This window comes from Salvia splendens, chromosome 1 (assembly GCF_004379255.2).
Source record: "Salvia splendens isolate huo1 chromosome 1, SspV2, whole genome shotgun sequence".
Taxonomy (NCBI): Eukaryota; Viridiplantae; Streptophyta; class Magnoliopsida; order Lamiales; family Lamiaceae; genus Salvia; species Salvia splendens.
Genome location: NC_056032.1, coordinates 45,865,713 through 45,987,608, shown reverse-complemented (window position 1 = coordinate 45,987,608; position 121,896 = coordinate 45,865,713). Strand labels below are relative to the sequence as shown.

Sequence of the window (121,896 nt, the reverse complement as noted above, 5' to 3'; positions counted from 1 at the left end):
AAAAAGAATATTTAATAAATTATTGTGTAGATAATAAAGTATTATTACTATAATAGAGAATAAAATAGATAAGATAAGAGAGCTTTCCATAAGAGAGCTTTCCAAAAAGAATCAGTCAATTAATTAGAGATGACTAAAAAATGAGTATAAATTAATTAACCTAAAATGAAGGGAGTATATGATAATTTGCAAACTTAACTACTACTAGTCTACTACTATTTTGTAACATAAATGAGCAGAAGTTCATTTCAAGTGCACTATAATTAAATACTTATTCGAAAGAGTTGTAGAAAAATAAATAAGCATACTGCAAGCATTGACAGTTTGACACTGGTCTGGCAAAAATGTGAGCCAAACATTGAATAAAAAAACAGCTGTATAATGATGAAAGATAATCCCATTTTCCCAATTCATGTGATCACTCTAATCCCATTCACATCAGCATCACAAAATTTTCAATCTTTAAATTTGCGTTCACACATCTATCATCTGTCGAGAGAGAGAGATGGGCGCTTCTTCTTCAATCCCAGAAAAATCCATACACGAATTTACAGTAAAGGTTCGATTTTTAATCCTCTTTTTGGGGTTTTGTCTGAGAAAAACCGTTTCTTGCTTGTCAATTGTGTGTAAAGATTCAATTTTGGTTGGTTTTGAGCAGGACAGCAAGGGTAATGATGTGAACCTCAGTAGCTATAAAGGGAAAGTCTTGCTTGTTGTTAATGTCGCTTCAAAATGGTGAGTAGATTCCTTATTTGTTTTGTTTTTTTTGAAGAAAAAATTCAATCTTTTTAATGGGTTTTGTTCTAATTTGTGTTTTATATCTGTATTTGATTGGTTAAAACAGTGGGTTCACGAATTCGAATTACACCCAATTGACCGAGCTATACTCCAAATACAAGGATAAAGGTTTGTTTTTTTTCTTATTAGCTCTGTTTTTGGTGGTAATGTTGCATACTTTTATATGAATTAGAATAGCATATTTCTTTTTCTGTGTTTAGGGTTTGGGAATAATAGAAATTAGAGTGAGTTTGAGACATCTATGTTGAGAGAAATTTGTGATAGATTGGCTTAGTTTGATTTGATGCTGCGAATCAGGTTTCGAGATATTGGCCTTCCCTTGCAACCAGTTCTTGTATCAAGAGCCAGGAACAAGTGAAGATGCAGAACAGTTTGCTTGCTCGAGATTCAAAGCTGAGTATCCCATTTTCCAGAAGGTAACTCGATTTCATTTGGTTGCGTTTGCCCTGTCTTTGTGGTTCAAGTGTTTGGGAAGGTCTTCATTGATGATCATGGACAAATGTAGGATATTACTTTGTCAAAATTGGAAAATTCAGAATAAAAAACATGAAATTTGGAGAATCATTTTTGTGATAGATGTTCATGATAGATTGGCTCGTTTAGTGTAGTGCCAGAGAGTGAATACCTTTCATTGATCCGAAGATTCAAATATGAAACTAAAAGAATCTATCAACTTTTCAATGGATTAGTAGTTCCTTATGTTCATCATAAAAGTGGTTTATACGAACGTTGTTAGTAGTTCTTAAGGGTTCGACCTGATAAATTATCGACTGTGTTTTCATTTTTCATCGGGAATAAAAATATCTGCGTCTTGAAGCTATATTGTTTCAAGTTGTTACCAACATAAGCCTAATGGCTAATGAATCAAAAAATAAATTGACTTTTTTTCGGTTTTTATTTGGGAAAATATGATGTCGTCTGTCGTACTCCTATTCGAAATAGTCCAAAAAGATCATATACTTCTGCATCTTGCTCGACACCGAGCTGTTATCTTATCTCACATGGGCTGATGACACTGAGAGTCAGTGAAAACGTATGTTCACGTCTTGCTATACTTATTAAACGTGCAACTTATTCAAGGAGAATGCTACATGACACTTCTTCTCTATATATCTACTTGCTTTTTAATGGATTTTCAGTTCTATTCTACCGTTTTATTCTAGCATTGCTAATCCGAATTCACAACTATCTCAAGTCCCAACCGGAAAATTTCACTTGTTTTCACCTTACTATATTTAGGGAGTTTAGTGAGCATGCCTAGAATTGCAAGATATTGATAATTTATTATTGGCATTATTGAAATGGTAATCGCGAAACATGTTCATAACTAGTTTCCGGCTTCCTTGCTTTGTGATGATGTTTAAAGCAACGCCGTTTCCTAGATTGTTTCGTGTTTAACTCTTTGATACTACACTCGACTCGCAGGTGAAAGTGAATGGGCCGAATGCAGCACCGGTGTACAAGTTCCTTAAAGCAAGCAAAGGCGGCTGGTTCGGCTCCCAAATCAAATGGAACTTCACTAAGTTTTTAGTCGACAGGGACGGGAATGTAATCAAGCGCTATGCAACGTCTACGACACCATTGGCAATCGAGGTCCGCCCTCCTCCCCCGGGCTCGTCCCTCCCTGTCTCCCTCTCTGATTCTAATTGGCATTTATGGTTGCAGGGTGATGTAAAGAAAGCATTGGGAGAAAGTTGAGATATGAGTTGAATTATAAACTCAATGATGCAGCAAACTAGCTATAGATGTGTATTTATCAACATACAATCTGTGTTGTATTTTTTTACTTTTTGTTTCTTCACTTCTTTGGTTTATGTTGTAGTAACATCTTCATGTCTATTATTCTAGTAGTACTACTTATGTATTTATTTCATGAAAATTTATCTAATTTCTAGTGGACCATATCAACTTTTTTAAAATTCACAATTGTCCATAAGACTAATTTTTTTTTTTTTTTATCATCTTTGTGAAGATGTGGAAGTTGGATTTTTAGACGTGCACAACAATATAGAGTTTCATCAAAACAATATATTGTCAATGTAGACTTGAAATGCTATTATTGTCTCCACTAATTTAATCAATTTTATATTATAAATAAAATAAAAGTTAGTATGATTTGTATATAATAATTTTCTTATAATAAAATTAATAAAAATGAAAGAGAAATAGATTTAGGTCCACCACTCAAAAACTATCCACATTTGGACATGTGTGAAGTAGCATAAATGCAAATATTATTGGTGATTATTTGGAAAAGGAGATTATTTGATTCATGATAGACATGAAATAAAGATAAGGGATAAGGTTTTGGAAGCTATGACTGCTACACTTTAATGCTACATAGGGGCATAGGCTAGCACGTGGAGTGGGCCTATTGGGCCTACAGCCCAATATTCGGGTCTATCAATTACACGTCCCTTCACTTGCATGATTTATAATATACATTTGTGTATATTTATAATATAAAAAATTAAAAAATGATACAAATTTTAATATAAAATAGAAGAATAATATTATTAGCTTATAACGAGGTACAGTACATTTTATTGGAAAGAAATACAAAAAGTAGAGATTGGCTCATTTTTGGAATGGTCCAAAATGCAAAACTATACTATTTTTTTTAAGAACGGGTGAATTATATTTTAATTAAATTAATACTCTTTTCATCTTATAAAAATATGTGTATTTGAAATGGCATGAGAATTACACAATAATTGGTAAAATAAAAGAGAGGACGAGAATGATAGTTAAAATAGTGTTAATTAATAGTGAGACTCACATTATTATTAGTGTTTAATGAGTTGTAATGTTGGGTTATAATGATATAAGTTGTAAATAAATTGATGTTTATGAGTAATGAGTTGAGACAGCTTTTCATAATTGAAAATGCTCATATTTTTATGAGACATACGTAAATAGAAATTGCATATATTTTTATGGACAGGTGGAGTATTAAAAGATGAATAAAAATTTTAAAAATACATAATTCTAATAAAAATGTACTACAAAACTAAAATTTCAAGTCTTATACCCTTGAACTTTTCTATGTTTGCAGCCAATGTTTTGCTCTTAACTATATTTTGTGCAAATTACAGAAAGTAATCTATCCTATAAATTGCAACATTTTTTTAAAAAAAAATGGTGATGTTTGTCGTAAATATCACATTAATTACGCAGACAATGAGGTGTCAAAAAACATAATTCAAGAAAGGAACAAATAAAATGAAGAAGATGAAAACTATGGTTTGTCGGAAAAAGAAAAGGATGTAATTTAATGATAGATGTATCGACTTTGATAGTTCTTAATCAATTCGTGGGCTGTGGGCCCATTTCTTACTTCATGGTTCATATCAACTGCCCCATGTGACCTGTTTTCAACTTCATATTTTTCTATTCATTTTATTTGACATAATATTTTATCCTTTTATTTGACATAAAAATTTACGCTTTTTTGAAATCATTCTTAGAACAGTGGGTAAAAATTTACACAAAATTTATCAACATATAATTAAGGGCAAATAGTTTGTACCTAACATGTCACTTGCATGAACCCCAAACTAAAACTAACACATAAAAAATGTCACTAGTATTGGAAGGAACAATTGTCATACAATAATATTACTATTGGTCAATCATATCCATCATAAAATCCAAATACTTATAAGTGGAAGCCAATATTTTAATAGATTAAACCTAATAGAGAAAATGAAGATGTCGTATGTTTTTAAGGCAATATAGTCATTCGTATCAACCTTGTCTATACACCTCCAAATCTACTATCAAACTTGTCTTTTTTGCTTTCTTTTTGTTCCCCATTTCGTTTATATATTTGGGGAAGATTAGGTATATTTGTATAAATGGATCATGTATTCATTTGAACATTTCACTTTAAATTTTATTGCTAGAAACTTAGAAATAATTGTCTTTAAAGTGTTGATAAATTTGATATAAGTTGGAAAAATAGAGGTGGAATTGAGGAGTTTTCAAGTGTTGAGATATGATTGGTGCAATCTTTAATAGTTGAGATAAAATTATACTCCACCTGTTCACGAAAAATTAATAAAATAAGAGAAGGGTAGAGAAAAAAAAGGATCTAAATTTTGTTAGTAGAAAATGAGATTCACACTATTAGAGATAAACTTGTTATATATAGATAGAAACTAATTTTGAATATATCAAAATCTAAAACAAGACCATTTTCATGGACGGGGGAGAGTAAACTTCAACTATGGAGATAAAATTGAATTATCACCTATTAAATTTTATTAAATTACTATAAAATCAATTGTTTCCTCCATAAAAATCCAAATAATATTAGTACCTAACTCACTTTAGCCCCCACCAAAAGAATATCAACCCAATCATCACAAATCCATCGAATACATTCAATCTTGAAGAAAAAATCTAAACTTTTAGGCAAGTAAATAATTGCACTCCCTCAAACAAATTAAAGGGATCAATAGATGCAACTCATTTATTTCCAAAAAAATGTCTTTATTCAAGAACATATACATATGTATAAAGGGGAACAATATGTCCCCTCAACAAGTAGAAGTTGATAATAGGTCATTTTGCTTTGTCATCTTAATGTTTTTTTTCTCAACAAGGGCCACCTTTTCCCACACACCACAAGTTCCATTTTCATATCTTCTCTCTCTTCACACACACACACATATATATAGACACTAAAATCATCTCATCAAACTCATCATTCCCACACTTCATACTTCACTGATTCAAAGCATTTTCTCAGGCACAAAAATGGCTTCATACACAGCCTTCCAATCGAGAAGCCTGAAGCAGAGATCGGTCCAACGTTGCTCGAAGCAAATGAGGGAACACAAAGCTCGGCTTTACATCATATGGCGATGCACCGTGTTGCTCTTGTGCTGGCATGAATGAAGAGTTTTGTGTTCTTGCAAATGTAGAGCACACACATTAGCTTTAGAAGAAGATCATATATGTATATATATATATACATATCAATGTAAAACAAAAGGGCACCTTATTAGTGTTTCTGAGTAGTAATCAAAGATGTTTTTGCTTCACTTTTATAACAATTAAATACTACTCAGATGGCCAAAAAAGAACCAAGGTTCTACAAAAAAGATTGCAAGTTATTTTCCCTCTATTCATCTTCAAAAAATGCAGTCACGACTGTCGAAAACCTCCCGTTTACGTGATATGTATTAGTATTTCCAGTACTCAGGCTTTAGCTTCGCTGCTGTCGAAAAGCTCCCATCCGTAGTTTTCGGCGAGCGACCTGCAGTCTACCCTAGCTGGTTCGTTTTCAGGGTCGTTTACGTGATCTGTTTCATTTCCGGTGTTCAATTGTTCATCGTCTTTGGTTGGCAAAGGCTCCACTTGATCTGGAACGAAGCTTTTCAATGATGAGGTCGAAGAAGCTAAGAGGAAGCTCGTCTGGCCGGAGAAGAGTGATTTGCCAAGCGGAAGACGCTGGTCGAATTTCTCCTTTAGCTGCTTCACATCCTGACATATAACAGCAATTTCCCCCCTGTTGAGGATATGAAAATTGTTTCTCGTCATGTTGCAACGATTCGGTCGAACTCAGACTTCACACAAGCCATCGAATGTTAAAACATCAGTTTAGGGATTGTTCAATAAAAGATTGATAAGTTATCAGTGGATTTCGACATAAGCTAGGTTCACACGCGTTATTGTGTGCAATGTTATACGAGGAAATGATATTGCTGCAGAAATTAACAGACGATTAAAGAAGTTAACAGAAACGAAGCAACTTACTGCAATGTATCTGCCAGTTGCCCGCGATCCACGAGAAATTCATGCAGCTGCAATGCAGCAGTAACAGAATTAATCACGAGAAGCCAAAACAGATGCAGCGTTTATCAAGAGAAAGGGGCGAAGGTGTTTGTTCGAGAAATAAAAACACATTTGAGAATCTTGACAGAAACTCTCCCGATTCACGTCTGATTCTTCAATTCCCGTGAAAACTTCGAGCCACATAATACTATGCAGTATAAACATCTAAAAGGAAGGCGTTACTACCTTGGCATTATCTTCTGCATGTTGTCTCAGTATCTTTGATTCTTGCACCACTTGTTCCATGATTAATTCCTGTTCAACAAGGGATTTCCTAGTAACTTCTTCCTTCTCCAGTTTTTTCAGCAATGCAGATTTTATTTCCTTCTCACCAGCAGCTAGTCGGACCTCTAAACATTGACGCATCTGCAGCAAAATGATGGAAAAAATCAGATCATGCTCGATAGTTAGTCGGACTTGAATATATTTCAACACAAATCACACAGACAAATGCACATAGCTCAGTTCACCACTCACATCTTAATCATCTTGCGAGTTTATCGACATAAGAATTGATCAAGAATAAAAACTTCTTGAAAGATCCTTAATTGAATATGAGTAAATATACTTTTAACTAAGAAAAAAATTTATACATTGGAAGCTTTTAATTTATCAAAGCAAGATATTGATTTCACATAAATGAAAATATGATCGTCCGAGATCAAATTCTCCCGGTCTCGTGACATTCAACTTAAATGAGTGAGAATTAACAAGTGAAAAGAATAATACACAGGGGAGATGTTTATACAGAAACGAATGTATCGGAACTTGCCTCATCCAGATATGCAAGTGATTGATCTCTGTCATCTGATAGGGAACGCAGACGAGAATGGAGCTCCCTCAGCTCTGTTGCCAAGATGGCTTTCTCACCATAAACTTCCCCGGCATGCTGAGAGGTCAAACTGAAAAGTTAAACTAAGGCAGAGATTTAATATATCTACAAAGAATGCTATACAGTCACTAAAATGATTACAACCATGTCATTTGCTTCCTTCGCATGTTGCAGCATTCTTTTCTGTTCCTCAACCTTATTCAGCAAATCAATATCACCTCTTTCAGCTTCGATTTTGGCTTGTTCCGCAGCTTGCTCCTCGACCTCCACTTGCTTCATCAAGTTGATGACAGACTCCATTTCCGCGAACAATGTTTTCTGTAAGTGCCATAGATCAAATATTTATGTGACATCAAAACTTAAACGGAAACACCAAATTGCAAAGCATGTTGAGAAGCTTGATCGAAGCCATCCATCTAAACACCCAATTGCTATTACTATACAAATCATATTGATAACCATATGAAACACTTTAGAAGCCACAGAATTGATTTTCAAATTATACCGATGCTTACGCAAATAGGTAACCATTTTAAACATGATATATGTTCTGGATACCTTATTATTTCTTGCATCAGCAATAATTTCCTCCAAGACATCAATAATCCCATTTTTATTAGACATGGACGCGTTCAAGGTTGACTCATCCTCCGTTCCAAGACTACTGCTAATGTTTTTCCCAATGGAAACACTATCAGTCGACAAAAGTAAATTTGATCCATCTAAATTACTCTCATGCACATCAGACGCCTCCGCCTCCACCACTGAAGTATTAACAGAAATATCCCGAGCTTTCCCATCTTCTATTGCCTGAATGCAATCCGTCTTCTGCCCAACACCCGTTTCCACATCCAGCGACATTCCCAACGTAGACAGAGGATCACCACCACATGAAGTCCCATCTTCTGCTGAATGCGTTCTCTCTGTTTCAGGGTCTTCGAAAACTTCAATTTGACAAGTGTGCACTCTATTTTCACCAACCACCACAAGTGATTCACCTTGAGAGTGAATGTTAGCATCCATTTTTACATCATCATCCACTTTCAACGTCAACCGAACAATATCACCCTCCACCTCAGGATTCCCTGCATTTGCATCACGAACCGCCTTACTTAGCCCATCATCAGCAGAACTGGACGGTTCTATGTTTCCACCACCAAAACTATAATCATCATATACTTGTGTAGTTATTTTAATTAAAACTTCGATAAGTTTACAAAAAAATCTATTGGAAAAATACAACATTCAAACAATAATCTGAGAAGTAAAATTACTCACTCTCACAGACACTATGAGAAGCGAGGAAAGGAATTATCTCATCAATTACTGCTACAACAGCCTCATCAACATCCTTGCTATGCTCAATAGCAACAGCTTTAAGAACTCGAACATCAATCTGTCAGCAATAAAAGGGGGAAAAATAAGAAATTTCAAATTCAATAAACCTAATCATCAACTAGCATTCAATGTTTTCTTATAAAACAAAATTCAATCAACAAGGAATGAGTGAAATTACCAGTGGAAAAAGATCTTGCAAAGTCTCGTATACTTTCCGGAAACTCATATCCACATAATCTATACAAATCAACACAAAAATTGAAGCTCTTGAATTAGTCCTTTTCAAATAAATTAAACTAAACACAATCCATCAACTTCAAAATTCCCAGCCCCTATAATAATAATAAAAAAAACCTTTCGCCTTGTTCCAATGTAAAAAGGATATACGCAAAAAATACAGAAACTTGGTTAAAATAACAATCAATTCCGAAAATAGCGACGCCTCAGATTACATTGCCCATCTTTCAAGAAAAAATATTATTACAAAATTAATTGGGACAATAAAAGCCTAGAGAAATTAAGGAAAAGAGAAGGAGGATTTACCAAAATTAAGGAAAAGAGGAGGATCAGCAATTACATGGGCAGAATGTCAGCTGATTTATACATATATGAATATGAATGCGAAAGATAAAACGCTCCAACAAAATCTAACTATTTATACGTTACTGAGAGCTGCTGTGCTTCGCCCACTTGTACCTTAAGTTTGACTATATTCTGCACCAATCGGATGTACACCTATTTTAAGCGGGGGAGGAGTATTGTACTCCTATTAATTTAGTTATATTCAACATAATTAAGCTTATTCTTATTCTTATGCATGTAAAATAATCTTGTTTTTCTTCTCGATTTCCAACTAAACTAAATTAAGTTTCTTTCATTCTTTCTTTCTTTTATCTTTGTCTAAAATAGTTTTGTTTTCAATTTTTCCATCAAAATGAGTCTTTATCTATTTATAGTAGTATGGTAGTATTAGTTATCTTTATGATGAAATGAGACCAATTTTCCAATTACAATTATTGAACCTTTTTTTCTAGCAATTTCCGCTACTTTATATTTTACCAATTTGCATTAAAGTTTATGTAATATGCTATCAAGACTATATTTTGTGTGGAGATAGTGTGGTATATGAAAGTTTGTGCAATATCATTATCAAGTATCAAAGCATACTGAAACAATGAATTTTGTGGAGTACAATGTATATTGCTAGATATCTTTATTTTTCTCTATTTCTTGATTAAAACATTTTATTAAATATACAACTCAATTTTGTGGAGTACAATGTATATTACTACTACAATCAATTATTTTTGCAACTCAACAAGTGGGAATTTCGATGCCCCTCTTTCGAGTTTGATGAACAAACATAAACCCTAGTAAATACCATGAGAAGAATAAAATTACCATTAATTCAAAATTTTATTTCTACAAAAAAGGAGGCTATATCACATGTAACACAGTTCTATACTGCCGCATTTTGATATATCGTGTCGTTATCATGTATACATGGTACTATCCTCTTCTCTGCATCGGGCCATTTCTTACCCATGTCGTGCCCTCCTACAAAGATGAGAAAGTGCGTTAGCAAGATACCAAACGAGAAAAAGGTTGGGACATAAACTGATTATCTTCTTAGAGCAACCTAATGCATGAGCACAATCAACAAACAGCACAGTGATGGAAGGCAAAAACAACAAGCAAGGAGGAGAGTCGAAGCCTGAGAACTGAATGTGCTCGCAGCTGAGGACGCTGCATCAGCAGCTATGCAAATTATGCTATAGTTGTCGAGCAATACGCTAGTAAGGATCAATATAAAAGTGGTAGAGAGCAACTAAGTTCATCTAAACAATGGAGATACAATCAGAACCTTTCATGTATATCAGTATATATCTATCTACATACACTGAAACAGATCTGTTGTCTGTATGAAAAGAAAAGACATAATCTCGAGTACTATTTTACAACTTGAAATTTAGGAGTCAGTGTCAATGAGATGAATAGAGCACTTCAAGGAAAATGCGACACAAAAAAAAAAATTTACCTGCTGAAGTTCTTCAAATTCATCATCCAAGATGATTATGTCAACAACCTCCGTAGTGTTTTGTGTTTAGAAACAATATGGAAGACTTCATTTGCTCATTTGAACTAACTAAGATTTGCCTGCAAAGTATATACTCAGTAATAAGCTGTCTCGTAAACTTGGGCTGCAATGCCACCCCACTATGACCATATTTTCTCCTCTTCGGCATTCTAGATTGGGCGACGATATAAAATCAAACTGCTTTGCATTCAAATAACCACAACAATTGCATTCTGCTTCTTCATCCACATTACTTAAAATCATAACAGGACTACAGGAGTCGATTTTTCAATCACAAAAACAACATCAACATAGCAATCAAGTAAAAAAACTCACATTTGTAGGATCAGAGCTGAAGGTCACTCTATTCTAACTGCAAGGCAAAAAATGTTAACACAAAATCATGAATTGAGAGCAGTTTTATAGCCAACATGTGCGGCGATCCTGGACTGACATGATGGTAGAAACAGAGTCACTTAAGATAGAGATGTTTCTTTCAATTTGATAAATGGATGTGAGGAGCAAGAAGCCATTCCTTGAAGGATAAAAACGCACAAATTGAACCAAGAAAGCTAACTTGAATTGAATGTTCCTAGAACTGGATAGTGCTAAGCATCTGAACATACGGACAATAAATGCTCGTGAGAATACAAGAGCAAGACAATACATGTAAGTATTTAATAACCTAATACATAAATGGGAGTTTTCCCCATCACGAAGGCATTATTTGCTCGAATGAAGATTACTAGATGTATTAACAGAAAATGCAAACTGCACAAGCATTGGAATCATTGGTTATCTTGAACGCCATCTCTTCTACCCACAAGCCGTCCCAAATATGCGCTGTTGGTCTGAGAGTTTTCAAGAATAGCGTAGACACAGTACAAGCACAATCCTACCCAAGCAAGAGCAATTTCGATGAGTACATTGATAGAAACGTGATATTCAGAAAGAAGTAATTCAATATATTTCAATGGAGAATAGCGCAGATACAGTACAAGCACAATCCTACCAAAGCAAAAGCAATTTCAAATTAACGTGATATTCAGAAAGAAGAAATTCAATATATTCAATGGAGAATAGCGTACACAGCACAAGCACGATCCTACCCAAGCAAAAGCAATTTCAATGAGTACATAAATAGAAATGCAATATTTGGAATGAAGATATTCAATATATTTCAATGGAGAATAATGTAGACATAGCACAAGCACAATCCTACCCAAGCAAAAGCAATTTCGTTCAGAAAGAAGAGTTTCAAAAAGTATTATTTCAATGGATAATTGAATCTGTGATAACCATAAATCGGAAGAATTGAACTGGAACCTGAATGTAGTAGGAGTACATAATTAGAAACGGAAGTAATAAATTCATAGAGATTGATATCAAACAGCAAAGGAATCGCATAAAATCCGTGATTCTCATAAATTATTAGTAATAATTGAATCGGAACTTGAATGCAGTAGTACCAACCGATATAAGCCACAGCGACGCCGGAGAAAGCTCTTCCGACTACAGAGAGCAAATAAAGGCAGAAAATCACCTACCAAAAAAACGGCAAGGGTTTAAGCAGTAATCAATCCGTTAATTCCATCAAATAAGCAATTAATCAGTTTATTCCATCAAATTAAGCAATTAGTCAGTTTATTCCATCAAATTAAGCAATTAGTAAGTTTATTCCATCAATTACCGGAAAAGCGGAAGCAGAGAGAGAGAGAGAGAGAGAGGAGGTTTACCTTGAGGAAGAGGCGTTTGTCGTGGCCGGTGGCGGCGACGCGGAGGACGGACTCGGCGGCACCGAGAGTGTTGGCGAGGCAGGCGAAGAGAGAGGAGGCGGCGTCCTGAGAGATCTGCCAGTGGAGGGGATCGACGGGGACGGCGATGTTCATGTGGCGGAAGAGGAGGCCGAGGATGGCGAGAGAGCAGAGTAGCACGATTAGAACGTCGGCCATGAGCGAGACGACGCTGGATTGGCGGTAGGCGCAGTGGTAGTAGACGAGCGTGCCGCTCATCAGCCCCATCGCCGCCCCAACCAACACCATTTTCTTCTGATTCAACTGCGAATTTGCGACGGCGGAGGAAAACTACTGCGTCAGACGCGGCTGCTTTGTTTTTTCACCCATTTCTCTACGGCAATGGGCGCTTATTTTTCTTCCATTAGAGTTTTCAATGTTGATTTCGATCTAATCCGATTGGATTAGTTGAAAATTAAAATAAGCTAGAGATTAGTCTATTCGTCCCGAATTAAGGACTCAATATTTATCCAAAATTAAAAAATTATTTGATTTTAGGTTATTATAATATGAAATCTTATTTTTACCCTCCATATTTTATTTTATAATAAAGTAATTGATCTTTAAATGGTAGGCGTAGGCGTCGCAAAATGATAAAATAGATCATTATTTTGTGGAGGAATGAAATAAAATTTTCAAAATTATTGAAGGTGTAAGGTTTCTAGTCACATAAACTGATAAAAGTATAGGGATGACATTTTAAAAATTAAATAATTCTAGTAAATGATTCAACATTAGTAATAAATCAATACCACCACCACCATCATCATCCAATAAAATATAGTAGTAGTACTTAGTGATATTTTTTAATAATTTAGATGCTTCTAGTAAGTTCTTCCAAGACGTAGTTTCAAGAACTTAGTGAAATTGAAGTATTCAAATAAACATACAACTCAATTTTTCCGTCGAAAAAATAACATACTACAACTCAATTGTGTGTAGTATCATAGTTCAAACTACAACATTGGTTTCGAAATTGTAATTCTACAAAAAGGCTGATATATCGACTTCATGATAACTACCAATACCATTACAAACACTTCAGGTTGTCGTTTCAAAATCTTCCTTTACACATACTACACCACACAGTTTACTGTATAGGCCAGACAAACACTAAGCATTTTCATGTGTTGTGTTGTTACGGTATCGAGACCGTACCAGCATCTTCGCGCACGGTCAATGCTTGCCTGAGCCAACCTGTAAAGACGAGAAGTGCGTCACAAGACCACGAACGATAAAAGATTGGCACATAAACTGATAATGGCCCCTGGGGAAATGCTATGAGTTGGATAATTGGTTTCAAATTACTATTCTTAGGTGGTGTTAGATATGTTAGGAAACTATATTAGGCTTTATTTTGGATAAAGTTAGTCATAGGGATGATGGTGGGAAGGATAATCGAGGGATGGGTCGAGATACATTGTCACGGGCCAAGTTTTTGAGAGAAAAGGCAACCGAACAAGATATTAAACATGGCCTCTAGTAATTAGCAATAGTGGAAACCGAACGGATCCTACTTGTTAAAAGAGAAACTAATTATCTTGTTATCAACAAACAACAGGTGCAACAATGGTACACAGAAATAATGAGAAAAGGGAAGAGCTGCACGACTTACTGCGGCTGGCTTTTGAAGCCTACGAGTCGAAGGTGCTCGAGCAACTGAAGAAGCTGCAGCAGCAGCAGCGACGCGTATTCTGCCATAGTCATTGTGCAACTAGTAAGATATAAGGTGGTAAAGAGCAAATAACTTCAAGAAAAACAATGGAGGAAAGGAAAATAAAGAAAGAGATCAGCACCTTTTATGTACATCTATGTAAACATCTGTCTCGTCAACAATTTCCTCCTGTTTCACATGAAGAGCATATTCTTAAATGCTAAGGGAAAATTGAAAGAACTAACAAAATTTACCTGTAGAAGTTCTTCAAATACGTCCTCCAAGGTGATTATACCGATAACTTCTCCATCTTCAACATCCTCTGCATCATTAGAGCTGTATGTCCCAAAACCATTTTGCTCAGGCTTCTCGATGTTGACGACAACGGTATCTGCTTCTCTACCATACTTGTCGAGCAACGGGATTTTCAATTGCGAATCCCCTTTGGTTAAAAAATTCTCTTCCGCCATGCCATCAGAGGAGATGAGCTTCTTCTTTTTCTCTCTCACCTTCACTACAGCTGCCATGTGACTGCCACCCTTTTGAAACTCATTGAGAATATCATACAAGGGCATATCTGCGGGTACTCTGTAGTATAATAAATTGATTTAATGAGGCAAATAAGTCGGTTTCTCGTGCTAAATATGAAAATATTCAAAGAGATGAACACACCTAGGCATTCTCCTGATGGAAACCGAGCTAACTGGAGTCTCTGTTTCAGCTCGTACAGTGAGAAGATTTTTTACCTACGTCAAAAGATGAATAAGCAAATAACACAAGCTTATCCAATAATGAGGGATATGATGCTTACCAGCAGAAGTCCAATAATGTTTTTCGGGTTCCCTGAGTACACAGGAATGCGACTATGACCCCGCGCAAGGATTTTTCCAATAGTTTCCCTGCAGAACAGAGCATGCACGAACATTAACAGGGATAAAAATCAAATATATTCCTGATATTAATCCAAGAAAAGTGTTTTTTGTGCTGAAGAATTGTGTGTGTGTGTCTGAGAGAGAGAGAGGGACGAATGGAGAGAGGGAGTATGCTTAGGTATAAATCAAACCCTCATAGGATCATACTCACCAATTCAGTTTTGTATCCACATCAAGTGAAAACGTGGATTCAATGGGTGTCATTGCCTCCTCGGCTGTCTGTGCATGTATAAGAATAAGTCATTTTATTATCACACTTGCAATGTAAAAGCTAGATAACTAAGTCAGACGTTATTTAATGTATCACATACTTCTTCCCCTCGAGTTGATTTTGAAAATGTGATTCTATTATTATGTATGTTTAGTTAAGAAACAGGCACAATGCATTTTGTCACGGATTGGTTGAACAAAAATGAGTACAGTTGCTAAAAATGTATGGAATGACTTTTTAATGACCCCCATTAAACTCATCAACTGTATCCTACTAAATGAACCAGAATTACTCCCAGTCAGAGAGCTTTTGTACTTTGAACTTATATGAACCAGAATTACTCCCATATTACATCCCAATAATAGTTAGGTAACATCGTAGAATTAATGCAAAGTCAAATAAGAAGACCAAAAATGCACTTAGTAAAAGAGGCTATTGAACAAAAAGAGAGTAAAATATTACAAGATGGTCCTCCTGAACTTGAACATACCTTTTCTGTCAGATCTAGTGCTCCATTAATAATTGTTGCTTCGTCATGAGTAAGCTCACCGCCTTTACCAGCCTAGTATGACATCAATTAACCAAATGAAATAAAAATCAGAAAAAACAATGAACTTTGGATATTAGATAATGGCATGGCGTGTATGTGATAAGTATTATGCAGTCGGTCACGCTTTACTTAAGACTCCATACCTCCTGGCTATGGATAGATACGAGAGCCTTCAGTTGAGGTCGCCTAAATAGAGCATCTTGATGGCCCAGGACGGAATCGAGGATCTAAATCTCAAAATAAGTTGAGCATAAGATATTAGAACATCAACTGAAGTAAACTCACAGGAGGAAAAACAGCAGAATATATCAATAATGTTGCTTGAGGCTTGTGAGATCCTCCCATTTTTTGAAGTATCACTAAACATATCATACTTGAGCTAATAATTACATCCCCCCATCCACCCTCCCGGCTTTCAAAATGTCCAAGTTAGTATCCCATAAACACACAACCATCTACTATTAGCTGACACAATTACAAATAAACGAATCACCTTTCCAATAGGGAAAGCAATAGGGTAGCAAATGATCATCAAAACACGAACAAGCCACACACAGTTAGCACCCACAGCCAACCCATATCTAGAGCAAGCTGCTTGAGGGATTATCTGTTCAGCCACCATAAACATATAGAGGAGTTAGTCACATCAAATAACTACAACCAAATACAGTGAAAAAAACAAAGTGTACCTCACCAAAAGCCAGAACAAACGTCACCGACAGAATGACAGCAACAACAGGATGAAACAGCTTGTCCAGATAGAGTGGAAGAGCCTGCACAGTATCAATACTTAAAACTCCTCCTAATGAGACCATAATTAACTCGATCCCCATCACACACTCCGCCATTCGAAGAGAAGAAGTCTTAATTGAAAACTATGCCAGAGAATGAGCTAACATACAAGATTGAACTACAGATTACTCAATATCACATATATTTATGAATAGGTTTCTTCATCAGCTATGAATTCTACTAATTCCACAAATAGTTAGCAGAAATCACCAACTTACCTCCATCGCAGCAGCATTGCACAGTAGCAAGGTCACCAGAAGTTGGTGCTGCTTCTGAACTACCGGGAAAATAACAGCTGAAAACAATTGCTCAAAATCACTAAACAAACTATCTCAACTCCACACATCAAAACAAAACAACAATCAATTCCAATAGCAAAACTCCAATTTCTTCAATAAAAGAGAGAAAACGATAGAAATTACACAACAACACACACAAATACCAGCTTGTTTCTTCTCCGTGGAGCTGCCGCTCCGCTGCAGTATCTCGAGCTCCACGATTCCGAGAGACATCAATCCGAGAGTCAAACCAGACATAATTCCGGCGAAGAGAACGAGGAAGCACGAGACGCCGGCGTAGACAAACCACATCGGATTTCCAAATTCGATGTCGTTGGAATCGGCGAAGAACGCTCTCGGCGTCACCATCGCCGCCGCATTCATCAAGCACAATCACACCTCCCCCAAACAGCAACAAAAAAAATCGCGAAAAAAATACAATAAATAGGAAAAAAAAAGTAGCACAACGAAAGCTACTTCGTTATTAACTCCCTGTTTTTCTACGAGCCTTTTCTATGAGAGAAATTGAAAAGAAAAAAAGCTGAAAGCGACGGTTTAAGAAATTCATAACAGCGCCATACGTTTCCACGATTCCTCCAAAATTGAAAAAAAAATCACGAAATCGGTCAGAGAGAGCAAGTGAGAGGTGACGCAAGTGTATGCTATTGTATATCTAGGGAGTTGTATTTTGTTGTTTTGCGACGCCACTTGTCGAAATTTGACGTGCGTTGCACCGTCGCAAAATATTGAAGCCGATCGCCGATCTGCGGTGGCGGTGGTTTGTTGGCCGGAGGCGGAGGGCGGCAGTTGCCGGTCAAAGCTTTTACTTCTTTTTGGGGGGGATTTTTACATGTACTGCTATAGACTTATATAGTAAAAAATGCATGTTATAAATTTCTTTTTTTAGGAGTATGCAATTATTTGTTTCTCTCAATAATTTATCTTAATTTATTTTTCTTTCTTAATTTAAAAGATGATTTTCCTTTTCCCTACTTTTTTTTCTTTTTTTTTCCTAATAGACAAAAGTTCAAAGGTAGACTCGAATCCGAAACTTTTGTTTTGGAAGTATATAATGATAGGTGTTCGCAGTTATATAGTATTAGTTGGTGTTTTATGAGAAAATCCAATGATGGTGAAGAGGATGTTATTTACCAAAAATATAGAGTATGATGCGTTGTACATTTATTTAAGTGCCAAAAATAATTTTTTAAAAAAGAAAGGAAATTGTTAGAAAAATAATAAATTTGAATAAATTCTTATTCATCTCGTACTTTTAAAAAACCATCCAACAAAATTACTAGTATGATTTTTAATTTTCTCATGATATTCAGTCGTGATTTTTATCATTTTCCAACACGATAGATATTAACACGATCAGATCATCAATTTGAAATACATGTGCGTCAAATCAACAACATATTACAAGTCGGAAGAAATAATTTAAAATTTACTAGATTTTTGTGATTGATATTTATAAGGGCATCCATAATGGGGCGCCCTAAGGCGCGCCACGTCAGCAGTTTTATCCTCCTACCTCCCACCTGCAATGGGGCGTCCTAAGGCGCGCCCTATGCATTTTATTTTATTTGAATATTTAAATAACAAAAATTTAGGAAAAAACTTCATTTCATATATAAAAATTAATACATTACAATACGAATTAAAAAATTACGCAAACTCAACGACGCCGGTTACGGGCCCACACTTCTTCAATCATGTCGTTCATGAGTTGCGCATGGTCTTGTTGGTTGCGCATTGAGGCTTGTCTAGCTAGAACCTCGTCGAAACCCGATGGCAATCCTCTAGCGAGGGGCTCGGTCGCCGTGCTGGACGAGCTAGATGCACCGTCATCATCGTTCCACTCGGTGATGCTCCCACCTTCATGCTCGACTATCATGTTGTGCATGATAATGCACGCATACATGACGTCGGCGATGATTTCCTTGACCATCGTGGCATCGAGGTTTAATAGAAAAAAAATTAAAAACGCGTGGCATCGTCCGCGACCATCGTCCGTCGAGCCCGCAATGGGGCCCCCGATGGCGCGGACGATAGCCTATCGTCCGCCGAGCCCACAATGGCGCGGACGATAAGCCATCGTCCGCACTTCAACCGCGGCGTGGGCGCTGACGATGGCGGGCACCCACAATGGGGCGGACGATGGCACGCATCGGGCGTGCCATCGGGCGTTCCATTGTGGATGCCCTAAGTGGAACGAACCAGAGTTTGTTTGATATCTGTGGCTTCTCCTACAATTTTATAATTTAAAATTGAATATTCATAAAAACAAGAAGCATGCATGACAACGATCGTTTTTAAAAAAATGAGATTTAATGTTTTAATAAATAAATAATGTTAGATTGTATGGAATAATATATTATACATTTAATAAAAATATTGTGATGCGTGCCATCGGGCGTCCCATTGTGGATGCTCTAAGTGGAACGAACCAGAGTTTGTTTGATATATGTGGCTTCTCCGACAATTTTATAATTTAAAATTGAATATTCATAAAAACAAGAAGCATGCATGACAACGATCATTTTTAAAAAAATGAGATTTAATGTTTTAATAAATAAAAAATGTTAGATTGTATGGGATAATATATTATACCTTTAATAAAAATATTGTGGAGCTCTTTAACATATTAGTATTATGGTATTAGTTGAAGTTACTACCTAAAGTGGAGTAATAAATTATGGACAACTAAGGGCATCACCTGTGGGGCGCCCTAAGGAGCTCCCTAAAGCCCGCCATGTGCACCGCCACGTCAGCATTTATCCTCCTACCCTTTCACTTGCAGTGGGGCGCCCTATAAGCTGCCCTAAGGGGCGCCCTAAGCATTTTCTTTTATTTGAATATTTAAATAAATACAAAAATTGGGAAAACCTTCATTTCATTTATAAAATTAATACATTACAATACGAATTAAAAAAAATACGCAAACTCAGCAACGACGGTTACGGGCCCACACTTCTTCAATCATGTCGTTCATGAGCTGAGCAATGGTCTTGTTGGTTGCGCATTGAGGCATGTCTAGATAGAACCTCATTGAAACCCGTCGGTAATCCTTGAGCGGGGGGCGCGGTCGCCGGGCTGGAGGAGCTAGATGCACCTTCATCATCAGTCCAATCGGTGATGCTCCCACCTTCATGTTCGACTATCATGTTGTGCAAGATAATGCTCGCATACATGACATCGGCGAGGACTTCCTTGAACCAGAGACGCGTCGGCCCTTTCACTATTGCCCACCGTGATCGGAGCACACCAAATGCCCGCTCCACATCCTTCCGCTCCGCCTCCTGCTTTTTGCGCAAATAAAACAGGCCCTAGCAATCTACAGCAGTCGGCTTTCGCAAATATGTGTCGTTGTAAGCCTCCACAACTCCCCTGCAAAATCTCTTCAGACACTCGCGGCCTGTTGTCTCTCCGACGTGGAAGTACTCGTCGAACATGTCCGTCGTGGTGCCGTAGGCCAACTGACGGAGTGCAACCGTGCACTTTTGCAACGGCGTAAGTCCGGGTCTGCCGATGTCATCTTCCTGATACTGGAAGTATTCATCCCGAGACTCCAACGTCTGGAAAATGCTGAGAAAAAGTTAACGAGGCATTCTAAACCGGCGGTGGAAAAGAGTCGGGCCCCACCGTGGTTGCTCGGCAAAATAGTCTGCAACTAGACGCTCGTGAGTTGCGGCGTGTTCACGGAGGACAAACGTCCGATGTCGAATAGGCCTGGGGATCTGCTCCGCCTCCGCTGCCTCCGCCTCCTCGCGCTGCATTTCGGCTAAGCATTCTGCCATTGCGTCTTGAACGACTGCATTTAAGGCTTGAGTCAAGGTCGGACTACCGCCCTCCGAGGAACTCCGGTCGTCATCGTGGTTCATTTTGGTTTGTGAGAGATGGAGAAATGTGAGAGATGAGAGAAATGAGAGATGCGAGAAATGTTCGTATGAAAAATAGAATGAGAAACGAGGTTTAATAAATAGACAAAATTAAAAAAAAAAAAAAAAACGCGTTGCGTCGTTTGCATCGCCCACAGTGGACGGACGATGGCGCGGACGATGCCATATCGTCCACGCTTCCTCCGCGGACTATCTGTCGGGCGAGAACGACGCATCGTCTATCGTCCGCGCACCCACAGCGGCAGATGATGGCGAGGCCGAGGCATCGGGCGGCCTATCGTTCGCGCCACTGTGGGTGGCCTATTAAGACATAAGATATTTAAAAAGTTGAAACGGATTTGAAATTATAAAATAAAGTGAGACAATATTGAATAAAGTGAAACGTGACTTGTGCAGTTGTGTTAAATTAAAAGCATATTTTTTGATCGATTTTGATCCGTATTTAATGCACGAAAATTATACATCGACGTGAAAAATACACACATAATAATGACATAATCACATACGACTTACGAGTGATATGAATATGATACACGTAATCTACGACTAATATGTAAATATCATTGACATATTTACCATAGCTTTTTATATTTATATCATTCACAAAGGTTTGGTCAATTTTATAAACAATTAATTATATCATAATTTTGGATTCGAGCAAAATTATGAATGATGTACTAGCATATAAAAAATTGTGAAGATAAAATCTGACTTTTTATCCGTCATCGTTTAATATACCTAGTTGATCATATCCGTAATTTTTACTTAGCATGTTGAAAATTTTGGTAATAGAAGTATCTGAGTTATTATATAATAGCTCATCTTCAAAAGTTGCAAGATCAACGAAAATCTATACCAAACTTGGTGATCTTTTCCACTATTTTTTTCTAATAGTAATAAATATACTAGTTATATAGTGAAATTTATTATTTTTTGTTTTCTCTGTGAATTCGAGGGGAAAGGAATAATTACACATTGATTTCTTACGTAATTTTCAAATTTGATTATATTAAACTTGATTTATGGAAAGGGTTAAAAGCTAAAATTAATGTGAATACATCATATGGTATTATGGTGTGCTACATATAATTTTTTTTTATAAAAGTTCTGGTTATCTAACGTGGTCCCATAATTATCATGGAAGTTGGATTTCCCGTAGTAATATTTTAAATTATTGAAAGTGTGTTTATCAATAAAAAGGTTAAAAGTGGCTAATCGTTTTTATTGAATTTTTCCTAAGTAGGTTTCTAGGAATATGTGCAAACTGAGTTGGTGATTTTTTTTTAATTTTCATCCAACTCAATAATGTATATTTATGTAGGTTAAATCTTGATTGTAGTAAAGATTGTGAATCTCAGTCAAACTATAGTACTACACAAAATGAACTCAAATAATGTTTTATTCACCTCGCTTTGAATCTTGATTTTTTGCAATTTAAAATAAGATACTCCATTGATGTCCAAAATCAATTTTGGAAATAGATACTAGTAAAAATATGCCACATGTGTTGAGTTTATTTGTTTTTGGAAATAGGAGTACGATTTATTGTATAGTTGTAAAAACTAATTGATTTATACCTATATTTATTTAGGTGTATGATATTTATGAAGTTTTCGCATAAAATATTATACTATGCACAGAGGCGTAGACGAGCGCCATAAATGAGGTTCAACTATCAAAATATTTAATGATTTAATAAGTTTTATATGTTCAATGTAATTAATCTATAGGAGTATTAATATATTCACACGTTTATAATGAAATATTTTTATGGTATCTTTTTTCAAAGATTTCAATGGATTTTCCCTCCACTTGTTCATTGTCGCAGCTTAATATTTTTGATTTATTTTTGTTTAATGTTAATAGGGTGGCTGCTGCCTAATTGTCATAACTCTTTTAGGTAAATCCACTATTAACTACCAAGAAAACTTGGTAATTAATTATAGTTTTATTAACCAATACCGTAAGCGAAGAATTATTTGGCGGTCAAATTTGGTTGGTATAAAAAGAGATGGGAGTTTTCTTTGGGAAAATGCGAATGTAAAAAATTGAAAATTAATTATGCAGTAGCTTTTATAAACTGCATAACTAAATAACTATCTAGATAATTAATTAAATAATAATATTCATGGGCTCCCACACAAATACACAATATCAAAAAAATAAATACTAATGTACAATTTTTAGCGATGATTAACAATATTGCCTACTTTGAACTCACGAAGGCGGCCTAAAATTTCATGCTTGACGCTTTTGATACAAAGTGGCTAATTTGGTGTTTAATTGATTTTTTTTTTAATTTCCGAAAGTTTTAGTAAAATACTACAAACCATAATTAGTGAAATATACGATTTTAATATAAAATTGATAAAATGTAAGATAGATATAAAAAAATATCGAATTATTATTATGGTATATAGCTAAAAAAACAATAAAGTTGGATCAAATTTTGATTTGTTTCAGAACTTTAAAAATTTGAAGAAAATCGTAAAGTTTGAATTTGTTCTCAATTATCTACGATAAAGCATTCACATTCTACCACCAAACGATGTAGTTTTTTATGAATGAACAACATTGTCTAATTCATCGGTCGTAATGTGTAGGTATGATTTTTTGGTTTCCAAATGACATACAATTACACTAGAAAAACCATCTTAAGATAATTGATAACAAATTAAAACTTTATAATTTGATTTTTATAGTTATGGGACAGGACAAATCACAGTTTCATCAAATTTTATAGTAATTTTTTTTCTGCTAAAAAATTGTCCTATTATTAATGAGAAATGAGATAAAAGAAAAAACCTATCACAAATAAATAGAGACTAAGTTTGATAAAAAATTAATTATATTACTACTACTGGAGTAGTATTTTTCGTGTAAGCTAACCATAAGAAATGGGCTTCTTTCGACTTTTTTTTAGCGACCCAAAAATAATTTACAACATCATTTAATTCCCTATATTTTTTTTCTGAAAATATCATCAAATCAAGCTCCTCTACTAAGCTAAATGCCGCTAACAGAGTTGTTTGAGAGAAGAGAATGATTTACCGCGAAAATGAGGCGTCGATTGGTGCGAAATTGTGTCAATTGCTCATGGCGGCGAAGAGTAGAGTTCTTGGTGATCACGGTGGTGAGGAATAGAGTTGCTAGAGCCTGATAAATTGTGTAAATTGCTCATGGTGGTGGAGAAAAGAGGTGTTAGTGCTGATGAATTTGTCGAGGTGAAGAATAAATTCGGTTTCCCTAATGATAATTTATGAGATTAGTTTCTTCACAATCAGAGTAATTTAGGTTTCACGGGGCAGGCGTATTGAATCGGTTCCTTGTATCAAGGAGTTTGGTGATTCTATCAATTTAGGTATTTTAGGTGGATCCAAAATTTTCCAACAGTGATGATTCTAGGCAAGTTTTCTGCGGATTTTAGGTATTCTAATGGATTCACTAGTGTCTGTACAAGGCATTTGGCAATGTTGAGGGAAGCGTACAAGGGTTAGGATTTGGTTGGGGATGATCCTCTCTCTATGTGAGAAATGAGAATTAGTGAGATTAAGGATAAATTTGTTGAAATGTTGGAAGGGGTTGGTGGGCGAGGACTGAGGAATTGAGAATGTACAGAGAAGTATTTGGAAGGATATGGAACATGTAGTAATAAGGAACTCGGATACGGAGTTATGAAGTCGTAGAAATGATCTGAGTAGGGAAATCTACTAGAACATACTGTTGATGTTGAATAAAGAAACACCATGTTGGTGGAAAAGTTAATTTTCTGCCTCTCTTGTGCATCTTCATTGTCTGATCGACGATATGTGTAAACCATGTGTGCATGCTTGTATGATTGTATCAGTTTCTTCTATGAATATGAAAACATATGCAATTTCTTTAGATTAGGAAAAATTTATGTGCCTGACTTATCTTTGCCTATAGTGAGTAGACATGAATTTGATTATTATAGAGCACATTGTTAGAGAATTTGAAATGCTTTATGAATACTCTCTCTCCATTTGTTGGTTGAGAATTTGCTACTAGTGCCAAATGTTGAATATTGTATTATTATGAATGGTTGATGTGTAAATAGTTCGACTGTACCTGATATTTAGATGTGTAAATTACCCCCTAATGAGACTTGAGATTAGGAAAGATTGATGTGCTTGACTTACCTTGCGTATAGAGGCTAGACATGAATTTGATATTTTAGAGCACATTGTTAGAGAATTTGGAAAGCTTTATGAATACTCTCCCTTGCTTGGCTGGTTGAAATTTGTTGCTATTGGTGCCAAAGGTTGAATAATGTATTGTGAATGGTTGGATGTGTAAATAGTTCGACCGTGGTTTGCTGATGTTGTTGTTCTTTTATGTATCATCTACATACTATTGTACATTTTTTTCTAGGAAAATCTAGAAAATTATTCATTTTAGGCTAGCTTGTTCATGTTATGAATTGGGATTTGTTCTTTATTGATCAACACTTGCTAAAAGTAGGTATTGGGTAGTTGTGGGTCTTGATTACCATGTGAAGTATTTATCCCCTTACTTCCAATCTTTCTTTTGAAAATTTTTTAGGAGACATGCAGTTTTTGTTATAGATTACATTTTTATAAAGAAACTTACCTCTGCCAAACTAAGGAATGCAAAATGAATGCTACAATTCATTAAAGCTGGTTTCATGTTGTTGTTTCATTGTAGATACTCTCTACCTAAAAAAACACCTAAATCAAGAACATGTAAAGCTTGTGACTGAAGTTATATATAGATCTGTCCAAAGATGATTTGGTGTAGCTAACTTCCTTCACTGTTTCCGCTTCTGCAGATATACCAAGACACCGGCCACATGGATCGATCCATCGCCCTCCACTCGCTCGCTGCTCTGCTGCTTCTAGTGCTGTCCCCGATGGCCGAGTGCCAGTGGCTTCACCACCATCCACTGCCACCCTCTCATCGACCTCCACTCTGTGCTGAACAGTTTGCATTAGCAAACCGCGCGTGTTCAGGGCTGCCCTACACACCACTCCCTCCACCAGCCCCTCCTGCCCCACCAACACCCATCCCCACGGAGGGAGATCACCCCCTCCACCGCCATGGCGGGCACCACCACCACGGGGGGCACCACCACGGCCACAGGCACCACATGCACAAAGAAACAAGCGCGGAAGCGGATTGCTGTAGGTGGTTGAAACAAGTCGACAACATCTGCATTTGTAGCCTGTTGGTTCACTTGCCACCGTTCCTCGCCCGGCCCGCACATAATTACACGGTATACGTGGACGAGTCTTGCGAGATAACGTTCAGCTGCCCGTCGAGGTGCGTACCGTTCTGATTATTACAACAATCTTAACAGAGGAAGTTAAGTTTATAGTAGTAAGTTTGTCATATGTATTATGTATCGATTTCAAATTAGAAATTGTTTTAACATTTTATTGCCATATTTAATCAAAATCCACTACTATCAAAATCACTGTTGGAGAAGCTATTTCATGTGTAGTGTGTGATTAGTCATTTTTATGGGACCAATTAAAGAAAATGTGGATTCTGTGTGAAAAAGACTAGCAAAGAGAGTGATTGATTGAGGCAGGGTGTCTTTATTCCAAGCTTATCTCTTGTATTTGCATATTGCTCAAGAATATATAGCTCTTGAAGCTTCAAGTACAGACAAATTATTGGTGGGTCTTTGTAAACTTGTAATGCTCCATGAGTCTCACTTAAAGTAACTCGTTTTTCTTTTCGTGACGTTTCACTCAAGTGGCATATTTCCTAAAATAGAAACATTATCATTTATATTTTATTCTCTTTTCACTTAACTTATAAATCAACAATGTGTATAAATTTCATACTAAAAAGGAAACGTTTTATTTTTAAGTGGGATGCAATAGTGAGTATATTACATTGTGTGAAGTATCTATAGTTATAACTTTGTAGTAGAAGGGAGGAAAGAATGGTATTTCGAATAAAACTTCAATTTGGTCATTTTTAAATAGTAAATGATACTACTACATCTGTCCATGTTAGGTCATTTTTTCATTTTGGTCACTCCACGTATACTAGTTCCTTTTCAATTTTTAGTAGTACGTTTTTCTCTCTAATCAATCTTGGAGTATTTTTCACTAACATTATTTTTTTTAAAAATTGCAAAGTTCGATTAGTCTCATAGCATTAGAAAACTGAATATTAAATCACGAATTTTCAATTTTGTTCAATTGTCCTTTTTATGTACAGAACGACGTCTTTTGATGATGATTGAACGACGTTATTTCAGTTAAACAAGTGCTATATATTTTCTTTTCTATACATTTACTAGTACCGAATAGTAATTTTGTAATAGCTATTATCTCTTCTTTCTATACTTACTAATTTTACCGTATTAAAACTTATATCATCCACTACAAATTTATAATAATTGAAAGTTTGTTGGATTGGGGCACTCATAGTTAGCATGAAATACCTAATGATCACCACAAGAAAATGCATATTTGATGACCCATTTTAGCATCTAAATTATGAGCCATTTAATTTGTCATCCGCAGCGGCGAGCATCCCGACGGACGCGGACGTCGCTTGCGGACACCGGAGTTTTGCGGCTTTCCGACGACGTCCGTCGGGACGTCCGCCATTGCGGTGCCACGACGGACGTCTCGATTTTTTATTTTTTATTTTTTTATTTTAAATAAAGTGGTTGCATTTTAAAATTTTAATTCCTTAAATTGTTTAATTTGGTGAATTTTTATTATTGTGGATGTCCGTCATTGTGCAGTGGAATGTCCTTATGACGTGACAGTGCAGTGAGAGGTCCTTATGACGTGCAAGAGGTGTTTTTGGGAAGTCCGTCGGGATGTCCACCGGGACATCCGTCCCACTGTGGATGCTCTTACGAAACCCGTCCCTGTCCGTACGGATATGTAAGAAAACAGAATCCAAGTTAATTAACTTTTTGCAATATTCGTTATTCAAATTCAGGTTGATGTGATTGCGTTTGTATTCCATTCCATTTCGAGATAGCCAACAACGTGACCCCATTTCATTGGGAGTTCTTCGAATTAAATACATTCACTATGCAAAACTCAAGATCACAAAACAACTTGTATCCTCAGAAAGAAAAGTTCACAAATTAACTTGAATATTTACAATATTTATGGCAATAATCATTTTCAGAATTAATATTATGGCAATTTTAAAAATCTCTCTTAAATATCATGAAAATTTGAATTTTATCTTACATATCACAAGAAAAAAAAATTAGATGAAATTGTATCTGATATGGAAGTCGAAAATTATAAGTAGATAAACGGGTGTCATTTGGCTAAAAAAATAAACAATTTATTATAAATATACAACCGTAGATGTTGTTTATTTGTAAATAAACAGGTGTCATTTGGCTAAAAAAATAAACAATTTATTACAAATATACAACCGCATTTTTTGCCGTAGAATAATTGAAAACAAATTGAAATGTCATGAATTTTCCAGTTGATATTTACAATTGCAGAACAAACACAAATTTAATTAACATTCATGTTTGATTCTACAATTTTCACATATATAAAAAGAATAAATTTAATATTAATGTAGGAAATTTAAATCATACCCATACACATACACATACACATACACTGATGTTATGATTTGAGTGTTCGGCTTTATTTTTTTAATAGCAAATTGGGGAAAAAATCACTAAAAGTGGCCTATCTCTGGTCAATCTTGCAATTTTAAAAAATATTCAATTATATCACAATTTTAACAATTTTGTGTCATGTCCGAAAATACCAACATCCTAAATGTGTTAGTAGCAATTTCTTTTGTTCTCATGTAAGTCTATTTCTGGGCTCTCGAGTAGAAAAGTTGTCCCAAAATAGACTATAATAGACATGTAGGACGTCGAATTTTGGTGGCTATAATAAGACACTTGAGAATTTAACCCAAGTGGATTGTTTTTATAATAATTGATCATTTTATTTTACCAGCATTACATACAGTTATTTTATGTAAATAAAATTTTTAAAAAGTTTCAAATAAAAGTAGATTATATTTTGTGACAATATTAAACAACCCGAATTTCAGTTTTAAATTATAATTACCCCCTTCTCACAATAAGTGTCACATTTTGTCATTTCGGTCTGTCCCACAATAAGAGTCATATTTCACTTTTACCAAATGGTAAGTAGACTTCACATTCCACCAACTAATTCTACTCATATTTTATTATAAAACTAATATATATAAGTGAAATCCATAATCCACTAACTTATTCAACTCACTTTTCTTTATATTTCTTAAAACTCGTGCTCACTGTAAGTGTGACACTTAATGTGGGACGGAGGTAGTAATGCAGAAATTACTTTTATTTCGGTTGGCAGAAATAAAGGGGGTAATTGAGTGATTCTCATTATTACACATATATGGGCAAGTATATAATGCCGGGACAAAATTGTAAATATTCCCAAAACTGTCACCAGAAAATTCATAACAACATTTGCCGCCCAATTAAGACGCCGTCGCCGCCATCATCGGCCGCGCGCCGCTCCTCATCGCCACCACGCCGCCGTAAACATCCGCCTCCGAATCGTAGTAGAATCGACTCACTATCAATTCAGCCGTCTCCGCCACCACGCTATCCCACGCCGCCTCCGCCTCCCCGCCGCGCTTCCTGAACACCTCCGTCGCGTCGAGGCGGTGCATTCGCCAGTCTCTGGTGTTCCTCAGCCGGCGGATCTTCTCCAGCTGCCGGCACGCGAGCCTGCTCGTGTTCATCTTGATCGCGTCGATCGCCGCCGCGAGAGCCCTAGCGCGAGCCTCCTCGCCGCCGCACTCCGATTCGATCCGGAAATACTGGTCGAGCTCGGGCACGCCGATCGCGCGGCGGATCCCGCGCGAATAGTCGGCGTTTGGCCGGAAAAAAGCCCTAATTTCTTCAATCATCCCTCTCTCCACCATCCGATCGACGCGATCGGAGACGAACGAGTGGAGCACCGGCATCGCGGCGTCCACCCACAGGAAGCAGCAATCGTAGCGCGATTGGAAGCTGGAATCGACGAGCGCCTCCACGAACGAGTTCGATCCGCCGACGACGATCGGGAGCTGGCGGCGGCTGTGGATCGACCGCAGCGAGATCAACGCCATCGCGCGGAAATCCGCGGCGGTGAAGTCGGATTCCGGATCGGCGACGCCGAGGAGGTGGTGCGGCACGCCGCGGCGCTCCTCGTCGGTGATTTTGTTGGTGGTGATTTCGAGCCCTTGGTAGACCTGCATTTTGTCGGAATTGATGATCTCCGCGGAGAATCGAGTGGCGAGGTCGATCGAGAGGCGCGATTTTCCGGCGCCGGTGACGCCGAGCACCACCACCACCTTCTCCTTCGGCGGAGCGCGGCGGATGAGCTGAGGTATGTGTAGAGAGGGCAGTATTTGATTGGATGCTGAGAATGATATTTTCATTTTTTTAAATCAAAAAATATAATATCTCTTATTTCGAAATGACGAAAGAGCCCTTGGCCGCACTCGAAAAATAGAACCCCTTTTACGAGGAGAAAATCGTAATTGTATTTGAAAATAGAATTATGTTTGAGATGCGGCGGCTCGAGAATGTGTTGGGGTGTGTTTGTTTCTCTTTCTGCACAAATTTTGAATGGCAAAATGGGGCAGTATTTATGGAAGGAGGAAACCTACATTAAGTGCCCTTTCTAATCGATCATAGTCAACTACAAGTTGATTCATACTTTTTTCATAAATGATTCTCCACCCCTGCATTTTTTTGTCTTTTTAAGATTCTGACCGCGACGGGAAGCATGTACATCGTACATCTAGCAGTTGTTCTCTGATTATTCTGTTGCATATCATCTTTAATCGAAGATGTTATCAATCAAAAATTAGAATGATTCGCATCAATTTGTGATAGCAAATTAGATTACTAAGTTAATGTCTTGTTTATTCGAGTTAATTGTCTGTGACATCATGAAGTTTACTCAAATTCTACTATGTCTTACATCTTTGTAATTTTGAATGACAAATCATAACATTTAAAATTTCGCAAGTTTCCCAAAATAATTGTTTTTTGGAAAAAAATCTAATGCTAAGTTGGCGCACACGTGTAAAAAATTGATGTTTGTGTATATTGACATAATTGTATATTAACTGACGACGTGAGCAACTAAATGATGTCGTTTTGATTCTAAGAAACTAAAAACATAAAATCTAAAATAAAACAATTATAGTTAAATAGGATGAATGAGAATTTTCAAAATTCATAATGTTAGTCAAATTTTGAAAGGGTCAGAACAAACCAGAATTTGATAAACTTCATCATTTTATAGGTATTAATCGTTTTTTTATTTGTAACTAAATTTAAATTTAAAGACCGCGCCACTTAAGTCTTGAACACTTGATCTTTGACCTCGGACATTACTTCTCTATTGCTTGGTCAACTCACACACACTGATATTAACCCTTTTTTTAATTCTACTAAAGGATGACTTTGAGTTCACAATTTTTGCTAATATTTTTATTGTAAGATTTGAACATATGCATAAGAAATGTGAGGTGCTGAATCTTGAGAGAAAAATGTTCAGAGAATAATTTTAATGGAAGTAGAATAATATGATTAAAAAAAATTATGTCTTTTATTTTGTCTCTTTCATAACTTGTTTTTATCTTTAATTTTTTAATGCATTTCTTCCTCTTGGTTGGGACAGGTCACTTATGAGCTTTTCAACTTAATTATTGAAAAAGATAATATATAAAATGATTTTCTTAACTTTTGATAAGAAGATAGATGGTGGATTTGTTCTTCACACCCACTTTGAAGAGCCAAATTGAAGTTATTTGACTCCACAATTATTCGAAGACTAATTAGTTTATGATTTGGAATCTTGAATTTGTGATTGTTAGTACTAATTTTGGTTGTTTATGACAGAAAGTAGAATGGAGATAAGAAGAAAAGGAGGGAAATAAGGTAATGATCAGTAATTACTGATAATGGAATGGATCCAGGATGCTCTCAACCTTAAAGTTGACAAAAAGATTATCATTGGAGAAAAGGCTGAAAAGATTATTCTGATAATGCCACAACGAATATCTAAATTACCCCTTTCTTGTAGATAACTTATTCCCATTGACAAAAATAAAATAAAATAAAATAAAATAAAATAAAATAAAATAAAATAAAATAAAATATAGTCACAGTCACAAGGTAAAAACCCCACTCTACTCCCCCACAAGTTTCAATCTCAAAACTATAAATAAAAACAACTTTATATTTCAATGTTATATTTGATTTGTTTAGAAGAAACACTTGTCTTACTAATTATCAAAATGATAAGTATTAATTAAAATTCCTAAATTACTTATTCTTTAGTGATCTGACGAATGTCGTGTCTCGGGCAAGCATCGAGCACAACTGCCAGCACCCCCTCCCGACCACCCCAATGCTCTTATCACAAGGAAAAATAAAATAATCACTCTCTCAAAATTAAAAACTCAAATGAATATATAACCTACATTAAAATAAATTTCTACATTATTACCTCCTTAACAATAGTGAGATGGAATAACAGATCACGCGTAGTACAGTGTCCGTAGGCCACTTGCATTGAAACCAAAAAAGCTTTCATCTTATCAATCATTACAAAAAATAATTCCATGATAATAAAGCATATATGTATAAACTAACAAGTAAATTGTAAAATCCAGATGTGTCACCATCAATTATTATCAATAGATATATCATCACGATCTAGCTAATAATTAAAACTAATAACTGCCTCATCATAATCAGCCAAATATTCAAGCTAAGGCATGATAAAAATGGATAGAATTCAAGGAAAAAAAATTCTAGTAGGCGTGCTTTCACCACAAGCCCTTCTCTCTCTCTCTTTTCATAAGTAGGAGTATTACTTACATTTCCTATCAATCATATCTATGAATCAAATTCTGTTTTTCTGCATGCTTGCATCATTCACCATTATCACTTGATCATTATGCTACATCAAATTAGGCTGAGTATGATCCCACGTTTATATATTGATTAAACCACCAATTCAAAGTCAACTACCGACATGTTCCGTTCCCGCTATTGTTCATCACTAGAGGCTATGTTTATGTTTATCTCTTGTTCGGTTGTTCTTCTCCTTAAAAACTTGGGAGTCTTTACATTGTGTCTCGTGATTATCCATCTCATCCCCACCACGCGGCTAATTGACTCCTTGATAAAGCATATTTTGACTTATTCCATATTATTTCTCAATGTCGTCTAACAAACCGAACACACCTACATCTATCTATGTTCTCATTAGTTTAAATCTCTGACCAACACTATTCACTGCCACATAAAGTGCCCCTTCCATCACAACAAAAACGACCCACTTTTTTTGGTCTATCCCAACAAAGATGATTCATATCTAAAAATAAAAACAACATTATTATCTCTACTTTATTCTCTTCACTCAACACACAAAATAGTACTACTTCATAAAATCTTATGTCGTTTAAGAAGAGGGGCTATCATTATTGGGACGGATAGAGTACTATTACTAAATCAAGACTAGCTAAGTAAGAGATCATAGGATTAAATGGACACAGAAATGAAATCTGAACCTTTTTTTTAAAATCAATCGATGTATGATGTACCTCCATAAATCCACGCATTAGAGAGGTGGTGTCCCATCATTAGTTAGTTGTGCACTACCTTCATATCTATCATGCCATAGAGTCGTGCAATTATGTGATCACTTGGATCAGAAATTCATCTTTTTCTGCATGTAAACCAAAAATAAAATGTCGATTGGAAGAACTATCACTCAAATCTTTCTAAAGATATGTCAAAGCTGCCATAAACTTTAAACCATCTCATCAAGCTCCAGAACTCAGCTAATCAGAAATGCATTAGACTCATCTATAATCAAGTCAATCTAGAATATATTAGTAGTCATGCTTCTTTATGGTATGAGTAGATTTTCATGATTAAACTTGCGGCTATCAGTGTGAAAAATGCAATACTTTCTTGGTAACCTCATCTAAAAGTATGCATAGTGAGTTAAAAGCACAGCATAAACATTTGATATAATCAATTTCCATCTCATGGTGGTCCTGTTGAAGTTCCAAAGCAAATTGCAAACCGATTCCTAGATAAACATAACCAGCAATCTAGCTTTGTGCAAAGGACCACAACATGGTTACTTTACCTTTTTTGTTTGCTGGGCAACAATAATGTCTGATGCTATATGGCTCTTGTTGCTCTTGCTGGCATCGAAAGATGCCATGAGTGATGAGTCACGACTACCCTGATTTCGTCAAAACAGACCAAAAAGTTTAAGTCAATTAAAGGTAATCCTTGACCAGATTTGAACATGGAAAGATGGTAGAAGTATCTCCCTGCCTTGATCATTTTAGGTATTTGTTCCTTTGATGATGATATTTGCAGTGCCAGAAGGGCAGAACTTTTATTCCCTCTTGTCTCTTGTGTTGAGCAACGGGCAACAGTCAGATGGACCAAGCCAAATGTAAAAGAGAAGCCTTTTGCATATATGTGTGTGTAATACTGAGGACCACTGTGTGAAATCCAAAAATAACTATGGTAGAAACAAGGCAGCAAACATTTGCAAACAAGAGTCATCAGCTTGTATAAAAAAATAACTTTAGCAGAAATTCAAAGTATCAACTTGGAGAAAAAACACATCTTTAGGATTTCAATTCAATGTTGTAAGTTATGTAGAGGATAAGTTGTGGAATATCAAATTTCATCCAGGGGTCTACAGTAATTGACACTCACAATATAAACTGGAAGGTAAGGAGAAGTTATATGGGATATAAAGGAAAAGACTGAGAAATAAAAATGGTTGAATTGGACATAAAGAAGGAAAAGAAGGAATACAGTTATATTTATCACATCCAAATTACATCAAATCAATTACCAAAAAAAAAAACTGAAACAAGAACACATAATTCTTTAAATTATGAAAGGAGTGAGCTTGAGTAAGATCAATGAAGTTAGACAACAACAGTCGAAAAAGAAACTATGATAGTTGCACATGCCAATGCTCTCTAGGGGAAAAAAGTGGAAATTATGAGGAGTAATTTAGACAGCAGTAAGGAGACACTTGGATCTCAGCAACGTCCCCCACCCGAACCCCCAAAGAAGACCACAAACGCAAAAGTTACTGAATGTCTGTTGATAACACCACTGGTTTCCATTGACAGAAAGGTACTGTGAGTAGAAATTATGCAAGAACATGAAGAGCTTATTGTTTCATGTTTTGGATATATTTGCTACATTACCCCTTCTCGAAGGATCCAATTCCTGTGATGCATCTAGCCAATCTGATATCCTCAGTTTGTGAATCTGAAAGAAAGAACTAGATAATCAGATACAGAACATTGTAGACTGAAAGGTCAACGCTACTACCCAAGTTCGGACAAAAGATGAATCCATGCAGCCTGTGTTTTTTGGCAGTCAAGAATAACATTGAATCATAAGATGCATTAAATAACTATGCATACAGGATCAGTAGCATAAGCTCTCTCTCTCTCTCTTGATCTTTTCCTAGACTTTGGAAGGATCTTTGGATGCAGAAGCACATGAATGTAACAAGTTTCAAAAGCATGACTAACTCTTCATTCAACTTATGTTCCTGCTGGGATAACTGCATTTCAGTTTTAGGAAGCACAATTTGGCAGGAAAGGTCTTAACATTGTTTTACAGACAAACAGCTACAGATAAGGACCTGTGCACTAAGTTGTTCGAAGTGAGTCCACCACTATGCAGCCAGTATGACTAAGTTGTTTCAGTTTTAAGTATCACAGGCTGTATCATTTGTACAAGGTAATATACGAATGACAGGAAGTTTAAATCGGACTTTGCTCTTGAAATTTTAATTCTGCACTGCACAGGAACAATTCAATCTGTATCCAATTGACAAGGGTTTGGTAATCCCCCAAAAGTAGGAAAATGTGGTTAAACAGCATACAGCATTTGTTTCTGAATTTCTGAACCAAACATAGTTTCGTCACTTCCGACTGCCACGATATAGTGCTGGTCGGAGTCAAAGTCACTAAGCGAACCGGATGCATTATCAGTGGCAAAAACTGCAAATAACTAATGTGATTTTGTTCTACCATTGCCACGATAGTAACTTGTTAACCGAATATGTCATGAATCTCCAAGAAACTAAATCAGAATCAGACTCTAGGTGGTTTGAATAACTCCACAGATCAATGCTAATGCTCAAACAAAAGGATAGCATTAGATATTGACACAAACAGTAAAATCTTACCAAGGTTTAACCTGTTGAATGCTAAGAGAAAATCTGAAGATCAAAACATTGGATCAATAGACGGATCATGAATGATGAAAGTACAAAAGCGATTCACATCGATTCAATTGAGAATTCCAGAAACGAGAGATGTTCATTCATATTCACCAGAAAACGCGCCTGATTCATCACTCAGATGAACCTATGTATAGTTTGCAGAATAAATTGAAACATATCATAGATTTGCGCCTAATTGAACAAAAAAATCACTAAGAGCATCACAATAGCGGCGAGCGGACCGGCTAGCCGATTCCCGGTGCTGGCCGGTCCGCTCGCCGAACCATTGCAGCCGGCGAGCGACAAATCGGCGAGAAAAACGGCGAGCGCACGCCGATTTGCGAGCGCTAGCCGACGCGTTCGCCGATCGGCTGGCCGCCATTGCAGGCTCTCGATCGGCCAACCGATTTATTAGTATTATTTTTTTATTTAGTTTTGGCAGGTTTTAAATATTGTAATTTGGTCCTTCAATTATCGGAAATTACATTTCCGGATGAAGATTTCTGTATAGCAACTTTAATGGAAATAACGACCCCAGCCAGGGGCTCTGCCCCTTGGACCCCGCTCTCGGGGGCGCTGCCCCCGAACCCTCGTCCAATCATAACGAATTCAAACAAGTGTGCACTCTGCACTTCCAACTTATTTTATATCTCATTATGATCATATTGATCAATCAAGTTAATCCAATTACACTTAAATATTCAACACCGGATAGCGCGTGACAACGACGACGAGTGAGGCGGAGGCGGGGGCTCGTGTGTGGAAGAGGAGTTTTTTTTAGATTTATGTATTTTTTTTAATTAATGTATTTTTTAATTAATGTATTTTTTAAAATTTTAATATTATTATTGAGTTTTCCCGTATTTGTGTCGTACATTTAATTCCGTATTTTGTGTGATTGTTAATTATTTGTTTTTATAATTTTGTTTATTGTGGCTAGGCTATGACTAAGCTATTCTTGTTCAGTTGTTTGTCCTGATGATGTGGCAGGATGAGTTTTTAGGGCTGCGATGTGGCAGGAGGAGTTTGTGGCTAGGCTATGGCTGAACTATTGCTTGTCCAAAATAATTGTGGAGGCTCTAAAAAGGAAAATATATTACTAATACTATTGGGGACCAACTACCCCTTTGGAACAGGATTGTGAGCTCCAACCATGGCACAAATAATATTGGGGACCTGCACGAGCATGGGGCACATGACTCTGAGCTTATGGGATCAAATCGTTGGCAATTGAAACATAAAAATGAATATAATAATATCTCACATCGGTGTACACAAAGAGCTTAATCCATTATATAAGTCTCATGGGCCTCTCCTCTTATCACCAATTAGTTTTAAGATGGAACTCATGGATTTCTATCGTGGTATCATAGCAGGTCGCCGACTGTGGGTTATATTTAACTGACCCAGCAGTATATCTGGGCTGAAACCGAAAAAAATGACTGACCCAGCAGTATAACTAGGCTGAAAATTTGGGCCAGTGGTCCAACCGATTGAAAAAAATTGGACCGATTATTCAATCGATCATAAAAAAGTCCAACCCCTCCAAGATTCACCTTGAAGTGGTCCAACCGATCGAAAAAAAATTGGGCCGATTGTCCAATCGATCATAAAAAAGTCCAACCCCTCCAAGATTCACCTTGAAGGGTTTGAGGAAGGGTGTTGGCAATTGAGTCCAACCCCTCCAAGATCCACCTTGAAGGGTTTGAGGGAGGGTGTTGGCAATTGAAACATAAATTGGTTTTAAGATAGAACCCATGGATTTCTATCACAAATTATGGACTTCTCTAACTGTGGCAGTAAAATGCAAGAAGTGGCTAAGAAAGAGATACAAATCAAGGTTGGCAATGAGGCTTCTACAAGGTTTTGGCTTGATAAGTGGTAAAGTGGACCGAGGGAGATATACTTTAGAGGATGTTCCCGAGACTGTTCTAGATCTCTACGCAACAACATGGCCTCATTGGAGATATGGGTACTTGGGAGAACGGCCAGTGGGTGTGGAAGTTTACTTGGAGAAGAAACTTGTTTGGCTGGGAGGAACTTTTGATCGCAAATCTCTACTTAGCCGTGGGTCATATGTCCGTGAATGAGAACGAACGCGATAAAAGAGTTTGGGTGTTCGACAAATCCAAGGTCTTTTCGGTTTCTAATTTTTGTTTGTAGGTTGCTCATATGATGGGAAATGACAACAATCAGTTTTTGAATGGAAGGTTGGCGTGGAGTAAAGTCGCCCCACCACGTGCGCAACTCTTGGTGTGGTTTATCTTTCAAGGGCGACTCAATACAAAAGGCAGATTGTTCCGTTTTGGGTTCCCTGGAGTTGAAGATAATCTATGTGCTTTTTGCAAAGAGGAACCAGAGACCATTGATCATGTCATTTTTGGATGTAGGTGCTCAAGTAGCCTTTGATATTTTGGTTGCAGTTGTTGGAATCTTTCCATCTGCCTGCCCAAAGACCCAATTTCGTGCTTTCATAGCGAGATGTGCACACCTTTCTTCAACTTTGACAGAAAGCTTTGGACCTCTCTCTTCTATGCGATAGCATGGTTCATTTGGTGGCTTAGGAACAAAGTTATCCTTGAGAAGATCCCGGATTGGGAAATGGAGAAAAGGTTACTACTTTGGAGACTAGGGTCGTGGATCAAAGGGTGGTGTCCAAATTTTCCCTTCCTTCCAGGGCAAATGTACGAGGAGTTGGTCAAGATTAGAAGATGGTCGGGCTACAAGCTTAGGACCAAGAATGCAATAAAAGGTCATTGAGGAGGTGACCTTCTTTCACTCGACTTGTTTTGTGCTTTGTTATGCGGGCATGCTTGTGGTTAGCGTTTGTGTGCTTCTTTTGAGGTCTGTGTGTCTCTGTTTGGTTGGTTGTTAGTTTAGCTTTGGCTTTAGACTTCTGGTACTTTGGTCTGTGTTGTTTTTTGTTTGCTTACTCACTGTTTCTGGGTTTCTGGGTTGATCCTTTTGATTATAACAAAAAATTACTAATACTATATTACGATGGCTTGCTATTATGAGTGATTTGTATTTGTTGATAGTATATATACAGATCGAAATTAAATATTATGGGCTATGAATAAAAAATAAAGGCAATTAATGAAGTTGCTAGATTTCTAATTGCTAGAGAGCTGGGTGATTGAAACAAATTGAAAACTTACATGTTAATATATGTTGGAATAAGTCAAACTATTTGACTAACAGAGGATGACAAGAACAAATCGAAGACTTAATTGCATGTTGAAATAATACAAATTATTTGACTGAACAACAAAGGAAGACAAGTACTAATTGAAGACTTAATTACATGTTACAAATTATTTGACATCATAATCGTTGATAATTTCACTTGGTAAAATAATAAAAATTGAATTTAGCTTGAGTCATTCTTTTATTTTGTTAACATTCAATTATTCAACTAATCCGATTGATTAATTTATTTTCACAAAAATTATCTGACTAATATTGTTTAATTCAAATGCCCAAAATATCAGTATATTTTTTGTATTTTTTGTCAAATGCTCAAATTGATAACACACATCTTAATCATATGCTAATAAACATGAAGTACTATTTTTCAAGTGGACATCACCATTTCAACAAATATCTTATTGGTTTCATAATAAACTACTAAGAAGTAAGTATAATACAACAAATACTACATTAAATCTCAAAATCACAACATATAACACAAATTTTGTCAGACTTAAGTGTAGTTCGAACCAATTTGAATTTACAAAAATAAATCCTAGCCAATCCGAAATATCTGAAAAACTCGAATTCGAAAATCCATATTATTAATAATTAAACCACTGACCCTAAAATCTGTAAATATACGAATTACTTAAATAATACAGTAAAATAATTGCAAAAGATTAAATCGCCGTTGCCGGGGATCAAACCCGGGTCACCCGCGTGACAGGCGGGAATACTCACCACTATACTACAACGACATCTTACTTTGTACTCCTAGTAACTAGTAAATAGTTTTCTTTTTATTGGAGTAATAATTAGTTTTATGAGTCGTTAACATCCAATAACAATCAATCATATTGTTATATTTTTAGATTATGTTATTCAAATATAGTTCGAATTTATTCAACCTAATCCGAAAATGGGAATCAAATTTAATATTTCTTCCATCCCACTTTAGGAGTCATAGTTTACCATTTTTAGATATCCTACTTTAGGAGTCTCGATTGGAATATTCCATAAATGATATTAGGCCCCACATTCCACTAACCTTTTTCCACTTATATTTGATTATAAAACTAATATAAAAAAATAGGACTCACGTTCCATTATCTTTTTCACCAATTTTCCTTTATATTTTTTAAACTCGTGCCAAATTTAATTGGGACTTCTAAAGTGAGACGGAGGGAGTACGACTAGACTAGTAGTAATATTTTTATTTGCTCACTCCAACTTATAATTCTAGTCAAAATTAATTCTCATTTTACTCACTAAATTTTCTTGAGATCGTGTCAAATCAGAGTGAGATATTTCAATAAGCTTGAATTCTCACTATAAATTGTTGGCAACTAAAACTGAAGTAGAACTTGCTAACTCCTTCCTCAAAGCTTGACCATGGCGACGAAACCAGTCAAATACAGCGTGGTAACTGCCAAATCTCCATTTCTGCTATCAAACACATTCTATTCTTCAATGCGTGCGGAAATCGAAACTAATAGGTGCTTCAAAACAGGTTGACGCATTCACTGATTCGGCATTCAAGGGCAATCCGGCGGCGGTGTGCCTGCTGGAGGAGGAGAGAGATGAGGAGTGGCTGCAAGCGGTGGCGCGTGAGTTCAACCTCTCCGAGACCTGCTACTTAACTCGCCTGCCTGACTCAGCGGGTTTCCGCCTCCGCTGGTTCACCCCTGCCGCTGAGGTTCCATCTTCCGCTTTTTGTATGCTGTTTATGTTAATTCAATTATTCCTCCTGTTTTTAGAACATATTTCCAGATTGATTTGCCGATTCATGATTTTAATGGTTTTAAAGCAATGTTGAGGTGTTGGTTCTGTAATTGTTGAGTAGTGTATCAAGCTTGATTGTTATATGTTGTGGATGAGTGCATTTTGTGATGTAATTGTGTCAATTGATCTTGAGCGTTGGTTGAATCAGTAACCCTAGCTGAAAATATGATTGCTGCACCATAAGCTGGTGATGAGATTATGCTGAGTATCTATCCATTGCAAGCTTATTCTTATAATCACTCGTTCTGAAAAGTTTTTGATTTGGTTTTAAATGAGTTAAGTATTGTTCCAAGCCGATTTCTCTCCCCCAATGCGATATTGCTCCATAAGCTGGTGATGAGATTACATTGAGAATTCAGTGCTAGCTTCTTCATATAACGTTCTTAATTTGGTTCTAAATGGGTTAAATATGGTGATGAGCCAGTGACAATAGATTGTTGTTTATGTTCACACACTTTTTAGCATCAATAGTGTTTCATTTGACCTCAACTGATGATATGTATGCCCTGGAAGAAGTCAGTGATGACTACTGGATTTCGGATATCAGCACTCTTTTGTGTTTGTAGAATGTTAGATATTGTTTGATTATAAACGGAGTAACAAGAACTGACTGTCAAGTAGTAACTGCTTGTTTTGCAGGTCAAACTTTGTGGACATGCGACTTTGGCTGCGGGTCACTTTCTATTTTCACACGACTTGGTGAACTCTGATACCGTTGAGTTCTCAACCCTGTCTGGGATTCTGACAGCAAAAAGAGTGCCCATCACCAAATTGTCAGAATCATCCACACCGGAGAATGGTAATACGCCTAGCAGCTTCCTCATTGAACTGGATTTCCCAGTTGTCCCCATAGTGGAATACGATGCTGCTGCTGAGATTTCAACTATTTGTAAAAGCATCAACGTTGCTTCTGTGAATGAGATCCACAAAACAACTACATCAGATGATCTCATTGTGAGTATTCCATTTCATTTCTATATCGGTATATAGTGTTTCTATTGCGCTGAGCAGTCATTGCTTATGTTACTGATCTATAATACCCTTCTTGGTATGATGGAATGGAATGAAGGTAGCAATGGAATGAAGATAGGAATGAAATGACAATTTCTTTGCATTTTCATTCCATTTCCTTGTTCTTTCCATCATACCAAACTAATGAATAGAATGGAAGTAGGAATCGCATTCCATTCCATTGTAACAAAAACGGGCCTAAGAGGTTCTGTTATGGAAGAGAATTTCTTAAAATTACTCAATCAATACTTGATAATGTTTGAAGGTATGACTGAAAAGATTGATTTAGTTGCCACATTTGGTTTTGGCAGGTTGTGCTACCATCTGGCAAAGCAGTTGCAGACATAGAACCCAATTTTCATGAGATTAAAAAATGTCCTGGCATGGGAGTGATAGTAACCGGGCTTGCTCCCGCCGGCTCAGGATTTGATTTTATCAGTCGCTTTTTCTGCCCTAAGCTCGAGATCGATGAGGTAATATCATTAACTCGTTGCAGACATCCTCATCTCAATCCTCCTAAGTTCATTTTTCCAAAACATGAGGACCCTCAGTTATCATCTCTTAAGAAGCTTTTTATCCCCTTCGCTTTTCATTATCAACCCTATTCCCACCATAATATGGAATTAACTTGAGCATGAAAATGTGGATATACAATCTCTTACTGCATCTTTTCAGTTGTTTTTCTCCAGTTTGTTGCTATTAATGAAACATTACTGCTTGCTTATATTACTAGCTCGTATTTATTCCATGAAACACGTCTCCCGTTGATCTTATCAGACAGCTATTGAGTGCTGCAATTTTGTTTCTACGATGATGAATTAGGAATAAACAGCACTTATGAATACGATAACATTCTTCGATTTTTCTGTCCATTTTTACAGGATCCTGTATGTGGAAGTGCACATTGTGCCTTGGTGCCCTACTGGAGCAAGAAACTGGGGAAATGCGATTTCGTTGCTTATCAAGTAAACATAAACTCTGTCTCTAAACACACACACGAACCCTCCACGAAACTAATGTGATGCTCTTGATTCAGGCATCACCAAGAAGTGGCATTCTAAATCTGCATCTCGACGAGAAGAATGAGAGGGTGTTGCTCCGGGGCCGAGCCGTCACGGTGATGGAAGGATCTCTTTTGGTTTAAATCAGAGTGACACCCAATAAGCTTGTCTGTGCTCTATGCTTATTGTCAATAATAGTGATTTGTATTTGTTAATAAATCATTGCCTTGTATGTATAGTCACGCCTCAAATCATCCCTCTGTGTGGACGAAAGGCAACGGTTGTGGATGCTCTTATATTTTTATTCACTATATAGTCAATATATATCTATGACTATATGTATCATGGGGCATGGGCTGTGAATAAAAATGAAGGCAATTAATTAAGTTATTAGATTTCTATTTTGTTGATGTTATCTCGAGCATCGGTAGTTGTATTTTCATGTTCAAGTTATTTAAAATTCAAACTTTTGAGCATCGTCGTCTTGTTTTTCAAAGCCTTAGATAAGATGATTCTCAATAACCCCCAAAAATAAGTATATAAAATTATTTCATCTACTATAATCGTAAATATAACAATATCAAATAAAAATAAATCAAGACATAAAGTGATTTGTCGTCAAATGTGACTAAGTTATGTACTAGACCTTATGATAATATTATCGTGAATAGTGGGGTAAATGAAGGTAAAAGGGGTTGCTCGATTTTTTTCCACCTTGGCTAAAAAATTCTCTTTATAAAATATACATGAAAAAGTTGAAATTTTGTGAAATACGAGTATATATTTGCACTCTTTCTTGGCAAAGGGAACACAACTTAATAAAGAAACAGCATAAAAAATGAAGAACGGGACAAGAGAAAAAGACCAATCAAGAGGGGACATAAAACATGAGACAAGAATCAGTTGAAGACTTCATTGTTAAAATAATAAATTTTCATGTCTTAAAATAATATTTCCTTCATCTACGTACTATCAATACTTTTAATATGAATAATATGAATTTTAATGTAAAATTAGTAAAATTGAGATAAGTAAATAGAAAAAGTAATAGAAATAGTGAAATACTATTAGTGCATGGAGAATATGATTTACCTTATTAAAGAGAGAAATTTATTGAAAATAAAAAGTGATTAATTTTTTCGTGATTGATCCAAATTGGAAAACAATAGTCCTATTAATTATGGACAGATAAAATACAAATTTTATGTCTACCAGGAGGAGACAAAAACAAATTGAAAACCAATATGTTAAAATAATATTTACTACAAATTATTTAATTAACAGAGGATGGCAAGAACAAATTGAAGACTAAATTACATTTTAAAATAATACTACAAATTATTTGACCAACGACAAAAGGCACGAACAGTTACATGTTAAAATAATCAAAACTCACATGCTAAGATACTTCCTCATGTTAAAACAATACAAATCATTTGACTAATCAACAAAGGAAGACAAGTACTAATTGAAGACTTAATTACATGTTAAAATAATGAAACTTTACATGTTAAATAATACAAGTTATTTTACATCATAATCGTTAATATAATTTTCACATGTTAAAATAATACTTTTTAAAGAATTTAATCATCAATTGATTAATTTTTTTTCGCAAAACATGATCTGACCAATATTGTTTAGTTTAATATTGTTCAATTATCTATGAATTAGATTTTAAAACTGAAGTATGAGCTTGGAACATTTTAGTGTAGTAGACTATCCAAGCCTATTTTGTCACATACACAAATTGACAACACATAACTTAATCATATGCTAGTGGAGTAGTATTATTTTTTCAAGTGGACACCAACATTTCAACAGTGTTGATATCTTATTAATTTTATTTGTACTCCATGATTTGTTGCATTAATAAAAATATGGAGTATCAGATTTAAATTCTGAATTCAAAGATTAAATTTTATTATAATCTTTAATTTAAAATAATTAGAGGGTGGAAAAGTTTACACACAAATCATCATAAAATTATAAAATAATGCGAATTTAATAATTAAACTCTATTAACTAAAGAGATTATTTCAGAATCATGGTCTATAAATAAATTTTTTCTCACTTATTCTCAAAGGTGAGGATAAGAAAACAATAATATAGGAAAATAATAAACAAAAACGTTTGTCGCCGTTGCCGGGGATCGAACCCGGGTCACCCGCGTGACAGGCGGGAATACTTACCACTATACTACAACGACATCATACTATTTTTATTTTCTTGTTTCAAACTATTTTATGAGAGTCTAACATCAAATAGTAATAAATTACTATACTAGTATTATATTTAAAGATAATATTTTAATAAAAATAATATTAAATAAGAATTTATATATACATCAAATATATTTCGAATTAAAAAAAGTAATCACTATAGAACTAAAAATCCTAATTAAAAAAATAAAAATAAATGATTCTCAATATCAGAATCATATTTATTTAACTCCTATTTAGCTATTCGAATTATGTATTATACTAGTAATATATTTTACTCGCTCCTACTTATGCTTCTATTCAAAGTTATTAGTACTTGTTTCACGATTATTATGAAGTCTTTTTTATTTTTATTTTCCTGCATTATTTTATAAAATGTGAGTCAAATAAGTTTGTGGTATAAATAATAGTATAATTTGATAATCAAATATAAGTGAAATGAATGATTGGAACGTAAAACGTTATTTATCAATTATAGTGAAAAATTAAAAAGAGTCTCTTAAGTTGTTCAGATTGAAATGGAAAATGAGACTTTTATTGCCTTATTTTCACTAAAATAAAGCAACCAATAAAATAAGCTTGAATTGAATTCTCTCTATAAATTGATGGCAAGTGGTAACTGAAAATCATCTACACTCTACAGGCATTTAAATTCCTTGAAAGTTGGAGCTTTCCTCAAAGCTTGACCATGGCGACGAAACCAGTCAAATACAGCGTGGTAACTGCCAAATCTCCATTTCTGCTATCAAACACATTCTATTATTCAATGCGTGCGGAAATCGAAACTAATCGGTGCTTCAAAACAGGTCGACGCATTCACTGATTCAGCATTCAAGGGAAATCCGGCGGCGGTGTGCCTGCTGGAGGAGGAGAGAGATGAGGAGTGGCTGCAAGCGGTGGCGAACGAGTTCAAACTCTCCGAAACCTGCTACTTAACTCGCCTCCCCGACTCAGCGGCTTTCCGCCTCCGCTGGTTCACCCCTGCCGCTGAGGTTCCTTCTTCCGCTTTTTGTATTCTGTTTATGTTAATTCAATTATTCCTCCTGTTTTTAGCGTATATTGCCGGATTGATTTACTGATTATAGTGCTTTTCCGAGCAATGCCGAGGTGTTGATTTTGTAATTTTTTAATTAGTGTATCTAGCTTGATTGCGATGTAATTGCGTCAAGTGATATTGAGAATTGAATTTAGCGTATATATGATTACTGCACCATAACCTGGTGATGAGATTGTGCTAGCTTTATTCATATAATCACTCCTCTGAAAAGTTATTGAGTTGGTTATAAATGAGTTGAGTATTGCTTTATAAGCTGGTGATGAGATTACATTCAGTGCTAGCTTATTCATATGATCTCTGAGAGTATTCTGAGATGTTCTTAATTTGGTTCTCAATGAGTCAAATACGTCCCCGAGCCAATTTTCTCTCCCCTAGTTCAAGTGCTGGTGACAATACATTGTTGTTTATGTTCCAACTTCTAACACTTATAAGCACCAATAGAGTTTCAAATGATGGTATGTATGCTCTGGAAGAAGTCAGCGATGACTATTGGTGTCGGATATCAGCACGCTTTTGCTTTTTGCTTTTTGCTTTTTGTTGAATGCTAGAATGTTTGATTATAAACGGATTAGCAAGAAGGGACTGTCAAGTACTAACTGTTTATATGCAGGTGAAACTTTGTGGACATGCTACTTTGGCTGCGTCTCACTTTCTCTTTTCAAATGACTTGGTGAACTCTGATACTATTGAGTTCTCGACCCTGTCTGGGACTCTGACAGCAAAAAGAGTGCCTGTCACCAAATTATCCGATTCATCCACAACGGAGAATGGCAATACACCAAGCGGTTTCCTCATTGAACTGGATTTCCCAGTTGTCCCCATAGAGGAATACGATGCTGGAGATGAGATTTCAACTATCTGTAACAGCCTAAATGTTGCTTCTGTGGATGAGATCAACAAAACAACTACGATGGACGATCTCATTGTGCGTATTCATTTCATTTCTATATTAGTATATTGTTTTTGTTGCACTGAGCAGTCATTGCTTATGTTACTGATCTATAAGAGGTTCTGTTATGGAAGTGAATTTCTTAAACTCACTCAATCAATACTTGAAAATGTCCAAAGATGTGATTGAAAAGATTGATTTAGTCACCTCATATGGTTTTGGGTTTTGCCAGGTTGTTCTACCATCTGGCAAAGCAGTTGCAGACATAGAACCAAATATTCATGAGATTAAAAAATGTCCTGGCAGGGGAATAATTGTAACTGGGCTTGCTCCCGCCGGCTCAGGATTTGATTTTTTCAGTCGCTTTTTCTGCCCCAAGCTCGAGGTGGATGAGGTAATAAGCTTAACTCATTTCAAAATTTTAGATCTCTTGAGAAACTCAGTGGCTTAATGGAAATCAACAGTGGGAGCTTTCATTATCAATCCTATTCCGACAATAACATGGAACGAAAGTGAGCATCAAAACGTGGAATTGGAGCATCTTATTAATGATATACTAGCTACTCCTCCTTACTGCATCTTTTGAGTAGTTTATCTCCATCTTGTTGATATTAATGAAACATTACTGCTTAGTTGTTCCAACTAGCTTGTATCTGCTCCATGACATTAGTTCTCCCACACGTCTCCCTTTGATCTTATTGAGGGTTATTAAGTCCTGCAATTTTCGATTTTAGATCAGGAATAAACAGCATCATGATGCTTACGATAACATTCTTCGATTTTTTTGTCCATTTTTACAGGATCCCGTATGTGGAAGCGCGCATTGTGCCTTGGTGCCCTACTGGAGCAAGAAACTTGGGAAATGCGATTTCGTTGCTTATCAAGTAAACATAAACTCTGTCTCTAAACACACACTCACATAAAACACACTCTCCACCAAACTAATGTGATGGTCTTGATTCAGGCATCACCAAGAGGCGGCATTCTAAATGTGCATCTTGACGAGAAGAATGAGAGGGTGTTGCTCCGGGGCAGAGCCGTCACGGTGATGGAAGGATCTCTTTTGGTTTAAATCAAATTTCCACCCAATAAGGAAATAAGCTTCCTGGTCTGTGCTCTATGCCAATTGTTGTGTGTAGATTGCTACATGCCAGTGTTGTTGTGTGTAGCGTGTTATAATTTCTGTTCAAGTCTTCCTGTGCAAAATTGTGGGTTCAAGAATAATTTGCATGTGTATCATCAGGAAGATTTAATAAAATTTGTTCGAGAATATAATACTTAGGCTATTCTCGAAAGAGGCTTTTGCATGGTAATTTACGTGAAATTTAATTATATTTGGGGATTGAAGAAAAGAGAAAAATAGTAGCCACTCCACATGTGTTCGCTTATGGTGCCTACAATAACAAACCACGATCATGCTTCTCAATATAGTCGTATGCAAGAGGGTCGTGCGGGATTGGACGATCTCATTGTCAATCCCACGAGTAGAGATGTCAATTCAACCTGAAATTCATGGATTTATCCAAGTAGGTTGATAATTTGATAGGACTAGAATTCAAAGTTTGTATTCCAGGAATAATCCAACTCGAATAGCCGGCAACAAATTAGAATTAACCCTAAATTAATTAATTCTCCATTAGTTTTCAGTGCTCGAATTTTATTATTATTTCTTTATTTCACTAAACATAATTTTCTTAATATCCGTACCAAAATCACTCAAAAAGTCACATATGAATATTTATCAGAGAATGCTTCCATGAAGAAAGCCCAATATGGTAGTGAAGGCCCATTTATCTAATAAGTTACTGAAAGCCCATTTTGTCCAATGAAAGGCCCAAATATTACTTTTCATTAGTAGATCTTAAAGATTTTAGCGTACGCGCCACTGCCGAAACCCTTCCCCTTCAGCAGAAGGCGCTCACTTATTTTTGAACAAAACCCTAAATCTCCGGCGATTTTTTACTCGCGACGATGAAGCTCGTCAGGTGAGCTTTTCTTCCTTAGACTCAGCTAAGACGCTTTGATTTGCTTGTTTTACGGCCGATTTATGGTTAATGTTTGGCTTGCTGCTGTGATTTGAGCAGGTTTTTGATGAAATTGAACAACGAGACAGTGTCGATTGAGCTAAAAAATGGCACCGTTGTTCACGGCACTATCATCGGTTCGTCATTTCCTCTTTGCCTTTTTTCTAATTTCGGCTCATCATTTCCTGCAACTAAATTTTTTATTCCGCTGTAGTAGATATAGCTGGTCTCTTTCTTTTTTTTAGCTGTTTAAATGTTGTAGGTAGATAATTTATTATAGAATTAGGACGAAGTGAACAATTTAAGCGTTCAGCATTTCATTAGAATTTGGGCGAAATGATACTATTTAGGCGCTCAGCATTTCATTAGAATTTGGGCGAAATGATATTAGGTTTGTCTGTCAAGATGTTAAGAATGAATATATAGGTTTTATATGTAAGACTTATGGTGATTTATGTTTCTGGCTTGCTGAAAGGCAAAACTGCTAGAATGAGGTTATAGCTATCTTAGGAGCTTTGAAGTCTGTACTTGGTGTCTGAGTCATGGCTTGATTTATCTAACTAAACTGCGTTTAGTACTGTAGTGTGTTTACGGAATAGAAATTAATACTGAAAAATTGGCCAGAAGGAAAAAATACACATGGCTTATCACAATAACAGAGCATTTCACTTAGGCTCTGCTTTCTTTCTTGCATTCTTGTTGTGCTTTTAATGTATTTCCTTAGTTTTAAATTAATTAAACGACTCTCATGTTTTATGTGCAAATATCTTGAGTTTCCGGCATGAGATGTGCTACTCCACCTTCTAATCTTATTCACATCTCTATATCATCTTTTATGCATGCATTACTGAACTTCTTCAGTAGTCGTATTGAGAATCTGAGATGCATTTTCTATAAAGCAAGACATTTATCTGTATAAGACTAGTCTGCAGTGTGATAGAAGAATGATTTTTCTCCATAATACAATTTTGCTGAACAGGTTCAGAAAATAAAGAAATTTAACTGTAGTTTTTTACTCCAATATTCCCTTTTATAGGTGTTGATATCAGTATGAATACGCACTTAAAGACAGTAAAGCTTACTTTGAAGGGAAAGAATCCTGTGACTATGGATCACCTGAGTGTGAGGGGTAATAATATTCGCTATTACATCCTTCCCGATAGCTTGAATCTCGAGACGTTACTTGTGGAGGAGACACCTCGGGTCAAGCCCAAGAAGCCCACTGCAGGTGTGAAACTACCCATTGAAGCCCTCTCTGCAGTTGTAGTTTGTCTTTTATTTTAACAATGTATTCAATCTTCTATATTTTGTGATTTCAGGAAGGGCTGTTGGACGTGGCAGAGGCCGTGGCCGTGGGCGCGGGCGTGGCAGAGGCCGCTAAGTATTATTCCCATAATCTAAATTTTTTGCTGGCCTTTTGTTATGTAAACATCTGTATTAAGAACTGAACTAGCTAAATGACTTGAATATGATCGGCGCGTTGTTTACTGGTAAAGATCATTTCAATATTAATGACCTTTGGCTTAATTGATCATTTATGGCTTCCTCTTTTTCATGATTTGATCTCTAACATATCCTTATCATAATTTATGCATCTATTGCCTTCTTCCGTTGGCGGCGACATTTGTTTCTCATATGATGTGGGGATAACATATGCTACTCTATTCTGCACTGATTATTTTGCTGGTTAACAAATTATACATGATAAGTATCTTGCTCTGTAATTTGTAGTATTTATATGAGGATTAGGATGATGATGATGATTTTGAGGGAGGTGTGAAGTAGGTGGGCTGTAAGATTTGTACAATGAATTGGTTGTGTGTGTAAAGTCAATCATATGATGATAATCTTGTTTGGTGAAGAGTTCCCATCTCTCTTTGTTTGGGATTTTATGTTTGTTTTTTTATTTCAAAATGGTGGGTGCCCAATGCCCATCCACCTTAATTGCTAGTATTGGATAAGGCCTACACTTTAGCCTTTTACATGAACAACTTGCATCTGATTTTATTGCTACATGAACTAGTAATAAAGACTAGGAGTAGTAGTAATTAGTAGAACTCCTACTAGTTTATTCACTGTGAATCAATTTCAAGTATTTGTAGAAATTCGTTGAGAAATCGACTGTTTAGTTTAGATCATGTAGTTTCAAGTTGACTAAATCACTTAAAATATGAATACATTTGAAAAATTTATGTGAAAGCACAAAGGGTTATTACTCTCCAAATGAAAATTATACTTCCTCAAAACTATAAACCCTCAACACTCAACATTAGTAGTAGTAGTAGATGGGGGTCCGAGTCACATCGGAGGGTAGATGGGGAACCATCGTCGATCCCCCAAAAAAAAAAAAAAAAAAAAAAAAAAACATTAGTAGTAGTAGTAGTACACATTTTTATATTTACCTCTAGATTTGTAAATTAATTGCAGGCCCAGTTGAAGAAAAATAAAAATAAAACTGCAGACCATAAAAATAAACTTTTGGAGATCTACAGAGTACACATTGTCGGACTTTTTTCGCAATACATAAACAAATTGGATCACATTTACCTCGAACTATCGGGCATGAATAATAGTAGATGTTATATTTGCTATAGAAATTCGATTTAATTTTTAACTGAATGCCTTCTCCCTCAATTCTTAAAATTCGATTATGAATATTTCTGACAGTTGGTAATATAAATTCTTGATTCCGTCCCATGGAGGCAAGTGAAAAAATATCGTCCAGACAAAATAAATTTTATTTTATCGCCCATAGTAAAGATCGTCGTGGGGCCCACTGTACTTCCTTCTCGAAGGAAGCCTTACGTGTCAAGATCAGAGTCAAAGTTCATCTTCTCAAACCCCATTGTAGGATTTTTTTAAAACAAAAAAAATTCACAGAGAGCAATCAATATTGGAAACAATCAATCGGGACCCGACAAAGCAGAAGATCTTTGGCGGAAAAGTAGTGGAGATTTAATGAGTGACCCATACCATACAAATACAATCCCCTTTCTCCCATTCCTTAGCTCATAAAATCAGCTCCACTAAAAAGAAGGCGATTTTTCGAATTAGGGTTTCAATTCATTTCAGGTGCGTTTTATTCCGCCCGCCCCTCTTTATCTAAGCCACCTGGGTTTTACTTAATTTTGCTCACTTTTAAGTTTTATTTGTGTATTGGCATTGCCCAATTTTTTGCCGTTAGATTCCTGTTTTTAAGGCGAATAAGTCCTTGAGATTTGCTGTAGCTGACAAACAAAATGGTCCTATCTTCATAATTTTGTAAGTTGTGATGAAACAGAAGTGGACTAATTTTGGTGGACGGATCAAAATGGCAAAAGGGACTATTTTTTGGTGTCAAAATGGGAACTGTTGTAGGTTTGGCCTAAGTTGTGTAAAAAATGAGCTTAATTTAGTGAGGCAGTTGAGATTTTTGTTGATTTGTCAGCTGTGAACATGTTATTCAAAATCTTGGTTTTTTGTTTTTGTGTGTGAAGGATGGATTAGTTCAGGCAGAGATCCTTTTTTCTTATTAGTAATGCATTTTAAGTTTCATGGAGAATCCTATCCTTGTTTCTAATCTTGGGGGGATAATTTAGCTGGTTATATAGCGAACGAGATTTATAGGGAAAGTTGATTGAATGAGTGGTGTAAGACTTTGAATTAGTTCAATAGTTCGTATGCAGCTCGAGATTTTTAAATACATAGGTGCAGGAAGATCCCTAAAAGTAGTCGTCGTTTTAGTCGATGGAACTTTATCACCCGAATATGATTATGCTCAAGGATTAGGCGTTCTAAGGTTTCGTGCGGTAAACTGGAAACTTTTTTACTACTTAAATGATTCCTTTTGTGATGTTTATAGTATTATCGCAGCTTGTTTGTCTTTATCCGTAATTTTTGTTGCCTTTTTCAGATGGTAAAAGAACTTTGAAAATGTCGGTTTCATCGGTTGATAGTATGGCATCGTTGAGCAGCGATCTTTGCTATGACATATTAAGGCGCCTCGATGGTGCTAATTTGGCCATTGCAGCCTGTACTTGTGCTGCGTTCTCGTCTATCTCGAAAGAAGAGAGGCTGTGGGAAGACGTATGCTCTTCCATGTGGCCTTCGACGAACAGGAATGATGTAAAAAATTTGATTTCTTCTGTCGGTGGGCTTAAAAAGTTTTACGCCGATTGTTTCCCCCTCATAGTTAACAAAGATGTGCCCGAGTTTCACTGCAACGACTACTACGATTACCCTCAGGAATGGACGGAAGCTGATTACTACGGTGACGAGGACGAAGTCGAAAACATTTCACCATCCGATTTCGTGTCGATTGTGGATATCCGATATAGAGAGAAGACAATTTGTTCGAAAGTCGTCTGGGGCATTCCCTACGCGAACGGTTCTAGTGGTTGGTTCTACAATTGCCCTTTCCGTCTCGATCTCCTTGCAAATTCCGAGCAAGAAGCAGACGACGTCGTGCTCTCGCTGTCCGACGGCCTGCCTCCGAGATGGTCGATTGATCGAGAGAGAAAAGACGGGAAGCTCTGGCACGAGCTTCGCGACGGAATCAGGCTCAGCTGGATTCTCGTCAACAAGAAGACGAAAAGGGCCGCGAACCTCTCGAGCTGGAGCCCGATCGGAGGGCAGAGACATTGGCCCACGGACAACGACTTCTTGATGCGATTCGGCTCGATTCTCCCCGCGAAAGACATTCTGCCGTGCCAAGTGGTGGAGTGCATCCTTATCATGAAGTTCAAAGTGGTCGCATCCGACAACAGTTTGACGTCTCTCAAACTGACGGAGCTAAGCATGCAGCTCGGAGACATGGAGGGCTCTCACGTCAACGGGAGGAACAGTTTGCTCGTTCTGAGGGAGGCGCTCAACTGCCCGAGGAGCAAGAACTACAGCGAGGCGCTCGAGTCGTGCCAGTTGTATTCGAGAGTGCAGAGCGAGCTAAAGGAGGAGAAGATGAGATATGAGAACAGGTTAGATACAATGTGGATTTTGGGAAGTATTGCTGCTTGTGCTACATTTTGTTTATACTGTTTGTGAATATATGTATGTATAGTTTGTAATTTCATCTTTTCCCTTAGCAAGCTATGGTTTCTTGAAAGAGTTGATGATCAAATGTAGCAATGTGTTTTTGGTTTTCTTGTTTTTTTTGTTTTTTTTGTGCGTTTGATGTTTGCAATAAATGGATAATCTGAATAGATTAGGGATGTTGTCGGGTTCAAGAATCGCCGGTTATGTTTCTAATTTTTTGGAACCATAACATGAAGGAAACGGCAATTCCGGTTTTAGGGCTACTTTTGCCGGTTTTACCGGTTTTGACCGTTTTAGGACAAAACCGGCAACTAATAACCGGTTATAGTTCCAAAAATTCTGAACCAAAACCGGAAACTGGATTGGTGAGTTGATTGGTATGCCGGTTCTGGTTCAGCTAGTGAGAAGTGGGTCCGATTCCAAAACGGGAACTGTTGGTCTGGTTCTAGTTTTGGTTCTAAACATGAAATTAAAATAATTATTTGTACAATTTTGCAAATTTGGAATTCGTCGAGACTGAAAATTATAATATAAATCAAATTATATTCAATTAAATCACAAAGTTTGAAAATTGAATATTTCAATCTTTCTCAATTATTCCATTTGCATACAAAAGACGACTTATGATGGTGCTAAAAATGATGTGACGTTGATTGAATTAAATAAAAAAAAAAATTCTTCTCCTTCCTTTTCTTATTCTGATTAAATAATACTACTTCGAACATTCGTTTTCCATTACCACTTCTTGAAATGAGGAAAAATACGTACATAGGAGTATACATCTGTACAGATTGTAATTAAACAAATAAAAATTAAAATGAATATTTCAACCTTGAAAAGTGTAGCAGTCTATGAGTAGATATAGATTTAATGAGCATACCATGATCTAGCACGAAAAATCGCTTCTAGAAAAATAAAAATAAAAAATCCCCCTTCGCTCGACACGTTTTAAGAAACATTTAGGAATTGGAATATTATATTACTCATATCATCTGAGATTATGTGTTGGTTGAGTTAGGAGAATAATAGAATTGATTTACTATTTTATTATTTTGTAAATGGAACTAGGACTGTGCATGTTAATTAATCATATGACATGAGATTATGTGTTAGTGGACTTGGGAGAATAATGGAATTGATTTAGTATTATATTGTGTTCATTCAATTGTCATGGTTAATTGTTATTAGATAATTTATTTAGGATTAAGTTATAAGATTATTTTAATTAAATGAGAGTGACTAAAATTAATTATCATATGATTATCTATCTAGAATTAAGTCGTGAAATTCAATCTCATGAACCAAACGTAATACTCCCTCCGTCCCAAGAGAGATGATCCCTTACTTAGGTGACACGAGATTTTATGCAGCTTTATTTTGTGTGTTAAGTAGATAGAATAAAGTAAAGATAAAAGTGTTTTCATTTTTAGTAATGGATTATCTTGATTAAGATAAATCGAAAAGAAAATTGGGTGTGACGGAGGAAATATATATTTAATATAGTAATTGTTCATGGAATTAGGACAGTGCATGTTAATGGGGAGTGATTAATTGCTAACTCATCATTTAATTGCTAACTACAATTAATTTTAGACCATAGGATTTTAGAAATATTGTGGTCTAAAATTTGCCACGTGTAATTTTTATTTTTATTAATTAAATCGAAAAAGATAAAAAAAACTACCAAATTAGGGTTTTGGATGAAAATGTCAATATAGTGTTCCGAAAATATCAACACAATGCTTTGATAATGTTAACACATTGCTTATATTGACATTCTACATGTATTTTATATACTATGTTAACATTTGTTGCTGTACGAAAAAATTGAAATTTTTCAAAAAAAATTTCAAATTTGGACATCGGAATATATGCAAGTGAGATTTCGTTAGAATCCTTATGAAATTATCTTTAATTTGATATATGTTGTGCGACAATATAATTTAAATCAAGAAAGTTATATGCATTTTAAAAGTTATGAGATATTTTTCAAAAGTTAGTTATAACTAATTTATGATAAATTGACCTTAATACTCTTATTGACGTTTTTGTTAATCGTATTGATATTACGGGGCTAATGATCTAGGCCATTGATTTGAATATCTAATAATTATTATTTAATTGTAATTAATAATTAAGTATTTAGTTATAAGTATAACACTCCCCTCATATTAATAGTAGTAATTATTTATCAAGAATCAAATATTTGCGCTGGTGCTAGGTGTAATATTGGGCCGCCCCACTAAAAATGTAATGATATATCCAATATTAAAATATTAGTCTAAATATTATTGATGCCTATATTTATATTATAATTAAGGTCAAATTGATAACTAACAAATTATATTTATATTATAATTAAGGTCAAACAAATTGATAACTAACAAAGTAATGGGTGATTCGTGAATTGTGTCATATTCCCAAATGTATTTACTATAGTCTATCTATAGGATAAACAAAATAACGAATTTATTAATTATCTATAAGTCCATAGCCCCAATTAGAAGCGATTATTTTGTTGGATAAATTATCGGTTATTTAAGTCATACTTTTGTTCATTTTTATCAATTACATAACATTTAAATAGTACGGATTTAATCGCGATTTTATTAAAATTCGCAATTTTTTCACAGAACAGAGACAAATATTTACTCCTTATTGTTAAACTGAGTATTATTGTCTCGTGCTCTTTATTTATTTTTGTGATTGTGCATGTGTTATTTCTCAATAGCTAGAGATTAATTTGATATAAAAAGTCACGTGTAATTTAAGGGCTATGGATTATAGTGTTAATTAGCAAATTTACATTAATTTCTTATTAATCCTTAGATGAAGTGCTATAATAAAGGGTATGAATAAAATCACCCTAAATTAATGCGCAAAATGAGAAAGCGTGAGACGCGCCTTATTTTATAATCAATCAAAATTTGTAAACAACAAACGGACTTTACCTTTTTAACTATTTTAATTTTCGTCATATCCCAATTAGATTTTGAATAATTCTATTTAAGACCAATCATTACCAAAATCCCGAATTTAATCGAAATATATTATTTTGGCGAACCTAAAAATTGGTAGTGAAAATCATAAACTGATGCTAAAACCAATTTCCGTTACTATGATAAAATTGAGTAGTACAAAGCCCCAAACTATCACCCCCAATAACATTTTTTTCAATAAAATAAATAAAAATAATACCAAATTATATGTAAGTCAGTATTTCGAAGCCTCCATTCATACGAAATTAATGTGGGATTTTGTCCATTATACTTTTAGTAAATGCAAAATTTTCGATTGATACTTCTAATTCCAAAAAACTAGCAAAGTTTTATTAAGTGCATAAAACTATTTCTCTAATTGATGCAATAAAATGCGCTTATATTTTCTTGTCGTGATATTCACATTTCACGTCACAGAAAAGAAACTAGTAAAGTACTTATTTAAATTCTACATTTAGATTCTATTTTAATTTGTAACAAAGTGTTGGCAGAGAGTCAATGGAATTTTGTCGGCTGCAAAATGTCATTTTTCGTAACCAAAGCCCCACAATTCCCATGCCCTTCCTTCATTTTCTCACACACTTTTTATACCCCATTCCTCAATTTCCATTTTCTTTTTTGTTTGTATAATTAACAATTTAGTACTATCATTTTTTGTTTTCATTTTTTTAAAGTCATCCTCCTAAATGCTCCCACTAAATAATACTTTTCCGTCTCATAAAAATATGCACTTTTAGTTAAACATGAGTTTAAATGCATAATTGACAAAGTAAAAGAAAAAAAATTAATTAAAGAATTATTATTAGAAAATGAGTTTCACCTCTTCAGAAAAAAAAATAGTCTCCAAATTGTGAAAGTGTATATTTGTGGAATGAACTAAACAGGAAATAATACATATTCTTTTGAAACGGAATCAAACTACAGTAAAAAAGAAGTAAAATATAAATTCCGATATATAGTTTGCGCCTGGTACATTAGATAAGAGGAGTATTAATATCTATAATACGAGATGAATCAAATTACTGTAGCACCATGGTAATCCTTGTACTTTGGCATACATTATCACACACTACTAAATTATTGCAAAAATGTAAGTCAACAAGATATAAAAATAAGGAAAAATTGTTGCAAAAATTATAAATTTTAGTTAAATTCTGATTCTGTCCCAAAATTTCAAAACTTTTTTTCCAATTTCTCTCTTAAAAAATCAAATTCTTATTCACAGGTGGTGTTATCTTCGGTGAATTTGAATGTTACATCGGATACAATTTCACTCAGATTAAACCCTTTTAGGGAAAATTGTTAAATGTGTTAAAATAGCTTATTTTCAAGGTTGTGAGACGAACTAAAATTTAATTAAAATTCATTATTTCTCAATAATTTGCCATAAAAATAAATATGGCCTCATGTAATTAATAATCATGAAAACTAAACAAATCTTAATGTATAAAATAGCCGTAGATACATGGTGCTATTCAGTTGTTATGTTTACTTATGATTAGATGTCATGTCTATTCTTATATCTTGTTCGATTATCTTTCTTCTCATAAACTCTAACCTGTAACAATATATATGGATCTGTCTCCATAGTGCCAAGATTATATAGTACTATTATTTGTTTAATGAAGCAAATTTTGCATCAGAGAATAAAAATAATCAAGCAATAACGTTTTCCCAAAGATTGAATGAACCATCAATCAATGCATATTATATACTCCCTCTCCGTCCCGGACTACTCGCACATTTCCTTTTCGGTACGGAGATTAAGAAATGAGTGTATAGCAAAGTCAACAATTGCGACTGTAGGTGATATTTTTTACTAAAAATGGAAAGAGTGCAAATAACTTGGGACGCCCAGAAAGGAAATAAGTGCAAGTAGTTCGGGACCGAGGGAGTATAACAAAAATGGGAGAAATTGCGGCGTCACCACTGAACTGCACAAAACCGCTTAGCCATGACTGTATATACGCCTCAACTTCAAAGTCCCCACCACCACTCTCAAATGCAAACAACAACATCATCATCTCCCTCTCCCCATTAAATAATTAATCAAGCTACTTCTCTTCACAATTTGGTCCACAAATCATTTGTTCACATCTTTGTCCTCTCCCTCTCATCATCCCACATTCTTGTCCTCTTCTCTTCTACTTATTTATGAAGAAAGAGGGACCAAAAAACCCACACCGCCCAATCAAAATCCTCTCGAAAAATGGGGCAGTTTGATTTCATCAAGAAATTGAAGTTTCAAGAATCCTCTCCTGCGGTTGTGGGATGCTTCTTTTCCAGCATCTGCTTAATCTCCTTCTTTCTATTAGTCGATTACAGAGTTCTCAATGGGCAGTTGCTGCTTCTAAGCAGCTGGTTCAAGTCATCGGAGAAAGTGGGGTTTCTTGAAATTGGTGGTGAGGGTTGTGACATATTTAGTGGGAATTGGGTGTGGGATGAGAGCTACCCTCTCTACCAATCCCAAGATTGCATGTTTTTGGATGGTGGATTTCGATGCACTGAAAATGGGAGGCCTGATCACTTCTACACCAAGTGGCGTTGGCAGCCTAAAGATTGCAATTTGCCCAGGTTTTGTTTTTTGGATTACTTATTTTTGGTGTGGGTTTTGAAGTTTGGTTTGTGGGTGTGAAAGGGTTTCTTGATTTTTGTGGAGATTGATGTTTTTCTTGAATATTTTACATGACAGTGCAATATAATAGGAGTATCAAAATATGAATGAAAAAAGATGAGGTTTTTGATGGAGTTATGCATTTAATAGTGTCATGGGATTGTTTAAGTTGTTGTGTTGTTTCTTTTCTTGAAATTGAATGACGGTTTTTTTTTTTGAAAATTTTACCTAGTGAAATTAGATTAGACAGTGCAATATGAAAGAAAAAGATGAGGTTTTTTTTCATAGAGATATGCATTTAATAGTGATATGAGATTGATAAAGTTGTTGTATAGTTTCTTTTCTTGAAATTTTTTAATGGGTATGATGGAAATTGGCTTATTGATTTTTGTGAAGATGTGTTTCTTGAAAATTAGTGGGATTAGACAATAATGTAGCATTAATGAGAAAGATGAAGTTTTTGACAGAGCTATGAATATAATAATGTCATGGGATTGATTAAGTTGTTGTATTGTTTCCTTTCTTGAAATCTTTTTATGGGTTTGGTGGAAATGGAATAAAAGGGATTCTTGAGTTTTTGTAAAGATGTTTTTCTTGAAAAATTTTCACAGTGGGATTAGACAGTGCAATATGAATGAAAAAAATGAGGTTTTTGATAGAGATGCATATAATAGTGTCATGATTTTAATTAAGTTGTTGAATTGTTTCTTTTCTTGCACTCTTTTTATGGGTATTATGGAAATTGAATGAAAGGGCTTGTTTTTTTTATGAAGATTTGGAAATTTTACATAGTGGGATTAAGCAGTGAAATATGAATGAGATAGAGAAATGCATATAATAGTGTTATTGGATTTCGATTAAGTTGCTGTATTGTTTTATTTCTTGAAATTTTTTTTATGGGTTTTGTGGAAATTGAATGAAAATGAGATTTTTTGTGTTTGTTGAGTTGCAGATTTGATGGAAAAGTGATGCTTGAAAAGCTGAGAGACAAAAGGATAATTTTTGTTGGAGATTCAATTGGAAGAAACCAATGGGAATCCCTTTTGTGTATGTTGTCTTCTGCCATTGCTAATAAAACTTCCGTGTATGAAGTGAACGGAAGCCCTATCACGAAGCATTCGGGCTCGTTGATCTTCAAATTCTCCGATTTCAACTGCACAGTCGAATACTACAGAGCTCCGTTCCTTGTCCTGCAGAGCCGAGCGCCCCCAGGCACTCCGGAGAAGATCAGGATGACCCTCAAACTCGATCACATGGATTGGAGCTCCGAGCATTGGAAGGAGGCGGATTTGCTCGTTTTGAACACCGGCCATTGGTGGAACTACGAGAAGACCATCAGAGGGTACGATTGACTAGTCTTTTGTAATGAGTTATCTTGTTTGATCTGTATCAGATACATGTATATGAAGCTAACGCGTATTGTCATCTTCAGGGGATGTTACTTCCAAAAAGGGGACGAGATCAAGATGGGGATGAGCGTCGGGGACGCGTTCCACGCGTCCCTGAGGACTCTCTCGGATTGGATAAGCCGCGAAGTGAACTCCTCCAAGACCCATCTCGTCTTCCGAGCCTACGCCCCCGTCCATTTCAGAGGAGGAGACTGGAAGAACGGCGGCACCTGCCATCTCCAGACACTGCCCGATCCAGGCTCACCGCCTTCCTCCTCGTACGTAGAGCTGGAAACCGTGTTGGATGGCTTATCCGAGCATCTAAAAACTGGGAATGTGGAGTTACTGAATGTGACTGTGATGACTTCTCAGAGGAAAGATGGCCATTCCTCCTTGTATTATTTAGGTCCCAACGGCGGACCAGCTCCGATCCACCGCCAAGACTGCAGCCACTGGTGTCTCCCCGGCGTGCCCGATTCGTGGAACGAGCTCCTCTTTGCCGCCTTCCTCAAACGACAGTCGTCGTCTCCTCCCCCTGCCTCAGCCTGACTGACTCAATCACCTCTACATTTGGGAGTCATTCAACACAACAAAACCACAGATTTTGTTTCTACACAGATATTAAAGCTTATGTTGTTGCATATACACAGGAATGTTGTAATTAGGGCTCCAATTTTGCAGCAATTTGTATAAATGAAAGCTCTGATTCTGTCCAATTTACACAAATGTAAAGCTTAGTGCTCCAATTTTGCAGCGAATTGCATAAATCAAAGCTCAGATTGTGTTCAATTTACACAAATTAAAGCTCATGATGTTGATTACTGTAAATTAGGGTTCCAATTTTTCAGCAAATTGCACAAATCAAAGCTCTGATTGTGTTCAATTCACAAAATTATTCAAACACGAATTCAGACTGTGATCGAATCAATCATCGAAAGGGTACTGTTCGTATCTGACAAGGCAATCGTAGAGCTCACCGCGGGCGCCGATGCGGGCGTCGCAGCCGGCGAGCATGGCGGTTTTGGCGGCGGCGAGGCAGGAGGCGCAGTCGGAGCTGGCGAGGGTGTGGTTGCAGGCGGCGTGGCCGTAGGCGAAGGCGTTGGGGTAGGGGGAGATGTTGCGGAGATCGTAGCCGCGGCGCGACGGCGTGGCGGCCTCGAGCTCGGCGAGGACGTAGGCGAGGCTGGCGGTGAAGGGGTCGCCCTTGGAGTAGGTGCCGGAGTTGCAGAGGACGCTCTTCACGGCGGTGTTGGGGGTGCCGGCGGAGATCCGGCAGAGAGAGAGGAGCAGGATGGATGCGAGGATTTGGGGGATTGGTTTAGCCATTTTGTTTGATGAATGTTGTTTCTGTGAAGGAGAGGTGTTTGTGAAAACGCGTTAGTGAGATTGTTGGGTGATTCGCCCATTTTTGGATTTTTTGTTCGTCTTTGCTCTCTTTTTGGCCGGCTGACTTGTTTTCATTTTCACAAAATAAAGGCACCGGAAGCAAGGATAAGAAAGTCATCTTAGAAAAAATCCTAGAGATGCCCACGGTTCCAGTTTTGGAAATTGTTAAACCGGAATCGAACTATGAGGGTGTTTTGCGGTTACGGTTTAAGTTTCAAAACCGGCAGTTTTTTTACGATTTTTCACGGTCGGTTTCACGGTTTTTTGGCAGACCGTCGGTTCCGGCACGGTTTCAATACCATAATTTTGAAACAAGAACCGAACCACGGTTCTAAAAGTGACGGTTTTGGTTCCATTTAAATCTCACGGTTCTGGTTCGGAACCGTAACCGGTTACGGTTTCGCAGTTAACCGCCCGAATCGTAAACCTTGACCATCTCTAAACAATCCCCGTGGGAAGCAATCGTTCTTTGAATATTTTTAGGCCACCCTTCAGTATGATAAAGTTCTCACACATTTGTCTAGATAGAAAATAAAAATCTAGATACAACTTTTAAGACAAGATAATCCCTCTTTGTAACTGAAATAGTCGTGGAATTTAGCTAAAAATTAATATAATATTTATATCATCATATACTGTTTGTTATATGTATTTCTATAGTTTTGGTATACTTTATCATGTAAGTAAGGCTTATATGTTGAGCAAAATTAATTTGTTATTTACAGCCTCAATAAATAGTGGATATAGGAGTATAACAATATTATACATCAATTTTGGTGGCTCTAAAATTTGCAATCTCCCCCAATTCTTCCACTTTTGCCGCCAAAATTTCGACCTTCTCCGCTATCTCCAACAACAAGAAATTCGAGCTCGAAATAGCAAGATTTTCATCAGTTCCGACAACTTCGATCTTGCAAGAGACGGACCCTGGAGGGCATAATTGTAATTTCAGCAACTGCAATTTAGGGTTGATTGAAAGCTTTGTTTGGCACTTCTCCATTTTCCCAATGGTGTCTCCAATCTCATTCAATATCCAAATCATTGATAACAAGAAATCGTCACATTGTCCCTTTAGCATTTGCCTTTTCAATGGTAGTGGCTGATTACAAAATATTAAAAAAAAACATGATTAATTATAATTCATAAATTTTGATTCATATTTACAAATATGCCGCTGAAATTAAATATTACTTCCTCCGTCCCCCAAATTTTGTCGCAGTTTGATCCATCATGGATTTTAAGAAATGTAATGGAAAGTAGGTTGAAAAAGTTGATAGGGTGTTTTAAAGTATTAGTTTTATAATAAAATGTGAGCGTGAATAAGTTAGTGGAAAGTAGGTCTATTACCAAAAGTGGTAAAAAAGTAAAATGTGAAAAATTTTGTGGAACGGATGAAAATGGAAAAATGTGACAAAATTTCAGGGACGGGGGGAGTAGTTCAAATTTGAATCATCTAACGACTAGATGATTTTACATAAGTAATGATATATTAACGGGACGATAATTATTTAAACGTTTGATAAAATTCGAGTAGGTAATATAAGGTTTTAAAAAAATATATTAAATCATGAAAATTTTAATTTTTTTCATAGTGTCTTGTCTGATAAAACAATTTTTTTATGCTTAATATATTTAAAACAAAATTGTGTCATTAAAATGAATTTTATTTCCTTTTTTTATATTAATTAAACAACGTTATTTAAAGCATCATCTAAAATATTGTTTAACTGTACACGATGGGACGATTGGCAAAAATCAAAATTCCGTGATTTAATAGTATTTCATTTTAAAATCATATCGAATTGATCAAATGTAGCAAGTTATTAGTACCTGTTTGGGTGATTGAAGACATCCTTTAAGAGAAATAATTGTTGCAGCAAGTTCTCTTAGATGCTCTCCAATTTCCAAATATTTATCCCATGGATAATACAGTCCAAATTTACCATGCCATGGTTCCCATTTTGCATGATTTGCCTGCAAATAATTAAATTTAATTAGCATGATTTTGTTATTTTACATTTATAAAAAAGAGAAATGAAATCTTTAATTAGAACATGATGGATTAATTACCAGTGCTTCATCATTTGATTTGGAATTGATAACTATCTTGCAAGCTAGAATCGATGCACTACCATCACCCACTTTATCATGAATTTCCTTGTCACTTCCCAATTTGAAATATTCATCAAAGCATCCTAAAATATTCCAAAAGATATTGTTAAACCCTAAATTAAAGGTTCAAAAAAATATCATAAAAAATTAATGCATGCTAAAGCACTTAGCAATATTAATGAATAATTGGGTATCACTATTCATCCATTAAAATTCATAACTATCAAAATTTAAAAACCACCAACTAATCTTTTTCCTAATGTTAATTTCAATTTAGCTCAAAAAAATAAAAGTCAATAGTCATTTAAATTATAAAGATTAGTCAAATTTTGGTCAGTCCCATAAAATTTGAAATCTGAATTTCAAATCGCAAAGTTTCATTTTTCTCAAATGTTTACTTCATGTATAAATTGTCATCTTCTATTAACGTTTAAAAATGGCGTGTTTCTATTTTTCTTATATTTTCCTTTCTTTCTTTTTTTACTTTTCTTATTTTAGTGGAGCAACGTCGTTTTTAACATTATCAAAAAAACGTTATTCGAGATATAATTAAAACTTTGTAATTTAGTATTCCGATTCCAAACATTATGACTTATGAGATTGCCTAGAATTTGTTCAAATTTCGTGATTTTAACTACTATTAATCCACAATAGAGTATAACAAAAAATTAATTACTTGCCTTGGATACTATTAGCAAGTTTGTTAAACTTGGATGAGGTAGAGAAATGGAGGTCATTACTTGCCCAAATGGGAAATATGAACAAGTTGACAAAGATGCAAAGGATGAAGCCCATGCCGATGGCAGCAAGGCGGTCGCGCGCCACCTCCACCACCTTCTCCGCTCGGACGCCCGAGACCGCCACCAGATTGAAAGTTAGGATCGAAATCATGAACCCATAATCGTATCTCTTCTTGATATTTGGCACCAGTCTATAATATGTCGCCACAGTGCCTAAAACATTAAATCCAAAATTTATCTCAATTGTGTGTATGTAAATTACTTGTAATTAAGATAGCCACAAGAATTTATAGAGAATCATATTTTCAGAAATAATATTCCTATAAATCATAATACAGTTTTATTTTCCAACAAACAAACAATCAAACGTGTCCTAGGAGTTATAGGAAATCTTTGACACATAATATCAGAAATATAAGATTATTAGGTATGGACAAAAAAAGTTTTGGGTGCGTGTGAAGAGATTAGATATGTCTTTGATAATAATAAATAATTAAATTAAAAGATAGGAAAAAAGAAAGTGAACCATAAGCAAATAGTGAAATAGCAACGATGGTTGGTTTAGCAATCCCTCCATTTTCAGCCGCTAAAACTGCAGCCAAACACCCCATTCCTCCTCCTATCAGCGTTCCAATCCCGCGGTTTATCCCTTTGCTCAATGTAGCTCCTGCACACGCACACATATATTTCAGCAAACGAGATTTTATGTTGTGTTGTTTAATGTGGTAAATGGAAAAATTTTATGCGGTAAATAGAGGAAATAAAGTAAAGAATGGGGTTTTCGTTTCTAGAAATATACGAAAAAATGTACATTTTCCAATGAGACGGGACAGTGATAAATAACTAATACACAATCATGAATTGGGCTTAGCACTTGAAAAAGTATCAAACCCTATAACGAATTTTATTTTTATCAAAGAAAAATGCTCAAATCAACAAAAAGAACAAGAGAAAAATAATGTCACAGTCAGACAACACCGATCGTCTCAAACCCTAAATGAGAGTAATTGAATTCGAGAGAGAGAGTTGACCTGCATAGAGTTCGAACATGACAACAACGGTCATGATAGACCACATGGCATTCTCCCCAATTTGCTTGAACATAGAATTTACCAAATACAAGAGTGAGACAAGAACCAAAGCCACCCCAACTTTGATGCTATGGATAATCCTCCTTTTGTCACTTCTATTACATATTTCCTTAAAAACCGAAGCAAAACCCTCAAACCAAGAAAATGATGAATCATTCCCATCTCCATTTTTCTTACTTCCATTTGAGGTAGTAGTAGAACTCATGCTTGCACGTAACAACCAACAAAATTGATAAAAATAAACAATTTGATGATACACTCATTCAGTTTCTTTGATGTACATTTGAGTTCGAGTTTCTAGTCTTATATATAGCATGTTATTTCTAAATTATCAAGAGACGGGTAGGGTAGGGTAGGGTGGGGGGATGGGTGTTGTCTCTTTTATCACGTTTGGTTTGCCAAAATAAGAGGAAACATAGCATGAATTTCAAGTAGTGTTAATTAGGTGTACATTTTTTCCATTCCATCTTTTGTGGTTGGGGTCTTATATTGTGAATTTTAATTTTTTATCACATATTATGTTGTTTGTATCTGTTACGACTTTGTTTGGCTCACCATATGATAGCATGAACACTTTCTTTTCGTATCACTTGGGCTAAAAATAAAGTAAAATTGCAAGGAATACATAAACATTACTTGGAGATTTGACTCAAAGCGTTATACTAATGTTAAGTTTGAGTGTGTATCATCAAACCCTCACACTGGTATCACATCGATGTTCGATCGGCGGCTTTGCAGGTGAAGTTCCCAATGTGCAAGACCTGTGGTATTGGTCAAGACATGTGATGACTTGTGACATGTTTGTGGTCTTAGTCCTGATCTCATGTAAATAATATCATTATATATAATCTTAAGTTTTTATGTACGTAGCCAATCCCTCACAATATTGCAAAATATGTGTGTTTTTATATTTTTTTGTATTCAACGTTAGTTAAGCGATAATATTAAAAAAAGTTAAAATATTATAGTATTTGTGACATTAAAACATATATTGTGAAAGTACTTTTTAGTTGGTGGCTTAAGTGGTACACGCTGCCTAGCACGATTGCATCAGACAAAACTGTGAAGGATGGGAATTTTTTTTTTGGTAATTAATTATTTAAAAGTATTTAAAGTTAAATGTCGTGTAATGTACCGTGTGGAGGTGGATGCAAGAATTTAAATTGTAGGGGATATTTACTATTTTATTTGGCAGATGTTGGAGAAATTCCTAATTTTTCATTAAAAACTGACACCTTAAAATTTACATTTGATTACAACATTGATATTTTAGAGAGAGAGAATTAATTTAAAATGTTGACATCGCTCGCCAAACTCCGCGTAGGCGATGACGAGTCAACAAATTTAAACACAAAACTCCACATTTTACTTTTAATGCATCCTGTGTCACATGTTCAATGTCTATCCCTAATTAGTTCTAATTTGGGTTAATTACAACCTAAATATAAAGACAATAATATTATTGCAAATAATTTCATATTAAAAAGGGTTTAATTACTAGTAAAACCACAAACAAACTTTGGTCGAATTTTGGGTTATCCATACTTTTTAAATTTTGAATACGAAACAAAAATTCTTAATTGTTAAACGATAACTTTTTTGGGATAAATCTAATATTAAATTGGCGTACATTTATAAAATTTTGGTAATATCAATGAATAGTGACATAAATATATATACTCATGCGACGACATGGACACCTAAATAACCTTTTAAGCCTAAAAAATTGAAAATAAATAAAACAATTTTGATCAATTGAGAAAATTGAGAATTTTTAAAATTTCAGAATTTGTCATACATATTTTGAAATATAAAGAGAAACAATAATTTGACTAAACTTAATTTTATAGACAATTAATCATATTAGAAATGCAAATTATGCTTTCATTTTACATTATCACTAGGAAGATGTCCAAGTTGTCATTACGATATACAGTATTCCTACAATTCAAATTCCATAATTCTCCCTCTTCTCAAAAGTATAAAAATAAAAATAAAAATTTACTAAAATTACGTGGAACTCATAAAATTTTCACTACTTATGTAAGGCAACCTAAAAATCTAAGTTATCTAAAATAAGAGAGACATTATTATTTGAGTGAAGCAAGTGTTTGAAAAAAGTTTGAATTTAAAAATACATGCGGTATATCATTTTGGTCCGCCAATAAATTTTGACCGAGTACAATTCCATTTAATTTATCTATTTTCTATGATTATGATGTAATAAATACGTAGTAAAATTCATATTAATTTATTTATTTTCTATGATTATGATGTAATATATACAATGGTTATAATCAGCCCTAATTTGTAACTATAAAAATTAAATTAAATACAAGAAATTAAAGTTGAAGAAAAGATTAATAATAAGAATATATGCGCATAATAAATTATATCCACCATAATGAAGTGGATATAATTAATGGTAAATAAATTGAAAAATCAAAGCAGTAGTTACTCCATCCATTCCTTGTTAATTGAGTCACTTATTTTTTCATTCATTTTGGAAAAAAATGATAATAAATGGTTAAAATGAAAATAAAGTAACATTATTTTCTCTCTTATTTATTTTTTTGTCAGTTTAACTATTTATTATCATTTTTCCAAAACGAATGCAAAATAGAAGTGACTCAATTAACGAGGAATGGGGGGAGCAATTTACATTTGGAATACTTGTTAGTAAATCTTTTGAGTTAAATGCACTAAAATGTTGATATTTACAACAAATTACAAATTCGACAAATGCAAAAATTTCACAAATTTATCACCAAATTGTAATTCCGATCTCGATTTTTTCTAGCAAAACTTCGATTCATGATTCGACGTGTCAATAAGAGGGAAAATGAGAGGCATCAACCTTTGATCCACTATACCAATAAATATAAAACACATGTAAGTCGCCCGCAGGGGCGTAACGCAGTTGGCAACGGAGGGGCAGATCTTGCTGCAATGAGCCTGGGTTCGAATCCCACTGCTGTCGTGTAGTTGCTTCCATCTCTCAGGCACAAGTGTGAGGCCTTGGGAGATGGGCTTCTGGCAGCCAGTGGGTTAGGGCCTCCCCCTTAAGGGGCTACTGCGTACCCTGATTGAACCCCCTCACATGATGTCGGACCGGAGTGTGGGGGCCGTCAAGGCGACGGAATCGCCTTTTTTTTGCTGCAATAAAACACATGTAAGTCGACGTGGCATTCATTTGGTATAATATAATTAATTATATTGTATAAGTAACATGGTATTTTAATTTCCCAAAATAGATACTCGGAATATTTGGAACCATAAAATGGGTGGAATTCCATGGTGATTATGTTTGATAAATTAATATGATAATCCAATGCTTACGACAAAACATTAATGCCCAAACATTATCCCTAAATAAACGAAATCACATTATCTTATTATCCACACACTTTATCGTTATCATTACTTTTATTAAACTATCTGTGGTTAAAAGGGAAAATAAATAGAGAAGTGGAACTTTGATTTTTTTAATAATTTGTTTTAGAAGTATTAGAATAATTAAGAATGTTAAAAGAAAAAGAAAATTTGACGTGGATCACTATATGGTCAAAAGAAGAATAATTTTGTTTCCAGAAAGAAATAAACTCTTGTACTTATAAATGTCTTCAAACAGGATCGCAATAACATTTTTACTCGTGATTTATAAAAAAAGGTGCTGTTAATAATAATATCTAAATTCATAGAAAATGGAAAAAATCGGGTTTATAGGCTACTTTGCCACTAAAATAACAAAAATGTACCCATTTTGTTATCTCTTTCATAAATGGGAAAAACGCCACCATGGTTGGCGTGTCTATAGGTAAAAACGCCAATATAGTTGGCGTTTTATAATGTCATCGTATTTTAGTCGTATTTTCTCCAAATACAGTTAAGTTAAAACACGTCAACTTGGTTGGCGTGTTACGTGAAAAAACGCCAACTACTTTGGCGTGTTTAACAGATATAGACGCCAAAGGCATGGGCGTGTTTAAGTTGAAAAACGCCATGGTCAATGGCGTGTTTAACATAGCTCCATTGAAAGCTTTGAACAGCAAGAGCAAGCCGCGTCCTTACAAAGCGCGGAGAAGGTGGGAGGCGAGGTCGGAAATGGCACCGTGGCGATGGGGGTCCAGCAGAACCCAGCTGCGGCTCAAGCCCTCCAATTTCTGGGTGTCGCTCAAAATGTCGTCATCTTTGAATACCACTCGGATTCTCTTGCCCACCGCCATCACATCACCCATGCACTTCCCCCAATTCCCCACACTGTTTGCTGTGAAGGTGTAGTTTAGAGAGAGAAGAGAGAGTGATGAGTGACACTGAAACGCCATTGCCAATGGCGGTTTTCAACTGAAACACGCCAACGCCGTTGGCGTCTATATCTGTTAAACACGCCAACATAGTTGGCGTTTTTTCACGTAACACGCCAACCAAGTTGGCGTGTTTTAAATTAACTGTATTTAGAGAAAATACGACTAAAATACGACGACATTATAAAACGGCAACTATGTTGGCGTTTTTACCTATAGACACGCCAACCATGGTAGCGTTTTTCCCATTTATGGAAGAGATAACAAAATGGGTACATTTTCATTATTTTAGTGGCAAAGTAGCCTATAAACCCGATTTACTCTAGAAAATGGCCAGAGTACTATCAAATTGTGTAACATCATGCTTATCCAATTGGGCCATTTATTTAATGCCAATCGATATTATGGGATCATATCCAACATATAAATATTGGGCCAAGAAAGGCACTATAATGGTAGGTTTGCCACTAGCAAATTAATTCCACCTAAGTCATTCAAATTGAAATCTTGTAAAGATAATTTTCACATGGTTGTGACACATATATTCGTCTATTCTCTTATAAATTTATATTTAGATCAATCTAAATACAAATTTATTTATTTTTGTTACAGTTGTACCCTTATTCTTATATTGATACACCATTAGTAACTCACATTAATTTTTTTTGTCATTTTGGTCTGTCTCATAAAATTAAATAATTTCTATTTTATATTTTTCATTACACATTACACTATTAATATGTGACTCACATTAATTTTTTTTGTCATTTTGGTCTGTCTCATAAAATTAAATAATTTCTATTTTATATTTTTCATTACACATTACACTATTAATATGTGAGTTTAACTATTCACTAATATTATTTTAACTATTTTTCTATTTCTCACTTCTATTTTTCAGTTTCACATTAAAATTTGTAATATTCCCAAAGTCTTTTTTTTGGCGGACGAATGTCGTATAATAAAACGGTTTATTCTACGTCATGTTTCTTTCAATGGTTAATTTACATAAAGAAGTATAAGGGCACCCAAAATGGGGCGCCCGATGGCGGCCATCGTCCTCGGGCGCGGACGATGCCTCCATTGTGGGTGCCCACCATCGTCTGCGCCCTACGCCCTACGCCCACGCCCGATGCATCATCCGCGGAAGAAGCGCGGATGATGGACTATCGTCCGCGCCATCGGGCGCCCCATTGTGGGCTCGGCTGACGATGGGCGCGGACGATGACACGCGTTTTTTATTTTTTGTATAAATACCCCTACCCCACCTTCATTTGTAACATTTCATTTCACGATTCCACTCTCGAAACTCACATTTACTACGAAATAGATTCAAGTCCCAATAGTCCGATGCTTGGTGAGGCGCGTTGGCCGGGTACAGAACCCGACGAATATCGGCCGATCGACGCCAACACGTAGTATGATTCCGAATTTAGTACGGAATCGTACGGTTTGGATGACATGGAGCCGTCTCCAAACCGACCCGTCTCCCCCTCCCGCCGCCGAGGGGAAGGCGGCGGCGACATCATCCTCGACCGCCGCCACCCCATCGCCGATCCCGGTCCCGATCCTGACCCTGAGCGCGACGGCCACCGCGTATGAGTCGTTGGCAACAGCCTCGATGGCGAAGGCGTTGTTGCAGACGCACAAGGCCCTCAAGAAGTGTACGGACCCCGCCGAAGCCGAATATCTCCGGGGGTTGATCGATGAGCTGCGCCGAAAGTTGAGAATTGCGTATATTAGCCAACTTGAATCGTGTAACTTTTGTGTAATTAATGCAATCTTCGCTGGTTTTTAGTTAGTCGTTCTGTTTTTTAATTAGTTTGCATTGTATATTTGAAAACATTTAAATTAATTAACAAAACAATACTAAAACATATAGGGCGCCCTAAGGAGCGTCTTAGGGAGCCCCATTGCAGTTGGGGGCAGGAGGATAAAACTGATGACGTGGTGCGCCATAGGGCGCGCCTTAGGGCGCCCCATTGAATACATCTTGTACGGTATCTTGTACCATTAAAAACGAGGACACTAAAATTCTTACCATTCATTATTTTGCTTCAAAAAAATAAAATCAGGTGGCATGCATGATATATATGACTCAACATTCACTATAACTGAACTTTTAAATTTTATTTATAATTAGTTGGCATTAATTTATTGACTCCAATTAATGCAAAATACACACATGCATGACACAAGTTAATATTGTAAAATACAAAAAAACAGCACTAATTGGTTTGTGAAAATATAACAAAATAAACATATTTTAAATATGTTTTAATATATTTAAAGTATTTAATAGTAGTACCAAATTGAAAAGAAAGAACCAAATCAGTACTTTCCTATGGAAAGATTTGTCAATAATTAAATGAAATAAATTGTACGCGTAACCAACACGGAATATCTCTTATATTTTAAACCCCAAAAAACAAAATCAAACCACAAAATAGATTATAGAAAGAAAAAGAAATGAAACAATAAGGTGTTGGCCACTAGTTGTTCGATTAACTTTTGTGAAGTAATTGTTTTTCATTTACCAATCCACTAGATGATTTGATGAAATTGTGGTGTGGCTTATACCTTCTTGATTTTGATGGATACCTGATTGCTTCTGACATATAAAATATGTATACATTTGATTAAATTCTTGGACTAACATGATTACATATGTTCCTCTTGGAATGTTTCATCAGATTGATTTGGCAATTTCAGTGCAATTTCTCAACAAGTTTTGATTAACAAATAAAATGGTTGCTTCCCTTGAATAAAATGATTGAATGAAATCAATATATTAGTACCAACTGAATAGTAGTGAGCATGAATTCGATAAAATTATTTGTCAAAACAAAAACAATAACCAACCATAAAAGCAAAAAAAAAAACTATTCCTACAATTTATGAGCAGGTTGAGGGACATTCTCAATAAAACCAAAAGCACTAGAGCATTATCCAAAGCAAAATCAACAACATAAATCCAGTCATCTAATCACTCCAAAGATAAGACTCTCACATTCTCTAATCAATAATTGTTTTGAGATTATACTGTAACTTCTTGTTTATGTACTGATTTTAGAAAGATTACCGGATTTGTACCTTAAATTGCTAGCTATTTTTTTTACTTTTTGTTCATTGTTTGTTCAATGTTTGTACCTTAAATTGCTAGCTATTTTTTTATTTGAACATTTTGTATCACGTAAAGAAAATAAGAAAAATACTTATTGGATTAGAGGAAAAAGAAAATCTTGGTGAGTGGGGTGGGCATAATCGTACTACCACTTTATCCGTAGCACGGAATTGATAAACCTATTGCTTTCTCCATTGCTATCACATCAAATTAAATTAAATTAATTAAATTAAATTAAATTAAATTAAATAAATTAAATTAAATAATTAAATTAAATTAAATTAAATTAAATTAAATTAAATTAAATTAAATTAAATTAAATTAAATTAAATTAAATTAAATTAAATTAAATTAGAGCATCCGCAGTGAGGCGGATGATAGGCCGCCCCATGCCTCGGGCGCGCCATCGTCCGCCCACTGTGGGCGACGTGGACGATGCAACGTGTTTTTGTTTTTTTTTTAAATTCGAACATTATTTTTATATAAATACCTCCTACCCCACATTCACATTTTTAACATTTCCATTCACATTTCCACTCTCAAATTACACTATAAAATGGATTCCGGTGAATACCCAAGTCCGAATAGTCCGATGTTTGGGGGTAGTGCACGTTGGCCGGGTACAGACCCTGACGAATATCAGCCCTTCGACTCCAACACGCAGTACGATCCCGAATTCAGTACGGATTCGTACGGTCTGTCCGACATGGAGCTGTCTCCAACCCGCCCCGCCGCACCCGCCAGAAAGAAGCAGAACCGACACCGGGCGTACAAGTTGCCACCTCCGGAAACGAATGAAGAGTACGCCCCCGGGAGGACGAACTACCAACTGGATGAAACCCTCGTCTTGGCGAGGTGTTGGGTGGATATTTCGGAGGACTCGGTATTTGCGAACAACCAAAAGCAGGTTGCGTACTCGGAGCGCATCGCCGAGCGCTACAATGAGGCGAAGCCGCCGAGCGCGTACAAGCGCCATAGGGAGCAGCTCCGCAAGCACTGAGATCAGGTGAAGAAGCAAGTCAATCTGTTCTCAGCGGAGTACGAGAAGTGCTTGGGGGTGCAGGGAAGCGACGAGAGTTTGAGCGATGTGCGCGATAGAGCGTTGTTGTCGTACCAGTCATTGTACGATGACTTCACGTATTTCCACATATGGGTGCTCTTGAAGGACAAGCAGAAGTTTCAAGACGGGATTCTGCCATCGGCTGCGCCAAAGAGGACGAGGACCACCGAAGCCGGTGCTTACACGAGCAGCGAAAGCGGCGCATATCCGGTGGACCTCAACCGGACGATGTATGAGGAGGAAGAGAGTTCCGGCACACCGGTGTCCTCCCGGCGTCCCGTTGGCGTCAAGGCTGCGAAGAACAAAGGGAAGGCGAAGGCGACATCCTCCTCACAAGCCGCGGCCGCCCCCCATCGCCGACCCTGACCCCGGCGTCACTTGCCTACGTGGAGTTGGCAGCGGCCGCCAACCGGAGGGCGTTGTTGGACACACACAACGCCCTCATGCAGTGTCAGGACCCGGCCAAAGCCGAATACCTCTAGGGGATGATCGATGAGCTGCTCCGCAAGTTGGGACTTTGTAGAGTAGTCAACTTTTTTTTCATTTCTAACCCGTGTAACTTTTTTTTAATCAATGCAGGATTTGCCGTTTTTAATTAATCGTGGTGTTTTTTAATTATTTTGCATTGACATATTTGAAAACATTTAAATTAATTAACAAAACAATAGTGAAACCTATAGGGCGGCTTATAGGGCGCCCCACTGCAGGTGGAAGGGTAGGAGGATAAACTGATGATGTGGCGGTGCATAGGGCGCCCCATTGCTAATGCCCTTAATCTTTTATTGGCTTGTTCTTGATGCTTCTATTATAGTACTCCATCCGTTCCATAGTAGTGGAGGAGTTTCTTCATTTAAGAAAAATTGTGTTAAGTGAGTTAAGTAAAGAAAGAATAAAGTATGAAATGAAAAAGGTAGATAGATGAAAGAGAATAAAGTAAAAGAGAGTAAAGTAAGTGAGAAGAAATGTGTTGGCTTTTACTAAAAAAGAAAATGTCTCCACTGCTAAGGAACGGAGGGAGGACAATTATTTTGATGAACTATTTAAATAGCGTTCATATACGACAATATGTAATCCATCCGTCCCATTCAAGAATGTCCACCTTTCCTTTTTGGTTTGTTCCAAATAAGATGCCCAGTTTTTATATTTGAAAATAAACATCTCTCTTCTCTCTCCTTATTATAATACTATTAATTACTTTTTTTACTGTACTTACTCTATTTAACAACTTTTCTTAAAATCACATGTTATTCAAGAATATGAACATCTTGAGTGGGACGAGGTAACATGAGATAATTGAATTAGCCATAGTGGACTCGATCAAGTTTAAACATCCAATCATTACATAATAGTCTAAGCCGAAAAAAAAACTTTTTAGTTGTAATGTAAGTACTATTTGCGTGGTTGACATAGCAAATGAAGTCATCTTTTATAAGGTGGTTTATCACTATTTATCAAAATATTTTTGTGAACAAATAATAAATATGTGTATGTAGGGATATTATAAATTAAAAAAGTTATTTCTTTATCACCCAAATTTAATATGGATAGTTAATTTTTGTATGATCAATGGTTATGGTGAAAAAAACATTAATGTATACTACATGCACACACACATATATACATACATATAACATTTAAAAAAAGAAATTCTACTATAGTATTATTATATTGATACATTAAGTATATTTCAAGCCTACCACTCGAAGTCTAGTTTAAAAAAGAAATTCTACTATAGTATTATTATATTGAAGATGATAAATATCAGCCATAGAAATATTTAATTCACTCCATTTCATTTCCATTATTTCTTCCATTCCTAAAATCCATTTTTGTGTCTCGAAAGTTCTAAATCAAATAGGTACAAATTAAGCATACAAGAGATAAGGGAAATACAATGCACAAACTAGTGGAGCCTCCACCTACCCATAACTATGTCTTGCATCTAATTAAACGAAACTAGTTGAAGTATTCATTAATCTCCATGATAAATTCAATCTATTGGTTAATTGATGAAGTGATCTAGTTAGGTTTGTGTCAAGACTATTTTCTTAAATGGAAATTGTCGACCCTCTTATTTTTGCCTAGACATATGGCTAAACATTAATCATGAGATTTGTGGAATGATTTTTATTTTGATTATCAAGTATTTTTTTAAATTTTACTTCATGAGTGGGATTATGTGAAAATTTGTGGATTACTATGTACATTTTCTATTCCCAATGTTGATGCATTGTAGGGCAAGGAACCGCACTGCAAAGTGCAAACCAAATTTCAATTTTAAAAGATTATATTTATTTATTTATTCTTCTATAAATACGATAATAAATCGTCACAATTCATCTTCGCGGTTGGCGGCAGTTGCATTGCAGGGCACAGAATCGCACCGCAAACAAAATTTCATTTTTATTTATTCTTTTTTTTCTTATGTAAATACAACACTTTATTTTCATTTTTAGTTATTCATTTACATTTTACAAATTATGAAAATTTAAAACAATTTGGGATGGAGAAAAATTTTAAATATTGAAATAAAAAAAAGTGAGATATAGTTCAATTTGGGGTATGGTACGTTACTAAGTGTTGTGGTATTATTTAGGCCATCCACAACGTTGTTCCTATACCGTTCCTATACCGTTCCTTAAACCACTATTTGAGGGTCCCACTGTACTTTTTTACTCCATTCCTTAACTAAGGAACGGAACCTGCAACCCTCCGTTCCTTAACCGTTTCTTAAATTACTATTCATTCAATTTCATTTTTTTTAATTTCCAACCCAATTCAATTTAAATAAACACACTTTAAAAAACACACTTTATTAAAAAACACACAACATTAAAAAAAATTACAACTTAAACGTAAGCTGGCGGATTGCTGCAGTACATTTCTGCAGCGTCGTGTGGCTGGGACGGCCGACCGCGTCGAACCCTTCCTGGAAGAACTCTTCCCGGGCTGCCAAAGTATTCGCGATGTGGAGAAATAACGGTTTTCCCATGCGGAAACGGCGACGGAAGTACGTATCTCCCCAAACCGGGTTATCGCAGAAGTAGTCGCGTACTAACCTTGTGGCGGCTTCCTCCCGGTTACGATGGATGTACGTACGGGAGCGTCGTTGGGGCGGCGCGGCTTCTTCCGCCTCCCGTCGTCGATCTTCTTCAAGTGATTGTTCTAATATTTGACGCATTTGTTCATAAGGATCCATTAGTTTGATTAAATTTGGGAGAAGGAAAATATAGTTGATTTGAGATGAAAATTGGGGTGGAAATAGAGAGGAATAGATGTGTGTTTGTGATTGAAATGAGTATGAAATAGGAGTATTTATAGAGTAAATAAATAAATAAAAAATAAAAAACGGATATAAAAATAACGGTCTCATTACCGTTGCAAAAATTTTTTTTTTATTAAATTCGAATTTTTAAAAAATGAATTTTAAAAACTCGCAATAATTCATTTTTTAAAAAAAATGAATTATTGCGAGTGGGCTTCACGCGTCGAATGGGAGGCCGCCACGTCGCCTCGGCGCGTGGCGGAACATTCCGTTCCGCGTTCCTCCGGAACGGAACGCGGCACGGCATAGGAATGGCAACGGCACGGAACGGCGACGGAACGCACCCCGCAACGCGTGCCGCCGCGGAACCGTTCCGCCGGAATGGCATAGGAACCGCAACGGCACAGCGTTGCGGGTGCCCTTAGGATTTGAGTATAATGCTGACGTGGCATTGAAAAGATGAATTGTAGTACTCCATGAATTAGGTAGGAAATGAGATTGGGTTGCTAATGATCGAATTAATTCGAATCAGAATTATATAGGGCCAATTTTAAAGATTGTTTGCATGTGACTATGGATATAATATCTCTAATATAGTCCATTATCATATAGGCCCTACTACGAGCAATTGTTTCAATCACAACATTGTCTCATTTCATGTCGAAGCCCATTTTAGCATAAATCTTGTACATATAAAATCTATATTCAATCTATATTATTATGTAAAAGTTTCACAATTGACAACAATATATTAGCCCGATTAAGAGATTGATGACTCGGCCATACTAAATATTTATTTAGGATTATTGAATTCTATTTGCTCCTAAATATTAATTATAAATTAAAATCAATAATTTTATCTAATCAAAATAGTTTACGTTTAATAGCATATTAGTTACTTGTGTTATTCCCTTACAACAAAAATAATCGTATTCGATGGGTGCCCCATTCCGAAATATGGGTCGGGTTCTTGTATAGGAGTGGACCATTCTTTTATTTATTACTACAAACTCAAAATTGGTGCGTATCGGTTCGGGAAAACCAGCATATGGGTCGGATTTGACCCGTACACACCGGACCCCCCATGCACTCCTTGATTTAATATTTATGTTGCTTCACATTATCAAAATATGTACATGTATAGTTATGATTCATATCGTCTTGGGTCCACAAACCTAATGTCCTATGTTTCACCCATATAAATTTCGATCTTTATTTTTTTTTTATGGTTTTGCTCTTTATTGATTTTGAATGCAGCTATCTATGCTTTTGAATGTCCATTATTAACAAACTTCTTGGTTGTCTTTCATTCATGTGTATTTGTTCTCTTGAGAAATTGCTCATGGTAATACATCCCACTTTCCTATTTTCATAGTATAAAAGTAGTTTACTACTAGCTTTTAGACAATTAGATGTCTGAATTTAAAAAAGATAATAATTGTCCTCTTCTTATGGTCTAAATTTAGAATTTTGGGACCAAAAAGATAACTCTCTTTCAAAAGGCACGAACCCATTTTCCTTCTTATGTGGTTATTAGGTATTTTAAGCATGTAAGGAATTATAAGTATAGTTAAAAATTGTGATCACTTGCAGAATTACAGTGGGGGGCCATAATAAATTTTGTCGAGAATTTAATAATTTTATACCTATAAAATGACCATTTCATAAAAATATTATATTTTAATTAGTTAAATTTGATAATTTGAATATATTTCATGTAATTTAATTAGTTAAATTAAAAAAATTTGATTAGATTAATTAGTTAATACTAATATCTAAAAAAATATAATAAAAAAACTTTTCAGATATTTGTTAATTTTTTAAAGTTGAGTTTATTCTTTTTTTTTATGATTTTAAAAGAAGACTCGTTGTGGAATGTCATGTTAAAGAAGGTATACCTTCTTTAACCATGAGAAACAAAACACAATTTCCTAGTTTAGCCTATTTACGTCATAAAATTAAGGTGATATCTTAACATTGTACATCTAATGAAGTTGATTCAAGTTTTAAAGACATGGTTGTTATTTTTTTGATAAATTTTAAAATTTATTGTGATGAAGACATAATACAAAAGTACTATAAAAGAAGATCAGGTCTTCCCCTTAGCGGATCACTGCGTACCCTGATTTAACACCCCTCACAATACTATCGGACCGGGATGTGTGGGGCCCTTAGGGTTGGGGTTTCAACCTTTTTTTATGATAAAAGAAGGCCATAAAACCAGTCATTATCGCTTTGACTCTTTATGAACCAAAAAAAAAGTCGCAACTCTTTCTTTTCAAGCAAAATGATATAGAAACTTCAGACTTTTAATAATGAAACTAATAAAATTGTAATTCTATATGAAAAAATATTTTCATATTCTCTCTCCAATAAAAAGTACCACATATTATAAAAATATATTCAATTCTTTTATCTTTTGAAAAAAAAAGTACACAACTTAAGTAATAATTCAGCATACAATTCAATGTAGAATAATAATCGACCAACTCCCAGTCTTCGCCATTATTACTTCTCAATCCCAAAAATCCTAATCATTATTTGTTACTTTATATAATTCCAATTTCAAAAATATTGTATCCATCAACATATTAGGAGTAATATTTAGGTAAGTCTCAAATTCTCACGCACCAAAATGTTAGTTGCTACCAGCCAGTCAATTTCCCCACTCACTCTTCCAATTCCCAACCATTTTTCTTCTCTCAATTTTTTATTTCGAATTTCATTATCATTTTTAGTGTTCAAATCGAGTGGAAAAAATTCTTTCAATTTGGAAATTTGAATTAATTATTAAACAAAGCTAGCTATGGCTGAGCCGCCGCGAAGCCAGCTACAGACCTCGTTGCAGGCGGCGGTTCAAGCCGTGCAATGGACTTATAGCCTCTTCTGGCAATTCTGCCCTCAACAAGGGTTAGCTCTCTCTCTCTCGATATAATTATGTGTTGGTCTAGTGATAGAACAGTCGATATTTGTGTGCTTTTTTAATTGAATTCAATATCCGAATGATAAAAAAATAATGATATCAGTATGCGTTAGAATTAAAGTTTCAGATTCGAGTCTAATTTAATTGAATTTAATAAAAAATTGATAAAAAAAATTAGGGTTTAGTGTTTGTTACCTTAGCGACAGAGTGGTTAATATCTGAGGCCAAAAATTTAACGTTCGGTGAAGAGTGATGGTGTGGAGCGACGGATGCTACAACGGGGCGATAAAGACGAGGAAGACGGTGCAGGCGGCCGAGGAGAGCGAGGAGGAGGCGATGCAGCAGCGGAGCGAGCAGCTGAGGGAGCTCTACGAGTGCCTCGCCGGGGGAGAGGCCGAGCGGAGGCCCTCGGCCGCCCTTTCGCCGGAGGATTTGACGGAGTCGGAGTGGTTCTACTTGATGTGTGTCTCCTTCTCGTTTCCGCCGGGCATAGGGTAAGTTTTTTTTTTTTTTTTAATAAAATTAAATGATGTTTCTGACTTTTTTCATGAGGAGTTAATTTATTGGTATATTTGTGTGCATGCATTGATGACTCCACATGCAAGAGATGGCCAATTTTGTATTGGTGGTTTGATTTTGCATAAAAATCTATTACACTTTTTGAAGTTTGTTAGATATAGAGTGGCACCACATTTTATTTATTTTTTCTATTATTATTTTTGTTAAAATCGTACGAAATCATCTTTAGCCCTTACAAAGTAGACGTAGAAGAAGGCTGAGTATCAGAGATTAGAGAAATAATCAAAGAAAAATTGTTGCAAAAGATTAGTTTGAGGAAAGAAAAAGAAAATTATGTTAAAATGAGGAATAAACAGTAAAAGAAAAGGTTAACAAATAATTTTACATATGCATAGTAATAAGTTAGATTAATGCATTCTACAAATTTTGAAATGTACAATACTCCATATTTTTGCTATAACTTTTTTGCACTACTACTTAAAATATATGATTTGTGCTTGGCTATTCGAATATAAGAAAAAAGATCAAATAAAGCTTGTACCAACAATTTTTTCTGTGTCCGTCTCAGTCAAAACCTCTAATCTTATGTGGGGTCATTTTTAAATTCACATCCTTGTATATAAAGTGTGTAGTATATACAACACCCTACCTTGTTTTTATAGTACTCCCCTCATCCCAAGTTACTTGAGTCGAATTCCATTTTAGGTTGTCTTGGGTCATTTCTCCTTTTGGTTAAAAACAAAACATTTAATTACACTTACTTTATTCGTTCTTTTACTTAATTTTCTCTCCCCCATCTCTTACTTTATTATCTCTTCTACTTTATTTAACTCAATAAACACAACTTTCTTAAATCTCGTACCGAAAAGAAATGCCTCAACTAACTTGGGACAGGGGAGTATAAAGTTAGTGAAGGAAAGTAGCTAGAAGTTTTGACCTAGGGCAAGATTTGGGTTTTCAAATTAAAATGATAAAGGTGAAATAATTGAGAGAAAGAGAGTTGGTTTAAGAAATTAGATCCTAAAAGGCAGGTATTAGTAATATGCAAAAGTAAATACTCCCTCCATCCCATAGAAATAGCCCATATTTCATTTTTCGTCCGTCCCATAGAAATAGTCCATATCCATTTATGAAAACCTTTTTTTCCTTTATTCTTTATAATTTATGGACCCCACAATCCACTACACAATTTCAGCTACTTTTTATCATTCTCTCTTACTTTACCAATTACACATTAAAACCCGTGCCGATCCCAAATGGTCTATTTCTATGGGACGGAGGGAGTAACATAGAATTATAATAGGCACATTTCACATACATATGTCTATGATACATGATTAGCTAGGTTAACGTAAAAATTACTTTTGTCAAACCCATGTATCATAGAACTATATTGGGTATGTGTGTGTGAGTGTGTGTTGGGACAAAAATACTACGATAGTGTTTATTTACATAGTTAGATTATAAATACAATTAATTTTATATGGAAGATTGCTTAAAGTTATTTCATCCAAAAAAATGGAAGAAAGAAAGTGTTTGTGGATTTTTCTTCAAAAAAGAAGGTTGTTAGTATGAATGTCTGCAAAAAAGGGTGGTGATGATAACCACCAAATATATAGTCTCTGATTTTGCATGCATGAGTATTTGTCTTACCTTTTCATTTCGAATCTTCAATAAACGACATATATATACGTCCAACTGCATTCAATATATATAGACCAACCATTTTTAAACGTAACGTCTCGAATTTGAAATTATAGGAGAATAATTAAGTATACGTGTTTTATTGGTCTGCCTATACAATATAATAATACGTGTATATTAGTATTGATTATTCTTAAAGTAGCCGTTTTAATTATTTTTGTTTTATTTGGTCTGAATTCTAGAATATTAAAGTTGCCGTTGGTGATATCAATGCATGTAGCTTTAACATAAAAGTTATGATATGTTTCTAATTTGTGGAATAAATAAGAGTAATAAAGAAAAAAAAATTGGAGTAATGATATATAGTAGTAGTAGTAGTAGTAGTACATTGTACTAATATTTAAGTGTGTTTTTCTTGTAATTGCAAGGTTACCTGGGAAGGCATATGTAGATAGGCAGCACATATGGCTTACAAGAGCAAATAAAGTTGATAGCACACTCTTCTCTAGAACTATTCTTGCTGAGGTACATCATACTATTACTATGTTTCAATCTCGTATTTTACGATATACTTACTATCAGTGATGAACGGAGGTTGGGTCAGGCGATTGTGCGGTTTACTGTCAGTGTCGGGTCGGTCTATGGGCGTGGGGTGTGCAATCATAAAATTTCATTTGGGAACGATGTTTCATCTAAGAACACAATCATGCAATTATGTTATAGCTTACAAAATTCATATGTTTTCATTTTTTGCTCAAATATATTTTTATGTAAAGTTGGTGTTGAATGAAATGGATTACATGATTTATAGCTGGCCGTCTAAAGAGTTGTGTGTTGAGGGAAGAGGTGGAGTCGACGATTACAAAAAGCATGATATCTTGGTTTGGTTGTATAGAACGAAAGTGAAAATTTCAACCCCAGAAATTTTATTTCCTGAATCTGCTATTGTTAGTAAAATATTAGGTTGGAAGTACATATTATTTTACAGTGTCAGACCATATTAATTCACTAGCAACTAACACATTTGTCTTATTAATTTTTTCTTTCCCATATGCCAAAAAAATCGTCTGCTATACAAGAGTGCTAAAATACAGGTATTATATAGTCTTTAATCTCCGCACTAATTATATACTATTTCATCTCCAAAAATTGAATATTATTTTAATTTTATAACTTTCAGACAGTGGTATGCATTCCTATTCTGGATGGGGTGGTGGAACTTGGGACAACAGAGAAGGTAATATATATTAATTCAGCAATTCAATAATTTCATAAGAAATAAATAAATGAAATTAATTCTGTTAAATAGGTTCAAGATGACATTGGATTGGTCCAACGTGTCAAAGGCTTCTTCGCCAATTGTCAAAACCCTAAACCTCCAAGGCCGGCCCCATCGGGCCACTCGACTTCTAACCCGACCTCCTCTAGTCCCGGTTATTACTCTCTGACCTTGCCTCTTCCAATTCCCCCATCTCAAATGGCGGAGGAAGAGGAAGAAGAAGAGGAATTCGGGTCTGACTCGGACCAAGTAGGCGGTCCCACACCGCCTAATCAAAATCTTGTTGAAGCAATGCATCTTGGTATGTCTGACCAGGATATTAGGGTTGGATCGCCAGATGATAGCTCGAATAATTTAGGCTCGAATTTCCACCATCTCACCGTCACTCAACGAGGAACTTCGCCGAAGCACGGTGGCTTCGATAGGGATGTAACGATGCATAGATGGCCGTGCAAAGACACCATCATCACCAGAAGCTTCCGATCACCGCATTCAGGTTATAAGCTTAATTACCTTTTATTTTTAGTTTGAATGTAATAATCATATGAATTGTCAAATATTTATTTGGATTCGAATATAATATAAATATTATATTTAACAAATTGTGCATCAGCCGATTTAATAACGGAAGAAGACACCCACTATTCACAGACAGTTTCAAGCCTCCTCGAAAACCAGTCACACCGGTGGTCCACGCTGTCCTCCTCCACCACCACCGCCTTCACCAAGTGGCTCCCGGAAACGGCCGCCTCTACTTCCACCCACCACCGCCGCGACCTACTCCTTGACGGCGCCTCCCAGTGGGTCCTCAAATACGTACTCTTCACCCTCCCACTCCTCCACGCCAAGCCCCGCGACGCCTCTGCCTCCGCACGCCGCAGCCCACAAGACGAGCTCAGCGGCAACCACGTGCTGGCGGAGAGGCGCCGCCGCGAGAAGCTGAACGAGCGCTTCGTCGTGCTGCGGTCCATGGTGCCATTCGTGACGAAGATGGACAAGGCGTCGATCCTCGCCGACACCATCGACTACCTCAAGCAGCTCAAGAGGAGGATTCAGCAGCTCGAGACAGAGAGCGAGAGGAACGTCGGGCGGCGGGAGAAGAGCAGGCTCAGGACGGACGGGGGCAAGAGGCCGAAGGTCGGGGCAACGGTGGAGGTGTCGATCATAGAGAGTGATGCATTGGTGGATATTTCATGCGTGGATAAAAGTGGGTTGTTGCTGGATTTGATGCAAATGCTTCGAGATTTAGGTTTACATGTCACCACTGCTCATTCTTCCATCAATAATGGCACTTTCAATGCTGAGTTGAGAGCTAAGGTAACATTAATGTTCAATTTCGACACACGACAAAATCCATCGATGGGGAAGTCGGGTCGGTCTCACCCGACTTCCTCACGTATTGATAACACAAAAACTTATGTACGACCAGCTTTCTTTCAGGTGGTGGAGAGTGCGAACGGCCGGAGACCGAGCATCACGGAGGTGAAAACAGCGATAAGTGTACTTATCTAACTATTGTATATTAATTTCACTCCAATGACAAAAACTTATGGAGTAATAACCATGTAGAATGTAAAATTTTAAAACCAAAAAAAACGTTTACCAAATTGAAAAAATTTGATCAAAACACCGTTTCTTCAACTCCATTGACCATCTTCTCCAAGTCTTCTTGTGAAAGAAGGGTTCTTTTACCCATCGCTCCACTCTTATCGTACGGCTGAGCCATCTTCCTCAAGAACTGCACGTATCGGGTGATAAAAATTTACTGGTTTTATTTGAACAGCATAAGAAAATGCAGAGCATAACCCTAATATTGCAAATCACCACTCGGTTAAGGTCCAAAAGCATACCTCTCGTGCAATATGCACAGCCATGTCGGTACTCAAGTTCAGATGTGCATCGCGTAGATGTGAGAGTATCCAACTAGGCAGCTTCGAGCGCTTGTCGTGACGACTATATCTAAGAGCACAAACAATCAATAAAGACACATCAAACATTCTGTAAAATGCCGAAGATTTTCTCTAGGTGGAGAAATATTCTATGGGGACAGAAACAAGGATAAAGATAGGGAACCTCTTGTCAGCGAAAATCATCATCCCATAATCTGCTTTTGACCTGATAACTCGTCCGACACATTGGGAAGCTTGCCTCTGAGTATGTATACACAAAATGGTCGATAATATACTAGCACAGATCAAGATTATATATTTAAGGAAATAATGGGTGCTGAAAGTACCAAAGCTACTGGAATTCCACAATTATCTGGATGAGGAAAAGAAATAACATGCACAGACACCCCTCACGCAAGTGCTAGAATGCACAACAGAAAAAAAATACCTGGCTACTGAGAAAAAACGGCACCTCTTCCAGAATCACAAGCTCTACGATAATTGTCTAACGCAAGTGTAGTTTCAACAACATCATGGGTCTCTATGAAAACCAGTTTATGTTTCATAATTTCCTGTACCACATTCAAAACGAAACTTTTACAAAACAAAGCCTCAAGGAAGGTACCATCAACTAACTTAAAAGTTTATACTGGAATTTCCAGGAAACATTATTCGAGAATGATTACCTTTAGAATGCCAGATTCATGCCAACTATTAACAATTCCATCCATGTAAGAATAACTGATAAAAAAGCACACGATTCCATCTGGAACAACAGATGCCATTTCTAGCAAAAGTTTGCCACAATTTTTCTCCACACCAGGGTCACTTCTAAGATCATATTTTGTGCTCACTGGAAGCTGATCACTGAAATAAAACATGGAAAAAGAGGAAGAGTTAATGCAACAGCCAGAGCAAAATTTGGTGTTGGATTAAAAAAGATTTTAGAGGTTTCATAAGCATAGAACCTCCTTAACTAGTTACCTTCCACGAGTGAGAACCATTGGGCATATGCAATCCCTAGTTAAGGATATTGTAAAGCTTCGGCTCACCACAGGATTGAAATTGAGAAGACGGGGTATAAATTAATGGGGCTCAGTGTCCCAGATGTAATAACAACTGACTGAAATCGCTCAAATACAGGCTTTATGGCAAGAGAAGCATCATGACAACAAAGCTGAAAACCAATATGATATGTGAGAAAGAATGCTGAAAATCACTAATCAGAACAAATAATTAGTCGTCGAGCACTAAAATATACAGAAATGGCATGATTCCGTTTAAAGATGCCCAGCACAACATGTCAACATCTGATGTCTGAACATTAGTAGATTGGGAAAGTTCTCGAAGAACAAATCATTGCACATAAAGGTCTCAAATCTGCTACCACCTAGTAACACTTATCCAAACCTACAAAAGGAGGGTATTAAATGTTTCTTCTCCGGCATGCTATAAAAGCTAAATACCTGAAGAACAGGATCAGGTATGCGTGGCATCCTTTCATCAAAAGGTTCAATTTTAATAGAAAATCCATGAGTGTAGGTCTCCACAAGAGTTGCCAGATCACAGATTGTTTGGATGTGGAGAAATTCATCTGTGTCGGTAATCTCCAAGGTTAACATAAGAGAGTGAAGTCGATCATAACAAAACTTCAGCATTTTCTGGTCAATTCCTACTTGTGAATTGATTGATGCAACAAATGTGACAGCCCCCTCCTTCTCAACATTTTCCGTTTGCATTCGCCCTTTAAGATATTGTACAAACCTACGCAAAACTGACAAAAAGTGCTCTGCGCGCCTTATATTTCCAGGTACTGCTTCCTTTAGTATGTCATCAGGCAAGGCAGGATTTGCTAGCCATGTGTCACCATCTACAAGGAGAGAAGAGAAGTTAATGTCAGAATCACCTATGGAGATATTTCATGCTAAAATTAAGTGAATACCAATTTACTCAACATACTAGGAAGGTCCCCCCTTTGTGCCAAACCATCAACAAGCCTGTTGTACACTGCACGTAGTCGACCAGCATCGGTTGCCTTTAACCTTCCTACCATGTTAGAATAAAGTTAAGATGAAAGAACATTCAAAGATATCCCCATAAAATGAATGAGTGGTCATCACTCATTACACACTTACAGGAGGAATAATACCAAAACTTTTATGCAGAAACAGTGAAAGAAAATTTAGATTCAGATCAAGTCTGGTATCCATAACTGTTTCAGGTCAATTTGGTAATCCATGGTTGTTTTGGTAAGTTATTTGTTTTTCCTCATAGGATTGAAAGTGGTCATCATCCATATGCAGTATATAATGTACAGTAATATAGCTAATGTGACTACTAAAAAAGCAAAGTTCAAATGTCATATGGCATAAGGAGACATTTCATATATGCAAACTGATAATTTGAACATGGAGTTAGCTGTCCAAACCACCTATGCTACGCAAAACATTTAAAACGCTACACAAAAATCAAATGTCATATGGCATAAGGAGACACTTCTAATCCATAAACTGATAACTTCAGTTGTCGAGGTCTTTAATCTGAACATGAAACCTATCACCATCAGTATATAAAGACAAATGAAAGCACATACCTCTCAATCTCCTGAGACATCCTACTCAGATTCCGTGACGCCCCATCAAGTGTCTGTGTCCTCACATTAACACTTAGTGCCTCAATGCACACATTGTCAATATTATGGGCCTCATCAAACACCACAACGGTCTCCCTCTGCATCTCTTCGATATGATTCCAGCAACTTTCGGATCAAGAAGGTACTGATAACTATATACCACTACATTTGCAAATTGAACCATACGGCGTGCTAGAAAGTACGAGCACCACCCTTTTCGCTTCCCAAACGCCCTTAAATCCTTCAGCAGCAATACAAAAAAAAATCAAGATAGTATTTTACCATTTTTCTTATAACAGTTTAACAGAGAATCAGATGCAAACCACATATCAAAACACATTTCCACTAGTTCAATCCAAGAGAAATAAATAACGAAAACAACCTTGTGATACCAATGAAAATCATAAACTCATACTCCCAATCAAACTTAAAATGACCAAACATACAATTCTCAGAAGATTGAAGAGTACAAAAGGTAACATTTTCATCAACCAAACCAAAAAAGGGAAAAAAACCCTGCAACGTATAAACTCCAGGAGGCAACACCGCATCAGAAGCAGCCCTCTCATAGCTCTCGAAAAAATCACACTTCGGAACATCAGGATTCTCAATCGCAGTTGCCCTAACCCAGCTCGCCGTGAGCTTCCTACAAGCAGCATCCACCGAATCGCGATTCTCCGCCGAGACAACGCGGGGATTGACGCACAAGTTCTTCCTCGACGAGAGCCCCAACGCCAGAATCCTCGCCGACGGCCCCAATTCTTGACCTGAAAATCGTGCAGAAACCTCAATTCGGCTAGGGTTTTCTCCATCTCGTGCACCGAGCGGGTGCAGTAGAGGAGCTTCACCGGATTGGACGGCTTGGCGAGGACGTAGCTGGTGATCAGAGAGAGGAGCGCGATGGTTTTTCCGGTGCCGGTCGGCATTTCGAGAAGGCAGCTCCAGCATGTACGAGTACTGCTCCGGGTAGATGTTGTCGTACGGAAAGTATACGGTTATGTCTTCGATTTGGAACTTCATCTTCGCGGCGTCGGAACTTATCGCCGGCGCCGGTTTTCCAGAGAGGTGCCGTCGTTTTGATTTTGGAAACTGCTAATATTACTCTCCAATTCAATAACTCTTCATTTTATAGTTTCCGTTAAATCTTCAATTTTCATTTTTTCACAATTATTTTATTTTTGCATATTTTTTCTTTTTAAATAATAATTTTTGAGATATTAGAATCAAAATAAATATATACTCCGTATAAATAAAAAAATAATGCAAACGTGAACTAAACGAAAGCGGCATTCAACATTCATGGATGGTGCTTGCATTAAGTATGTAGGTAAGATGAATCGTATGCTTCGGCGTATGTCGTAGTACTAACTATTTCTTCCTTCTTCCCCCTCTATTCATACAAACATGCACAACATTTGTGGTTAAGGCCTCCCCTTAACGGCCTACTGCGTACCCTGATTTAACCCCTCACATGATGTTAGGCCGGAGCGTGGGGGCCGCCAAGGCGACGGAATCGTCTTTTTTGCTGCAATGCACAACATTTGTGAAATCTGCAGCTGCAAACAGCGAAAAGGAGTCTGTTTCATTGCTCTACAGACTACAAACTCTAGCCCGAACCGCCCTATCTGCACAGCATCGCATTTCAATCTTCTGCTGGCGACGCCCTCACGGCCAAGCCCTTGATAGTGTGTCGACATTGAAACCTACGACATCAACAAACTTGTCTTCAATAGAGAGTTATAGCATGTAGGAAGGCGAACGATTGCTTTCTTGGAGGGAAAGGAAACAAGAACATAGATAGACTGTAGCATAAGCACAAGTGTAAAGCAAATGCAATACCAAATCAGAAACAAGTTTTTAGCAGAGCAGAGTGCAAAATCGAAGAGATTTGGGTAGCCAAAACGTATTTCAAACTCATCATTCATCGAAGTCATCAATACACGAGATGTATAAAGCATAGTCACATTCTCATAATGGATTATCGCTAGAATTTCAAAGGAATGAACTGACTCAAGAGACTGCTAGATATGCTTGGAAATTAACAAAACAGGGAACATTGGAACCTATTGTGCAGTCTGCAGATTGCAGAAAAGGAAAGATTTTTTTTTGTAATGAATCAAAGACGAACACGCACTAACACAGTTTGTTACCAACATTACTTATTCTCAAAACCATTGACATGAAAACCGCAGTTTGATCTCTTACCAGATCAAATCGGTTGATGGAGAGTGCTGCAATTCGACTGAGCTAGCAAAGTCATTATGTTGAGGATTCATTTCCGGATTCTGGGTTCTGCACCTGAATCTCAATCTGAAAGGCTTGGTCTGTAAAAAATACGTACAAAACAATATACCATCATATCAGCAAAGTATAGAATGTGCTACACCGAATCCCCCTCTTAGGCTATAAATATAGCCCCAAACTTCTTATTATACACAAAAAATAGCCTCATGATTCTAAACTTGATATCTCATTGTAATAAACAATGTGGACAAAGTGAGATGCATAAATCTTAAGTTCTTAACCAGAGTCTAGCACACTATACGATTTAGATGAATTAAGCTGCAGGGCTTAAAGAAAAATCAGTAAACTTGAAGCTTTTTACCTTTCTATTTGGTTGAAACTCGCGCTTGGGAAGAAAGTGCAGAGGCAGATTAAGGTAAGAGGGAGCTTTCACCAAGAGAAATAATTTTGTAGGACCTAAAAAGAAGCAAAAATCATGAACAGAAACACAACTTTTGCAGCAATCAATGAAACAAAGAGCAGTGATCTCAGTTACCAGGATAAGAATCCGATCCAACACCCTTCGATATCATCATACGAATCACCTATCAAAGAAAAACAGATAAATAAAACAGACACAACTGTATGACAAAAATCAAATTTTAAGCCAAATGAAACTGCCACAACCTTTCTAGACAGCGTTTCTGCAGTTTTACTTCGACTGAAACCCTCCAAAAACGGCCTCCCATTTGAGAAATTCAATTCAAAGATGTGCAAAGGCCTTAGAGGACTAGGTCCAAGAACCAGAGAGATTTTATCAACATTTGGAACTTCAGCAACCAACAACTGAAGTGCAGCCTTGAGATTAGATATACACCCCATCAATTTCTCCAACCTTCTTATCCCCAATTTCACTTCCCTTTTTCTGGCAGCTAGCTTTCTCCTTATCAATGGCGCCTTTGGTTCACTCTCCGCGAGCTCAATTTCCTAATTTGTAGTATAATTAGAAACTTCAGTCACCGGCTACGTAATTTGGGGATAACAAATTGTAGCATGAGATGAAGAAAAAAAATGAAATCTTCTCTAAATTAATCACCAATTCCTTGAATTCGGACCGCAATCCATCGAATTCGAGCGTGATGTCCTGGATTAATCTGCCAAAAACAGCAACATTGATTAGAAATTGGAATTAGGGTTGGGATTTTGCTGAATTTAATGGAATTACGAGGGGATCTGCTGGTGCATGAAGAGAATGAAGCCGACTATGTCGGTGACGAGGTGGAAAATGGTGGAGCAGTCGATCGCGTCGGCGGCGGCGTCGATGTTTGTGTACTGAGGTCTTTCTTCTTTTGTGCTAAGAGAGTAATGGAATTCCAATTTAATGAAGGAGAATAGATTCATTCTAATTGAGGGAGTGACGCATAATGATTGTGCGTCGTTCTTAATGAAACGCATAACCATTATGCGTCGTTAAGTAATGACGCATAAGGATTATGCGTCGCTTAACGACGCATAAGGGTTGTGCGTCGCTCATGAACGACGCACATTGGTTATGCGTCGTTAAGGCGGCTTTTATCTGCCTCCAGTCACACGCAGATCACAGAACGCACCTTCATACACTTTCAATTCCTCTATCTCGGCGATTTCCGGCGTTTTCTGGCAATTTCCGGCGATTTCTCCATAAGATCCGGTAATTTGTTCATCAATTTAGCTACATTCATCATTATTCATGTTTATTGTGCTTTCATTTGTTAGTTTTACCCAATTTATACAAATTAGGGCTTGTAGGAAAATGTCCATAATTGTCGTTGGTTTATATGTTTTTGATGCAGAAATCATGCAAGTATTTGTGAGTTTGTATTGGGGTGGTAGAGTAGTTCAACTACCACATATGGGTATTGGTTATGACCCACCTCGTGCGAGGAGCTCCATTATATTAAATTCATGTGTTTCCTATTATGAGTTGGTAGCAATGATTTGTGATGCGATGGGAATAGATATGAACCAACACACAATTGAATTATTATGGAGACAATGTATAGTCTATGATTCCGGTATGAGTTATACATGTTCTGTGATTCGCAATGATGATAGTGTAATGTTTATGTTCAACAATGCTCAAAATTCAAGTGGGTGTATTGAATTATTTGTTGAGTATTCACCTGTGAGGAGTGAAGAAATCCCACCAGTTGTTGATTATGGTATTGGAGCATCTGCGAGGTTTGAACAAATGAGTTTTGAGTGTGGTATTGGATCATCTGCGAGGGTGGACCAAATGAATGAGCAGAGAGATGTTGTAGATGTTGTAGATGTTGTAGATGTTGCTGATGTTGGTGTTGGATTGAATGATGAGGTAGATGATGCAGATGATCTTGATGAGCCAAGGCCACTATCCGAGACAGAGCCAGACCCCGATCTCAGTGATGGTGATGGTGCTGATGATGTCGGTGCTAGTTCTGATGATGAGATAGTACCATGTAAACCTGTTATGCAAGGTGAACAACCACTTCCGGAATACAATCCTAATGGGTTTAGATTCTTTCGTGAATTACCAAGTCGTCCTTCTGGAGTATCGGATGATGTGGGAGGTAATGAACACAGCCTTTTGTATTGGAATGAGAATGAGCCGCATCGGATTGTGTTGGGAACAAAATTTGATTCCAAGCTACACGTGAAAACTGCTATAACTATGTGGAGTTTATGGAATGAAAAACAGTTTAAGGTTGTCGAGAGCAAATTAAGAAGGTGGCATGCTGTATGCAAATTTCCAGCAGGAACGACAGTCACAGGGGCAGGCATCATCAGCACCACCGATGCTGAAAAGGCGAGGGAATGTAAGTGGGAGGTTTCAGTTACACAAAGGTCGCATGACGATATGTGGGAAGTTAGGAAGTGGAAGAATCGACATACCTGTATAGGCCATCGTGCTAATAGAGATCATGCTAACTTTTCAGCCCCAATGATAGCTCTGTTGATTCGACATCATGTGCGACAATGTGCCGATTTCAAGGTCTTCTCAATAATAGCTGATATTCAAGACAGATTTGGTGTGTTAATCAGTTATAAGAAGGCGTGGTATGCAAAGAGAAAGGCTATAGAGTTTGTATACGGTGGATGGGAGGAGTCGTTTAGGCAGTTGCCAAGCTACATGTTTGAACTCCAGTCACAGAATATGGGCACAATTGTTGAGTGGAAGCATAACGATCTGTTGAGTCAGAGGCGTACAATGGTGTTCAACTATGTTTTCTGGGCATTTGGGCCTGCAATACATGCGTTCCAGAAGGCCGCACCGGTGTTAACAGTGGACGGGACTCACCTTCGAGGAAGATTTAAAGGTAAGTTGCTTGTTGCTTGTGGTTTTGATGCTAACAAGACATGCTTGCCTATTGCATATGCTGTGGTGGATGAAGAAACCAATGACAGTTGGTCGTGGTTTTTGGATCATGTCAGAACTCATGTAGTGAAATACGAGAGGGAGGTGTGCATTATATCAGATAGGCATAAAGGACTCTTGAATGCAATGGATTCTGAAATCATGACTAGGGCCCCGCAGATACACCACAAATTTTGTTTGCTTCATGTGAGGGCAAATGTGTTGAAGAAGCACAAGGGCCCCAATGTGAAGGCCATTATATGGAAGTTGGGGGTCAGTTCTCAGGAACGTAAATTTGCCAGAAGACGTCGAGCACTATATGATGTCAACAGTGGTGCGGTTCGAATGCTGAATAGGATTACAAAAGAATGTTGGTCACTGTGCTACGATGGTGGACTTAGGTGGGGGGTGGCCACCACAAACATGTCGGAGTGCTACAATAACGTCTTGAGGGGTGTGAGAGAGTTGCCGATTAGAGCGTTGGTTGATTTGACATTTTGGAGGACGGTAAAATGGTGGGCGGAGAAGAAGACAACAATAGAACACACCGAAGGTGAATTAACCCCATGGGCGAGGGACAGACTTGCTAAGAATGACTCAAAGGGGCGAAAACATTACATCACTGTCATTGACCGAGATCTAGGGAAGTACCATGTCCGAACTCGAGGAAGAATCGTACAAGGAGTGTCAAAGGGCAACAATGTTCAAATAGTCAGGTATTTGGAATCGAGTTGCAGTTGTGGTAAGTGGCAGATGTGGAGAATCCCTTGTTCGCATGCTTGTGCGGTTGCTAGAGACAGAGGTCATGTTATGATTGACCTGATAGATGAGAAGTACTACCTAGGTACATGGAGATCACAGTACTATAGTGAAGTTTCATTTGATGCACCAAGACATGAAGAGTATTGGGTTGCACCTTCATGGAAATTGTGCATCACCCCTCAGCAGTTGATTCCTAGAACGCGTGGCCGAGTTAGAAGAAGGAGGATACTTAATCAAATGGATGTCCAGGAGGAGGATGAACCGAGAGCTCCCCGCCGCTGCAGAAATTGCGGGATAGAGGGGCATGACCGAAGAAATTGCTCGGCCGGTGCCGTTCAGTAAAGTCGTGGTATGTTATGTTTATGTATAAACTACTATGTTTATGTATCTGTGTTTGAGGCTGATGTAATAGGTACTATGTGTATGTGTCAACATATGTGAGATGTTAGTCGACAATTTTTCAAAATGTTAAAAAATCACAAGTTTGTGGACTCAGTGTGCTACGAAAATCGCCCGGTGACGCATAATCGTTATGCGTCACTAAGTTTCTGGACTCAAAAATCACAATCCGACTTCAAAATCGTCATTCGATTGCTCAAAATCGCCCGCCCGGGCGTTTTATAAACGCAAAATCGCCCGCTCGGGCGAAGTTTCTGGAATCTACAGTGTGTTTCTTCATTCACTCGGTGACGCATAACTGTTATGCGTCACTAACAAACGACGCATAATTATTATGCGTCACTAACGAACGACGCATAACAATTATGCGTCACCCAGAAACGACGCATAACTGTTATGCGTCACCGAGTGAATGAAGAAACACACTGTAGATTCCAGAAAATTGTTCATACCTGTTATGCGTCAAAAATCATAATACTTGTTCATTCCACCATATCTAAAATGTTCATAACAACCGGTTTCAATAGACACAAAGAACGAATTACCGAAATTGTTCAAAAATTGCAGGATAGAAAATATGTGAGATGACAACCTGTTTCATCACATCAAAAATTGTTCAAAACAAATTACTTTCATACATTCCGAAAGAACGAATCACATTCGAAATCTATCTAGTTGAAGGCGTGAACTTTGTCGGAGCTTTCCCTTTGTTCTTCCTTGTTGACAATCCCCTTAATACATTGTGCATAGCCCTCCCAATCGCACTTGATGAACTCTTCATAGCTGGTCGTGAGGATCCCTCGGACGTTCGTCGGAATATTACTTCGTCTTCTTCTTCCCCGCCGACTTCTTCTTCTTCCCCGCCCTCTTCTTCTTCTTCTTCTTCTTCTTCCCCGCCCTCTTCTTCCCCCACAGGATCAACAAATTGATAATTTTGAAAGTATGAATCACGCCCTGGTTGAGTTGCACCCCAATCAGACCCACCGCCAAAGAACGAATCACATGATGCCCGTGCTCCCCATTGCGAGGGCTCGTGGCTTGCACCACTCAACTGAGACCATCCTGGGGGATCGTGCTCCGGACTCAAGGGCTCTGGTACCGCATAATCAGGTTGCGGCGGTTGCTGCTGCGACAACCTATGCTGTCGTGTAATCCCGTGTCCTCCCGTCCGGACACCCGGCAGTCCATGACGAAGAGAAGTTGGTGGGCGTGGCGGCATGACCACATTTCGCCGTTGCGATGTTGGATACTCCATCACATCAGTATGGTCCGTCGTACGAAGCGCCTCAGCAGCCATTGCACGAATCTGCCGTAATCGAGGGTCTGTGTCGTGTTCAGAGGTCAAATGCCATATCCCCTGAATGGTCTCGACCTAGATAGCACAAATACAAAATCATTACAATCAATCTATACAAACTTCAAACTAAATACATTATAATATAAAAAAACATAACATACCAATTTCATCATAGAAGATGCTGACTCGTTCATCCCAACCGTTGACTGTGTCGCAGGTTGAACTAGGTACGACACTGTGATCCTATTGAACCACGCCATATAGCCCGGATGAATGCTACCATCCATGGTCATCGTGGCATGATCAAAATTTGCTTGGAACCTGTGGTGTCTCAAATCCCATTCTTCAATGTAGAATTTATGTACCTTAGCCCAATCGGCGCCCTTCCTCCCACGGCGGTGACTTTTAGACAGATGTCCGGCATTATGTAGCATCCTATCACAATACTGAGGAATACGCTGGTAGCGGTTGATTTGTCGGCAAACGCGTCCAGCCTCGTGTGCCTCGACAAATGACCAGCACACCAAATATGTGTCGCACAAGTAGGATGTGGTCGAATCAATGCAGTAATCGGGCAGGATACAATCTGTATATGGTGTCCACAGAAACTACAAAAACATAATATCATTCACACAATTAATTTCATACTAGATTAATTCATTAGCTAAGCTAAGAAAAATAAATTTCACCTGGCCCGGACGAATCAATGATAACTGATCACGATAATGAGCTACTGAATGTTGGGGCGCATTTCCAATTTCAGTAACTCCGTGCCACCTACACGGAATATTAATATCAAAAGTTACCCAAAAAAATACATAATTAAGTACGTTACTTAAAAAAAATATTACTTGGCTCCACACGGGGTATACGGCGTGTGCGTAGGCGATATCAAGAAGGCTGGCCTCAATGTAGGCATTCTTTCCCACGCCCACAGCTGCAAGAGAACCATAGGGCCACCCACATCTCTTCTCTGTCTGCCTACAGAAGCTTCGCACAAATAATGATACAGGTATGCTAAAGCAGCACTACCCCAACTGATATTAGCCACGTCTTCCGGATCGTCAAAGGCATTTATCCACATAAAGGGGACCTTGCACCCGGTAGTGTCCGGTAAAATAAGCCCCCCTAACAAGATTAGAGCATGTATACGTGCTCTTTGGACGTATGCATACTCATGCAGCCCATCACCCAACGGCATAGTCGCTTGGTTGATCAGAGACGTCATCAACAACCCACCGTGCTTCGTTTCTGTTTCTGCGTCAGGTATCCATCCCAACACATCTCTACACTTGCTGGGCCAATCTTCATATCCAATAGGGTAGTCACAGCCAGTGAAAACACGACCGGCTGCTCTCAAACCCCACAGGTTTTGCACATCCTGTAAGGTTACGGTTACCTCACCAACTGGAAGGTGGAAACAGTGGGTCTCAGGCCTCCATCGCTCGATCAATGCAGTTATTAGGTCATTGTCCATCCTTCTTGGCCTTCCACATTCAATCACACCTCTGAACCCCCAAACATCAAGCCAATGCATCACATCTTCATGTATTGGCAGTGCCCAAACCTTACTCTCCGTCCTACGAACTCTCAACACATTTGTTGTGCCATTCGCCAACAATGAGGCTGAAATATGTTCGTTTTGATGAAACAGTACGGATGGATCCTCAGGTCCATAACATAACTGTTGTTCAGAACTTGCAGATGCCATCTACTTCAAAACATTCACCCAACATATAATAGCATAAGATAACTAAAATTTTCACATTTTTGCACAAGAATATATCTATTTTCTGCACTTTGTGTATATAATTTCAATTGAACCACTTACTTCTACAATTGACCCTAAATTCATGTGAAACACACAAATACGCAACAAAACAACACAAATAAACAACACACTAACAGAAATCGTCCGTAAATTGAGCAATTTCATATAAACCCTAACTTTACTAAATTAGGGAAAACCTCCATAACTTCAGCAATTATTGATTTATGTAGCCAAATGGATGAATAATTACCGAAATATGTTTGGTATTTGGTTGAAATCTGTCGGAAAACGCCTCAAATCGCCGGAAATCGTCGCTGAAATCGCCCCTCCTTCGCTGCACGCTGCGTCGTCTGTCAATTACGAGCATTCTGCCCTCTTAATCCCGATTTAACGACGCACAAATAATATACGTCTTTACTGAAAGACGCACATATATTGTGCGTCTTTTAGCAACGACGCATAACAGTTATGCGTCGTTTATCGACGCATAATCTATATGCGTCGTTTTTTATAGACGCATATTATTTGTGCGTCTTTCAGTAAAGACGCATAACATTTGTGCGTTTCATTAATAACGACGCACAAATGTTATGCGTCACTCACTGTGCGGGAATTCATCTATTGCTCTTCATTAAATTGGAATTAAGTTAACATGCATTCACAAAAATAGAATTTTGCCTTTGTGTACTCGATGCCTGAGCTTCCTCCGCTTTCATCCATGGCGACGGAAAATGAAATCGCAGAACGACGTCGAATTAAACGGAGAACGAGAGTTCTGTTTTTGCTATTTTTCGAATTTTATTAAAGGCGGGTAATATAATTCAATTTTGACTATACTTAATTAATTTGAATTTGTATTATTCTTTTAATGATTGCATTAATCTAAAAATTAAAATCGTAATTGATGTTTAAAAAATGCATGAATTTTAAAATTATTTATAATTTTTGTTTTGAATAAGATTTTTCCCAAGTTAAATTTGAGGTCCCAGCCTCAAATTAATTTTCTACTAGTCATTTAGTTTATACTTATATATAAGAACATAGGATAGTATCATTTTGTGACTTATGTTATGCTCACTGTTTGGTACTCCTCATTTATTAAGAAGTAAGATTCCCATATTTTCTTCATTCCTTAGCCCTTAAGGCTTAGATTTTGTGTTTTTTGCTTAGGAATAAAGGATTGATTTGTGTTTGTAAATACTCAAACGGATTGCTAATGCTCTAAGTTAAGTTTTAGTAGATTGAAACTGATATGCATGAAAAAATATATTTTTTAAAAAAATCTTGATATCACTCTCTCTTATTTAACCATACAAATAAATAAATAAATAAATAAAATACATTTTTAAACAACTTAAAATGTAAATTGTGTGGCCCATGCAATGCACTGTTAGGTATAGAAGTATTCAAACTTTCAAAGTGGATAAAATCTAAGTTTCATAATCTTGACTTGAAACATGTTACATATATAATTGTCAACCGAATCAGTTTAAACGAATATATAAAAGCTCAACAAACTACAATAGCAACACTCCAAACACTTTGTAACACTTAGTCAAAACCAAATACAACATTACACCAAACAAAAATAATAAATTTATTTCGACAATTACAAAGAAAGTAAGTTAGTAGTAATAGTAGTAGTATTACTAATTAACTAATCAATTTTCCACCGTGACGAAGTCCATGAACTCAACATCCTCAGCAATTGCAGACAAAGTCTCCTTCAACAAACACACTTCCACGTCCAAGCTCCCCTCCTCCAGCCCCGCCGACACCGTTATCCTCCCGTCGAAACTGCTCCCTCCTCCGCTCCTCGCCGCCACCGGCGGCCCCCACCCGAAGTCGTTCCCGTACACATCGAACCTCGGGGAGTTTATGAGTATGAAGTGGTTAGTTGAGATAGCATCAAACTGAAGAAACTTGGGCTCTTTGGCCCAGCTGGCGTAGAACTCCTTGACTTTCTCTGGGCCGCTGGCAGATGCCACCATTCTGTTTATCTGCCACGCGGCCCAGCCCAGCCCATGCCCAGATATTTCTCCCGCGTCTAGGGTTACCACCCCCGGGAACACTGCGTTCCCGAAATACTCGTCCGGGAGGGGCGGGCTCATCCTCTGCCTCGCCCCCATCGGGATCTCGAACGTCGTCTCCTCGCCAGCTGGCACTGAACGACACCGTATTATGGCTCGCCAGAGCAGAGCTATGACAGCTTGTAAGGACGATATTTTTCCGTTGCTTTCTGGCATTTCCTCATTGGCGGTTGCTTTCAGTTTCCTGACTTTTTCCTTTGTCAGGCGAAACACTCTCTCACTCAATTCCGCTGCTGATGACGTATCAGGAGTGGAATTGCTTTTTCCAGCCGCGATCAGGTGCTGGTCGCGGATGAAGATATCTTTAACTCCGACGAGATCCAGGTTCACCTGGTCGCGGCTGAGGATCGGGGGCCTCGAGATCGGCTCGCCGCTGCTGCTGCCGCGGGAGATCTCAGCCCACGAGTTGAGGAAGATCCAGAACGCGGTCCCGTCGGCGACGAGGTGGTTGACGGTCCAGCCGACGAACAGGCCGTCGGCCAGCTCCGTCACCTGGACCGCGAGCAGGGGGAGGGACGCGCCTTCATTGTTGCGGGCCCCGGGGAGGGGGAAGAGCGAGGGGACAACCCCGGGGCCGGAGTCCGAGGACTCGTTGACGTCGGCCACGGTTAGGGCGAAGGCGTTCGCATGGACGAACAGCGCTCCGCCCTCAGCGTGGCCGCAGTCGAGGAAGAAGCACGTGGCGTCGCCCGAGCCGGACCGGGCGGTGGCGAGGCGGCCGACGAGGGTGGGGAAGAAGCGGAGGGTGCGGTGGAGGGAGGTTTTGAGGTGGTGGATGATGGTGGGGGAGGTGGTGTGGTTGAGGAGGGTGGTTAGTTGAGGTGGGGTGGGGTGGGGGAATAAAAGCCCCATTTGCACATATTCAAGGAATAGAAGCTCGAGATCGGAGGGGGTTAGGGTGATCCTAGCCGTTGATTCAACTTTGATCGTCGATGTTGAGATCGTTTGGATTTGATCTTGAGGCATTTTGCTAGGGTTTTAGGAGAAATTTGATTAATTGTTGGTGGATAATAGTGTGATTAATTGTGTGGTATTTATAGTGTACAATTTGGAAGGTTGGGATTGAAAATATTGCATGGGGTTGGTAGGGAATGTTCAGCTGTGATTTTTTAAATTAATTGGATTTATTATTGTATTTTATGATTGATTGAACAAGTCTATGCGTAGTTGATATTACTCTATCATAGATTATGTTTATATGATATGGATGCACGTAGGCATGCACAAACCGAACCGAATTGCCGGTTAATCGGCGGTTCCGTCTATGCGTAGTTGATATTACTCTATCATAGATTATGTTGATATGATATGGATGCATGTAGGCATGCACAAACCGAACCGAATTGCCTGTTAACCGGCGGTTCGGAACTGCCGGTTCACAAACCGGAACCGGCACGGCGGTTCCAAACCGGCAGACGGTTCGGCGGTTTATGCGGGTCGGTTTAGGTTCAAGAATTTCAGGAACCGCAACCGACGGTTCAAATGAGTTTTTTTTAAAAAAATATTTATTATTTATTATTTATAAAAAATAAATTTTATATTTAAAAATCAATCAATTTTCACAAATAAATAAATAAATACAAGAATTTCATAATAACCCATATTTATTTGTTCAGCCTCTGAATTCTAAAACCATTCTTGATTATTTCTATTTTATAGAAACATCCTTGAATATTTAGTGTTTCACTTTCAATGTGGGACAAATATGTTGAAATATTTTCTCTTATAACTACATGTTTAGCTCATTCATTCATCTTTTTCCAATGCGGGATACAAAACTTTCTTTTGTCTTCTAATTTTCTTTATTTTTTTACTATATTTTATTATTCACTAATTTTATCTTTATTTTTGTCATGATTCCTTTTCTAAGACAAATTTATAGATAATAATAGCATCAAATAGAATACTTTAATTAAATTTGAATGTTGCATATTGCTCATAATTTGTATATTTATATAATGTGGATGTGTTCAAATAACATTTGGATTTAAATGTGCTCACTTTTAATAATTCTAAGAAATCATTCTTGGTTGTTTCACTTTTATAGATACATCCTTGAATATTTTGTGTTTCACTTTCAAGGTGGAACAAAATATGTTTAAGTATTTTCTTTTATAAGTATATGTTTAGATCCTTCATTCATCTTTTTCCAATGTGGGATACAAAACTTTCTTTTGTTTTCTACTTTTCTTTATTTTATACTACATTTTATTATTCACTAACATTATCTTTAGTTTTGTATGATTTTTTTTCTAAGACAAATTTATAGATAATAATAGTATCAACTAGAATAGTTTAGTTTGAATAGTTTAATTAAATTTGAATGTTGCATTTGCTCATAATTTGTATATTTATAGAATGTGGACGTGTTCAAATAATTGGATTTAAATGTTAGCATGTTGCTAATTTTTCTCAATATATTGATTAAAATGTGAAAAGAACAACAATTAATATAACTTGGATCATAATGATAAAAATAGATAACTAAAGAATGATTTGAACCGCCCCATGAACTGCCGGTTTTTTGAACTGGAACCGTCTAGAACCTTGGCGGGTCGGTTCAGGTTCAATGAAATTTTGAACCGGAACCGGCGGTTTTTTAACCGTGTGCATGCCTAGATGCATATAATTAACTAATGAAAAGGAAGGTTTACTGGTTCATCTGCAATTAAGGATTAATTAATTGATGTTTGTGAAGACACGCCTACGTATGGGTTCATGTAGAGCTTCATGTTGTTTGCCTTCTCTTTGTTAGTTAGTGGTGTGTCTTGCTTTCGACTTATGCTTTTTTTTCTAGCTATGTTGATTTTGCACTTGTTGTGATGTCAGCTCTATTGACTTTTTTCTTCTGTTTTTTATTCAATGTCTAATGTTGTTGTACTCCACCTCGGCACTTTTGGGTGGTTTGAGATTTTGATTTATAAAAAAAAACGTATGCGTCGAAGCCATGCGCATATTTTAGCTTTGAAATAATAAATTCACAAAAACACTATATAAAAAATTTATATGTATTTTTACATGAAATAAGATTTATCTAGGAAAATAATTAGAAATTTATTTCATATAATTATCTTGGGTAAATTGCTGAAAAAAATACGAAGTTTGATCGAATATTATTTCCATATAGTGATATACAAATACAAATTTACATAAAAGTCAGCTTCCACGTCATATACTCCAAATCAATTATTGGACAGTTGGAAAAAAAATATCAAAGTTTTAATATAATGGGATTTTATTGAAAGTTGTAAGATTGAGTAGAAATTAATCAAACTTCGTGTGTTTTCTGATAATTTGGCTTATAATTAACCTTTTATTTTGCAAGCTGGATGGTATGATTTAAAATGTAATGTTTATTATAGTATACTAGTAGTTTTTTCTTTTCCATAAAAAAGATCAATAATGGTATTTCTCCATCTGCCGCATGATAACTCGAACTTCCGACCTATTGTATAGAGAAAAAATGTCTTACAAACTGAGCTACGCGTCAATTAATATTTACTACTTCCTCCGTCTCATGTTACTCGCACTTTTCATTTTAGGCCGTAAATTTGAGATTATTTTTAGTGTAATTAATTAGAATTTAAAGTGTAATGAAACATCACTTAATAAAGGAGCTCTTAACTTAAACTAACATATTAATTAAATACATTAATTCTAAGTTAAACTATAAATAGTGTAAGGAGTTTGTGACGAGCCGAAAAACAACAGTGCAAGTAACATGGGACTGAGGGAGTATTAATTAGGAGTATATATCCTATATATGGTTAAGATCTCAAATTAGGGTTTCGTACATACCAATGGTCCAATTCAACTAGAGATGCACACGGTTCCGGAACCGGCGGTTCCGGTTTCAGAAATTGTCGAACCGGAACCGAACCGTGAGGGTGTTTCATGGTTCGGTTCCGGTTCCAAAATCGACGGTTACGGTTTAGGTTTGGAACCGGCAATTTTCCGGTGGTTTTTTTTACGGTTTTTCACGGTTTCGAACCACCGGTTTCCAGTGATTTTTCGCGGTTCCGGCTAGATTTCACGGTTTTCCGACAGTTTTTCACGGTTCCGGTTTGGGCACGGTTTCGGTTCATAAAATTTGAAACCGGAACCGGCCCCCGGTTCAAAATATGGCGGTTCCGGTTCAAGAAAAAAGTATCGGTTCCGATAACCGGAACCGACGGTTACAGTTCCGCGGTTAACCGCCGGGACCGAAAACCTTGGTCATTTCTAAATTCAACTACTACTCTAGTCTTTGAATGAAAAGTAAACGAGTTTACTTTAACTTTTGCTTTAAAAGTCTTTGCCTGTGTGAATATAGACGTGTGATGATTACTAGTCTATCTAAATTTATTCTGTTCAAATTTAATTTTTCCTCCTTGGATCATCACGAATATCCTGTAAAACAGCTATAGTACTATTTTACTAGAGTTAACTAGTCATTATCTAATCATAATATACATAGCGAACATCTTTTTAGGTCCACAAACTTTGTCAAAGTATCATTTTAGATCCGTGAATTTTGAAAGTATGATTTTAGGTCTGTTAACTACAAGTTAATATCATTTGAGGTATTTTAAACTTTTTCCGGACGAAAATGTCCTTAAGGCCATCAAAGGGCAATTTGGACAATTCTTTCGCCACTCATCTTGCGTCAAACACCTAGAGTCCAACAATTTTTTTTACTACTATTTAATTCAATCGCCATCCAAATTGAATTTAAATATAATTAAAATTTGCCGTAAAAAATAGTACTATGTGTTAATTTTTCAATTATTAGATGACCAATTATATAGGGATAGTAAATTGAGACTTGATATTTTATTTTATTTTTTCAATCTAAATTGTATTTTAAGAACTTACTATAGGTGATTTGTGAATTATATTTAGTTTATTTGTCTTCAAATTAGATAACTATTAATTTGGATGGTCATTCAGAGTATTATTTAAATGAATTTCAGAATGGAGATCAATTATCATCCAAATTGAATTTAATTATAAAAATTTGCCGTTAAAAATTGTTGGACTATAGGCTTCTGGCGCAAGATGAGTGGCGAAAGAATTGTCCAAATTGTCCTTTGAAGACCTTAATGGCATTTTCGTTCAGAAAAAGTTCAAAATACTTCAAATGATATTAACTTGTAATTGACGGACCTAAAATAATATTTTTAAAGTTTACGGACCTAAAATGATACTTCGGCAAAGTTCTTGAAAAAAAAATGTTCCCTCTAATATAATATATATTGACTAACGATAAAATATACTCAAGGGCGTGACTTTGCCAAGGTATTGTTTACTTTCTATAACAACCCAATTCACAAAATTAAATAAAAACAAATGCAAGAGACTTGCTTGCATACAAATAGTGGTAAACACTATATGCCAAAACTGGCTTGTCGGCCACCACTCAAAGGATAAAGGAGATAATGAACATATTTTTTTCTTCGAGTTATCACGGTGGTAAAAATAAAGAATTATTACTAGTTATTTTAAAATGACAACCACTCTTGTTGTTTTAGTGGTTTAGTTGGTGACTTGGTGGGGCCTGCGTAGAAATTTATTTATCAATTTTGTGACGTTATACATAGCAAAAATTATTAAAATTTAAAACTCATGTTATTATTTTTATAGTTTTGATAAGAATGTCAAATAAAATTCTAAGTAAATGTGAGAGTTATCACAAATTAATCACTAATTGATTTTAATTAAGATGAAACCTATTATATGACTACATTAGTTAATGATTTCAGAGAAGCTAGTGAGAGATTTTCAAATTGAGAGGATTTTACAATTGTCTATTTTAGGATATGGGGTGACAACTTGCGTGGTAGTCAAATTATAAAAACAAATTGAGGTATACATATTTATATAAATGTATGAGAAAGAATTAAATGTCCATTTATTTAAAATTGTGCGACCCATTGCACCAAATAAACAAATTGACGGTGGTTTCGTATCTCCACAAGCAAAATGGTAGTAGTATATCTTAAGTTACCTCAAAATATACATAAAAATAATTAATAACAATAAATAAATAAATACATAAACAAATTAGTAAATAGTTAAGCAAATTGAACCATTTTAGGAAATAGTCTATGTAGATATATTGGATGGGTCCATGATGAATTTGTCAAAATTGAATACTTCCCAATCCCCACCACTTGAGTTTTGGATTATCATAAGAGCATCCACAACCGTGCTCTTGCCAGCGGCACGGTTGTGGACCCGGGCGGTACTATTCATGCCTGCTCTCTGGCAAGAGCACAACACCCACAACTGTGCTCTTCCGCAAGGACGAGCACAATTAATATAAAATTCAATTACACAAAAACATTTTCATAATACTAAAATTCATTAAAAAAACCACAATAAAAATAACAAATTACAAATAAAATAAAAAGACATAATTAAAATCCTAAAAATTAAAAATTACATAATTAAAATACTAAAAATTAAAAATTACATAATTAAACTCCTAAAAATTAAAAATTACATAATTATTGGCTAATATAACCCGAGGAAGACTACGCATCCGGCGGCACCAACCCCAATTATTTTTGGAGACCCAATATCATGGACTCGTGCGTTTGAAGTTGCGTGGGGGTCATAGTTGACCTATCGGCCATATTGAGTTGGGCCAAAAGGGCCCACAACGAGTTGTTCGGGGGTGGAGGAGGAACATAGGGTGCGGGTTCGGGAGCAGGGGCAGATGGAGTCGCGGCGCGACGTCGTTCGGCCGCCGCCTTCTTCCTACCTTGCGGTCGGCGTCGGGAACCGCTTGGTTGGGCATCGGGGCTACCCAAGTTAGCTTCGGCGAGTTGGCTAGCCACTTCTTCGCCGGCGTCGGATAGGGATGCCGACCGTGAGCGTTTGGAGGAGCCGCTAGAGGAGGATGTTATGCCTCCCTTATACTTCGGGTGCGTCCGCGTCTCCTGCCAAACGTTAAGATATTTGAACGACTTACCGTTCATGGATTGGTAGGTGCTCAGCGAGGCGGTGATGATGTCGACCTCGCTTCGGCCGCTCCCGGCATTCCGGGACTCCTGGATGAAATAGCCGTTGAACTTGCCAATTTCTTCGTTGGCTCGGCCGATGCAGTTGCGCACCATACTCTCGTTGCGCTCGATCGTTCCCGGCGGCCGGTGTGCATTGTACCGGCTAGAGACGCGCCACCAAAAGTGATCGCCGGATTGGTTCGTTCCAACCACCGCATCTTCGGAGATTTCCAAGTACGCCTTGAACAATCTTTCCATCTCCGCCGGTGAGTACGGTGTGCGGACACCGGCGCGAGATGGAGGATTCGGCATTTGGGAAGGGGCGCGAGGCCTAGGCTCCGGTGTCCACCCGTAGCGCCCATCGGAGGCACCTTGATCGTCGATTGGGTATGGCCGGTAGCCACTCGGAACGCCCGAATCTTGGGTGAGAGGAGGGGCCGAATATTCCGTTTCCGGACTATGAAACGGTTGCGAACCGAACCATTCGGGGTTCCAACCGTGAGAGCCGCTTGGGTTGTCGTCGTTACCGGACATAGTGGTGTTGTAGGGTGTGAGAGGAAGATGAAAATGGATATGAGAGATTGATGATGAGAATTGTGTAGTGAAAGTGTGAATTTTTTGGAGTGAAATTGGGGGTATTTATAGATGAAAGTGTGTATTTTTGGGGTAAAAAAAATAAAAAAAAATTAAAAGTGGGGAAAAACGGTTATAAACGGATATAATTTTTTGGGGAAGTGAAAATTTTTTTTTTATATTTTTTATCGATTTTTTTAATAAAAATCCGATTTTTTAAAAAAAAATAAAAAAATGTTTGAAACCAACGGCTATGCCGTTGGCGAATGGGAGACCGCCACGTGTGCGTCCGCTGGCACGGACGTGCTCGATACATCGAGCAGCGCCGTGCCAGCGGCGCGGTTGCAGCGGTGGCGGTCCTTCGCCTTGCCGCTGGCACGGACGGCGGTGGCGCCAACCGCCACCGCTGCGGATGCTCTAAGTCTGTCCAATTTCACCTAATTTTGAGATTCGACGATATTTGAAGTCGCTATTTCAACGTTTTACTCACATTGTCACTTTTTAGAAAAACAGTTGACAATCTCAACCCTATTTGCATATCTACATATATGTAATACAACTAGTTTTTAGTACTGGCTATGGGTTTCATTTAATCTTATTAATTAGTTATGTTCGACTCATTATTATTAGGATCTATGTATTTTTGAAATAAGCCATAAGATAAATGATTCATTATTAGGGTATTCGGTTTGCAAGACTGTATCCGGGATTAAATTTGTAGTGTGTTTGGTTCATAAGATTTAACCCCACGACTCAATCCTAGATGGATAATCATGAGATAATTAGTCATAGCTAACCCCATATGACTAAAATAATATCACAACTCAATAATAGATTGTATCTTGGTATTATTTTATCTTGCAAACCGAACATCACCTATAAGTACTATTTTATAAAAGCTCTGTTATGGGCTATTAGTATTATTTTGCGGTCATTGGCCTTTTGTTTTATGGTAAATTCCCCGAAAAACATAAATTTTAGATAAATTTTTTGTTCGTCCCACAACTTTAAACATCAACTAATACATTTTTTCAATTTGTCTGTCGAAATATTTTTCAAATTTCTAGTTACAATATGTTATTGATTTGGCTCACGCGTGTTTCAAATTGATTACGTGGTTGAGTTATTTGTTAAGCGTCTTGAGAAAAATGATAAATTCACTGGGTGGTCTCATCCTCGTTGAATTTTTTGGATGTCACATTAGATACAATTTCACCCAAATTAAACCCAGTGTAAAAATTGAGAAAAATGTTACTCCATATTCATAGTTTTATGACTCATTTTTAAAATTGCGGGAAGAATCAGAATTCAACCAAAATTCATAGTTTAGTACTTAGTAGTAACATTAATAAATCAAACCATATATCTAGTGACGGGCCGAAAAATTAACAAGCCGATGCTGAAACTTAATTGCAAGCACTGTGATCCGTCACGACGCTCCCAAAACCTCTAGGAGCTGCTAGCATTCTCTAGTAGTCCATAGGAATGTTTCCAAGATTTTTAATTTGAGAATTGAAATAAATATTAATACGCTTTTATATTAATATAAATATATACATATTGTGATATCATAAAAGTCTGTAAAAAGTTCGAAGTAATATTACTAGTATTCTTATATTAATACAGGTATATAGGGGAGTAATCAATTGCTAACTAATCATTTAATTGCTAACTACAATTAATTTAAGACTATAGGATTTTAGAAAACTTGTGGTCTACAATTTGCCACGTGTAATATTTATTTTTATTAATTAAATCGAAAAAGATAAAAAAATATCAAATTAGGGTTTTGGATGAAAATGTCAATATAATGTTTCGAAAATATCAACACAATACTTTGAGAATGTCAACACTATGCTTTGAGAATGTTAACACATTCTACAGGTATTATATTGACATGTGAGTGTTATATTGCCAACTCCATAGTTAATTGCTAACTACAACTAAATAATAGTCATTTGATATTCAAATTAAGGGTCTAGATCATTAACACCGGAACGTCAAAACGATAAAAAAAGTCAATAAGGGTATTAAAGTCAATTTACAACAAATTAATTGTAACTAACTTTTGAAAAATATCTCATAACTTTAAAACGCATATAACTTTCTCGATTTAAATTATTTTTTTGCACAACATATATCAAATTAAAGATAATTTCATAAGGATTCTAACGAGATCTTACTTGCATATATTCCGATGTAAAAATTTGAAAAAAATTTCAAAAATTTTCAATTTTTTCGTACAACAACAAATGTCAACATGATATATAAAATATGTCAATATAGGGGTGTGATCCGTTGCTAACTTCTCTTAAATTGCTAACTTGCTAAGTAATCAACGTAGTGTATTAAAAATGTCAATACGATGATACTGAAATGTCAACATAAACTTAATTTGATATTTTAATACATTGTGTTGACATTAATATTTAAATGTCGACATAGTTTATTAAAATGTCAAAACAAATATGTGTTGACGTTTTAACGTGATCGTGTTGACATTTTTAACACACTACGTTGATGAGTTAGCAAGTTAAGAAAAGTTAGCATTATAACGCACCCTCCGGTATATATATTATGATAGGGGTGCGGTATATTGCTAACTATTTAAGTTGTTAACTCTGCTAACTCATCAATGCAGTGTATTAAAAATGTCAACACAGTGACATTAAAATGTTAACACATAATATCAACTCATTATATTGAATTTCAACAAAATTATGTGTTGACATTTTAATATCATCGTGTTGATATTTTTAATACACTGCGTTGATGAGTTAGCAACTTGAGAAAGTTAGAAATTGATCACACCCCTATTATGATATCCTAAAAGTATACATAAAAATAAGCTGTTCAAATACGAATTCAGATATAAACACAATAATAAGTTATAGAGGCAATGAATTAATTATTACACACATAAAAACAACAAAGTTGGAACCATTTATTAAACACAGTATATATTTTCGTAAACTTTTTTAAATAGAAAATCGATAAATCACTTTTAAAATTTAGAAACAAAAATTAATCAAAATATTTCCCCAAACTAATACAAAAAGAGGAAAAAAAATCATAAAGTGGACTCTGCCAAATATAAAGTTGTGAAAGCATTCTCTCTATATATATAGTGCATACGTATCTTTTTAATAAGTACTATGCATGATGTCAAAAATTTCATACTCCTTTGAGTTCACCTACAAAATAATTTTTTGTTTTTTTTATACATCTAGTATATACACTCAACGGGGTGTGATAAAATACAAACTCTCTAAAATACAAACTATACAAACTTTAATCATACTCACTTAATACAATTAATCAACGGTTAATATAAGAGATTTTTCTAATGTCAACATTTTGACATCGAAAAATCAGAATTTGGACACCCCCGTCGACAGAATTTGTACACTCCGTACATCCCCCGGTGACATAATTTGTACATTCCGTTGACATCGACCCCCGGTGACAGAATTTGTACAGTCCGTTGACATAATTTGTACACTCCGGTGACAGAATTTGTACACTCCGGTGACATAGTTTGTATAGTTTGTATTTTAGAGAGTTTGTATTTGATCACACCTCTACACTCATATGTATTAATTATTATAGTTTATGATATAATATAAAGTGATGAAACTATATAAATCTATTAATCTGTCGAGTTTGGTCTCAGGATTTGCTTCAAACAGTAAACACTGATCGTAAGCTTGATAATATTAATTCGAGTAAAAAGTAGTTGAACCAACTAAATTTCCAAGGTTCAAATGTCACCTCGAAATTCCTACCTAATTTCTTGAAAACTATATATTACTATAAGAAAAGGATATGGATAAAGGATTAACATTCGAAAATTGGACACCCACATATATATTATAGGTTTATTGGTTGAAATATTGACGATTTTACAAACAAACAAATTGAAATTTTGAGCTATGGATGGCCTTATAAATGGGGTATACGTGGATGATTCTATAATTAACACATTTTAATTCATCAATCTACAATTTTTTATGTTAGTTAAAGATACCTAATACTAATTGGAGATTTTTTCATATTTTTTTATAGAAAATACAAAGTCAAAAAACACTTTACGACACATTTGACATGCAAATGGTCACCCTAAAAGTAATGATAAAAGAATTTTGCAGTTTGCTTATATTGGAAGAGGCTGAAGCCCTCAGTAATTCTTTTAAATTTTTATAGTAATTTTTTAAGCTATTCAAAAATTTAATGTAAAATGATATGCAAAACCACTATCGCTTATCTTAGTTATCCAAAAATACACTTCTAAATAAAATTTAAAAACAAAGTTTGTATTAATATTTTTTCTGCATCAGCCCCTGCTAATTTAAAAACAAAGTTTTTATCAATATTTTTTCTGCATCTACCCCTGCTAAATATCGACAAAATTATTAATTTGTGACTGGGTACAGATTTGATATCCAAATATTGACTACTTATTTTTTTTATTTTAACCTAATTAAAAAGATTATATAAACCATTTTTTGTAAGATTACATTCAAATAATAAAAATACTATCATATTCCAAAAATAGAAATACTCCGGGCCGCGTGTTGATAAATTAAAGGTCCAGTGCCGCAAGATTTTATATTCGGGCCCAAAAATAGCCTGCATTCTGGGCCCATTTGTGGCCCCATTCGAAATTATTTTTGTTCGACTTAGGCCCGTTCTTGTTTGTCGCTTGCTGTCTTAATACTTAACAGTAATATTAGGGTGAATTGAATTTAACAAGGACAAACACTGAAAACCTATAATGATAAAGTCATCAAACCCTCATAAATGAGTAAAATTTTGGTGATTCGAATATATTGCAATGTGGTATAAGAGAAAAAGTGTAATTATAACATCAAATTTGTTGGCATTAAATACTACCCCATATAAATTAAATTAATAATACAAACGATTATGGGTGATTATAATGTGTAGAGATTAATTGTATGGATATTATACATTTTGTTAAATTATAAAAATAGTTAATAATAATAATAAGATAATCTAAAAAACTACTTGCATAATCTTTCCATATAATAAATAGTGTACATTTAGAGTGTTTCCATATTTAATATATCTAGTTGGAATTGGGATTATATATATTTCCATTTGTCAAAAGTGTAGGGGTGTGACATACCAAATATGATTGCCACCTTAGTATTTCTTGACTAGGGAATTTTTTCTCTGTGGTATACTAGTCAATAATAGTAAGTTAATACAAATAGGGAAAATATATACATTTCGTACAATACTTTCTAAAATTTATGTTAAAAATCAGAATTCGTACGAAGTCGTCAATATATATATATATACATGTCTACATGGCAATAACTATTATAAAAATAAATAATAATAATAATAATAACCCTATTAATTTATACTCCATATAAAACCATTAGTGAGAATGTGACATAGTAGCATAATTTTTTTTATGTAGAATAAGTTATTTTTCATAGTACTTCAATCCAACTATCTATTTGTCACAAATTTCTTTTCGATATGTTCACAAAATATTTATCACATTTATTTATATATACACATCTAACCTTTTAATTTATTTATATTTATTATTTAAAAAATATGTCACTACTCAACTCACCACATGCAATTTAATTAATATAATTAATAAAGTATTTTACCAATTAAATTAATAAAAATTATTAAAATCCATTTCAATCCGAAAAATGTCATCTATATAAGTGATGGCGAAGGGAGAGTAATAAAATTGTCTTAAATTTATCCAAATTTTGTAGTAAGTAGTAATTTAAACGGTGGTTAATTATCGCTTTATTTTATGTATGATATTAGTATATGATCACAACCAAATGCTAACCGACAATATTCCGCACATGCACACAATGAAACAAACAAAACATAGGGAGCATCAATTTGACAACATTTTACAAAAGATGAATCCTCATTATTTTGTCCCACTCGGTTATTTAAGTACAAATTGATTAATAAAATATATTTTAATTTTGTTTTTTCTAAAAGTGAATTGTGTTACCCCTGAAAAGCATATGAGTACACTCTTAGGTATAGATGTAATGAATGTGCATAAATTATTATAATTATTATTGGTTATCACATAGTAAAACTTAGTATTTTAGTATAGTATCTTTTCACTAGCATGAAGAGCCATGTTACATACTAATATAATCGCCAATTTGTGTGTTGGTCATTCCGGCTGTTTAGCTTGACTACTAACATTTTGGTTTAATACATTCGATTGATTTATTCATAAAAAAGAAAGTTCTCCATATATACACATTTTCCAACTGAACTAAAACCAAATACTACAAGATTACACCCAACAAAAATAATACTAGTAGTACTACTTATTAAGGCGTGATTAATTAATCAATTTTTTTATAGTAGTAACAAACTCCATGAACTCAACATCCTTTGCCATGGCGCACAACGTCTCCTTCAACAAACACACTTCAACCTCCAAGCTCCCATCCAGCCCCGCGAAAACCGTTACCCTCCCGTCGAAACTGCTCCCCCTTCCGCTCCTGGCCGCCACAGGCAGACCCCACCCGAAGTCGTTCCCGTACACGTCGAACCTCGGGGAGTTTATAAGGATGAAATGATTAGTTGGGATGGCATCAAACTGAACAAACTTAGGCTCCTTCGCCCAACCTCTGAAGAACTCCTTCACCTTCTCCCCGGCCAGATCTAGATTCACCTGGTCGCAGATGAAAATATCTTTTTGTGACAAATATTGAATAAAGATCTTTTTATAATAACTTTCTTTAATAATAAAAAATTGAATAAAGTTCTTTTTATAAATATCTTTACAATATATTTTTGACAAATTTTCTAAATATAATTTGACCTTAAATATTATCACTTAATTTTGTGACATGCAAGTAAAATTGCTTCTTCAATTTTTTATATTAATTTTTTTTAAAAATTGAATAAAGAACTTTCTTTAATAATAAAAAATTAAATAAAGATCTTTTTATAAATATCTTTACAATATATTTTTGACAAATTTTCTAAATATAATTTGACCTTCAATATTATCATTTAATTTTGTGACATGCAAGAAAAGATCTTTATTCAATTTTTTATTATTAAAGAAAAGTTCTTTATTCAATTTTTAAAAAAATTATTATAAAAAATTGAAGAAGCAATTTTACTTGCATGTTACAAAATTAAGTGATAATATTTAAGGTCAAATTATATTTAGAAAATTTGTCAAAAATATATTGTAAAGATATTTATAAAAAAAATATGAGTAAATGATAAATTTGTTAAAAATATATACACTTTAAGGTATTTAGGGTATTTTCGTCCAAAAAAACTTGGAAATAGTAAAAAGTACCTCAAATGATACTAACTCAAAGTTTACGGACCTAAAATGATATTTTCAAAGTTCACGGACCTAAAATAATACTTTGGCAAAGTTCGTGGACCAAAAAATGATGTCCCCTCTATAATAAATTACTGCAGTAAATTAAATGCCTATGACCATGTTTATCAGCAACCCCCAACCCAACCCAACCATCCACTTTTTCAATATTTAATTCATTTCTATCTCCTCCACATCATCTTCCACATCATTAATATTCATCCAACCCAACCACACATATTTCATGGTTTATCAATGACCACCCAACCACACTATTATATATTTATTTTTATATTATTTTTTAATACTATTATTATTACATGAAATACTTATTATTGTACATTTATCGAAAAACGTAATAAATGACAAACTAAAAATTATAAAAACATACAAATAAAAAACATTAATTACAATCATTTAAATACGAAATTGAAAATACATAATTGGTGCCCATACATAAGGTGAAACCTAGACATTCAATTGCAATTGACGAATTTTGCCCATATATGCTCTACCAAATCGTTTAGCAGAGCTTTTGTGAGCTTCTCTGTTTTGAAGTTGGGCTTTAGTTTTGGGAATCGGAGAATATATTATTCTCATCATCCTCCATAGCTAGCAACAAGGGAAACTAAAAAATATGAAATTCTATTAAACAATAAGGATTATAGGAGGAGAAAAGATGATTTTTTTTGTGTGCAAAACTATAGCAAATGTGGTCTCTATTTATAGAGGAAGAAAAATTATGAATTTTGGTATAATTTTTATAATTTTTTAATATAATATATTAAAGATATATTAATTATTAAAAATAATAATATCAGCCAATGAAATTGTGCCATTTGGCACAATCTCATTGGCTGAGTGGGGAAAGGGGAGGAGAGACCGAAAGGTCTGTATGAAGAGAGAGTGAGACTTGTGTCGAAGAGAGAGGGAGACTCATGTGAGGATAATTTTTTTTTAATTACATTACTTATGTGGCAACCGACCCACCCATCCGATAAACGTAGTCTATAAATCCCTAATTATCATAAGAGGAATTAAGGGTTTAGGGAACAAGTAGTATTACTAATTATGTTGAATCTGAATTATGTTGTTACTTCTATCTTATTAGGAATCTTGCTTGTTTGTAGGGCATGCGTTTTAATAAATGTTAAGTTTCGACATGCATTTTAGAGATATACGAGCATAGACGAAGTCACTATGGGGTCTGGGAATCCACTGGCCCCCAACATATGTAGTTATTACTATATGCTAGTAGTACTACTTATTTACAAAGTATTTGAGTAGGGTAGATAGTTTGGCCCCAATATAATATACATAGTAACAAAAGTTCCTATTTATTATAGGAACTTAATAAAAACATGAACTATGATGTATCCTTCTCTTTAACGAAATATTATAAAAAAAAAAGATTTATTTTATGATTGTAATGCCATCGTGTCTTTTGTGATTCGCAGTTTACTACCTAATCTTTGGGATCCTTAACAACTTCAGCGATCTTGCGATTAATTAGACCCTTCCGATTCTGATTTCTATATGAAATTGCATTTGAGATTTAGACATGAATGAGTATTTGTTTTATTTTTCTTGCACTCTTATGTCCAAGAGTTTTACTTGAACTGCTATTTATTTACATAATATCCTATTTTTAGTTACTTGCATCTTATTTTCTAATGATGACTAACATATCGATATACATTTTCTAGTACTTTTCACTAATTTATTTTCTCTCATTATTCATCTATATATCTTGCAACTCTCCATTGTCTATGCTGCAGCAATTTTCAGCTATACCAACACTAAAAATACCTAAAACTTGATCCCCAAATATAACTTAATTATAGGGGAGTGATCAATTGCCAACTCTTCATTTAATTGCTAACTACATCTAATTTAAAACCATAGGATTTTAGAAATCTTGTTGTCTATAATTTACCATGTGTAATTTCATTTTTTATTTTTTAATATTAAAAATATAATAGCAACCATCAAATTTAGGGTTTAGAAACACAATGTCAATACAGTGTACGAAATACATCAACACAAAGATATGACAATGTCAATACAATTTCATATTGACATTATACAAGCATTGTATTGACATATTATGCGCTGTGTATTGATATAAAACCGTTAATGAAGTTTATGAAAATTTTCAAAATTTATTTAAATTTTGACATCGGAACATATGCAAGTGAGATCTCGTTAGAATTTTTATGAAATTATCTTTAATTTGATATATGTTGTGCGAAAAAATAGTTTAAATCGATAAAGTTATATGCGTTTTAAAGTTATGAGATATTTTTCAAAAGTTAGTTACAAATAATTTGTTGTAAATTGACCTTAATACCTTATTGATTTTTTTTTATCGCATTGACTTTTCAGGGCTTATGATCTAGGCCCTTAATTTGAATATATAAAGACTATTATTTAATTGTAGTTAACAATATAACACTCTCCTTCGTTATATTAGTAATACGTATGATTACTATTACGATTATAATGACTACATGCATGATTATACTAATAATAATTCTCACCTTTCATGCTCTGAACTATTCAGCAAGAAAATGCTTAAACTTGTTTACCAAGAAAAAAATAGAAGAATTTGGTAGAATATGTTTGTAGATTTCACTCCACATAAAATAAATCGCACAAATCGAAACCTAATCACCAAAATCAAGCCATAAAATCGATGCCAGGTGGTGGTGCAACCCGCACGAGCGTCCGAATCGCCGTCATCGGCGACCGCGGCACCGGCAAATCCAGCCTCATCGCCGCCGCCGCAGCTGAGTCCTTCCGCCCCGAAGTTCCTCCCGTCCTCCCTCCCACGCGCCTACCGTCGGATTACTATCCCGATAATGTCCCCATCGTCATCATCGACACCTCCAGCAGGTGCGCGCATATTTTTGTCACGCATATATGATAATTGATTCATTGATCTGTCGATGCAGTTTGGAATATAGAGGGAAGCTTGCTGAGGAATTGAAGCGCGCCGATGCTGTAGTGTTGACGTATGCGTGCGATCAGCCTCTGACGCTGAATCGCCTCAGTACATTTTGGCTCCACGAGCTTCGGAGATTAGAGGTTCGAATGTTGTCTTGTGCTGTTATTGGATTAAATAATTGGTTTAAGCTTTTGTAATGAGGAGGCAATTAGTATGAGCTATTGTTTCTTTTATCCTTTTCCATCTTAATTGATTAAATTAGAAGGTGAAGTAAATATGTTGTTCTTGCTGGTAATGTATAAATAACTGAATGTTTGTGCCGCTAGTTGTTACCTAGCTTAGTATTATGTAGTATGAGCTAGTTAGGGGATTGAACAGCTGATCTCTGCATAGTAAGTGAGCTTGATTATCCTGCTGAATCTTCTTAGTAGCACACACTTAAAAATTAGCTGATAAGAGAATCCGTTTGATTTTGGTTTCAAAAATTAGGAGTTTGAGCTGAACCAATATTACAGAAACTGCCTCTTTTCTTTTTTTAACTGTTCACTATCTTGAAAGTTTAATTTGTATGGTTACCTGATATGTGTGTGCGGCTACAGATGTTTATTTTGCACTTGCAACTGATATTTGCTGAGGAAGTTGATTTGTCTTGTGTGGTGTTGTGTTGAATTGGTGTTTGTCGTTGTTTAATGTGAACTCAAATGCGGCTTGTTGGTTGGGGTTGCTTAGGTCATAGCACCGGTAATTGTGGCTGGTTGCAAGCTCGATAGGAGAGATGAAGAGTACAATTTGAGTGTTGAAATGATGCCGCTTATGCAGCAGTTTCGGGAGATTGAGACTTGCATAGAATGTTCAGCAGCTAATATGCTCCAGGTTTGAGATAATGTTTGACCTGTTTTATGACGTTCATTTGAAATTTCCTTGATAAATGAGAATTTTCAGATAACTGAAGTCTTTATAAATTGTTTTAGATCCAAGAAGTGTTCTACTTTGCTCAAAAGGCTATCCTTCACCCAACAGCTCCTCTGTTTGATCAAGACACCCAAGCTTTAAGGCCACGATGCATGAGAGCGCTGAAAAGGATATTTACTCTTTGTGATCTTGATATGGATGGTGCTCTCAATGATGACGAGCTAAATGGATTTCAGGTATTATTTTAATTTTCTTCTTTTCTAGAAAACTGATGATAAGTTTCCTACTTTACCTTTCTTTAACTCTATCTAATTTCTTCTACTTAGGTGAAGTGCTTCAACTCACCTTTACAACCTGCGGAAATAGTGGGTGTTAAGAGTGTGGTTCGAGAAAAGTTGCCTGAAGGGGTGAATGAACTTGGTCTTACCTTAACAGGGTTTCTTTTTCTTCACGCTCTTTTTATAGAGAAAGGACGAATTGAGACCACATGGACCGTTTTGAGAAAGTTTGGCTACAAGGATGAGCTAAAACTTGGGGATGATTATTTATCCTTTCCCAAAAAAAAGGTTCCAGATCAGGTAATTGCCAGCTGTGTATATATTCATAGAGCAATGACTGATAATATTTCTTTGAATCAACATAAAATCGTAGTGAATGAGGTGTATGTAGCTTGATGTCGAGCTGGGGGAAGATCCTCAAATCTTAGTTTTTTAATTTTTAAAATGGGTTTTTCAGATTGAAGAAATGAATAAATATTTCAACTGGTTGATGAGGTATAGTAATGTGTGATACTGGTATATAGGTAGAGAACAACCCATAAAAGTTAAAAACAATTAAACGGATGATATGTTCCTTTATCTTCAGCCTCTTATCAATGAAGTCCAAACAGTCAATAATTCAAGTAGTTATTAGTTATAATTATTTGAAGGTGGCATATGTTTAGAGTTGATGTACTGTGTATGTCATTCCTGATTCCACTATCTTTCTAATACTTTACTTATGTAATCATTTACTTTATCCTTGGTTTATGCTCTGTGTGCTTGCAGAGTGTTGAATTAACTAGTGAAGCAGTAGAGTTTCTAAAGGGAATCTTCAGCACATTCGATGATGACAAAGTACGTCCATCTCGATACTGTCTTACTAGTTCTTTTAGAATGTGTATTTTACTTCATTGACCAATGTGTCCCTCTGTATAATTAGTATACTTCCCACAGTTGAGGTCCTTTACTATAACTTATGTGCTTGTTTGTCTTGTTTCGATGTTTGAACCCTATATATGCCCTTTCTTTGATATGTGCCACTCTTAATCATTGCTGTATGAAGAGCATTTGGATTTTGACTATGTCCGAATCGGCCATTAATCAAACAAAGGTACTTATCTACTGAAAAAGGAAAAGGAAGAATCACAAAAGAACAAGTTGAACAGTATATTTCTCGAATAGTATAATTTTGCTTCTGGCACATCAATGCATTTATTAGCCTATTATTTTTTGAGACTCATCTTCTTTTTAATCAATAGTAAAACTAGTTAGAAGTGATTTCTCAAACAAAACTGATTATAAGTGGTACAAGTACTGACCTCCTGGTAGGACATATTATATGTTAATATGTTATGCTGTTACAATTCTGTAAATTTTTATTGTGTCTACTTACTTTGTGATTTCATAGGATGGAGTTCTTCGGGAAAATGAGCTTGAAGATCTATTTTCAACTGCACCAGAAAGGTAAACATAATCTAATAATTTTTTTTGT

The 121,896-nt window shown here is 36.1% G+C and overlaps 19 protein-coding genes, 2 long non-coding RNA genes, 2 other non-coding genes and 1 pseudogene across 32 annotated transcripts in view; 10 read left to right on the top strand and 14 right to left on the bottom strand.

Annotated features, from left to right (window-relative positions):
• Window positions 1–316: 316 nt before the first annotated feature.
• LOC121755908 (probable glutathione peroxidase 4) lies at window positions 317–2,717 on the top strand. Its single transcript, XM_042151355.1, has 6 exons — window positions 317–559; window positions 659–735; window positions 845–906; window positions 1,096–1,214; window positions 2,224–2,391; window positions 2,464–2,717. Exons 1-6 carry the CDS (start codon window positions 506–508, stop codon window positions 2,494–2,496), a joined length of 513 nt encoding a protein of 170 aa, XP_042007289.1. The 5' UTR covers window positions 317–505; the 3' UTR covers window positions 2,497–2,717.
• Window positions 2,718–5,337: 2,620 nt separating this feature from the next.
• On the bottom strand, window positions 5,338–9,479 carry LOC121755838. 4 transcript variants are annotated; one of them, XR_006040869.1, is made up of 10 exons: window positions 9,353–9,479; window positions 8,988–9,046; window positions 8,750–8,867; window positions 8,030–8,556; window positions 7,616–7,789; window positions 7,412–7,528; window positions 6,826–7,005; window positions 6,562–6,608; window positions 5,803–6,313; window positions 5,573–5,713 (listed from the first exon to the last, which is right to left on the bottom strand). XR_006040869.1 is itself a non-coding variant. In XM_042151268.1 (9 exons), exons 2-9 carry the CDS (start codon window positions 9,033–9,035, stop codon window positions 5,566–5,568), a joined length of 1,359 nt encoding a protein of 452 aa, XP_042007202.1. In that variant the 5' UTR covers window positions 9,036–9,046; window positions 9,353–9,479; the 3' UTR covers window positions 5,338–5,565. The 4 variants fall into 4 exon arrangements, 3 of the variants coding, with proteins under 3 accessions (XP_042007202.1, XP_042007186.1, XP_042007196.1); XM_042151268.1 differs by lacking the exon at window positions 5,803–6,313 and having other exon boundaries at window positions 5,338–5,713; XM_042151252.1 differs by having other exon boundaries at window positions 5,571–6,313.
• A 708-nt stretch (window positions 9,480–10,187) lies between these two features.
• LOC121755869 (reticulon-like protein B22) lies at window positions 10,188–13,098 on the bottom strand. Of its 5 annotated transcripts, XM_042151298.1 has the most exons (5): window positions 12,623–13,093; window positions 12,360–12,429; window positions 11,223–11,781; window positions 10,848–10,966; window positions 10,188–10,366 (listed from the first exon to the last, which is right to left on the bottom strand). In XM_042151298.1, the coding sequence occupies exons 1-3, from the start codon at window positions 12,926–12,928 to the stop codon at window positions 11,675–11,677; spliced, it is 483 nt and encodes a 160-aa protein (XP_042007232.1). In that variant the 5' UTR covers window positions 12,929–13,093; the 3' UTR covers window positions 10,188–10,366; window positions 10,848–10,966; window positions 11,223–11,674. The 5 variants fall into 5 exon arrangements, with proteins under 5 accessions (XP_042007232.1, XP_042007240.1, XP_042007224.1 ...); XM_042151306.1 differs by having other exon boundaries at window positions 10,848–11,781; window positions 12,356–12,429; window positions 12,623–13,097; XM_042151290.1 differs by having other exon boundaries at window positions 10,848–11,781.
• A 478-nt stretch (window positions 13,099–13,576) lies between these two features.
• On the bottom strand, window positions 13,577–17,952 carry LOC121755860 (DUF21 domain-containing protein At4g14240-like). The gene is made up of 13 exons (XM_042151280.1): window positions 17,261–17,952; window positions 17,037–17,113; window positions 16,716–16,799; window positions 16,520–16,633; window positions 16,170–16,253; window positions 15,967–16,038; window positions 15,417–15,484; window positions 15,145–15,232; window positions 15,006–15,079; window positions 14,588–14,921; window positions 14,476–14,522; window positions 14,295–14,373; window positions 13,577–13,876 (listed from the first exon to the last, which is right to left on the bottom strand). Exons 1-13 carry the CDS (start codon window positions 17,478–17,480, stop codon window positions 13,856–13,858), a joined length of 1,362 nt encoding a protein of 453 aa, XP_042007214.1. The 5' UTR covers window positions 17,481–17,952; the 3' UTR covers window positions 13,577–13,855.
• Window positions 17,953–21,945: 3,993 nt separating this feature from the next.
• Window positions 21,946–27,786, top strand: LOC121755830. Its single transcript, XM_042151240.1, has 3 exons — window positions 21,946–24,131; window positions 25,809–26,299; window positions 27,747–27,786. The coding sequence occupies exons 1-3, from the start codon at window positions 24,057–24,059 to the stop codon at window positions 27,760–27,762; spliced, it is 582 nt and encodes a 193-aa protein (XP_042007174.1). The 5' UTR covers window positions 21,946–24,056; the 3' UTR covers window positions 27,763–27,786.
• A 1,423-nt stretch (window positions 27,787–29,209) lies between these two features.
• LOC121802290 (adenylate isopentenyltransferase 3, chloroplastic-like) lies at window positions 29,210–30,917 on the bottom strand. The gene has a single exon (XM_042201929.1). The coding sequence runs from the start codon at window positions 30,419–30,421 to the stop codon at window positions 29,474–29,476; it is 948 nt and encodes a 315-aa protein (XP_042057863.1). The 5' UTR covers window positions 30,422–30,917; the 3' UTR covers window positions 29,210–29,473.
• A 1,511-nt stretch (window positions 30,918–32,428) lies between these two features.
• LOC121802285 lies at window positions 32,429–34,262 on the bottom strand. Its single transcript, XR_006050758.1, has 2 exons — window positions 34,162–34,262; window positions 32,429–33,732 (listed from the first exon to the last, which is right to left on the bottom strand). It is a non-coding gene; the product is annotated as an uncharacterized LOC121802285 (long non-coding RNA).
• A 5,901-nt stretch (window positions 34,263–40,163) lies between these two features.
• On the bottom strand, window positions 40,164–40,235 carry TRNAD-GUC. The gene has a single exon. It is a non-coding gene; the product is annotated as a tRNA-Asp (tRNA).
• A 508-nt stretch (window positions 40,236–40,743) lies between these two features.
• LOC121802277 (uncharacterized isomerase BH0283-like) lies at window positions 40,744–43,686 on the top strand. Its single transcript, XM_042201909.1, has 6 exons — window positions 40,744–40,899; window positions 40,988–41,173; window positions 41,899–42,213; window positions 42,582–42,743; window positions 43,152–43,235; window positions 43,307–43,686. Exons 1-6 carry the CDS (start codon window positions 40,870–40,872, stop codon window positions 43,412–43,414), a joined length of 885 nt encoding a protein of 294 aa, XP_042057843.1. The 5' UTR covers window positions 40,744–40,869; the 3' UTR covers window positions 43,415–43,686.
• Window positions 43,687–45,408: 1,722 nt separating this feature from the next.
• Window positions 45,409–45,480, bottom strand: TRNAD-GUC. The gene has a single exon. It is a non-coding gene; the product is annotated as a tRNA-Asp (tRNA).
• Window positions 45,481–46,071: 591 nt separating this feature from the next.
• Window positions 46,072–48,752, top strand: LOC121755813 (uncharacterized isomerase BH0283-like). Its single transcript, XM_042151216.1, has 6 exons — window positions 46,072–46,211; window positions 46,300–46,485; window positions 47,161–47,475; window positions 47,672–47,833; window positions 48,240–48,323; window positions 48,404–48,752. The coding sequence occupies exons 1-6, from the start codon at window positions 46,182–46,184 to the stop codon at window positions 48,509–48,511; spliced, it is 885 nt and encodes a 294-aa protein (XP_042007150.1). The 5' UTR covers window positions 46,072–46,181; the 3' UTR covers window positions 48,512–48,752.
• A 536-nt stretch (window positions 48,753–49,288) lies between these two features.
• Window positions 49,289–50,997, top strand: LOC121755822 (small nuclear ribonucleoprotein SmD1a). The gene is made up of 4 exons (XM_042151228.1): window positions 49,289–49,424; window positions 49,524–49,600; window positions 50,500–50,691; window positions 50,783–50,997. Exons 1-4 carry the CDS (start codon window positions 49,411–49,413, stop codon window positions 50,842–50,844), a joined length of 345 nt encoding a protein of 114 aa, XP_042007162.1. The 5' UTR covers window positions 49,289–49,410; the 3' UTR covers window positions 50,845–50,997.
• A 1,328-nt stretch (window positions 50,998–52,325) lies between these two features.
• LOC121802261 (F-box protein At2g27310-like) lies at window positions 52,326–54,580 on the top strand. 2 transcript variants are annotated; one of them, XM_042201890.1, is made up of 2 exons: window positions 52,326–52,535; window positions 53,356–54,580. In XM_042201890.1, the coding sequence occupies exon 2, from the start codon at window positions 53,376–53,378 to the stop codon at window positions 54,480–54,482; it is 1,107 nt and encodes a 368-aa protein (XP_042057824.1). In that variant the 5' UTR covers window positions 52,326–52,535; window positions 53,356–53,375; the 3' UTR covers window positions 54,483–54,580. The 2 variants fall into 2 exon arrangements, with proteins under 2 accessions (XP_042057824.1, XP_042057832.1); XM_042201898.1 differs by lacking the exon at window positions 52,326–52,535 and adding an exon at window positions 52,542–53,251.
• Window positions 54,581–59,446: 4,866 nt separating this feature from the next.
• Window positions 59,447–62,190, top strand: LOC121755796 (protein trichome birefringence-like 11). The gene is made up of 3 exons (XM_042151194.1): window positions 59,447–60,046; window positions 61,039–61,428; window positions 61,519–62,190. The coding sequence occupies exons 1-3, from the start codon at window positions 59,682–59,684 to the stop codon at window positions 62,021–62,023; spliced, it is 1,260 nt and encodes a 419-aa protein (XP_042007128.1). The 5' UTR covers window positions 59,447–59,681; the 3' UTR covers window positions 62,024–62,190.
• Window positions 62,191–62,263: 73 nt separating this feature from the next.
• Window positions 62,264–62,928, bottom strand: LOC121755803 (antifungal protein ginkbilobin-like protein). The gene has a single exon (XM_042151206.1). It carries the CDS (start codon window positions 62,798–62,800, stop codon window positions 62,399–62,401), a length of 402 nt encoding a protein of 133 aa, XP_042007140.1. The 5' UTR covers window positions 62,801–62,928; the 3' UTR covers window positions 62,264–62,398.
• Window positions 62,929–63,540: 612 nt separating this feature from the next.
• LOC121755789 (aluminum-activated malate transporter 13-like) lies at window positions 63,541–67,064 on the bottom strand. The gene is made up of 6 exons (XM_042151179.1): window positions 66,744–67,064; window positions 66,239–66,379; window positions 65,653–65,925; window positions 64,931–65,055; window positions 64,691–64,834; window positions 63,541–63,959 (listed from the first exon to the last, which is right to left on the bottom strand). The coding sequence occupies exons 1-6, from the start codon at window positions 67,006–67,008 to the stop codon at window positions 63,621–63,623; spliced, it is 1,287 nt and encodes a 428-aa protein (XP_042007113.1). The 5' UTR covers window positions 67,009–67,064; the 3' UTR covers window positions 63,541–63,620.
• Window positions 67,065–81,094: 14,030 nt separating this feature from the next.
• On the top strand, window positions 81,095–86,548 carry LOC121755754 (transcription factor BHLH42). 2 transcript variants are annotated; one of them, XM_042151137.1, is made up of 8 exons: window positions 81,095–81,466; window positions 81,728–81,973; window positions 84,071–84,167; window positions 84,722–84,736; window positions 84,823–84,879; window positions 84,952–85,417; window positions 85,535–86,238; window positions 86,351–86,548. In XM_042151137.1, the coding sequence occupies exons 1-8, from the start codon at window positions 81,363–81,365 to the stop codon at window positions 86,405–86,407; spliced, it is 1,746 nt and encodes a 581-aa protein (XP_042007071.1). In that variant the 5' UTR covers window positions 81,095–81,362; the 3' UTR covers window positions 86,408–86,548. The 2 variants fall into 2 exon arrangements, with proteins under 2 accessions (XP_042007071.1, XP_042007062.1); XM_042151128.1 differs by having other exon boundaries at window positions 81,100–81,466; window positions 86,362–86,548.
• On the bottom strand, window positions 86,426–90,588 carry LOC121755774 (annotated as a pseudogene).
• Window positions 90,589–90,716: 128 nt separating this feature from the next.
• On the bottom strand, window positions 90,717–93,051 carry LOC121755766 (the record flags this gene model as incomplete). Its single annotated transcript, XM_042151149.1, has 7 exons — window positions 90,717–91,145; window positions 91,648–91,766; window positions 92,048–92,142; window positions 92,222–92,270; window positions 92,353–92,652; window positions 92,762–92,819; window positions 92,891–93,051. Coding segments are annotated over 7 exons (843 nt in total), but the record flags the coding sequence as incomplete, so codon positions are not given.
• A 1,373-nt stretch (window positions 93,052–94,424) lies between these two features.
• On the bottom strand, window positions 94,425–94,809 carry LOC121755782. Its single transcript, XR_006040863.1, has 3 exons — window positions 94,775–94,809; window positions 94,576–94,691; window positions 94,425–94,481 (listed from the first exon to the last, which is right to left on the bottom strand). It is a non-coding gene; the product is annotated as an uncharacterized LOC121755782 (long non-coding RNA).
• A 652-nt stretch (window positions 94,810–95,461) lies between these two features.
• Window positions 95,462–96,142, top strand: LOC121792681. Its single transcript, XM_042190722.1, has one exon. It carries the CDS (start codon window positions 95,462–95,464, stop codon window positions 96,140–96,142), a length of 681 nt encoding a protein of 226 aa, XP_042046656.1.
• Window positions 96,143–96,760: 618 nt separating this feature from the next.
• LOC121803860 (SKI/DACH domain-containing protein 1-like) lies at window positions 96,761–98,381 on the bottom strand. The gene is made up of 4 exons (XM_042203447.1): window positions 98,348–98,381; window positions 98,186–98,273; window positions 97,658–98,104; window positions 96,761–97,571 (listed from the first exon to the last, which is right to left on the bottom strand). Exons 3-4 carry the CDS (start codon window positions 97,928–97,930, stop codon window positions 96,867–96,869), a joined length of 978 nt encoding a protein of 325 aa, XP_042059381.1. The 5' UTR covers window positions 97,931–98,104; window positions 98,186–98,273; window positions 98,348–98,381; the 3' UTR covers window positions 96,761–96,866.
• A 2,404-nt stretch (window positions 98,382–100,785) lies between these two features.
• On the bottom strand, window positions 100,786–102,354 carry LOC121802251 (protein ENHANCED PSEUDOMONAS SUSCEPTIBILITY 1-like). Its single transcript, XM_042201879.1, has one exon. The coding sequence runs from the start codon at window positions 102,321–102,323 to the stop codon at window positions 100,929–100,931; it is 1,395 nt and encodes a 464-aa protein (XP_042057813.1). The 5' UTR covers window positions 102,324–102,354; the 3' UTR covers window positions 100,786–100,928.
• A 16,472-nt stretch (window positions 102,355–118,826) lies between these two features.
• LOC121755744 (mitochondrial Rho GTPase 1-like) overlaps window positions 118,827–121,896 on the top strand; it is a 6,073-nt gene continuing 3,003 nt past the window's right edge. The window contains exons 1-7 of the mRNA XM_042151116.1: window positions 118,827–119,180; window positions 119,240–119,372; window positions 119,962–120,105; window positions 120,204–120,380; window positions 120,471–120,722; window positions 121,191–121,259; window positions 121,813–121,868. Coding sequence (XP_042007050.1) covers window positions 118,981–119,180; window positions 119,240–119,372; window positions 119,962–120,105; window positions 120,204–120,380; window positions 120,471–120,722; window positions 121,191–121,259; window positions 121,813–121,868 — 1,031 coding nt within the window. The 5' untranslated portion in view covers window positions 118,827–118,980. The remainder of the gene's footprint in view (window positions 119,181–119,239; window positions 119,373–119,961; window positions 120,106–120,203; window positions 120,381–120,470; window positions 120,723–121,190; window positions 121,260–121,812; window positions 121,869–121,896) is intronic.

Coding starts and splice junctions, on each gene's coding strand:
- LOC121755908 (XM_042151355.1), top strand. CDS start 506: ATGGGCGCTTCTTCTTCAATCCCAGAAAAATCCATACACGAATTTACA. Junction 907..1,095: donor CTCCAAATACAAGGATAAAG/GTTTGTTTTTTT, acceptor GCTGCGAATCAG/GTTTCGAGATATTGGCCTTC. Junction 1,215..2,223: donor AGTATCCCATTTTCCAGAAG/GTAACTCGATTT, acceptor CTCGACTCGCAG/GTGAAAGTGAATGGGCCGAA.
- LOC121755838 (XM_042151252.1), bottom strand. CDS start 9,035: ATGAGTTTCCGGAAAGTATACGAGACTTTGCAAGATCTTTTTCCACTG. Junction 8,868..8,987: donor TGCAAGATCTTTTTCCACTG/GTAATTTCACTC, acceptor TATTGCTGACAG/ATTGATGTTCGAGTTCTTAA. Junction 8,557..8,749: donor TTCTCATAGTGTCTGTGAGA/GTGAGTAATTTT, acceptor ATGCAAATGCAG/GGAATCCTGAGGTGGAGGGT.
- LOC121755869 (XM_042151290.1), bottom strand. CDS start 12,928: ATGGTGTTGGTTGGGGCGGCGATGGGGCTGATGAGCGGCACGCTCGTC. Junction 12,430..12,622: donor ACAAACGCCTCTTCCTCAAG/GTAAACCTCCTC, acceptor TTTTTTTGGTAG/GTGATTTTCTGCCTTTATTT. Junction 11,782..12,359: donor CGTCGCTGTGGCTTATATCG/GTTGGTACTACT, acceptor TTGCTTGGGTAG/GATTGTGCTTGTACTGTGTC.
- LOC121755860 (XM_042151280.1), bottom strand. CDS start 17,480: ATGAATGCGGCGGCGATGGTGACGCCGAGAGCGTTCTTCGCCGATTCC. Junction 15,485..15,966: donor CACTAGATCTGACAGAAAAG/GTATGTTCAAGT, acceptor ATACATGCACAG/ACAGCCGAGGAGGCAATGAC. Junction 14,374..14,475: donor TACATAGATGTACATAAAAG/GTGCTGATCTCT, acceptor TGACTATGGCAG/AATACGCGTCGCTGCTGCTG.
- LOC121755830 (XM_042151240.1), top strand. CDS start 24,057: ATGAGGCGTCGATTGGTGCGAAATTGTGTCAATTGCTCATGGCGGCGA. Junction 24,132..25,808: donor AGTTCTTGGTGATCACGGTG/GTGAGGAATAGA, acceptor CCGCTTCTGCAG/ATATACCAAGACACCGGCCA.
- LOC121802290 (XM_042201929.1), bottom strand. CDS start 30,421: ATGAAAATATCATTCTCAGCATCCAATCAAATACTGCCCTCTCTACAC.
- LOC121802277 (XM_042201909.1), top strand. CDS start 40,870: ATGGCGACGAAACCAGTCAAATACAGCGTG. Junction 41,174..41,898: donor GGTTCACCCCTGCCGCTGAG/GTTCCATCTTCC, acceptor CTTGTTTTGCAG/GTCAAACTTTGTGGACATGC. Junction 42,214..42,581: donor CTACATCAGATGATCTCATT/GTGAGTATTCCA, acceptor TGGTTTTGGCAG/GTTGTGCTACCATCTGGCAA.
- LOC121755813 (XM_042151216.1), top strand. CDS start 46,182: ATGGCGACGAAACCAGTCAAATACAGCGTG. Junction 46,212..46,299: donor AACCAGTCAAATACAGCGTG/GTAACTGCCAAA, acceptor GCTTCAAAACAG/GTCGACGCATTCACTGATTC. Junction 48,324..48,403: donor GCGATTTCGTTGCTTATCAA/GTAAACATAAAC, acceptor GTCTTGATTCAG/GCATCACCAAGAGGCGGCAT.
- LOC121755822 (XM_042151228.1), top strand. Junction 49,601..50,499: donor TGTTCACGGCACTATCATCG/GTTCGTCATTTC, acceptor TCCCTTTTATAG/GTGTTGATATCAGTATGAAT. Junction 50,692..50,782: donor GCCCAAGAAGCCCACTGCAG/GTGTGAAACTAC, acceptor TTGTGATTTCAG/GAAGGGCTGTTGGACGTGGC.
- LOC121802261 (XM_042201890.1), top strand. CDS start 53,376: ATGTCGGTTTCATCGGTTGATAGTATGGCATCGTTGAGCAGCGATCTT.
- LOC121755796 (XM_042151194.1), top strand. CDS start 59,682: ATGGGGCAGTTTGATTTCATCAAGAAATTGAAGTTTCAAGAATCCTCT. Junction 60,047..61,038: donor AAAGATTGCAATTTGCCCAG/GTTTTGTTTTTT, acceptor GTTGAGTTGCAG/ATTTGATGGAAAAGTGATGC. Junction 61,429..61,518: donor TACGAGAAGACCATCAGAGG/GTACGATTGACT, acceptor TGTCATCTTCAG/GGGATGTTACTTCCAAAAAG.
- LOC121755803 (XM_042151206.1), bottom strand. CDS start 62,800: ATGGCTAAACCAATCCCCCAAATCCTCGCATCCATCCTGCTCCTCTCT.
- LOC121755789 (XM_042151179.1), bottom strand. CDS start 67,008: ATGAGTTCTACTACTACCTCAAATGGAAGTAAGAAAAATGGAGATGGG. Junction 65,926..66,238: donor TATTTCACTATTTGCTTATG/GTTCACTTTCTT, acceptor TTAATGTTTTAG/GCACTGTGGCGACATATTAT. Junction 63,960..64,690: donor GTCTTCAATCACCCAAACAG/GTACTAATAACT, acceptor TTTTGTAATCAG/CCACTACCATTGAAAAGGCA.
- LOC121755754 (XM_042151128.1), top strand. CDS start 81,363: ATGGCTGAGCCGCCGCGAAGCCAGCTACAGACCTCGTTGCAGGCGGCG. Junction 81,974..84,070: donor TCGTTTCCGCCGGGCATAGG/GTAAGTTTTTTT, acceptor TGTAATTGCAAG/GTTACCTGGGAAGGCATATG. Junction 86,239..86,361: donor ATGCTGAGTTGAGAGCTAAG/GTAACATTAATG, acceptor GCTTTCTTTCAG/GTGGTGGAGAGTGCGAACGG.
- LOC121792681 (XM_042190722.1), top strand. CDS start 95,462: ATGTCGGAGTGCTACAATAACGTCTTGAGGGGTGTGAGAGAGTTGCCG.
- LOC121803860 (XM_042203447.1), bottom strand. CDS start 97,930: ATGCTACATAATGCCGGACATCTGTCTAAAAGTCACCGCCGTGGGAGG. Junction 97,572..97,657: donor CATCTTCTATGATGAAATTG/GTATGTTATGTT, acceptor TGTGCTATCTAG/GTCGAGACCATTCAGGGGAT.
- LOC121802251 (XM_042201879.1), bottom strand. CDS start 102,323: ATGCCTCAAGATCAAATCCAAACGATCTCAACATCGACGATCAAAGTT.